The sequence below is a fragment of the Salvelinus namaycush genome, chromosome 5, assembly GCF_016432855.1.
Source record: "Salvelinus namaycush isolate Seneca chromosome 5, SaNama_1.0, whole genome shotgun sequence".
Taxonomy (NCBI): Eukaryota; Metazoa; Chordata; class Actinopteri; order Salmoniformes; family Salmonidae; genus Salvelinus; species Salvelinus namaycush.
This window is the reverse complement of record NC_052311.1, coordinates 67,894,138-68,037,086: the sequence shown is the minus strand read 5'-3', so window position 1 is coordinate 68,037,086 and position 142,949 is coordinate 67,894,138. Positions and strand designations below refer to the sequence as shown.

The window sequence follows — 142,949 nt, the reverse complement described above, 5'->3', positions numbered from 1 at the left end:
TGACCTGGAATACTCTCTGCTGTGCTGTATGACCTCTGATACTCTCTGCTATGCTGTATGACCTCTGATACTCTCTGCTATGCTGTATGACCTGTGATACTCTCTGCTATGCTGTATGACCTGTGATACTCTCTGCTATGCTGTATGACATGTGATACTCTCTGCTATGCTGTATGACCTCTGATACTCTCTGCTATGCTGTATGACCTGTGATACTCTCTGCTATGCTGTATGACCTCTGATACTCTCTGCTATGCTGTATGACCTCTGATACTCTCTGCTATGCTGTATGACCTGTGATACTCTCTGCTATGCTGTATGACCTCTGATACTCTCTGCTATGCTGTATGACCTCTGATACTCTCTGCTATGCTGTATGACCTCTGATACTCTCTGCTATGCTGTATGACCTCTGATACTCTCTGCTATGCTGTATGACCTGTGATACTCTCTGCTATGCTGTATGACCTCTGATACTCTCTGCTATGCTGTATGACCTCTGATACTCTCTGCTATGCTGTATGACCTCTGATACTCTCTGCTATACTGTATGACCTCTGATACTCTCTGCTATGCTGTATGACCTGTGATACTCTCTGCTATGCTGTATGACCTCTGATACTCTCTGCTGTGCTGTATGACCTGTGATACTCTCTGCTGTGCTGTATGACCTCTGATACTCTCTGCTATGCTTTATGACCTGTGATACTCTCTGCTGTGCTGTATGACCTCTGATACTCTCTGCTATGCTGTGTGATCTGTGATACTCTCTGCTATGCTGTATGACCTGTGATACTCTCTGCTATGCTGTATGACCTCTGATACTCTCTGCTATGCTGTATGACTTCTGATACTCTCTGCGTTGCTGTATGACCTCTGATACTCTCTGCTGTGCTGTATGAACTCTGATACTCTCTGCTATGCTGTATGACCTGTGATACTCTCTGCTATGCTGTATGACCTGTGATACTCTCTGCTATGCTGTATGACCTCTGATACTCTCTGCTATGCTGTATGACCTCTGATACTCTCTGCTATGCTGTATGACCTCTGATACTCTCTGCTATGCTGTATGACCTGTGATACTCTCTGCTATGCTGTATGACCTGTGATACTCTCTGCTATGCTGTATGACCTCTGATACTCTCTGCTATGCTGTATGACCTCTGATACTCTCTGCTATGCTGTATGCCCTGTGATACTCTCTGCTATGCTGTATCACCTCTGATACTCTCTGCTATGCTGTATGACCTGTGATGCTATGCTGTATGATCTGTGAAACTCTCTGCTATGCTGTATGACCTGTGATACTGTCTGCTATGCTGTATGACCTGTGATACTCTCTGCTATGCTGTATGACCTCTGATACTCTCTGCGTTGCTGTATGACCTGTGATACTCTCTGCTATGCTGTATGACCTCTGATACTCTCTGCTATGCTGTATGACCTCTGATACTCTCTGCGTTGCTGTATGACCTCTGATACTCTCTGCTATGCTGTATGACCTGTGATACTCTCTGCTATGCTGTATGATCTGTGATAGTCTCTGCTATGCTGTATGACCTCTGATACTCTCTGCTGTGCTGTATGACCTGTGATACTCTCTGCTATGCTGTATGACCTCTGATACTCTCTGCTATGCTTTATGACCTGTGATACTCTCAGCTATGCTGTATGACCTCTGATACTCTCTGCTGTGCTGTATGACCTCTGATACTCTCTGCTATGCTGTGTGACCTGTGATACTCTCTGCTATGCTGTATGACCTGTGATACTCTCTGCTATGCTGTATGACCTCTGATACTCTCTGCTATGCTGTATGACTTCTGATACTCTCTGCGTTGCTGTATGACCTCTGATACTCTCTGCTGTGCTGTATGAACTCTGATACTCTCTGCTATGCTGTATGACCTGTGATACTCTCTGCTATGCTGTATGACCTGTGATACTCTCCGCTATGCTGTATGATCTGTGATACTCTCTGCTATGCTGTATGACCTCTGATACTCTCTGCTGTGCTGTATGACCTGTGATACTCGCTGCTATGCTGTATGACCTGTGATACTCGCTGCTATGCTGTATGACCTCTGATACTCTCTGCTGTGCTGTATGACCTGTGATACTCTCTGCTGTGCTGTATGACCTGTGATACTCTCTGCTATGCTGTATGACCTCTGATACTCTCTGCTGTGCTGTATGACCTGTGATACTCTCTGCTATGCTGTATGACCTGGAATACTCAGGTGAGTCTATGTAAATACATGTAAATAAATGTGACTCACCACCTGGATTCGGTTTTATGTAACAACATTTGAATTTCTGTTTTTTACATTGGATAAAAGAGACTCAGAGGTACAAAATGGTATATCATACATTGCATTTGAGGAAACAATGGGAAAGTAATTCTGCTTTGAAAGTTGATCAACTTGTAAACTCACTTTTCAGAAAGCCATCTTTGTCATGTCTGCTCCCGCTCTTCCTTCCCCTGGCGCTTGAGGGCGCCAGGCTGTCCTGCATTACGCACTCCTGCCATCAATTACGCACACCTGCCTTCCCTCGTCACGCGCATCAGCGATATTGTACTCACCTGGACTCACTTATTATCTGTTTATTACCTCCCTATATTTGTCAGTTTCCCTGCTCTGTTCCCTGCTGATGCGTTGATTGTTTTTTTGTCTGTATTGCTCGTTTGCTGATGCCGTTCCTGTCTCGTTCCATGTCCGTTCCTCATGAATATTTGACTCCCCGTACCTGCTTCGTCTCTCCAGCGTCATCCACGTGAACATCTTTCAATCTTTGTTACTACTATTGGAGCTAGCTAAAAGTACACTAACTTGAAATGAAAATATTTTGTCAAAATTAGAGTGGAGTCTTTTGTTAAGACATGTAGCTAGCTAGCTAAACAATGGACCATAATCACAACTCATGACGTTACTACCCTGCAGGTAGCTAACCACCAGGTTCTATGGCTATAACTAGTCAAGCAAATGTGTCTGAGATATGAAGAATAAAATCATACACATAACGTTAGCTAGCGACCCAGCCAGCTAATGTTAGCTAGCTAACAGTACACTTGAAATGAAACCACTTTCTGTCAAAGTTAGAAACGTGTAATATTTGAAAATCTTACCAGTATACATCATGGTTGGACGCGTCTGATGCAATGCATGGTTGCCTTAGTTTGAAGATGTATTCCAGACTGGTGTTTTCTCCATCTCCTTAGCTATCATACTTGAATTCCACTGATTTCAATACGCATAACGTTAGCTAGCGAGCCAGCCAGCTAACGTTAGCTAGCTAACAGTACATTTTAACTTGACATTAGGTTTATGCAGTTTTACCACGCAATATATATATATTTTTTTTAAAGCCGCATTCGACACGAATACCTAAACATACTGACCAGCTCCAATAGACAGACGCAAGCTATATGGTAGACCAATCCAAACTCATCTCTCGGCATGTCCAGCCCACTCATTATCTCAGCCAATCACGACTAGCAGGAAGGTTGCTCCTTTTTCTGTGGCTAAACCAACCAGGCTCGTCATTTAACAATTGTATTCGTATTTACAGATGGCATACAAGTTTGATATTAAGGCACAGGAAAGTTTACATGTTTGGGGAGGCATTTCTGCAAAAGAAAATGCAATGATTTTTTTTTTTTTTATTACGTTCAAACAGCTCTCCTGTGAAGTCGTGACTCGCGACATACACCTAGTCTCCTGAATCGGGTCACAAATGCCTGCATCCATACAAACATCTACACTCAACTCTGTGTCATACCAGCACTTATCATTGGATAGATGTCAACGATAAGACTTATGGAATGTCAACCCTAAAACAGAGCTACATAGTTAATTTGAATATCCATTTCCAATCCAGGTTTTGAATCACTACCTTTAATTTTGATCAAGCAAATGATATGTTATTGTTGAAGTAGGAATTACCGCCAATGTCGTGTGGAATTTCATTGTTGTTGTTGTCTTGCTTTGAGAGGTAAGGAATGTCTTCTGAGAATCGCGTATGAACACTTGAGGATAAATGACCATAATTTTCATATAAATTCAGTGACGGTAGTGCAGGAATTACCTGATGACTGGATTATGATAGTTGATTCCAGAAAAAAATGGTAAAACATTCTTTGAACAATTCAGTGACATTTATATACATTTATATTAAATTCGTTGTATAGATCTGGACAATGCGTCGAACATGTTACAAACCCCTACAGTTATTACTGTATAAATCTTCTTGAGCCTATGGGGGGTGCTGTTTCGACTTAGCATAAATTGGTCTCCAGATTAAACTGCCTAGTACTCAATTCTTGCTCGTACAATATGCATATTATTATTATTATTGAATAGAAAACACTCTCTAGTTTCTATAACCGTTGGAATTATGTCTCTGAGTGGAACAGAACTCATTCTACAGCACTTTTCCTGCCAGGGAGTGAGATTTCAGAAATCTTGGTCCCTGTTCCCAGTTCAGTTTTTAAGTCCCTGTGAATCCTATGGGGCTACAAACACTGCCTACGCCTTCCTCTAGATGTCAGTAAGTGGTGACAATTTGAATGGAGTCGATTGCGCAATCAGGGACTTTATAAAAGACAGAAAGGCGGAAGGACCTTTCTTTTCTTCAATGCGCTCGACGCACGATGGACGTCGGACTGGCCTCTTTCCAAGCTTTGGTTTAGCCAGTAATATATCGCCGGTCATGTTTTTACTCGTTATAGGTGTTAAAAACATCATAAGGTAGTTAATTTAAACCGTTTTATAGCAATTTATATCCGTTTAGTGCGATTTTCTGTCATTTCTTTGTGACGCACTTCCAAGAGCTGGGCACTTTTCTAGTACATGCCGAACGTTAGTGGCCATTTCGACGGGACAAGAGGACATCTTTCGACCAAAAGACGATTAGACCGGAGAAAGGATACATTGCCCAAGATTCTGATGGAAGATCAGCTCATAGTAAGAACTATTTATGATGATAAATCGTTGTTCTGTAGAAAAATGTTAAACGCATATTCCGCCATTTTCTTTGGGGTAGCTTCGCTTTGGCGCACCCGGTATTGCACAGTAAGGATAATTTAAAAAATGTAATTCAGCGATTGCATTAAGAACTAATTTGTCTTTCAATAGCTGTCCAGCCTGTATTTTTTAGTCAAGTTTATGAATATTTATTCATTAGACTAGATCACTGTCCAATATGGCGCCCGACATTTTCAGGCCAGTTTTGCTACTATTCTCATTGTATAACCACGGTTTTTTGTGGCTAAATATGCACATTTTCGAACAAACTCTATATGTATGTTGTAATATGATGTTACAGGAGTGTCATCGGAAGAATTCTGAGAAGGTTAGTGAAAAAATTAATACATTTTGGTGGTGATAATGCTATCGCTCTTTTTGCCTTGAATCAATGCTCGGGTAACGTTTGCACATGTGGTATGCTAATATAACGATTTATTGTGTTTTTGCTGTAAAACACTTAGAAAATCTGAAATATTGTCTGAATTCACAAGATCTGTGTCTTTCCATTGCTGTGAGCTGTGTATTTTTAAGAAATGTTTTATGATTAGTAATTAGGTAATACACGTTGCTCTCTGTAGTAATTCTAGTCGCTTTGGGGAGATTTGTGATGGTGGCTGCAATGGCAAACTATGATTTATACCTGAAATATGCACATTTTTCTAACAAAACCTATGCTATACAATAAATATGTTATCAGACTGTCATCTGATGAAGTTTTTTCTTGGTTAGTGGCTATTTATATCTTTATTTGGTCGAATTGGTGATAGCTACTGATGGAGTAAAAAAATAGTGGAGTAAGAAAAATGGTGTCTTTTGCTAACGTGGTTAGCTAATAGATTTACATATTGTGTCTTCCCTGTAAAACATTTTAAAAATCAGAAATGATGGCTTTATTCACAAGATGTGTATCTTTCATTTGGTGTCTTGGACTTGTGATTTAATGATATTTAGATGCTACTATTTACTTGTGACGCTATGCTAGCTATGCTAGTCAGTGGGGGGTGGTGGGGGGTGCTCCCGGATCCGGGTTTGGGAGGTGTTAGAGGATAACTGATTATTTGACTTTAAAGTACTACTTAAGTAGTTTTTTGGGTTATCTGTACTTTATTTTACTATGTATTTTTTGACAACTTTTGTACCTCACTACATTCCTAAAGAAAATAATGTACTTTTTACTCCATACATTTCCCTGACAACCAAAAGTACTCGTTATATTTTGAATACTTAGCAGGACAGGAAAATGGTCCAATTCACACACATATCAAGAGAACACGTGGACATCCCTACTGTCTCTGATCTGGCGGACTCACTAAACACAAATGCATCATTGTAAATTATGACTGAGTGGTGGAGTGTGCCCCTGGCTATCTGTAAATTTTTTAAACAAGAAAATGGTGCTTTGCTTAATATAAGGAATTTTTGATTTATACTTTTTTTTACAGGATCGGTGGGTCTCCTGCGAGACGGTTGAGCTAATGTAGGCTAATGCGATTAGCATGAGTTTGTAGGTGTAACAGTTTTGCTTCCGTCCCTCTCCTCGCCCCTACCTGGGCTTGAACCAGGGACCCTCTGCACACATCGACAACAGCCACCCTCAAAGCATCGTTACCCATCGCTCCACAAAAGCAGCGGCCATTGCAGAGCAAGGGGAACAACTACTTCAAGGTCTCAGAGCGAGTGACGTCACCAATTGAAACGCTATTAGTGCGCACCCCGCTAACTAGCTAGCCATTTCACACTCACACCCCTTTTGACCTCCTCCTTTTCCGCAGCAACCAGTGATCCGGGTCAACAGCATCAATGTAACAGTATAGCTTCCGTCCAGCTCCTCGCCCCTAGCTGGGCTTGAACCAGGGACACATCAACAACAGTCACCACGAAGCACCGTTACCCATCGCTCCACAAAACCCACAGCCCTTGCAGTGCAAGGGGAACAACTACTTCAAGGTCTCAGAGCGAGTGATGTCACCGATTGAAATGCTATTAGCGCGCACCCCGCTAACCATTTCACATCGGTTACATAAGTAACAAGGACATAGACATATCTGATATTGGCAGAAAGCTTAAATTCTTGTTAATCTAACTGCACTATCCAATTTACAGTAGCTATTTACACTGTAGCTATTTACAGCAGCTACAGTGAAATAATACCATGCTATTGTTTGAGGAGAGTGCACAGTTATGAACTTAAAGATATTAATAAACCAATTAGGCACATTTGGGCAGTGTTGATACAAAATTTGGACAGAAATACAATGGTTCATTGGATCAGTCTAAAACTTTGCACATACACTGCTTCCATCTAGTGGCCAAAATCTACATTGTGCCTAGATTTTTAAGTCATATATTGGTCTTTCTCTTGCATTTCAAAGATGTTACAAAAAAATACAAAAAAACGCATGCTTATTTCTTTGTATTTTCTTTTACCATATCTAACGTGTTATATTCTCCTACATTAATTTAACATTTCCACAAACTTCAAAGTGTTTCCTTTCACATGGTATCAAGAATATGCATATCCTTGCTTCAGGTCCTGAGTTACAGGCAGTTAGATTTGGGTATGTCATTTTAGGTAAAACTTGAAAAAAAAGGGATCGATCTGTAAGTATATTTTAGCAATTACATTTACTTTTGATATTTACAGTAAGTATATTTAGAACCAAATACTTTTAGACTTTTACTCAAGTAGTATTTTACTGGATGACTTTAACTTTTACTTGAGTAACTTTCTATTAAGGTATCTATACTTTACTATTATACTATACAATTTATACTATACAATTGGGTACTTTTTCCACCACTGGCTACTGATATTCAGGTGAGTCTCCTTAAATATTAAAGGTTGTGTGCATCTAAACAAACATCCACATGTATCCTCTGCATCATACCAGCACCTATCGTTAAATAGATATGACCTATGGAATCCCAACTGTAAAAACAGTTTTAGATTTCCATTGAGTTTACATTTCCAATACTGGTTTTTCATCACTACCTTTTAGTTTTGAAAAAGCAAATTGAAATTTGAATTACTGCCAAAGTCATCAAATAGATGACACTTTTTATTTATTAAAGTCCCATTATGGTAACCTTTAAGATACCATAATGCTCCCGAGTGGTGCAGTGCATCTTGTGCAAGAGGTGTCACTGCAGTCCCTGGTTCGAATCCAGGCTGCATCACATCCAGCTGTGATTGGGAGTCCCATAGGGCAGCGCACAATTGGCCCAGCGTCGTCCGGGTTTGGACGGGGTAGGCCGTCATTGTAAATAAGAATTTGTTCTTAACTGACTTGCCTAGTTAAATTAAAACATAATTTTTTTAAGTATTTAGTATTATATTAGGATCCCCATCAGCTGTTGCTAAGGCAGCTCTTCCTTGAAGCAACAATTAAGAAATGCAATCAAAAGGATTCAATTTGTCTCTCTATTTGACTTTCCGTGGTGTAACATGTAATGTATAAATGCCCCATTCTTTGTTTTGAGGGGGTGGGGGGTGGGAGGCGCATTCTAATGGTCTTATTTTTATCTTCCTTTCAGAGGTAAGGAATGTCCAGTGGCGATTCTAGCATGTAAAACTTGGTGGGGCAAACTCAACTAAAATGTTTTAGCTGCATGCCAGCAAAGCCATTACACAACACTAAACAATACATTAAATGCACTATAACGGTGACTATAACGGTGACAAACGGTGCCCACAAAGTGTTTGGGCCTACATAAAGTTGTCCCAACACCTTACCACTGCTACACCTGGCTATCAGCGCAGCCTTGTCTATCAGCAAAACAGTTAATTCAACCTCATTTACTGCCTTTAAAAAAATGTTTTGCTGATATGGCTGACTTGCTTAAACAAATGTGGTTTCTACTGACATTTGAGATGTACAAACTATGGCATAAGGGAACGATGAACGGATAAGAGGCAATCCGTAGTTTTGTTTAAGACATTAATGAGCGAGCTAAGACGGACATAGTCAATATAACTGTTTGTTCAGCACTTTTTAAATGTACAGTGACATAATTCAGAACATGGGCCCTTCTTACAGTATTCTCCCTGTACACCAAGTCAGAATCATAGGATAAATAAAGGGGAGATATAAGCAGACAATGCAAGCTCTTACAATATTCGATGAGATTTCTCTAAAACAGGCTACATGTGCACTACCAAGTCAGAACAGTAGGCTAAGTTATGAGGGGGAAAAGGACCAAATTATGAAGATGAGGCACATGGGCTACTGACAGCTTACTACACTTAGTATTACTTTCTTAGCTAGAGTATACATATCTCCCTGGCATATTACATAATTTATGCAGCAGCATACAATATATTTTTGGACTCACAGTTGTGCTGTGCTCACTTGAACAGGAAGATGGAACAGTGGTCCATCTTGTGGGCAAATTTTGTCATGAAACTTTGTCATCAAAGTGCTTTCAAGACAACTGGGAATTCAGAAAAAAAACAAGGTCTAATCATGACATCAGTTATCTTCCGGTCTGAGCTTTAGAAAGAGGCCCGAGATCCCGACTTGGAATTCCGAGTTGGATGAACGTTCAAAACTTTTTTCCCGTCAGAGCTAGTTTTTTTCCGAGTTCCCAGTGGCTTTGAAGTCACAGAAGTTTGAGATTTTCAAGTTTCCATTTTTTTTTACATGGCAGAAGTCTTGCTGGATGGACAGCATGGCCAATATATTCAATCTTTTCTGGCCCATGGTGATGCGTGTGAATATTGGAGTGGCCATCACAAAGCCCTGACCTCATCCTATAGAAAATTTGTGGGCAGAACAGAAAATGCGTGTGCGAGCAAGGAGGCCTACAAACCTGACTCAGTTAAACCAGCTCTGTCAGGAGGAATGGGCCAAAAGTCACCCAACTTATTGTGGGATGCTTGTGGAAGGCTACCCAAAACGTTTGACCCAAGTTAAACAATTTAAAGGCAATGCTACCAAATACTAATTGAGTGTATGTAAACTTCTGACCCACTGGGAATGTGATAAGCTGAAATAAATCATTCTCTCTACTATTATTCTGACATTTCACATAATTAAAATAAAGTGGTGATCCTAAATGACCTAAAACCGGGAATTTGTACTAGGATTAAATGTCAGGAATTGTGAAAAACTGAGTTTAAATGTATTTGGCTAAGGTGTATGTAATCTTCTGTATATCTGTATATCTATATATATATATATTTATTTTTTGCTATATAGGTTTCTCTGCTCCACCTGCCCTGAATGACGGGTCGCCACTGGGAAAGTCCTTTGAGAATTGCATGTGAACACATTACATTATGTACATACAAGTTTAGTGACAGTAGAGCAGGATGTACTAGATAACAGGGTTATGATCTTCATTATGATTCAATGAACTGTCTTGAGGTCATTTCTATAACTTCACAAAGTTCTGGTGTGTTTGTTCAGTCTGTACAGGGACAATGGAGGATTACTGCGTCTTCAATGTTGCATGTCCTTTTAGGATTTCCTTTACTAATTACTGAGGCAATGCAGATTTGTTTGTTGTTGTTGATTGCTTGGTCAGGTTACACAAAACACACACAAACTGACCAATCGTTCAAGACGTTCTCAATTATATGCCCAATCAAATACTTCTCAGCCATAGCCTATACTGGTCACTGAGCAATAACATCCTTACTTCAATAGTGAAAATCTGAAGGACGTTGCAAAAAGCAATTTCTGAAAATCTGTTGCTTTGTTAACGTTCTCAGTACAAAGCATGAAGCCCGCAAATCCAATCAGTGAAAATGTTCTCATCAGTTTCACAAAGCGGTTATGAATCAAATCAAATCAAATTGTATTTGTCACATGCGTCATAAACAACAGGTGTAGACTAACAATGAAATGCTTAGGGGTCCTTCCAACAATGCTGGCAGAAAAAAATATAGAAATAATAGAACAATAATAAATGCACAATAAGTAACGATAACTTGACTATATACACGGGGTACCAGTACCGAGTGGATGTGCTGGGGTACGAGGTAATTGAGGTAGATATGTACATATAGGTGGGGATAAAGTGACTAGGCAACAGGATAGATAATAAACAGTAACGGAGGCATATGTGATGAGTCAAAAATGGTCAACACACATATTATGGGTACTATTGGTTCCCTGTTTAATAACTAACTATTGATCAGTCTTATGGCCTGGGGGTAGAAGCTGTTCAGGGTCATGTTGGTTCATCTGTTTAATAACTAACTATTGATCAGTCTTATGGCCTGGGGGTAGAAGCTGTTCAGGGTCCTGTTGGTTCATCTGTTTAATAACTAACTATTGATCAGTCTTATGGCCTGGGGGTAGAAGCTGTTCAGGGTCATGTTGGTTCATCTGTTTAATAACTAACTATTGATCAGTCTTATGGCCGGGGGGTAGAAGCTGTTCAGGGTCATGTTGGTTCATCTGTTTAATAACTAACTATTGATCAGTCTTATGGCCGGGGGGTAGAAGCTGTTCAGGGTCATGTTGGTTCATCTGTTTAATAACTAACTATTGATCAGTCTTATGGCCTGGGGGTAGAAGCTGTTCAGGGTCATGTTGGTTCATCTGTTTAATAACTAACTATTGATCAGTCTTATGGCCTGGGGGTAGAAGCTGTTCAGGGTCATGTTGGTTCATCTGTTTAATAACTAACTATTGATCAGTCTTATGGCCTGGGGGTAGAAGCTGTTCAGGGTCATGTTGGTTCCCTGTTTAATAACTAACTATTGATCAGTCTTATGGCCGGGGGGTAGAAGCTGTTCAGGGTCATGTTGGTTCATCTGTTTAATAACTAACTATTGATCAGTCTTATGGCCTGGGGGTAGAAGCTGTTCAGGGTCATGTTGGTTCATCTGTTTAATAACTAACTATTGATCAGTCTTATGGCCTGGGGGTAGAAGCTGTTCAGGGTCATGTTGGTTCATCTGTTTAATAACTAACTATTGATCAGTCTTATGGCCGGGGGGTAGAAGCTGTTCAGGGTCATGTTGGTTCATCTGTTTAATAATTAACTATTGATCAGTCTTATGGCCTGGGGGTAGAAGCTGTTCAGGGTCCTGTTGGTTCATCTGTTTAATAACTAACTATTGATCAGTCTTATGGCCTGGGGGTAGAAGCTGTTCAGGGTCATGTTGGTTCATCTGTTTAATAACTAACTATTGATCAGTCTTATGGCCTGGGGGTAGAAGCTGTTCAGGGTCCTGTTGGTTAATCTGTTTAATAACTAACTATTGATCAGTCTTATGGCCTGGGGGTAGAAGCTGTTCAGGGTACTATTGGTTCCCTGTTTAATAACTAACTATTGATCAGTCTTATGGCCGGGGGGTAGAAGCTGTTCAGGGTCATGTTGGTTCCCTGTTTAATAACTAACTATTGATCAGTCTTATGGCCTGGGGGTAGAAGCTGTTCAGGGTCATGTTGGTTCATCTGTTTAATAACTAACTATTGATCAGTCTTATGGCCGGGGGGTAGAAGCTGTTCAGGGTCCTGTTGGTTCATCTGTTTAATAACTGACTATTGATCAGTCTTATGGCCGGGGGGTAGAAGCTGTTCAGGGTCATGTTGGTTCATCTGTTTAATAACTAACTATTGATCAGTCTTATGGCCTGGGGGTAGAAGCTGTTCAGGGTCCTGTTGGTTCATCTGTTTAATAACTAACTATTGATCAGTCTTATGGCCTGGGGGTAGAAGCTGTTCAGGGTCATGTTGGTTCATCTGTTTAATAACTAACTATTGATCAGTCTTATGGCCTGGGGGTAGAAGCTGTTCAGGGTCATGTTGGTTCATCTGTTTAATAACTAACTATTGATCAGTCTTATGGCCTGGGGGTAGAAGCTGTTCAGGGTCATGTTGGTTCATCTGTTTAATAACTAACTATTGATCAGTCTTATGGCCTGGGGGTAGAAGCTGTTCAGGGTCATGTTGGTTCATCTGTTTAATAACTAACTATTGATCAGTCTTATGGCCTGGGGGTAGAAGCTGTTAAGGGTCATGTTGGTTCATCTGTTTAATAACTAACTATTGATCAGTCTTATGGCCTGGGGGTAGAAGCTGTTCAGGGTCCTGTTGGTTCATCTGTTTAATAACTAACTATTGATCAGTCTTATGGCCTGGGGGTAGAAGCTGTTCAGGGTCCTGTTGGTTCATCTGTTTAATAACTAACTATTGATCAGTCTTATGGCCGGGGGGTAGAAGCTGTTCAGGGTCCTGTTGGTTCATCTGTTTAATAACTAACTATTGATCAGTCTTATGGCCTGGGGGTAGAAGCTGTTCAGGGTCATGTTGGTTCATCTGTTTAATAACTAACTATTGATCAGTCTTATGGCCGGGGGGTAGAAGCTGTTCAGGGTCCTGTTGGTTCATCTGTTTAATAACTAACTATTGATCAGTCTTATGGCCTGGGGGTAGAAGCTGTTCAGGGTCATGTTGGTTCCCTGTTTAATAACTAACTATTGATCAGTCTTATGGCCGGGGGGTAGAAGCTGTTCAGGGTCATGTTGGTTCATCTGTTTAATAACTAACTATTGATCAGTCTTATGGCCTGGGGGTAGAAGCTGTTCAGGGTCCTGTTGGTTAATCTGTTTAATAACTAACTATTGATCAGTCTTATGGCCTGGGGGTAGAAGCTGTTCAGGGTCATGTTGGTTCCCTGTTTAATAACTAACTATTGATCAGTCTTATGGCCTGGGGGTAGAAGCTGTTCAGGGTCATGTTGGTTCATCTGTTTAATAACTAACTATTGATCAGTCTTATGGCCTGGGGGTAGAAGCTGTTCAGGGTCCTGTTGGTTAATCTGTTTAATAACTAACTATTGATCAGTCTTATGGCCTGGGGGTAGAAGCTGTTCAGGGTCATGTTGGTTCCCTGTTTAATAACTAACTATTGATCAGTCTTATGGCCTGGGGGTAGAAGCTGTTCAGGGTCATGTTGGTTCATCTGTTTAATAACTAACTATTGATCAGTCTTATGGCCTGGGGGTAGAAGCTGTTCAGGGTCATGTTGGTTCATCTGTTTAATAACTAACTATTGATCAGTCTTATGGCCTGGGGGTAGAAGCTGTTCAGGGTCATGTTGGTTCATCTGTTTAATAACTAACTATTGATCAGTCTTATGGCCGGGGGGTAGAAGCTGTTCAGGGTCATGTTGGTTCATCTGTTTAATAACTAACTATTGATCAGTCTTATGGCCGGGGGGTAGAAGCTGTTCAGGGTCATGTTGGTTCATCTGTTTAATAACTAACTATTGATCAGTCTTATGGCCTGGGGGTAGAAGCTGTTCAGGGTCATGTTGGTTCATCTGTTTAATAACTAACTATTGATCAGTCTTATGGCCTGGGGGTAGAAGCTGTTCAGGGTCATGTTGGTTCATCTGTTTAATAACTAACTATTGATCAGTCTTATGGCCTGGGGGTAGAAGCTGTTCAGGGTCATGTTGGTTCATCTGTTTAATAACTAACTATTGATCAGTCTTATGGCCTGGGGGTAGAAGCTGTTCAGGGTCCTGTTGGTTAATCTGTTTAATAACTAACTATTGATCAGTCTTATGGCCTGGGGGTAGAAGCTGTTCAGGGTCATGTTGGTTCATCTGTTTAATAACTAACTATTGATCAGTCTTATGGCCTGGGGGTAGAAGCTGTTCAGGGTACTATTGGTTCCCTGTTTAATAACTAACTATTGATCAGTCTTATGGCCTGGGGGTAGAAGCTGTTCAGGGTCATGTTGGTTCATCTGTTTAATAACTAACTATTGATCAGTCTTATGGCCGGGGGTAGAAGCTGTTCAGGGTCATGTTGGTTAATCTGTTTAATAACTAACTATTGATCAGTCTTATGGCCTGGGGGTAGAAGCTGTTCAGGGTCATGTTAGTTATTAAACAGGGAACCAACATGACCCTGAACAGCTTCTACCCCCCGGCCATAAGACTGATCAATAGTTAGTTATTAAACAGGGAACCAACTATTGATCAGTCTTATGGCCTGGGGGTAGAAGCTGTTCAGGGTCCTGTTGGTTAATCTGTTTAATAACTAACTATTGATCAGTCTTATGGCCTGGGGGTAGAAGCTGTTCAGGGTCCTGTTGGTTCATCTGTTTAATAACTAACTATTGATCAGTCTTATGGCCTGGGGGTAGAAGCTGTTCAGGGTCATGTTGGTTCATCTGTTTAATAACTAACTATTGATCAGTCTTATGGCCTGGGGGTAGAAGCTGTTCAGGGTCCTGTTGGTTCATCTGTTTAATAACTAACTATTGATCAGTCTTATGGCCTGGGGGTAGAAGCTGTTCAGGGTCATGTTGGTTCATCTGTTTAATAACTAACTATTGATCAGTCTTATGGCCGGGGGGTAGAAGCTGTTCAGGGTCCTGTTGGTTCATCTGTTTAATAACTAACTATTGATCAGTCTTATGGCCGGGGGTAGAAGCTGTTCAGGGCCATGTTGGTTAATCTGTTTAATAACTAACTATTGATCAGTCTTATGGCCTGGGGGTAGAAGCTGTTCAGGGTCATGTTGGTTCCCTGTTTAATAACTAACTATTGATCAGTCTTATGGCCTGGGGGTAGAAGCTGTTCAGGGTCCTGTTGGTTCATCTGTTTAATAACTAACTATTGATCAGTCTTATGGCCTGGGGGTAGAAGCTGTTCAGGGTCCTGTTGGTTCATCTGTTTAATAACTAACTATTGATCAGTCTTATGGCCTGGGGGTAGAAGCTGTTCAGGGTCATGTTGGTTCATCTGTTTAATAACTAACTATTGATCAGTCTTATGGCCGGGGGGTAGAAGCTGTTCAGGGTCATGTTGGTTCATCTGTTTAATAACTAACTATTGATCAGTCTTATGGCCTGGGGGTAGAAGCTGTTCAGGGTCCTGTTGGTTCATCTGTTTAATAACTAACTATTGATCAGTCTTATGGCCTGGGGGTAGAAGCTGTTCAGGGTCATGTTGGTTCATCTGTTTAATAACTAACTATTGATCAGTCTTATGGCCGGGGGGTAGAAGCTGTTCAGGGTCATGTTGGTTCATCTGTTTAATAATTAACTATTGATCAGTCTTATGGCCTGGGGGTAGAAGCTGTTCAGGGTCCTGTTGGTTCATCTGTTTAATAACTAACTATTGATCAGTCTTATGGCCTGGGGGTAGAAGCTGTTCAGGGTCATGTTGGTTCATCTGTTTAATAACTAACTATTGATCAGTCTTATGGCCTGGGGGTAGAAGCTGTTCAGGGTCCTGTTGGTTAATCTGTTTAATAACTAACTATTGATCAGTCTTATGGCCTGGGGGTAGAAGCTGTTCAGGGTACTATTGGTTCCCTGTTTAATAACTAACTATTGATCAGTCTTATGGCCGGGGGGTAGAAGCTGTTCAGGGTCATGTTGGTTCCCTGTTTAATAACTAACTATTGATCAGTCTTATGGCCTGGGGGTAGAAGCTGTTCAGGGTCCTGTTGGTTCATCTGTTTAATAACTAACTATTGATCAGTCTTATGGCCTGGGGGTAGAAGCTGTTCAGGGTCATGTTGGTTCATCTGTTTAATAACTAACTATTGATCAGTCTTATGGCCGGGGGGTAGAAGCTGTTCAGGGTCATGTTGGTTCCCTGTTTAATAACTAACTATTGATCAGTCTTATGGCCTGGGGGTAGAAGCTGTTCAGGGTCATGTTGGTTCATCTGTTTAATAACTAACTATTGATCAGTCTTATGGCCGGGGGGTAGAAGCTGTTCAGGGTCCTGTTGGTTCATCTGTTTAATAACTAACTATTGATCAGTCTTATGGCCGGGGGGTAGAAGCTGTTCAGGGTCATGTTGGTTCATCTGTTTAATAACTAACTATTGATCAGTCTTATGGCCTGGGGGTAGAAGCTGTTCAGGGTCCTGTTGGTTCATCTGTTTAATAACTAACTATTGATCAGTCTTATGGCCTGGGGGTAGAAGCTGTTCAGGGTCATGTTGGTTCATCTGTTTAATAACTAACTATTGATCAGTCTTATGGCCTGGGGGTAGAAGCTGTTCAGGGTCATGTTGGTTCATCTGTTTAATAACTAACTATTGATCAGTCTTATGGCCTGGGGGTAGAAGCTGTTCAGGGTCATGTTGGTTCATCTGTTTAATAACTAACTATTGATCAGTCTTATGGCCTGGGGGTAGAAGCTGTTCAGGGTCATGTTGGTTCATCTGTTTAATAACTAACTATTGATCAGTCTTATGGCCTGGGGGTAGAAGCTGTTAAGGGTCATGTTGGTTCATCTGTTTAATAACTAACTATTGATCAGTCTTATGGCCTGGGGGTAGAAGCTGTTCAGGGTCCTGTTGGTTCATCTGTTTAATAACTAACTATTGATCAGTCTTATGGCCTGGGGGTAGAAGCTGTTCAGGGTCCTGTTGGTTCATCTGTTTAATAACTAACTATTGATCAGTCTTATGGCCGGGGGGTAGAAGCTGTTCAGGGTCCTGTTGGTTCATCTGTTTAATAACTAACTATTGATCAGTCTTATGGCCTGGGGGTAGAAGCTGTTCAGGGTCATGTTGGTTCATCTGTTTAATAACTAACTATTGATCAGTCTTATGGCCGGGGGGTAGAAGCTGTTCAGGGTCCTGTTGGTTCATCTGTTTAATAACTAACTATTGATCAGTCTTATGGCCTGGGGGTAGAAGCTGTTCAGGGTCATGTTGGTTCCCTGTTTAATAACTAACTATTGATCAGTCTTATGGCCGGGGGGTAGAAGCTGTTCAGGGTCATGTTGGTTCATCTGTTTAATAACTAACTATTGATCAGTCTTATGGCCTGGGGGTAGAAGCTGTTCAGGGTCCTGTTGGTTAATCTGTTTAATAACTAACTATTGATCAGTCTTATGGCCTGGGGGTAGAAGCTGTTCAGGGTCATGTTGGTTCCCTGTTTAATAACTAACTATTGATCAGTCTTATGGCCTGGGGGTAGAAGCTGTTCAGGGTCATGTTGGTTCATCTGTTTAATAACTAACTATTGATCAGTCTTATGGCCGGGGGGTAGAAGCTGTTCAGGGTCCTGTTGGTTCATCTGTTTAATAACTAACTATTGATCAGTCTTATGGCCTGGGGGTAGAAGCTGTTCAGGGTCATGTTGGTTCATCTGTTTAATAACTAACTATTGATCAGTCTTATGGCCTGGGGGTAGAAGCTGTTCAGGGTCATGTTGGTTCATCTGTTTAATAACTAACTATTGATCAGTCTTATGGCCTGGGGGTAGAAGCTGTTCAGGGTCATGTTGGTTCATCTGTTTAATAACTAACTATTGATCAGTCTTATGGCCTGGGGGTAGAAGCTGTTCAGGGTCATGTTGGTTCATCTGTTTAATAACTAACTATTGATCAGTCTTATGGCCTGGGGGTAGAAGCTGTTCAGGGTCATGTTGGTTCATCTGTTTAATAACTAACTATTGATCAGTCTTATGGCCGGGGGGTAGAAGCTGTTCAGGGTCCTGTTGGTTCATCTGTTTAATAACTAACTATTGATCAGTCTTATGGCCTGGGGGTAGAAGCTGTTCAGGGTCATGTTGGTTCATCTGTTTAATAACTAACTATTGATCAGTCTTATGGCCTGGGGGTAGAAGCTGTTCAGGGTCATGTTGGTTCATCTGTTTAATAACTAACTATTGATCAGTCTTATGGCCTGGGGGTAGAAGCTGTTCAGGGTCATGTTGGTTCATCTGTTTAATAACTAACTATTGATCAGTCTTATGGCCTGGGGGTAGAAGCTGTTCAGGGTCCTGTTGGTTAATCTGTTTAATAACTAACTATTGATCAGTCTTATGGCCTGGGGGTAGAAGCTGTTCAGGGTCATGTTGGTTCATCTGTTTAATAACTAACTATTGATCAGTCTTATGGCCTGGGGGTAGAAGCTGTTCAGGGTACTATTGGTTCCCTGTTTAATAACTAACTATTGATCAGTCTTATGGCCTGGGGGTAGAAGCTGTTCAGGGTCATGTTGGTTCATCTGTTTAATAACTAACTATTGATCAGTCTTATGGCCGGGGGTAGAAGCTGTTCAGGGTCATGTTGGTTAATCTGTTTAATAACTAACTATTGATCAGTCTTATGGCCTGGGGGTAGAAGCTGTTCAGGGTCATGTTAGTTATTAAACAGGGAACCAACATGACCCTGAACAGCTTCTACCCCCCGGCCATAAGACTGATCAATAGTTAGTTATTAAACAGGGAACCAACTATTGATCAGTCTTAGGGCCTGGGGGTAGAAGCTGTTCAGGGTCCTGTTGGTTAATCTGTTTAATAACTAACTATTGATCAGTCTTATGGCCTGGGGGTAGAAGCTGTTCAGGGTCCTGTTGGTTCATCTGTTTAATAACTAACTATTGATCAGTCTTATGGCCTGGGGGTAGAAGCTGTTCAGGGTCATGTTGGTTCATCTGTTTAATAACTAACTATTGATCAGTCTTATGGCCTGGGGGTAGAAGCTGTTCAGGGTCCTGTTGGTTCATCTGTTTAATAACTAACTATTGATCAGTCTTATGGCCTGGGGGTAGAAGCTGTTCAGGGTCATGTTGGTTCATCTGTTTAATAACTAACTATTGATCAGTCTTATGGCCGGGGGGTAGAAGCTGTTCAGGGTCCTGTTGGTTCATCTGTTTAATAACTAACTATTGATCAGTCTTATGGCCGGGGGTAGAAGCTGTTCAGGGCCATGTTGGTTAATCTGTTTAATAACTAACTATTGATCAGTCTTATGGCCTGGGGGTAGAAGCTGTTCAGGGTCATGTTGGTTCCCTGTTTAATAACTAACTATTGATCAGTCTTATGGCCTGGGGGTAGAAGCTGTTCAGGGTCCTGTTGGTTCATCTGTTTAATAACTAACTATTGATCAGTCTTATGGCCTGGGGGTAGAAGCTGTTCAGGGTCATGTTGGTTCATCTGTTTAATAACTAACTATTGATCAGTCTTATGGCCTGGGGGTAGAAGCTGTTCAGGGTCATGTTGGTTCATCTGTTTAATAACTAACTATTGATCAGTCTTATGGCCTGGGGGTAGAAGCTGTTCAGGGTCATGTTGGTTCATCTGTTTAATAACTAACTATTGATCAGTCTTATGGCCGGGGGGTAGAAGCTGTTCAGGGTCATGTTGGTTCATCTGTTTAATAACTAACTATTGATCAGTCTTATGGCCTGGGGGTAGAAGCTGTTCAGGGTCATGTTGGTTCATCTGTTTAATAACTAACTATTGATCAGTCTTATGGCCTGGGGGTAGAAGCTGTTCAGGGTCCTGTTGGTTCATCTGTTTAATAACTAACTATTGATCAGTCTTATGGCCTGGGGGTAGAAGCTGTTCAGGGTCATGTTGGTTCATCTGTTTAATAACTAACTATTGATCAGTCTTATGGCCTGGGGGTAGAAGCTGTTCAGGGTCATGTTGGTTCATCTGTTTAATAACTAACTATTGATCAGTCTTATGGCCTGGGGGTAGAAGCTGTTCAGGGTCATGTTGGTTCATCTGTTTAATAACTAACTATTGATCAGTCTTATGGCCTGGGGGTAGAAGCTGTTCAGGGTCATGTTGGTTCATCTGTTTAATAACTAACTATTGATCAGTCTTATGGCCTGGGGGTAGAAGCTGTTCAGGGTCATGTTGGTTCATCTGTTTAATAACTAACTATTGATCAGTCTTATGGCCTGGGGGTAGAAGCTGTTCAGGGCCATGTTGGTTAATCTGTTTAATAACTAACTATTGATCAGTCTTATGGCCTGGGGGTAGAAGCTGTTCAGGGTCCTGTTGGTTCATCTGTTTAATAACTAACTATTGATCAGTCTTATGGCCTGGGGGTAGAAGCTGTTCAGGGTCATGTTGGTTCATCTGTTGAACTTGTTGATGTCTGTTTTGAAAGGCTTTCCATTACACTACAAATATACTGCACTGCCAGAGCGCTTTTACTGCAATGTATCTCCTTGCTCCCCTTCTCTCTCAATGTATTATTTATTTTACCCAGTAAGTTGACTGAGAGCACATTCTCATTTACAGCAATGACCTGGGGAATAGTTGCAGAGGAGAGGAAGGGATGTGTCAGCGATTGGGTGCAGAGATGTAGCGGAGTCAGGCGCAGGACACAGGTTTGAGCAACACAACTGAGTTTACTCACAAAAAGGCAAGCGATATTCCAAATAGGAAAATACAGACAAACTAACACCTACAACAACGACTAAGACACCAACAATCACGGACAGAACAGAAATGTATGCCAGAGGGTTAAATAAGGAACATGATATGGGACTTGAAACCAGGTGTGTGTAATACAGACAAAACAAAACGAAAATGAAACATGGATCGGTGGTGACGTCGACCGCCAAACACCACCCGAACAAGGAGAGGGGCCGACTTCGGCGGAAGTCGTGACAGGATGAATGAGCCAATTGTAAGCTGGGTGACCATGATGGCAAGTTTGGGAATTTCTCAGGACACCAGGGTTAACACCCCTACTCTTACAATTTATGCCATGGGATCTTTAGTGACCACAGAGAGTCAGGACACCTGTTTAACATCCCATCTGAAAGACATCACCCTGTGATCTTTTTTTTAGACCAGAGGAAAGAGTGCCTCCTACTGGCCATCCAACACCACTTCCAGCAACATCTGGTCTCCCATCCAGAACCAACCCTGCTTAGCTTCAAAAGCAAGCCAGTAGTGGGATGCAGGGTGGTATATGCTGCAGGCCAATATAAGCAGGGGTCAAGGCTTTATTAACTGAACTCAGAACTGTGGCAAACCTGAGATTATGAGAATTCCTTTATGTGTAGAATTGAAGCTAGACGCGAACTTAAATCACCTCACTCAGTCACACACAGTTCAAAGACCTCACTCCAACTCTTTCTCTCTATATATCGTCTCTCTCTTTCTTTCCAATTTCATCCCCTTTAAATATAACACTTTGATACTGAACATCCCATTTCCTGAATTCTGATTGGTCGACTTTACATGCAGATCAGTTTGTGATTTTCATAGACTCAAAGGTCTCGCTCCTCTCTTTCTCTCTCTCTCTCTCTCACTCCTCTCCAGATGATTTCCCACAACTGAGAATGTTCAGCATCCCTCTCAGACAGGGAGCTGAATCGCTGTCTCAAGCTGCCTTTGTCTCCTCTTACAACCGAGAGAGCATGCAATTGGATTAGAGACCTTCCTCTATAGAACACAAACACTATCTGAAGAAGGCTTACATCTGGGGACGTTAAGGCAATAGCTCTCTACCATATCAAAGTCTGTCAGACGATTTCACACCTTTTCACGTCAACAGTGATCTAAAGTCAAGCTGTGTCTGTATTCCATGGCATTTGTTGTGTAAATAAATTCAGCAATATGCATTATGGGAAATCTGCAGACCTCCAAACCAGACAAATGGGGAAGATTGGCACCATCTAGCTCCTGTTTATTAGACGGTGAAACTTTGATGGAGAAAGTTGGACATGAAATACTAGAGGGAGTGAGGGTGAACGGAGCAAAGGGAGGAAGTGGAAGAGAGAGGACAGAGGTATTGAAGGAGAAAAGACATAGAATGATGGATTGCGGTGGAGGATGGGGGAAGAGAGAGGGTGGGATGGGGTAGATACTGGATTTGGGAAAAGGGGAAAAGTGAGTGAGGGATAAAAGAAGGGCAGAGGGAGAAAGGTTGGCAAAGAATGGAAAAGTGGGGTGAGGGGGAGAGATTGGGGTAGAGTGAGATGAGGAGGGTGGGATCAGGAAGAGTGGGCACCTTGGTAGTTAATAGTAGAGCTGAGACTGCTTCAGGTAAACAATCTGACCCAGATTACTGAACAAACAAGACACCTGCTCCAAACACATACACATTGCATTTGTAATTGACAACACACTCACTCTCTCTTTATTTCTCTTTTTAAATAAAATAAGGCTAACCTTAAAAAAACACAGGAACAATTAAAGTTTACCAAACTTTATTAAAAAAGTTCACCACTGACGACACTGCCTAAACCAGGACATGCTACGTGAATTGAACCCTAGGAATGTGAAATGGAAATCAGTGACTGGTCTGCTACGCCCTCTACTGGGATCATACTGGTTAGACTGGTCCAACTGGGCTGTAACACCTGACACTGGGATTGGAGAATAGACCATACTACTCTGTGGGAGTAATCTGACCATATCTGGGGATACCTGGAACTGTGGCTGGTGGTTTGCTTCTCAGATTGAGTTGGGAGGGATGTGAGGGAGGGAGGTTTCTATCCCCCCTTCCTATATTGTTTTGGCATGGGGACTCTCGCACCCCACCCTTTCCCCCTGTACCCCTGTCCCCCCTTCTTCAGTCTTAAAAGGCAATCAAAAGGATTCTTGGGACCCATTGGCTGATTGCCGGATGCTCCTGACCAACCAGGTGTTATTTAGACTGTCTGCTGAGTACTTAACCAAGTGATGCCCTCCACCAATGAGGAGAGGCTTAAGGCTGGTGTTAATTTGAATAGATGTTTTTGTTTTAGCGCAGTAAAGACTCTGCTTTAGGTGTTTCAGTTAAATATTTTCGTCTTGTAGAGGTCCAGACATACAGTACAAGTCAAAAGTTTGGTCACACCTACTCAAGGGTTTTTCTTTTTACTATTTTCTTCGTTGCAATATAATAGTGAAGACGTCACAACTATGAAATAACACATATGGAATAATGTAGTAACCAAAATAGTGTTAAACAAATCAAAATATATTTTAGATTTTACATTCTTCAAAGTAGCCTCCCTTTGCCTTGATGACAGCTTTGCACACTCTTGGAATTCTCTCAACCAGCTTCACCTGGAATGCTTTTCCAACAGTCTTGAAGGAGTTCCCACATATGCTGAGCACTTGTTGGCTGCTTTTCCTTCACTCTGCAGTCCAATTCATCTGAAACCATCTCAATTGGGTTGAGGTCAGGTGATTGTGGAGGCCAGATCATCTGATGCAGCACTCCATCACTCTCCTTCTTGGTCAAATAGCCCTTACACAGCCTGGAGGTGTGTTGGATCATTGTCCTGTTGAAAAACAAATTATTGTCCCACTAAGCCCAAACAAGATGGAATGGCATATCGCTGAAGAACGCTGTGGTAGCCATGCTGGTTAAGTGTGCCTTGAATTCTAAATAAATCACACACAGTGTCACCAGCAAAGCACCCCCACACCATAACACCTCCTCCTCCATGCTTTACGGTGGGAAATACACATGCGGAGATCATCCGTTCACCCACACCGCGTCTCACAAAGACACGGCGGTTGGAACCATACATCTCCAATTTGGACTCCAGACCAAAAGACAAATTTCCACCGGTCTAATGTCCATTGCTCGTGTTTCTTGGCCCAAGCAAGTCTCTTCTTCTTATTGGTGTCCTTTAGTAGTGGTTTCTTTGCAGCAATTCGACCATGAAGGCCTGATTCACACAGTCTCCTCTGAACAGTTGATGTTGAGATGTGTCTGTTACTTGACCTCTGAAGCATTTATTTGGGCTGCAATTTCTAATTAACTTATCCACTGCAGCAGAGGTAACTCTGGGTCTTCCTTTCCTGTTGTGGTCCTCATCAGAGCCTGTTTCATCATAGCGCTTGATGGTTTTTGCAACTGCACTTGAAGAAACTTTCAGCATTCTTGAAATTTTCCATCCTCAAGTAATATTTTACGGGGTAATTTTCACTTTTACTTGAGTAATTTTCTCTTCAAGGTATCTTTACTTAAAAATCTATATATATAAAGTAACCGGTCGTAAAGTAACGATGGACTGTCGTTTCTCTTTGCTTATTTGAGCTGTTCTTGCCATAATATGGACTTGGTATTTTACCAAATAGGGCTATATTCTGTATACCTTATCACAACACAACTGATTGGCTCAATCGCATTAAGAAGGAAAGAAATTCCACAAATGAACTTTTAACAAGGTCATTTCCTGTATTGCTCAATAGAGAGAGAGAGAGAGCCAACCACACACAAGTCAGAGTTATATTATATATTCCATCTTTAATATATATACAAGCTTCACCAAAGCCCTTTAATGACTCTCAGATCAATTCGGTGTCTATAAATGAATTCTCTGAGAGTCCTTTAAAAAACAATTCTTAGTTTCATTTATAGCCAAGATACACCCCTCTCAACTTACAAAGAATCCTTTACCCGAAAGAAGAGTATCCTATCGCTAGACAGCATCAGCTATAAATCATCGTTCAGTTTGATCTCCCAAGACAAGGTTTAAATCTCATGCTTGATACTTCACAGTCTACCAAAACATTACCTCATCCAATGGCATATATCAATTGTCATTTCTAGATACTCCCAAACCTGGACAAACTCAAAATCAGACAGTGAGCCCCTTAGGTCAAATACTAGGTCAAGATAAGGGCAACCTCAGAGGGGACATACAATGGTTCCAAACACGGCCAAACTCCTTCCCCCTATGAGAAAAGTAGGGAGTGACTGGCGTACAGACATTGTATGAGATAACTAACTGGTTCCCCAATTAATAACTCCATCCCGTCACATGGTTTAGGAATAGTTACAAACAACGTTCCCATAAGAAAACAACGTTCCACTCTGTCCTCCTCCCCTTCTAATATTCTACTTAGCACCACATGGTTTAACAGATACATTGACATATGAAGACAAGCCTGACCTCTCCCCTCTCTGGCCCCAAGTTACCAATCCCTAGCTCAGAAGATTCTAATGACAAGTATCTCACAAGCATAGGATGAAAATAACATCTTATCTATCTATGTTACTTAGCTAAATCTGATTCTGCCACGACACTACCTCATGAAGCTGGTTGAGAGAATGCCAAGCATGTGCAAAGCTGTCAAGGCAAAGGGTGGCTATCTGAAGTATCTCAAATATTAAATATATATTTGTTTAACACTTCTTTGGTTACTACATGATTCCATATGGGTTGTTTCATAGTTTTGATGTCTTCACTATTATTCTATAATGTAGAAAATAGTAAAAATAAAGAAAAACCCTTGAATGAGTAGGTGCTCTAAATCTTTTGACTGGTAGTGTATATGTCTATGGTTCTAATTCATATAGAAGAAATGCACTCAGGATAATTTAATATATATTTCCTATGCAGTTCTCTTTCCAGTCTGCAAAATGTGTGCTTTAACATATTCAAAATAAGTTTTGTCCTTAAATGTGCCAACACAGTAAAATGACAGTAATTTCAGATCATCTTAATTCTGCCATTCTTCTTTCATTTCAATCCCAGACTCCTCTCTGATGTGGGAGAGGTGGTCCTGCACAGACTTTACTACCAGAGTGTCTATGTAGATCTGAAGACTCCTTCTTTGGTAGCTGAGGCTAGTGGTGACATTGGGGATGACTCTGGAAATCTCATCTGCCATGTATTTGAGACTCAGGCTGAGTAGGGCTGGGGTGAGGGGACAGTCATGATGTAGATGTTTCTTATGAACACGGGAATGTTCAACCCTAAAAAGCAACTTTCCCAAGATATCCAAATCCTGGGATAGCACCTTCTTCAAAATGATGTCCTCTTTCGGATTTTTTTGTAATGAGATTGCCTTCATTGATTTAATTGCAATGCTTAAGAACTTCCAATTGATCTGTGTTTTGCCATTGATGACCAAAGTAACGGTGCAATGTGGACGTAGGGGTGTCTTGGTCCTTTCTTTTAATAAGGGTTCCAAGTACTTCTGCAGACGGTTGGCAAGTACTGTTGCAAATATTTTGTGCTCTCTGTTGAATCCTTTAGGGATTTTTTTATTTTCTCTAAGTACTTCATTATAATAGTGTTTTAATCTTTCTATTTCCATAAGATTATCTAACGTTGATTTATATAGTGTTGAGTGTGTGGAATCATCTAATCTTGAATCATGTGGTTCACATGGTGGTGATTTTCTGGAGTCATCTGACCACATTGATGGTGATCTTCTGGAATCATCTGACCTTGAAAGGGATCGCCTAGAATCATCTGACCTTGATGGTGATCGTCTGGAATCATCTGATCTTGACCGTGTTCGTCTGGAATCATCTGATCTTGACCGTGAAAGTCTGGAATCATTTGACCGTGATCGTCTGGAATCATCTGACCGCATGGATGGTGATTGTCTGGAATGATCTGACTCCATCTGGCGTCGTGTATCGTGTGGAGACGGTGTTAGACATCTGTCATGTTTTGTTGATTGTCTATAGTCATCTGACCACATTGATGGGGATTGTCTGTAGTCATTTGAACTTGAATCATATAGTGTTGCTTGTCTGGAGTCATCTAACCACCTTGATGGTGATATTCTGGAATCATCTGACCTTGATGGTAATCGCCTGGATTCATCTGACCTTGATGGTGATTGTCTGCATTCATCTGACCTTAATGGTGATCGTCTGGAATCATCTAATCTTGACCGTGATCGTCTGGAATCATCTGATCTTGACCGTGATCGTCTGGAATAATCTGATCTTGACCGTGATCGTCTGGAATCATCTGATCTTGACCGTGATCGTCTGGAACAATCTGATCTTGACCGTGATTGTCTGGAACAATCTGATCTTGACCGTGATCGTCTGGAACAATCTGATCTTGACCGTGATCGTCTGGAACAATCTGATCTTGACCGTGATCGTCTGGAACAATCTGATCTTGACCGTGATCGTCTGGAATCATTTGATCTTGACCGTGATCGTCTGGAATCATCTGATCTTGACCGTGATCGTCTGGAACAATCTGACCGTGATAGTCTGGAATCATCTGACCGTGATCGTATGGAATCATCTGACCGCCAGTATGGGGATTGTCTGGAGTGATCTGACTCCATTTGGAGTCTTGCATTGTATGGAGATGGTGTTAGACATCTATCATATGGTTCATGTTTTGTTGATTGTCTATAGTCATCTGACCTCAATGGGGATCGTGTATAGTCATCTGACCCTGAAGTCACCACCTCATATGGTGGTGATTGTGTTGAGTCAGTCAGGGATTTTATCGCCACTAGGACTTCAGCTCCACTGATTTTTCCTTGCCTTCTTGTTTCACTGTCTCCTATCTGGCTCAGTTTTCTGGGAATAACCTGTGTTATTGTACATTCTACTTGTATTCTCAGAGACACAGGATTGTGATCTGAAATCGCATTAGGTTGGTGAATCTTACATGTCAGAGCATGGTGTGCTTTGTTCTGTGGCATGAAGAACATATCTAACCGGGAGTGGCTGGTGTTCTGAGAACGAGTGAAGGTTTCTTCTGATGGGTGTAGTCTTGCCCAGATGTCTTGGAGGTTCAGTGAGGAAATGAAACTCTGCAGGAGAGGTCGTAGGGATGTGTGCCGTCTATGTTCAGATGCTGTACGCTTGTCAAAGTCAAGGTCCAAGACTGTGTTGAAATCCCCCCCAATCACTAAAGTTCCAATCTTCATCTCCTGAAGATACTGTGACAGCCTCCCCAGTACTGTCTTGTCTTCTTTATGATTGTACACGTTCACAAGAGTGAAGAGTTGACCATACATCTGACAGAACAGCACAATGTAGCCACCAGCGTAATCTTCATCATGGCAGATGTACTGATAGTGTGGTTTTAGTTTTTTATTCACCAGTATGGCCACTCCTTTGCTACTCGGAGAGTAAACAGTAAAGTAAAATAACCAATGTCTCACTTTTTCAGTCTCTTTATAGCAGTTTGGTCCAATTCGAGTTTCTTGAAGAAAGATTATATCAGCCTTCTGTTTCTCAAGATGGTTTACGATATCAATCAATTTATTTGGGCTGTGTTTTGTTGGTTTAACACCACAAGTGTTCCAGGTGATGATAGAGAGACTTTTTCCTGTAGATTGTGCCATAGTTCTTGGTGTTTCTAGGTTGGATTCTAAAACATAAACATATCAGTTTGAGTTCATAATAAGCTGCTTTAAATCAGACTTTCCTTGTAACCAAAATATTCAGCCAGATTCAGCAAGTACTTGAACAAGCACACAATTCACATATCTTTTCTTTTCAGAGGATAATTAAAAAACAAAGCTCAAAGATGAATCTCTGCTTATCTACCAATAACCATCTTAATGTAATAATGGTGAAGTTCTACAGTCACCAACACATAAAACAAATGTAATAACCTCACCTGTGTAGTGCTGATCCAGGTGTGTCTTCTCTGCCGTGCTGTATGACCTGTGTAGTGCTGATCCAGGTGTGTCTTCTCTGCCGTGCTGTATGACCTGTGTAGTGCTGATCCAGGTGTGTCTTCTCTGCCGTGCTGTATGACCTGTGTAGTGCTGATCCAGGTGTGTCTTCTCTGCCGTGCTGTATGACCTGTGTAGTGCTGATCCAGGTGTGTCTTCTCTGCCGTGCTGTATGACCTGTGTAGTGCTGATCCAGGTGTGTCTTCTCTGCCGTGCTGTATGACCTGTGTAGTGCTGATCCAGGTGTGTCTTCTCTGCCGTGCTGTATGACCTGTGTAGTGCTGATCCAGGTGTGTCTTCTCTGCCGTGCTGTATGACCTCTAATACTCAGGTGAGTCTATGTAAATAGTTATGTAAAGGTTTTGTGCAGTCATACAAATATCCACATCCAGCTATGCGTCATCAGCACCCATCATTGGATGCCACCCGTAAAACAGAGCGTTTCCATTTCCAATTCAGGTTTTGAATCACTACCTTTAGCAAATGATATCAAGCAAATTATATGTTATTGAAGTAGGAATTACTGCCAATGTCAAACAATTATTATTTACTAAAGTCCCATTATTGTATTTTATAGAACATGTCACGTACATGTTTCTTAAACCTTTAAACGAAATGCAATCTGGAGTGTTACATTTGTCTCTCTATGTGACTTTCCATTGTAAGGTGTAATGTATAATTGCTGCACCCTTTGTTTTTGGGGGGGGGGGGGAGCGTGTGAATGTTCTTATATTTAGTTGTATTTTTGTCTTGTTTTCAGAGGTAAGGAAATTCTTCTGAGAATTGCGTGTGAACATTCAGAGACAAGTTACATTATTTTCATACAAGTTCAGTGACTAGATAACAGGATTATGATCTTCATTAGGATTCATTGAACTGTCTTGAGGTCATTTCTATACCTTCACAAAGTTCTGGTGTGTTTGTTCAGTCTGTACAGAGACCATGGAGGATTACTGTGTCTTAAGTGGTGTAGTGGAATTATTGTAATCAAAAGGAGAGACTTTTAGATTTCTTCAAAACAATCAAACTTTATTATTTAATTACTGCAGTAATGGAGCTGGTCGGTAATTACCCCTGGAGGTGATCACTGAGAAATCAACGAGCTGGTTTCATCCACAGCATTTTATAGCAAAGTCCATCCTACTTCAGTCTACATGACACACAACAGATGTATGGAATGGGTCACAAGGTTAAGATTTGTATGAAAGATACTTATAAGTCACAGCAGACAGTAAAAACAGTTCTCATTGAATAGAGACCAGTGTCTGGCCCCCCCAACTCCATACTGGAGCCATCTCCCCCTGGTACCCCAGTACAAAAACATTACCCCATTCCAGAGCATGAGTTATCACCCAAAGACATGGTAAATCTTCCAGAGGCCCATCCTCAGTAGAACACACACAGATGAGTATTCTAACAACCCCCTTATTCTGTTGCATAAAACAACCATTTGATGCAATACCAGCATGATAACATCATCTTGTCATTTCCACCATAGTGGTAAATGTCCTTTTGTGATTCCCTTTACTAATCACTGAGACAATGTTGATGTGTCATCCCTGTCGTGCTGTATGACCGGTGATAGTCAGGTGAGTCTCTTTAAATATTAAAGGTTGTGTGCATCAATAAAAACAGCCACACCCACATCTGCATCATCAGATCTTTTGTATTGTTAACTGTTAAAGCCACATTACAGTAATTGATATGTTTATGTTTCTGAAACCTATTAGGAGCATTTATACACATTCTCTTTATTTGACATTCCAGTGGGTTTTTGAATAGCTTAACTTTATTTAGAGCAGACATACCGTATACTATTAATCATGCTTAATTCATTAACAGACAGTTGTGTTGTGATATTTTCAATTACATTTTTGGTTACTGAGAAATGGCAAGACTTTGAACACAAGTTCAGTAACATTTGTATTCAATTAGTTGTGTAGATCAGTGTCTAATGCTGCGTTCATAACCAAGTGGGAAGGTGGTTTTTACCATGACGTAATTTTTATAACTTCACAAAGCTCTCGTGTTTGTTCAGTCTTTACAGGGACAATGGAAGACTGTTACACACAAACTGACCAATCGGTCAAGACGTTCTTGCCCAATCAAATACTTCTCAGCCTTATCTAGGCATACCGTTCACTGAGCCGTAACATCCTTATTTCAATAGCGACAATCTGAAGGATATTGCAATTCACTTCTGGATATCTTTTGCTGTGTTAATGTTCTCATTACAAAACATGAACCCCACAAATCCAATCTCTGGGAATTTTCTCATCAGTTTCAGAAAGCTGGTATTGAATCTGTAAGCCATGCTGCATTTATTTTGAGTGAACCCTGTGATGTCTGGTTTGAAATGCTTTTCAGAAACTCCATCATGTACCCCAATACAAGCAGGGGTCAAGGTTTTATTAAGTGAACTCAGAACTGTGTCAAACCTGAGATTATGAGAATACCATTATGTGTAGAAACCAAAGCTAGACACAAACTTAAATCACCTCCCTCAGTCACACCTCACATGAGACGGTTCAAAGAGCTCTCTCTCCCTCTTTTTATTCTCTCACTTTCATCGTGACACTTTGATACTGAACATCACATTTCCTGCATTCTGGTTGGTTGACTTTACATGCCGATCAGTTTGTGATTTGCATAGACCCAAACGTCTCGCTCCTCTCCAGATGATTTCTAACCACTGAGAATCCATTCATCCTGAGTGTTCAGCATCTCTCAGGACAGGGAGCTGAATCGCTGTCTCATGCTGCCTCGTCTCCTCTAACACAGAGAGCCAGCATGCAATTGGATTAGAGACCTTCTTCTATAGAACACTATCTGAAGAACACTTATATCTGGGGAAATTAAGGCAACAGTCCTCAACCAGATTTTTCACACCTTTTTGACATCAACAGTGGTCTGAAGTCAAGCTGTGTCTGTATTCCATGGCATCTGTTGAGCAAATAAATTCAACAATATGCATTATGGGAAATCTGCAGAGCTCCAACCCAGACAAAAATGGGGAAGATTGTCACCATCTAGCTCCTGTTTATTAGACGGTAAACTGTGAAAGTTGAACATTAAAGACTAGAGGGAATAACGGTCAGCAGGGGAGAGGGAGTGATATGAGGATGGAGGAGTGTAAGAGAAAATGAGGGAGAGAGAGGGGGTATGGGGTAGATCTTGGGGAAGAGGGGGAAAGTGAAAGGAGACACCTGCTTCTCAGAAATAATTACATACTGAACACCTGCCACACACACACACACACACACACACACACACACACACTACATTTGTAATTGACAAGCATCTTAACCAATATAAAGTAATCACTCCAAATATACCTACATCATATTCCAGACAATCTCCTATCAAGTCCCACAATCTAACACCATTACTTTTATAATATCTCATCTTATTGTCTCTCTTATTAATAATAATCTAATCATGCCATAACACCCAGACCAGTGAAGTTGGGGGACACGGGAGTGAGACAGAGCGAGGGCAGAGAAGGTAATTGATGGTGTAACATTGTGTGAGGCCTGGGGAGGCCTCGTAAGCGACCCGCTTGATTAGATCGGCCTGTATCGATCCCTGCTGCCGGAGCATCGACTAATCTCCTGGCGAGGAGAGGGGAATCGATACGCCGGGATTCAGTCAGGCTTGAAAACAGAAAGGGTAATTTATTGTAATCAAAGGGCTAAATGAAAAACGTGAGAACAACACCCCCGTGAGGTTGGACACTGAAACTGCATCTTAGACCTACTGTAAAATGAATGCTGTCCCATCCTGAATCAACTGATCTGTGTGAGAGAGACATAGTCAAACCTTTCTTCTGTATGTTTTGCTTAATGGCACAGATATTTCCATATAATTAGGAATAGAATACCAGAATGGACATAAAAGGTCTTATGACTCCATAAAAGGTCAGCCATTTTGGTCAGGGAGTCGGTCAACCATGTCCAGCCAGTGTGATGTGAAGGTAGTGTAAAACAATGAATTTGAAGATTATCTGCACGTTATGTTTAGCTAGCCAGTCATTTTAAGTGGAATGATTCAAATATTTGTTCTAATTAACTTCCAAAAATATTCCAAAAAAGTTAACTTTTCAGCAGCTGTGGCATCACCTAGGTGGGTGCTACATGTTGGGCAGTGGAGGAGCAGTAGCTACGGAGGAGTGGGTCCTGTGGAGGAACTGACCGTCGGAGAAGCAGATGTGGTGTACTGATGAAGCACTCTGGGCCTGTTTGTCAGACTGTCTGTTTCTCTCTGGCTCTACCATCGATGCCCCCTCCCTGAAGCTACACTACCTTTCCAATCCAAACTGCCTCATCTCCCAGCCATTCACCTGAAGCTACACTGCCTTTCCAAACTGCCTCATCTCCCAGCCTTTCACCTGAAGCTACACTGCCTTTCCAAACTGCCTCATCTCCCAGCCATTCACCTGAAGCTACACTGCCTTTCCAATCCAAACTGCCTCATCTCCCAGCCTTTCACCTGAAGCAACACTGCCGCCTTTCAATCCAAACTGCCTCATCTCCCAGCCTTTCACCTGAAGCAACACTGCCGCCTTTCAATCCAAACTGCCTTAAATCCCAGCCGAAGCCAAAGGAATATTCAATCTCCATCTCTACCATCTAAATTTAAAATAGTTGTTTGCTTATTTAGCTTTTTATGCACTGACATTATTTTCTGAAAAGAAAAGCGCTATAAAAAAGTTACATCAATTATTAACATTCCATACAAACAATCGATAGCCATACACTGGCTGAAATCCGTTGATGCTAGGACTTAGACAAGTTGTAAATGTAACAAGTATGGATAATGCATCATATTATAACACTCAGCTTTCCAAGAAAACAAACATAGAGACATTTATGGTCTGTTTGCATATATTTTGGAAGATATACAGAAAATGTGTATAAGACCTATATAAATTGTAGGCCTAATTATAATTATATGACAATATTCTGGAACTTTGAGGGTTTATGACATAGCCCCTCTTGTAATTTAATAGGATTTCTATGGTATGTCTGTCGTGGAATTTGAATGTAGATTAGACTACTTTGCAGTAGCTGTAGGCCTTTTTAATTCTATGCCGTTTTAGATTGCACCATATACTATATATTAAGGCCTATATGGATGAAATCACATCAAGCATAGCAGACAACCGCATAGCTGATGTTTTGGCGTGTTGGAGGTGGAACTGGGTTGGAGCAGTTAAAACAGTGACCAGCTCCTCTTGCGATCATTGTCACGAAGCCACACCCCCGTTAGAAGTCCAGAAGCAGAAAGTGTAGGCTATATAGAAATAATGCTCAAATTGAAAAATCATTAAATGAAATTAGGTTTTCTATCATCCTAATCAAGGTGTAGATTAACCTACATCTCACACTCCAGTGTTCCAACAAACCTGCATGGGATTATGACTATGACGACGCAGTGCCTTAGGGCGGCCTCCCGAGTGGTGCAACGGTCTATGACGACGCAGTGCCTTAGGGCGGCCTCCCGAGTGGTGCAACGGTCTATGACGACGCAGTGCCTTAGGGCGGCCTCCCGAGTGGTGCAACGGTCTATGACGACGCAGTGCCTTAGGGCGGCCTCCCGAGTGGTGCAACGGTCTATGACGACGCAGTGCCTTAGGGCGGCCTCCCGAGTGGTGCAACGGTCTATGACGACGCAGTGCCTTAGGGCGGCCTCCCGAGTGGTGCAACGGTCTATGACGACGCAGTGCCTTAGGGCGGCCTCCCGAGTGGTGCAACGGTCTAAGACGACGCAGTGCCTTAGGGCGGCCTCCCGAGTGGTGCAACGGTCTATGACGACGCAGTGCCTTAGGGCGGCCTCCCGAGTGGTGCAACGGTCTATGACGACGCAGTGCCTTAGGGCGGCCTCCCGAGTGGTGCAACGGTCTAAGACGACGCAGTGCCTTAGGGCGGCCTCCCGAGTGGTGCAACGGTCTAAGACGACGCAGTGCCTTAGGGCGGCCTCCCGAGTGGTGCAACGGTCTAAGACGACGCAGTGCCTTAGGGCGGCCTCCCGAGTGGTGCAACGGTCTAAGACGACGCAGTGCCTTAGGGCGGCCTCCCGAGTGGTGCAACGGTCTATGACGACGCAGTGCCTTAGGGCGGCCTCCCGAGTGGTGCAACGGTCTATGACGACGCAGTGCCTTAGGGCGGCCTCCCGAGTGGTGCAACGGTCTATGACGACGCAGTGCCTTAGGGCGGCCTCCCGAGTGGTGCAACGGTCTATGACGACGCAGTGCCTTAGGGCGGCCTCCCGAGTGGTGCAACGGTCTATGACGACGCAGTGCCTTAGGGCGGCCTCCCGAGTGGTGCAACGGTCTATGACGACGCAGTGCCTTAGGGCGGCCTCCCGAGTGGTGCAACGGTCTATGACGACGCAGTGCCTTAGGGCGGCCTCCCGAGTGGTGCAACGGTCTATGACGACGCAGTGCCTTAGGGCGGCCTCCCGAGTGGTGCAACGGTCTATGACGACGCAGTGCCTTAGGGCGGCCTCCCGAGTGGTGCAACGGTCTATGACGACGCAGTGCCTTAGGGCGGCCTCCCGAGTGGTGCAACGGTCTATGACGACGCAGTGCCTTAGGGCGGCCTCCCGAGTGGTGCAACGGTCTATGACGACGCAGTGCCTTAGGGCGGCCTCCCGAGTGGTGCAACGGTCTATGACGACGCAGTGCCTTAGGGCGGCCTCCCGAGTGGTGCAACGGTCTATGACGACGCAGTGCCTTAGGGCGGCCTCCCGAGTGGTGCAACGGTCTATGACGACGCAGTGCCTTAGGGCGGCCTCCCGAGTGGTGCAACGGTCTATGACGACGCAGTGCCTTAGGGCGGCCTCCCGAGTGGTGCAACGGTCTATGACGACGCAGTGCCTTAGGGCGGCCTCCCGAGTGGTGCAACGGTCTATGACGACGCAGTGCCTTAGGGCGGCCTCCCGAGTGGTGCAACGGTCTATGACGACGCAGTGCCTTAGGGCGGCCTCCCGAGTGGTGCAACGGTCTATGACGACGCAGTGCCTTAGGGCGGCCTCCCGAGTGGTGCAACGGTCTATGACGACGCAGTGCCTTAGGGCGGCCTCCCGAGTGGTGCAACGGTCTATGACGACGCAGTGCCTTAGGGCGGCCTCCCGAGTGGTGCAACGGTCTAAGACGACGCAGTGCCTTAGGGCGGCCTCCCGAGTGGTGCAACGGTCTAAGACGACGCAGTGCCTTAGGGCGGCCTCCCGAGTGGTGCAACGGTCTAAGACGACGCAGTGCCTTAGGGCGGCCTCCCGAGTGGTGCAACGGTCTAAGACGACGCAGTGCCTTAGGGCGGCCTCCCGAGTGGTGCAACGGTCTAAGACGACGCAGTGCCTTAGGGCGGCCTCCCGAGTGGTGCAACGGTCTAAGACGACGCAGTGCCTTAGGGCGGCCTCCCGAGTGGTGCAACGGTCTAAGACGACGCAGTGCCTTAGGGCGGCCTCCCGAGTGGTGCAACGGTCTAAGACGACGCAGTGCCTTAGGGCGGCCTCCCGAGTGGTGCAACGGTCTAAGACGACGCAGTGCCTTAGGGCGGCCTCCCGAGTGGTGCAACGGTCTAAGACGACGCAGTGCCTTAGGGCGGCCTCCCGAGTGGTGCAACGGTCTAAGACGACGCAGTGCCTTAGGGCGGCCTCCCGAGTGGTGCAACGGTCTAAGACGACGCAGTGCCTTAGGGCGGCCTCCCGAGTGGTGCAACGGTCTAAGACGACGCAGTGCCTTAGGGCGGCCTCCCGAGTGGTGCAACGGTCTATGACGACGCAGTGCCTTAGGGCGGCCTCCCGAGTGGTGCAACGGTCTATGACGACGCAGTGCCTTAGGGCGGCCTCCCGAGTGGTGCAACGGTCTATGACGACGCAGTGCCTTAGGGCGGCCTCCCGAGTGGTGCAACGGTCTATGACGACGCAGTGCCTTAGGGCGGCCTCCCGAGTGGTGCAACGGTCTATGACGACGCAGTGCCTTAGGGCGGCCTCCCGAGTGGTGCAACGGTCTATGACGACGCAGTGCCTTAGGGCGGCCTCCCGAGTGGTGCAACGGTCTATGACGACGCAGTGCCTTAGGGCGGCCTCCCGAGTGGTGCAACGGTCTATGACGACGCAGTGCCTTAGGGCGGCCTCCCGAGTGGTGCAACGGTCTATGACGACGCAGTGCCTTAGGGCGGCCTCCCGAGTGGTGCAACGGTCTATGACGACGCAGTGCCTTAGGGCGGCCTCCCGAGTGGTGCAACGGTCTATGACGACGCAGTGCCTTAGGGCGGCCTCCCGAGTGGTGCAACGGTCTAAGACGACGCAGTGCCTTAGGGCGGCCTCCCGAGTGGTGCAACGGTCTAAGACGACGCAGTGCCTTAGGGCGGCCTCCCGAGTGGTGCAACGGTCTAAGACGACGCAGTGCCTTAGGGCGGCCTCCCGAGTGGTGCAACGGTCTAAGACGACGCAGTGCCTTAGGGCGGCCTCCCGAGTGGTGCAACGGTCTAAGACGACGCAGTGCCTTAGGGCGGCCTCCCGAGTGGTGCAACGGTCTATGACGACGCAGTGCCTTAGGGCGGCCTCCCGAGTGGTGCAACGGTCTATGACGACGCAGTGCCTTAGGGCGGCCTCCCGAGTGGTGCAACGGTCTATGACGACGCAGTGCCTTAGGGCGGCCTCCCGAGTGGTGCAACGGTCTATGACGACGCAGTGCCTTAGGGCGGCCTCCCGAGTGGTGCAACGGTCTATGACGACGCAGTGCCTTAGGGCGGCCTCCCGAGTGGTGCAACGGTCTATGACGACGCAGTGCCTTAGGGCGGCCTCCCGAGTGGTGCAACGGTCTATGACGACGCAGTGCCTTAGGGCGGCCTCCCGAGTGGTGCAACGGTCTATGACGACGCAGTGCCTTAGGGCGGCCTCCCGAGTGGTGCAACGGTCTATGACGACGCAGTGCCTTAGGGCGGCCTCCCGAGTGGTGCAACGGTCTATGACGACGCAGTGCCTTAGGGCGGCCTCCCGAGTGGTGCAACGGTCTATGACGACGCAGTGCCTTAGGGCGGCCTCCCGAGTGGTGCAACGGTCTATGACGACGCAGTGCCTTAGGGCGGCCTCCCGAGTGGTGCAACGGTCTATGACGACGCAGTGCCTTAGGGCGGCCTCCCGAGTGGTGCAACGGTCTATGACGACGCAGTGCCTTAGGGCGGCCTCCCGAGTGGTGCAACGGTCTAAGACGACGCAGTGCCTTAGGGCGCCTCCCGAGTGGTGCAACGGTCTAAGACGACGCAGTGCCTTAGGGCGGCCTCCCGAGTGGTGCAACGGTCTATGACGACGCAGTGCCTTAGGGCGGCCTCCCGAGTGGTGCAACGGTCTATGACGACGCAGTGCCTTAGGGCGGCCTCCCGAGTGGTGCAACGGTCTATGACGACGCAGTGCCTTAGGGCGGCCTCCCGAGTGGTGCAACGGTCTATGACGACGCAGTGCCTTAGGGCGGCCTCCCGAGTGGTGCAACGGTCTATGACGACGCAGTGCCTTAGGGCGGCCTCCCGAGTGGTGCAACGGTCTATGACGACGCAGTGCCTTAGGGCGGCCTCCCGAGTGGTGCAACGGTCTAAGACGACGCAGTGCCTTAGGGCGGCCTCCCGAGTGGTGCAACGGTCTATGACGACGCAGTGCCTTAGGGCGGCCTCCCGAGTGGTGCAACGGTCTAAGACGACGCAGTGCCTTAGGGCGGCCTCCCGGGTGGTGCAACGGTCTAAGACGACGCAGTGCCTTAGGGCGGCCTCCCGAGTGGTGCAACGGTCTATGACGACGCAGTGCCTTAGGGCGGCCTCCCGAGTGGTGCAACGGTCTATGACGACGCAGTGCCTTAGGGCGGCCTCCCGAGTGGTGCAACGGTCTATGTGTTTTTTATTGGTATACCAAATCATCTGGGCCAGTACCATAATAAATACATGTGTAAATGTTGACAACAAAAAGTCTCTGTTGTAATGACCTGTATTAGTGTAATGACATGTATTACTCTGTAGATAAGGTATCTCTAGATAAGCACACAATGCAGACACGAATATAGGACACATTAGCTCAGTCTAAAGTCTGTAGTCTCATTAAATATGGGTGTGCGTACACACCAGAGAGAGTGTTTGTGTGAGTGCGTACACACCAGAGAGAGTGTTTGTGTGAGTGCGTACACACCAGAGAGAGTGTTTGTGTGAGTGCGTACACACCAGAGAGAGTGTTTGTGTGAGTGCGTACACACCAGAGAGAGTGTTTGTGTGAGTGCGTACACACCAGAGAGTGTGTTTGTGTGAGTGCGTACACACCAGAGAGTGTGTTTGTGTGAGTGCGTACACACCAGAGAGTGTGTTTGTGTGAGTGCGTACACACCAGAGAGTGTTTGTGTGAGTGCGTACACACCAGAGAGTGTGTTTGTGTGAGTGCGTACACACCAGAGAGTGTTTGTGTGAGTGCGTACACACCAGAGAGTGTTTGTGTGAGTGCGTACACACCAGAGAGTGTTTGTGTGAGTGCATACAAACCAGAGTGTTTGTGTGAGTGCGTACACACCAGAGAGTGTTTGTGTGAGTGCATACACACCAGAGAGTGTTTGTGTGAGTGCATACACACCAGAGAGTGTTTGTGTGAGTGCATACACACCAGAGAGTGTTTGTGTGAGTCATTAGACTCGGTTCTAGACCCTCACCTCTGTTTACACCAAGTCACTCGGCTCCGTCATATCCTCACATGAGCTCTCCTTTCATTGCTCAACTACTTCTCCTTCCCCCCTTCTGACACCCAGGTGGCGACACACATCTCTGTGTGCCTGACAGACATCTCAGCTTGGATGTGATCCCACCACCTCAAGCTCAACAAAACGGAGCTGCTACTCCTCCCAGGGAAGGCCTGCCAACTCCAAGACCTCCCCGTCATGGTTGACAACTCCACGGTGTCCCCCTCCCAGGGTGCAAAGAACCTTGGCGTGACCCTGGACAACACCCTGTTGTCCTCAGCAAACATGAAAGCAGTGACTTGCTCCTGCAGGTTCATGCTCTACAATATCCGTAGAGTACGACCTTTCCTTACACAGAAAGCGGCGCAGGTCCTAATCCAGACACTTGTCCTCTCCCGTCTAGACTACTGCAACTCTGTTGGCTGGGCTCCCTGCTTGTGCCATCAAACCCCTGCAACTTATCCAGAATGCTGCAGCCCACCTGGTGTTCAACCTTCCGAAGTTTTGCCATGTCACCCCGCTCCCCTGCACACTCCACTAACTTCCAGTCGAAGCTCGCATCATGAAACATCTGAAACCTGACCTCTTTGAAGAGCATCTTAAATAACGCTCACGACGCCACAAAAAAACACTTGTCTTTTCCTACTAGCACTGACTTTGCTGATCCTTTGTTGAGAGAAAATGTACTTGATACGATTGTGATGTGTTGTTGTATCCCCAAGCAATCTTAAGATGAATGCACTAATTGTAAATCGCTCTGGATTAGAGTGTCTACCAAATGATTGAGCTGTAAAAACGTGTTCTCAGAGCAGCCAGACCTGCTGGTGAGCCTCCAACACCTTTATAACTCTCCTTTTCTCCCTCCCTTCTCTCGCTTCATCGTTCCTAGTCTCTTTCGCACTCCCTCTCCTACCCTACTCAAAATAATGCACAGTATATACAATATATCATTGGAGGCTGGTGGGAGGAGGTATAGGAAAACCGGCTCATTGTAATGAGTCAAAAATTTCGTTTCCATATGTTTGATACCATTCCATTTATTTCATTCCAGCCATTACAACGAACCCGTCCTATAACACTTCCCACGTGCCTCCACTGCAGTATACAAATATGCTATAATATACACTGAGTGTCCAAATCATTAAGAACACCTGCTCTTTCCATGACATGGACTGACCAGGTGAAAGCTATGATCCCTTATTGATGTCACTTGTTAAATCCACTTCAATCAGTTTAGATGAAGGGGAGGAGACAGGTTAAAGAAGGATTTTTAAGCCTTGAGCCATAGATTGTGTATGCGTGCATTCAAAGGGTGAATGGGCAAGAGTAAATATTGAAGTGCCTTTGAACGGGGTATGATAGTAAGTGCCAGGCGCCCTGGTTTGAGTGTTAAGAACTGCAACGTTGCTGGGTTTTTCACACAACAGTTTCCTATGTATCAAGAATGGTCCACTACCTAAACGACATCCAGCCAACTTAACACAACTGTGGGAAGCATTGAAGTCAACATGGCCAGCATCCCTGTGGAACGCTTGACACCTTGTAAAGTCCATGCCCCAACGAATTGAGGCTGTTCTGAGGGAAAAGGGGGGTGCAACTCAATATTAGGAAGGTGTTCTTAATGTTTTGTACACTCAGCGTAGATTAAAAGACGTAGTTTGTAGTGTAAAATCGTGAACAGAGGAATATTGTTAAAATGTACAACAGAATAATTACTCTCCCTCCCCCTCTCTCATCAGCACCTTCACAATCTCTTGCCAATAATTAATTAATAAGTAAACTTGTGACAGATTGATATTTTATTACAAACCATGTAAATCCATATCATTAGATTCTAAGCCACTCAGACATACACTCAGACACACGTTTTCCACTCAGAAACACACACTTTTCCTTCAAAATTCACTCATTCTGCGATCAGTCTCTGGTTCTTTGTCTGTCCACTTTCCTCAATCCGTTCTCTCTTTCTTTCACTCTCCTCTTCCTTCCTGTTCCTCTCTTCAGAAGTCGCCTGTATGTTCAGTTTTGTCTAATGGTTAAGGTTGGGATTTGAGGAGGATATGCTGATCCTAGGTCTGTCCCTACAAGCATCTTTTACCTGGAGCCCCAATCAGGAGGGGCGGATAAAAGATCAGGACATGACGTTACAAACAAGGAAGTGACATCATTCACGTGAGTCGCGCTCCATTTCCTCATTCTCCAAGAGGTGGGCAGGTCTATAGCGGCTCACGCCCCTCCCATCCACAACTTGGAGGGCGGGGTTTCGGCAGGTGTTGTCCATGCTACCCAATGAGGTGTACCTGTCAGGAGACGGACAGAGGACTCAGTCAGAGACTAGGACAGGGGAGTAGACAGTGAGAGGAAACAGAGGACATGCTTGATTAACCTCTCTAGGGTACGTGGGACGGTAGCGTCCCACCTCTTCAACAGCCAGTGAAACTGCAGGGCGCCAAATTCAAAACAGAAATCCCATAATTAAAATTCCTCAAACATACATGTATTTTACACCATTTTAAAGATACACTTGTTGTAAATCCAGCCACAGTGTCCGATTTCAAAAAGGCTTTACGACGAACGCAAACCAAACGATTATGTTAGGTGAGTAACTATTCACAGAATAACACAGCCATTTTTCCAGCCAAAGAGAGGATTCACAAAAAGCAGAAATATAGATAAAATTAATCACTAACCTTTGATGATCTTCATCAGATGACACTCATAGGACTTCATGTTACACAATACATGTATTTTTTGTTCGGTAAAGTTCATATTTATATCCAAAAATCTGAGTTTACATTGGAGCGTTATGTTCAGAAGTTCCAAAACATCCGGTGATTTTGCAGAGAGCAACATCAATTTACAGAAATACTCAACATAAATGTTGATGAAAATACAACTTATGTATGGAAGTTTAGATGCACTTCTTAATGCAACCGCTGTGGCAGATTTCAAAAAAGCTTTACGGAAAAAGCAAACCATGCAATAATCTGAGTCGGCGCTCAGAGCGCAATCAAGACACAAATATATCCGCCATATTGTGCAGTCAACAGAAGTCAGAAATAACATTATAAACATTCACTTACCTTTGATGATCTTCATCAGAATGCACTCCCAGGAATCCCAGTTCCACAATAAATGTTTGTTTTGTTCGATAATGTCCATCATTTATGTCCAAATTCTTCCTTGTTGTTCTAGCGTTCAGTACACTTTCCAAACTCACGACGCGCGGGCAAGTCCAGCGGAAAGTACGGACGAAAAGTAAAAAAAGTTATATTACAGTCCGTAAAAACATGACAAACGAAGTATTGAATCAATCTTTAGGATGTTTTTAACATAATTCTTCAATAATGTTCCAAACGGAGAATTCCTTTGTCTTCAGAAGTGCGATAGAACAGAGCTCGCTCTCACATGAACGCGCATGGTCAGCGCATGTTCAGGTCATGGTAGACCTTACTCAATCCCCTCTCATTCGGCCCCACTTCACAGTAGAAGCATCAGACAAGGTTCTAAAGACTGTTGACATCTAGTGGAAGCCTTACGAAGTGCAACATTACCAATATCCCACTGTATCTTCAATAGGAGCTGAGTTGAAAATCGACCAACCTCAGATTTCCCACTTCCTGATTGGATTTTTTCTCAGGTTTTTGCCTGCCATATGAGTTCTGTTATACTCACAGACATCAATCAAACAGTTTTAGAAACTTCAGAGTGTTTTCTATCCATATCTACTAATAATATGCATATTCTATCTTTTATAGCTTTGTAGCAGGCCGTTTACTCTGGGCATGCTTTACATCCGGACGTGAAAATACTGCCCCCTACCCCAAAGAAGTTAAGAGGTGTGTATGTCGTCTTACCCTTTATCATATAGAATACAGTAGGGCACATATAGAGTCCTCAGGAATGACCAGATATCATGATACGTCCAGTCCTGATGGAGGGAGACAGAGAGAGGGGGAGGGAGAGAAACCAAGAAAGAGGGGGGGAGACACAGAGAGAGAAGGAGAAAGAGAGGGAGGAAGAGAGAGCATTAGAAGTATATCACACAGATACCCTCAGAAAGGGATGTCATGTCATGACATCATGTCTCACCAGCAGGGGGTTGACCCTCATGTAGTCCGGCCATCCAGGGTCAGTGAGACACATGGGTGTGAGTGTGTGTGAGTAGGGGTCAGTCCTCCTGGTGCCCATACACACAGCTCTCAGCTCCGGCCTCCTCTCCTGTACATCACTCAATGCCTGCCGAATACTGCCCTCCACTGAGAAAATCTCCAGGTCATACCTATGGGAGACAGGATGGAGCTCTGCTAAATAGTGAGCCAAAGTCTCTGTATAATAATACTGTAATACATTTTATTATCAGAGTTTTGCTCAAACTCAAAGATGCAATGCAGATCAAGCTACAACCATACACAGACTTGTTGGGGACAGAAAAAAAGTACATAGCTAACAGAGGTGCAGTATATAGGGATTGAGGAAACGACCTAGCGATGCTAACGCTAACTACAGAGACCGATAGCGCACCTCTTTATTGTGTCCTGGAGGAATCTCTCCATCTCTGGGAAGGGAGAGACGATGCGAATGTACAGAGCCTTTACCTTGTCCTTACCCTCCGGATACCGCCTGTGAGGGAGGGGAAGAGAGAAGGAAATAATAAATACAAGGTAGATTTTCCCAGTAAACAATCAATTCAGACAGGATAACACAAAATATGGGTTAAAAGTCACATATCGTCTCATTCCTTCATTCCGTCTTTATTGCCCTCTCTCACCGTTTCAGTGCAGCGTAATATAGATGTAGTAGAGCAGTGCAGTCTTTGCCTCCATTGAAGCCCACACAGATCTCCCCTGCCGAATACTGATCCAGAGCAGTCTCTATGGTCTTCAGAGCGTTTGTCACTTTATCACCCAGCGGTGTGCCTATGGGAGATGGAGTTCATACAGACAGTTGGGGTCATGGGAAATGTAGTCACTGTCATTTTTTATGGGTACTCTACCTGTCCCTCCCTCCACCACCCCTCCCTCCTTTGCCCTCTCTCACACACACCGCTGTTGGCCAGTGTGTAGACCTCCTCAGTAGCGATGGACACAGGGTCCGTGACCAGGGGAACCACACTGCCTTTGGGCATCTCCTCCAGCAGCTGAGCCCGGGCCTTCTCCACCTCCTCAGAGCTGTCTGAATCCAGCACCAACCTGACCCGGTGGTAGTTACTGAGCCAGTCAGGGTAGGAGCCCAGAGCCGCCCTCTTCCCCCAGCCCGCCTGCAGGCGGGTCAGCACCGGGGCGATCAACGCCTCGTCTGCATCCACAAACACCTACAACACAACGCAGGGGAATACGTAACATTATAACAGGCATCCATTGCAGCAGTGGTCCTGTGCAGGCTTTGTTCCAGCCCAGCAAAAACACAGCTGATTCAGCTCATCAAGGTCTTGATGATTAGTCAATAAATTGAGTCAGATGTGTTAAATCTGAGATGGAACACAAGCCTGCCCACCCTGTGGGTCTCCAGGCCCAGGAGTCATGCGACGTTTGTCTACATATTGAAAACGTCCTGGCGACTGTGTTGTAGTGGAGCCAGACGGTTGGTCACCTCACCTCTCGTGTGTGGAAGGTGGTCCCTGAGCCAGCGAACAGGTGCTCCAGACCGTTGAAGGCTCTCTCCAACAGAGACGGGATCCCAGGGAAGATGTAGACGTTACGCACACTCACCTGGGAATGACACAGAGACGGAGTCTGACACCAGCATGACATCAAGCATGTCCAGACTCTTAAGAAAGCCGATGGCACTCATATCTCCTATCATTAAAATATATTTGACCTGGTTTCAGACACTGACCATCAGGTAGAACGATCATGTTTTCTACATGATATCATGTTATACTACAGCGTTAAAGAATACTAATTTCTGATTAGCTAGAAGGGCATTCTAGAATGACATTAAAACCAGATAACTGGACAGTTGGAAAAGATATCGGGACGCCATGCAATCATGACGCAATATGCGCCTACACATGCAGACCGTACTTGTTACAGGAAGCTAAACCAACAACTGCACAAACTGAAATTGGATAAATTGTAAACGCAGGTCCAAAGCAGAAAAAAACGTAGCTAGCTAGCTAGCGTGGATTTGTTTTTGCAGAGACATTTTTTTGGAGCAGTGAGTGATAAACATGAATCTCTCTGGACCCAACCAATGCTCCCTCTAAACTGTGCGTGTGCACAGGCGCGACGCAGTAGAAATAAAAGCCTGCACAGAGAAGCACGAGATTGAATTTCACTTAACTTTCTAGAGTTTTTCCCCCTTAGTTAACACTATGAACATTCGTTTCCCTTTACTGTGGGAATTGTGCAATAAAATGCAAATGAATTACTTAAAAATCATACAATGTGATTTTCTGGATTTTTGTTTTAGATTCCGTCTCTCACAGTTGAAGTGTACCTATGATAAAAATCACAGACCTCTACCGGCTTTGTAAGTAGGAAAACCTGCAAAATCGGCAGTGAATCAAATACTTGTTCTCCCCACTGTATATATACACACACACACAACTCAGCAAAAAAAGAAACGTCCCTTTTTCAGGACCCTGTCTTTCAAAGAAAACGATATCATAACCGCCATCGATAAAAGACAGTACTGTGCAGCCGTCTTCATCGACCTTGCCAAGGCATTCGACTGTGTCAATCACCACATTCTTATCGACAGACTCAACAGCCTTGGTTTCTCAAATGGCTGCCTCACCTGGTTCACCAACTACTTCTCAGATAGAGTTCAGTGTGTCAAATCGGAGGGCCTGTTGTCTGGACCTCTGGCAGTCTCTATGGGGGTACCACAGGGTTCAATTCTCTGGCCGACTCTTTTCTCTGTATATATATCAATGATGTCGCTCTTGCTGCTGGTGATTCTCTGATCCACCTCTACGCAGACGACACCATTCTGTATACATCTGGCCCTTCTTTGGACACTTTGCTAACAAACCTCTAAACGAGCTTCAATGCCATACAACTCTCCTTCCGTGCCCCCCAACTGCTTTTAAATGCTAGTAAAACTAAGTGCATGCTTTTCAACCGATTGCTGCCTGCACCCGCCCGCCCGACTAGCATCACTACTCTGGATGGTTCTGACTTAGAATATGTGGACAACTACAAATACCTAGATGTCTTGGTAAACTGTAAACTCTCCTTCCAGACTCACATTAAGCATCTCCAATCCAAAAACAAATCTAAAATCGGCTTCCTATTTCGCAACAAAGCCTCCTTCACTCATGCTGCCAAACATTCCCTCGTAAAACTGACTATCCTACCGATCCTTGACTTCGGCGATGTCATTTACAAAATAGCCTCCAACACTCTACTCAGCAAACTGGATGTAGTCTATCACAGTGCCATCCGTTGTATCACCAAAGCCCCATATACTACCCACCACTGCGACCTGTATGCTCTCGTTGGCTGGCTCTCACTAAATATTTGTCGCCAAACCCACTGGCTCCAGGACATCTAAGTCTTTGCTAGGTAAAGCCCCGCCTTATCTCAGCTCACTGGTCACCATAGCAACACCCACCCGTAGCACACGCTCCAGCAGGTATATTTTTCCTTACAGTTCTCTGCTGCCAATGACTGGAACGAATTGCAAAAATCATTGAAGCTGGAGTCTTATATCTCCCTCTCTAACTTTAAGCATCACCTGTACACAGCCAATCTGTAAATAGCACACCCAACTACCTCATCCCCATATTGTTACTTATCCTCTTGCTCTTTTGCACCCCAGTATCTCTACTTGCACATCATCATCTGCACATCTATCACTCCAGTGTTAATGCTAAATTGTAATTATTTTGCCTCCATGGCCTATTTATTGCCTTACCTCCCTAATCTTACTACATTTGCACACACTGTACATATATTTTTATTTTGTGTTATTGACTGTATGTTTGTTTATGTGTAACTCTGTTGTTGTTTGTGTTGCACTGCTTTGCCTTGGCCAGGTCACAGTTGTAAATGAGAACTTTTACTCAACTGGCCTACCTGGTTAAATAAAGGTGAAATAAATCAAATAAAAAAACAGATCTTCATTGTAAATGGTTTAAACACCGTTTCCATGCTTGTTCAATTAACCATAATTAATGAACATGTACCTGTGGAACGGTCGTTAAGACACTAACAGCTTACAGATGGTAGGCAATTAAGGTCCGTTATGAAAACTAAAGAGGCCTTTCTACTGACTCTGAAAAACACCAAAAGAAAGATGCCCAGGGTCCCTGCTCATCTGCGTGAACGTGCCTTAGGCATGCTGCAAGGAGGCATGAGGACTGCAGATGTGGCCAGGGTAATAAATTGCAAGGTCCGTACTGTGAGACGCCTAAGACAGCGCTACAGCTGTCCGTCCTGTCTCCCTGATCGTCAGGATCGGTACATCCGAACATCACACCTGCGGGACAGGTACAGGATGGCAACAACAACTGCCCGAGTTACACCAGGAACACACAATCCCTCCATCAGTGCTCAGACTGTCTGCAATAGGCTGGACTGAGGGCTTGTAGGCCTGTTGTTGGCAGGTCCTCACCAGACATCACCGGCAACAACGTCACCTACGAGCACAAACCCACCGTCACTGGACCAGACAGGACTGGCAAAAAGTGCTCTTCGCTGACGAGTCGCAGTTTTGTCTCATCAGGGGTGATGGTCGGATTCGCGTTTATCGTTGAAGGAATGAGTGTTACACCGAGGCCTGTACTCCTGAGCGGGATCGACTTGGAGGTGGAGGGTCCGTCATGGTCTGGGGCGGTGTGTCACAGCATCATCGGACTGAGCTTGTAATCATTGCAGGCAATCTCAACGCTGTGCGTTACAGGGAAGACATTCTTCTCCCTCATGTAGTACCCTTCCTGCAGGCTCATCCTAACATGACCCTCCAGCATGACAATGCCACCAGCCATACTGCTCGTTCTGTGCATGATTTCCTGCAAGACAGGAATGTCAGTGTTCTGCCATGGTCAGCGAAGAGCCCGGATCTCAATCCCATTGAGCACGTCTGGGACCTGTTGGATTGGAGGGTGAGGGCTAGGGCCATTCCCCCCAGAAATGTCCAGGAACTTGCAGGTGCGTTGGTGGAAGAGTGGGGTAACATCTCACAGCAAGAACTGGCAAATCTGGTACAGTCCATCAAGAGGAGATGCACTGCAGTACTTAATGCAGCTGGTGGCCACACCAGATACTGACTGTTACTTTTGACCCCCCCCCCTTTGTTCAGGGACACATTATTCCATTTCTGTTAGTCACATGTCAGTGGAACTTGTTCAGTTTATGTCTCAGTTGTTGAATCTTGTTATGTTCATACAAATATTTACACGTTAAGTTTGCTGAAAATAAACACAGTTGACAGTGAGAGGACGTTTCTTTTTTTTGCTGAGATATATATATATAAAAATAATGGTCCCTCCACCCCCGCCTGGGATATGGATGCCCGATGAAGACTTAAGGGTGGAAACGTTGTAAATAAAATCACCTGGGAGCAGGAGCAGCAGTGTGCGGAGTTATCCTTTCTGTTTTCCATTTATGGATCTGTGCCATTCACTTTGAACTGGACTGTGTACAGCATAAGCAGTCGTGAGTAGATGAGCTTGTTTTGAGATCAAAAAGTGAGAGCTGCATGTAGCCACTTGTGCACATTTGTTCATATTCTCTGCTAGTTAGTGAGTTATTAGTCCAGTTATAGATCATTTGTAGTCAGCAATGGGTGAGTGGATGCTTCCTACAAGAGCACAAAATGTGTACATGTCTAGCCATCTTTGAGATGCAAGTCAGGTAAAGAGCTTTTTTTTGTCTTAAAAAGGGACAGTGTTGTATTTTGAGGCAGGCTTGAATAAGATAAGTAGCCAATAGGCAGATTGTAGCATAATTTGTCTAATTCTCTGTAATAATGGTATGGGAATAATAATGCTTTTTTTTTTTGTAAAGTGGTTTCTTGCATCAAACAACATTTTCAGTCACCTCGTCTGAAGGACAAGTGGATAAACAGGTTAATGTCAAGCCCTGCATGTTTTTTTCAAAAGTCTCATGGAATGTACGCCTACATTGAGCACCACACATCGGCTGCTACTGTAAGCTGACCGATAGAACAGCTATTTCCATGTACAAATATTATGGAACGCATTTTCTACATTGTTTTTGATGGTAGGCCACTCTGTTAGGCCTACATTATGATCAAATAGCCACAGTAGCCTACTTGACCACTGTCTGAAAACTAACTTAAAGCGGTTACAGCCTCAGTAAATGTGCGCTGGAAGTTGCACAGAATTTTCACAACATTCAAGTTTGCGCTCAGCAGACCTGAAATTGCTTTTAGGAAATTGTTTTTAGGGAACATTGGTCCATACTTTTGCAGTCATGTCACAAGTGGCGCTATGCTGTCAAATCCTGCCACATATTTCTAGTTTGACCAGCTGTTTTCAGACAATTGTATTTTTTTCCCATTTGGTTGTCATATTGGCAGGTTTGCTAGCAACAAACTATTTAGCTAGCTTATAGCCTAGTGTTTGATATGCAATGTGATCTCCTCGTAATGAACAGTGTCGACTGTCCTGACGAGAAGGCAAACTTTTCTAGCTATACCAGGCAAAATCGGGCATTATCAGCTCATTGTTATCGATTTATTCAAATGAATGTCAATAGAAAACATCTACTTTGCTGTTAATCTTGCTGAAGAGTTTGTGACTGTTAGCCATAGCTAGCGGGCTAGCTAGCAAGCAAGGGATAAGAATGTTGGCAGCAAGCATGGCAACGGGACAAAGAACAAACAACTGGTTCACGTCCATAAATATCGAACTAATCATAACGAACCACTGGGTCGAGTCTTTAGCAACCAAAATATGAGTATGAATTTGCTTATATAAGTGAAAATATCAACAAAAAATTATACCGGAAAATGTGTGCTTAGTATTGTTTTCTTTGGCAAATGTGGTATAAACGGGATAAACAGCTTAAACAAATGCAACAAAATAAACGTTGCTGTTATTCGGCTGCAGAGGTCGGGACTGTGTTGCTGTAGCTAGTTGGCTCCGCCTCATCCCGCTCTGCCGTCCGTTGTTTCCAAGGTAATGTACAGAACGTGGGCGTTTATCCCTTACATGTTAAAGGAATCAGATGATGCATTTTGCATCAGAATGATGATGTGGCAAGTGACGCGTTACTTCTTGAAAGTCCAATATCTTGACTTGACTGCTAACATTCAAAACATTTAGGGACTGTATCAACAGTGGACTAATGAGAAAAAAAATACCAAAACATATTTTTTGATTAACAGTAGTCAGCCACTGACCAGTGGGTAGCGTAGTGGCTGTCCAGTCTGAGGGTCAGTGCCGTAGTTGAGCTTGGCCGAGCGGGGGACCATGGCTAGCTTCATGGCTGCACTCTCCCTATCCACCACCCCAAAGAACTCCTCCACCAAACGGGTCAGCTCCGGGTGGGCATGCAGCTCCTCCTCAAATGCCATGGCAACGCTCTCGAAGGTGACGTCATCGTGGGTGGGGCCTATTCCCCCAGAGGTGAGCAGGTGTGTGTACTGTGGGGCCAGGAGGGCCACCTCCTTCGAGATGACCTCCTGCTGGTCAGGGATTACTGTGACACGCTGGACACACACTCCCAGCTTCCTCAGCGCTCGTGACAGGAAGGCGCTGTTAGTGTCCACCGTGTGACCCTGAGAGAGTTGGGGGTAGAGGGAGGGAGAGAGACCCTTTAAATTAGCTAACTCCTAAGAGATAGGGACTTGGGGAGGAGGTTGTTGTCAGAGATCAGGCATATTCCACTCAGTACCAAAGCGCCCATCTCCAGTATCACCTTGAGTATCTCGTCCCCGATGATGAGGATGGCTGCTGTGACAGCACCCCCTTTCTGTTGACAGGAGATACCGCAGCTCTGGTGATTCTGAGCCATGGTTACAGTGGTGACCTGGACCTGGGTGGCCACTCTCCTCACTCGCACCGCTGCTCTACTCAGCCTGGACACAGCCTGCAGCATCCAGACCTGAGACAGAAAGAGTGGGGGAAGAGAACCAACTAGAGAGGTAAGCAGGGAAGGAGAGGGACATGGAGGGTGAGTTATGGAGGAGTAGAGGAGAGGGAGAAAGAAAGAAAGGGGAGAATGGGTACTGAGCAGTACATACTAGTTCCAACAAGATCAAAATGTAGTCATTGGACAGCAATAAGTTTGTCATCTTATTTACATAAGGCAGGGAGGAGTGTTACATACACAGGATTTCACCACAAATGATTGTCTAGTTAGCTTGCTATTTTATTTGAAATCCAGGCATTAACTTGATGAAGTTATGGTGGCTCAAATGTGTTGCTGTCTAAGTTCAAGATACATGTCTGCTGTAGTTATAAGCCACCTGCCTATCTAGAGTGGCAGCCCTCATTCTCCACATACAACACCTGTTCTGCCATTCACATTCTGTTAAAGGTCTCCAAAGCACACACATCCCTGCGTCGCTCCTCTTTTCAGTTCGCTGCAGCTAGTGACTGGAACGAGCTGCAACAAACACTCAAACTGGATAGTTTTATCTCAATCTCTTCATTCAAAGACTCAGTCATGGACACTCTTACTGACAGTTATGGCTGCTTTGTATGACGTATTGTTATCTCTACCTTCTTGACCTTTGTGCTGTTGACTTTCCCAATAATGTCGGTACCATGTTTTTGTGCCGCTACCATGTTGTGTTGCTACTGTACCATGCTGTGTTGTCATGTTTTGCTGCCTTGTTATGTTGTTGTCTTAGGTCTCTCTTTAAGTTGTGTTGTGTCTCTCTTGTTGTTATGTGTGTTATGTCCTTTATTTATATATATATATATATATTTTTTTTAATCCCAGGTCCCCGTCCCCACAGGAGGCCTTTGGTAGGCCGTCATTGTAAATAAGAATGTGTTCTTAATAACTGACTTACCTAGTTAAATAAAGGTTAAATTTAAAAAAGTAAAGGGCGATCTCGCCACGGTCATTCCGCGAGGAACAAGCCAGCCACAACCATTGCATTGGACCAGATACGGAAAAGGAAGCGAGACATCCCACTCGCACATATTTTTCTGGTTCATATTAAGTCTATGAACTAAGCAGACCAGATCCAGCTGCTATCCCTAAAGCAGACCGGAACTATGACAACTGTTTTCAAAGGTAAACGGCCTGCGTAAGATATCTTCATTTAGCCTATGATTGGACATCATATGCTAACAGCTAGCTAGTTACCCTGCGCAACGCGCACAAGAGTTTGTATATAACCATGATCATTAGTTTAATGGCAACGTGATACCCTTTCTACAGATCATAATTTATCTCTGTTGTGACAATAGATAGCAACAATCATGTAATTGATAACCCGTGTAATCAACAGACAAGTGCTTACCCTAAAGTCGCATACGTCCTCGTAATGTATTTGCCGACAAACTGCATGTCCTTCAAACACAGGGCGGCTCTGGCGAGCCAATCAAGAGCAATAAAGTGTGAATCCAGAAAGCCAATGAGCTGTGAGAAGGCGGGACGGAAAGTTCCCACGTGTTTATGTAGCGGAAGTACAGGGTGTGCAGTGTTACACTGATAACGTGGTTTTGTATAGAAGGGATACAACATTTTTTTCGTAGTAGGTTTAGCACAACGTGAGCAGTAGGTTTGAGAACTAGGTCAAGGTTATGAAAATAGTTAGGATTAGCTCAAATTTAAAATTTAAAAAAAAATAAATACTTTTGACGTCAAATTTCACAACCTGTATCCCTTCTAGACAAGACCCTGATAACATGCACCCAGAGTATGCCTACAAGATTATTTTATGATTATAACATTATTATTATATTAGTCTCGACCAAGCAAAAACACGTGTTTTAAGCCTATCTGCAACAGAGTTTACAATTCTTACAATGATTTGTGATAAACCATAAGAAAAACAATAAGTAGTCGGTAGAATGTAGATATGTAGACTGTCATTTGTAGGTTAAATGGTAGAGCATGGCGCTTGGGTTGTAGGTTCGATTCCCACGTTGGACCAGTACAAAAAATGATTAAAATATGCATTCACTACTGTAAATCGCTCTGGATCGCCTGCTAAATGTAAATGTTTTTATTTTTTATTTTCTAATACTGTCAAGTACAAATATTAATATGTGCGCGTGCAAATATGGTATCTACCAGCAGAGGACTTCAGTGAACAGTATTCACTATGCATAAATGACTGGCCTACGTGGAATTATCGAGACTATAGGCTATTTATCATATTTTACCTATTCAATAAGGGCCTATTCTATTATTGAACATTATTTGGTCTCAGTGATCCAATCATAAACGTTATGAACTGCTATTCAGGTTTGTTCTCGTGCTCCTCGGTCAAGAAATGGTGTAGCCTATAACATAGGCATTACAGTTGCACTATGCAAATAATGTGTGATTCAACAAAGACTGTGTCTATGTGGTTTAATGTCAGTTTACTCGGTTATACCGTAGGCCGGTTTGTTATTGTGGGAAGTTAACATTTTGCGCAATCCCTTTCTGTCAAGGCCACTCAACCGCGGGCCAGGTGCAGAGAACCACACAAACTGACTGGCAAATGACGTTACCATTTGTTCGCGGAAGTGGCTTTTTTTGTGTCGGTAGAAAGGGGGAGGAAAGGAAGAGAAACTAAAGAAGAAAAGTTTCAGCCCTCTTTCTAAAGAAATTCATATGCACACTGTACGACAGCTGGTGATTTGAACCTTCACATTCAGCCACTTGTGTCATTTAGTTAGAGGTAGGCCTACGGGACAACAACAGCTGGGAGAAAAGAAGCGGCACAAAAGGGACAAGGAGGAAGATAGCTGGTAAGTTCTTCTGACAAAAGTTCACCACACTTCTCTGGGCATGGTTTGGGCTTGAATTTTAAGAGCTGCGTGTTGTAACGTGGTAGAGAGACGTTTTAGGACATTCGAATACTAAAGCAATAACATTCTGTCTGACAGATGAATATTATTTGCTATAGGCCGATTGTAGGCTGCCTTACTTTTTGTTGTGCCATCAGTTCGATGTTGGCGAAACAATATTTTGCTGATATCTATTCTAGCAAGACTGCTGAGTTCAGTGTGGCCGTACTACGAAAAAATGTAGTTATTGTAACATTGCGAAATATAGCCTAGTGATACAACGTAACTCGCCTAGGCCGCACATTAAACATTGTATCCATTCAACAGAAGTCGCAAACAACCGTGTTGTCACTTTTGGGTGTTTTCAAAATAAAAGTGGTTTTCTGCATAGGCTACTAGAAATAGTCAGTTCTGTAGGCCTGGGTCCCTGGGATATCATTACTTTACTCACACCAAGTTGTCCAACTCTGTCATTTAAACTGTTCTGGAAACACTTTATAGACCTACATGAGTACTAATACTGTAACAAGAAAAGTAACAGCATTGTTTGTATTGACATGTTGTTTATGTACTACTATAGCAATATGGAGTTTTGTTTGTTTTTCTACACGTGGAACAGGAACTGATCACTATTCCGCTTATGTAAGCTCCACAAGACCTACTATGCAATGGAAACTATGCTACCATTTTTACTATGTAAAAACATGTTAATGCAAGAATATTACTAAATGAATCCCAGTGTTACCACACAGGTTTAGAGAAACTGAATCTAAAGTCTGACTAAACAGGCTGGTTTTGGCTTTCTGTAAATGCTCTAGTTCTTTTTCAGCAACCTAATCAGAAGTTAGGATTAAACTACATTTCTGTGATGTGCAATATAGATCTTTAGCATATTGTCAAGATGGCATTCTCATGGAGATGATTTAATGTTTCAATAGGTCTAGGTTCTAGATTGTCATGGAGATGATTTAATGTTTCAATAGGTCTAGGTTCAAGATTGTCATGGAGATGATTTAATGTTTCAATAGGTCTAGGTTCTAGATTGTCATGGAGATGATTTAATGTTTCAATAGGTCTAGGTTCTAGATTGTCATGGAGATGATTTAATGTTTCAATAGGTCTAGGTTCTAGATTGTCATGGAGATGATTTAATGTTTCAATAGGTCTAGGTTCTAGATTGTCATGGAGATGATTTAATGTTTCAATAGGTCTAGGTTCTAGATTGTCATGGAGATGATTTAATGTTTCAATAGGTCTAGGTTCTAGATTGTCATGGAGATGATGTAATGTTTCAATAGGTCTAGGTTCTAGATTGTCATGGAGATGATTTAATGTTTCAATAGGTCTAGGTTCTAGATTGTCATGGAAGTGTAACTTTTTGTTTCAGACAACAATGATCATTTAAATCATCTGTAACAAGCCCTGACTAAAACAGTGCTCTGTAGTTGGATACGTGCCATAAAGAACATTCAACAACAAGCTGTGATTCTGGGCCCTTCATTAGCCTATGATTTGGGTTGTATTGGTGTGGCCAGATACGTAAACACACACAGTTGTTATGGTTACCTACACCTCCGTCTGTGATGGGACTACTGTTGTTCGACAGCTGGCCTGGTCCTGAGCCCTATACTACGTATGTGGTTTGAGGAGTTAGCCAGGTAACTTTGGTCAACTCTGAGTTCAACTCGGGATAACTGGTACCACGACAGTGGCTCACCTTTTAGCCAGGTACATTTCTATGGCAACAAATCCAGAACTAACCTGCCCCTGGGCAGGCTTACTCAGGGTTAACTCCATGTATCCTGAATGAAGTGTCACGAGTTAAAGACCAATAAAATCAAGTAAAACGTGTGTATAACTTAATACAATTATTATATGGATAGGAGTGGGGGAAAGGTGCTCGTGTATTGATAAGCACACTAAAGAAGGCATTAACGGTAATCAAATAAAGACGGCACTTCAACAAGCCTATTTTACACCACAGCCTGCTGAATTTGCAGCATAACTCTTTTCATTTTGCACAAATTAAGACGTGGCACTGACTCGCCCATGGATGGATGTTTCAGCCTTGTCTCAATGAAAAGTTTGGCGTTCGACCAGACACGTGTGACATGCATGCGCAGTTACAAGCCTGCTAGAGTTAGCAGCAGGCATATAAGCAATATCCACGGTTGTAGTACGGATGAAGCCTGAGCTGGAATGTGACTAAAGCTGGCTAGCTTTAGAAAACCCTGAGTAGATCTAGGTTTAATCATAGTATACCACTCTGATGGTTTGGAGACACCCCAGACAGACAGGGGTCAGGGATGGAGTGGATAAAGGTAGGCCTATGTGTCTGAAAAGACTGCTTCATAATATGCCCAGCTCCCATATCACACTCTCACACACTCCTTAAACTCACTGTCAGTAGCTTATCTCTCTGATGGTGATGAAGAGGAGGAAGGCTTGACTGACTGCTGCATGGCTGGGCCTGGGGATAATACACTCTGAGAGACAGAAATGTCAGTGATAGAAACGTACACACACACACAAACTACCAACGAATCTATTAGTCTATCTGTCAATCAAAGACATCCTGTCCTACACAGAGCTTCACAATCCACCTCAGACCCTCTCAATCAAACAGGGTCTGCCCAATCTAATGCAGACCCTATCAATCAAAAGCAGAACCAATCAGTCCTGTCTGTGTGATAAGCTTGGCTGGGTGACACCTTTCGTTAACTCCCTTTTGATTTGTCAGACGGGTGTGTGTATCTCCGCTCAAAATTAAGTGTGTGCGAGCGCGTGCACGTATGCATGTGTGCGCACGTGTGCCAGCCCTTAGTTGCAATTGGCAACAGTCTTGGATTTCACTCAGCGTCAGTTTGTGTATCAATATGAGGCAGTGTCTGACATGTAGCTCACTGCCAGAGAAAAAAGCCAAGCAGCTGGCTAGATACTGCTCTGTGTTAGCTGGCAAGATACTGTTTCAGCTGTTGTGAGCAGCAGCAGCTTATCTGCATCGAGAAGAGGTTTTGTTTCCATGGTTTTAAGAACATTCATATGTATGACCTTTGACTTATTTGGGTCCTTCACTGTAACACTTAATTGTGGACCCAAATAGTTTTCAGCGTGGGTGGAAACACTGTAGGAGCAGTTATCTGGGTCTCAGTGTGTGGTTGTCCGTCTCTTATAACGTAGCGGAAGAGATGGTGAGACCTGAGCTCCACTTCCTGCCCTGCAGCCCTGGTCTGCCTCCTACTCACTTCACATAGACACTTAGACTACATGCTGAGCTGCAGACAGATTCACTCCCACATAGATACATTTAAACTAAAGGCCCACTAGTATTTACTTGATGCTTTGCATAAAAGTGTCTTCTAAATGGCATATATAATAATCAAGTCCCAAAGTAATTATTATGATACCACTATTCATAGATTATTAGATTTTTTGTGATACAAAACAGGGAGCTTTATCAGGGTTGCACATGCTTCATACTCAGGCCAGTAATATACTGATGCTTCCTGTCGGTCACATTTGGTCAGCACAGTTAGAGAGGCACAATCCTAATGTCTGAAGTTATTAACAGGAGTACATATGAACAGGGAGCGAAAGGAACTCCTGTCCACTGAATGGAACCGAATGAAATGAATAGACTGGTTAGCTCCCGTCTCCTTTATGACATCTCTGTGCCTAATTCTGTTTTCTGCCATCCTAGGTTCATGGCATTGGTTCTGTGTGGTGTGACCTCTGTGTGGGAGGTTTGTGAGGTTAAAAGGGAACTGTTTCAGTCTCACATCCTGCTCTGGCCCAGAGGATACAGTTTCCAGGGATTTCTTATTGTTTCTCTGTAAAGTGTTACACTCTGAGTTCCCTATGGTGTGCAGTCTGTGTAGTGTTGCACACTAATAGTTCCCCTGGCTGGCTGAGCCTGTAGTCAGAGCTGGGGTGAAGAAGTTCTCTGTCTATCATACCAGTATGCTTGTGAATAAAGTTTTACGACTCTGAGTTTCTTCAGTCTTTGGGCTGTTGTCTTGAATTATCCAATTTATTTGGGCCATAAGTTGTGTAGGGCAGGCTATGAGTCAGAGCGAGTCCGTATAGATTTGGACAGACCTGTCCTGTGTGTTGTAAAGTGTTGATCTCCGTTAAGGCCTGTTGTTCTGGACAGTAAGATGTGTGCGCGTGCGTTTGTGTGTACAGCATTTATGGGGCCCTGTAGAATTGGTTAATATTCATCAAAGCAGCAACACAGAAGGGAGAGGGACATGGGGAGAAGAGATGGACTGATGGGAGATATCTTGTTATTCAGTCAATTCTAGCAGTGACTGCCCTGAGAATCTTTGGTTTATATATGATAGCTTTGCACACTCTTAGTGAAGACATCAAAACTATGAAATAACACCATTATTCTACAATGTAGAAAATAGTAAAAATAAAGAAAATAATGAGTAGGAGTGTCCAAACTTTTGACTGGTACTGTATATACACTGCTCAAAAAAATAAAGGGAACACTTAAACAACACAATGTAACTCCAAGTCAATCACACTTCTGTGAAATCAAACTGTCCACTTAGGAAGCAACACTGATTGACAATAAATTTCACATGCTGTTGTGCAAATGGAATAGACAACAGGTGGAAATTATAGGCAATTAGCAAGACACCCCCAATAAAGGAGTGATTCTGCAGGTGGTGACCACAGACCACTTCTCAGTTCCTATGCTTCCTGGCTGATGTTTTGGTCACTTTTGAATTCTGGCGGTGCTCTCACTCTAGTGGTAGCATGAGACGGAGTCTACAACCCACACAAGTGGCTCAGGTAGTGCAGCTCATCCAGGATGGCACATCAATGCGAGCTGTGGCAAGAAGGTTTGCTGTGTCTGTCAGCGTAGTGTCCAGAGCATGGAGGCGCTACCAGGAGACAGGCCAGTACATCAGGAAACGTGGAGGAGGCCGTAGGAGGGCAACAACCCAGCAGCAGGACCGCTACCTCCGCCTTTGAGCAGGAGGAGCACTGCCAGAGCCCTGCAAAATGACCTCCAGCAGGCCATAAATGTGCATGAAACAGACAAGACAAGAGTAAGTGACAAGAGTAAGTGAAGGAAGGAGAGCAGATAGACTGAGAATAAAACGAGGAGAGGGGAAAGGAGAGCGAAAGAGAGGAAGGGAGAGAGTTTTGTTTTGTTTCCCCCTATCTGTTTGTCTCACATGTAGAACTGTTAACTGGTCGGTCAGGTGGTTGGGCCTGCTGAATGCTGAAGGCCTGGCTAATCTAATGTCCATACCACCCCCTAATCACATTGATATACCCTCAATAACCTGACTATTTCTGGACCTGTTCTGTCACATTCACAACACACCACCTGACACGGTTATATGTTGTGCGTGTGTGTACACTTATGACGGATTTTGGGAAGGAAAGCTGTTGTCTGGATTTATTTGACTAGTCCCTGTAAGTAATTCCTTGAATTCCACAATGTGTGTCTGAACATGCTCAATACACACACACACACACACACACACACACACACAGTCTTTGGTATGTGGGGATACAAAAACAGCTTGCCTAACGTGTGTGTGTACCTTTGCGCTCACCTGAGCAAGGAGGTCACATGACTCTCTCCACAGCTGATCCCGGGAGCAATGCATGCTCCAAGCCAAGTGTTTGCATGTACAACGCTCAGTGATTGGTTAAGAGTGTGTGTACCGTGTGCTGATGTGCGCTTTGGTGTTTTTAGGGTTACAGACACTCACAGGCAGTCAGTGTTGTCCCATGGAATATGTGGTAAGAACTTGAGACACACACACACAGAGGCATATGGGTTGCTGGTTGCTCCTCCCACTGTCAGGATCTCCCTGCTGTAAAGGACATTGTTTATTTGTATGTCTAAGCCATTTAGAGCTATGTGTGTGTGTGTGTGTGTGTGTGTGTGTGTGTGTGTGTGTGTGTGTGTGTGTGTGTGTGTGTGTGTGTGTGTGTGTGTGTGTGTGTGTGTGTGTTACGCTGGTGTGGGGTTGCTGTGTGTGCGTTCAACAATCACAACAATCACTCTGTATACCGCTGTGATCTGTATGGTGAACGGTGTCATCACACTGTGGGTGTGCGTTCAACAATCACTCTCTCTGTGGGCAACGCTTTGTAACGCTGAGGTGTTGACTTGGGTTCTGTGGTTCTCTCCCTGATTCTGTCTCTCTAGCGGTTCTGCAGTTCTAGATCTTCTGTGTTTCTGTCTGAATCTCGGTTCTCACTTGGTCCACTGATCACTTTGGTTTTCTCTTTTCTTTTTAAGACTTGAAGAATATGTATCTTGACAGCCACATCAAGTGTATTGTTTCTGTTGTTACTGTCCTGTTTGTGAGATAATAACCTGTTCTTTACCAGCGGTGAACTCAAGTGGTACAGTAGCTGCTTGGCATTGTCAGGTTAAGTGTCCATATTTGGCCGTGTACATCAATGCCCTCAAATCAGCCTGCATCTCTGGTCTGTGTGGTCTGTCTGTCTGTCTGGTCTGGTCTGTCGAGAGAGAGACTCTCCCCTCCCTCTCTTCCTCTGTCTGTTTCCCTCCTCTTTTCTCTTTCACTCCATCTCAATTCAATCTCTCCCTCTGGTTCTCAGGTTACCAAACAGGAATAAGGGGGAGGAGCCTTTTAGAGGGGAAACAGCCCATGTGGGCTCTACTATCTCCATCCCCTCCTCCATCCATCCCTCTCTCCTTCCCCTCCTCCATCCATCCCTCTCTCCTTCCCCTCCTCCATCCATCCCTCTCTCCTTCCCCTAGTGTGTGTGTGTGTGTGTGTGTGTGTGTGTGTGTGTGTGTGTGTGTGTGTGTGTGTGTGTGTGTGTGTGTGTGTGTGTGTGTGTGTGTGTGTGTGTGTGTGTGTGTGTGTGTGTGTGTGAGAGCGCAACGCTCAGTGCACACGCGTGCATATACTGTTAAATGATTTAGACTGCAAAGTGGGAGAGGAGAGAGGGAAATGGAGGGAAATGGAAGGAGGGAGGGAAAGGAAATGGAAGGAGGGAGGGAGGGAAATGGAAGGAGAGAGGGGAGGAGGGGTGAGCGGATGAGACAGAGGAAAAAAGCAGCAGCGCATGAGCGTGAGAGAGAGAGAGAGCGAGGCGGCATCACCCATACAGACAGATAGACAGAGAGGGAGAAGGAGAGGATAGACAGCGGGCTCGTCTCTCACTCAGACAGAGCTGGAAGGAAAGCAAAGGGGGATGAGAGAGCGAAGCAAGAGGAGGAGAGGAAGACAATGAAGGAGTGCCGTTGTTCAGCCCTGCCGTTCTGCTGTTTCACATTCCGCTGAGACGGGGAAGAGAGGAGGAGGACAAGCGGAGGAGAGGATAGATGGAGAGGATATGCAATCTGGCAATGACTTTGTGATTTAAACGAGTGGAAGAGAGGAGATAGAGGGTGTTTAAACATGAATATGGTTCTGATGTGAATATGGAGCTCTGTTAATACCATGCTACGGATAATCACCTCTACTCTGTCTAACCCAAAATAAGGAACAATTGTTTTACATTTTTCATTCACTCTTGAAGCAAAGGATGAGTTCTCAAGGAATTTATTCACAACTCAAAACAAAAAAATTACATTTTGGGGGGGTAAAATAAACAATTATAGGTGGAAAAAAACCTGCTCTGCAGATTATTACTGACCTAACAGTTAGGACTGTACAGGAAAACATTCAGGTTGTTGTTATGCAATTCTTTTCTAAAGTGTTAGCTTTTGTGATTAGTAAAGTTTATTAATATTGACTATCATATATGAAAGTATTTCATCCTCTGAAGCAATATATGTTGTGTTAATCCATGTGTCCTAGCCAGAGTCTGGAATCAGCCAGGTTGGGATGTCAACATTGATTTGGTTTTATGGCCGGTGCGACGTGGGCCAAACTTTGATCATTTCCTGAGTGGTATTGATCCCTCCAGGAGTCTCTGGCTGGCCGACCGGCTGTAGTTTCTCCAGTTAGATGTTAAAGACCGTAATGGGTCCGTCTCAGCTCTGCTTAGCTGCTCCTGGGCTCTGATTTGTGGAAGAAGTCTTATCTCTTTGTCTGAGATGTTTTTGCCGCTGTCAGGATTTCTCAATATAGATCCTGAGCAGGCTTCTCTTTTAATGTCTGTTGCCACGGCAACTTGCATCCGCCGCAGTCGGAGACAGACTGAGATGTAAAGTTCTTTTGAGTCTTTTTCTCTTATTTCAAACACTGGTGCTGTTCTTTCTATACGTGTTTGTCTAGGGTGGTGACGACCAGGAGAAACAGTCTAGACAGGACCCTAGACTGGACCAGACTACTGGTGGGGTGTTAGTTACCTCTAACCTATTTATGTAAAAAGGCTCTGTCTAGAATTCTAGACTGAATTTGATGCAGTGTTCTTACTGGTTTGCCATGAGGTATATCTCTCGTTCTCTCTCTTTAGCTTGTGCTGTGCCATCTTTGCCGGTAACTAGCATCCTGACCTGGACAGGTGGTATACCAAGCCGATGTCAGAAATGACTGGACAAGTCTGGATTATAATCAGATGATTCTACTGATACTGTATGTGGACATATTCACTTTGTACAGCTGTGGAACTGTGTAGTCTTAACTGGTATCGTCAACTGTGTGTTGTTTATGTGTTAGTGTAGTGGTGACTTTCTCTACTTGTTGTGTGTGTTTTCTATCTGTGTGTAGGAGAATCAGGACATCTCCTCAGGTAGAGGGCGCTGTACTCTGCACTCGTCTGACCTACACTGTGTTTTATTCTGTGCACTAACATCTGGCTCGTGGGTTAAACCTGCTGTACTAGCATTTACTAGTGTTAACCTATGTATGTTTGCTAAGTGACTCGTTGGCTATGTTTGTGACATCTCGTCACTGTTAGTGAGTGTTGCTAGCGTTTCACAATTGAACGCAACTCTATACGTTCATCCGTGTTGACATTTATATTTTAGCCATTTAGCAGACACTCTTTTCCAGAGCGACTTAGAGTTGTGAGTGCATATTTGTTCGTACTGGTCCCCTGTAGGAATCGAACCCACAACCCTGGCGTTGCAAGCCTAATGCTCCACCAGGTGAGCGACACGGGACACGTTGGCTACAGGCACTAATTGACCGTCGCAATCTGACCATCTAGCCTGCAGTTAGCATTCCACTGGTAGTGCTACAGCACCAGGACAAATAGACATTAGAGCATAGCCTATAATGGAAGACTTTTGTAGTTATGCAAAGACACTTAGGCTGTGCTAAGAGCCTGCCGTAGGCTGTCGTAAGACCTTAAAAGCCCTTCATAGCCCCTACATAGCACTTCATAGCTAATCCCAGTCTGTATCCTGATGTGTTCTGGTGCTCTCTGTCTGGGAGACGTTAGCTAGCGAGTGCTGTGGCAGGCTCCGTAGACAGACCCTCTGGTGCTAGACTGGTGTGATCGAGTGAGCGTCCCTCTGTCTGTTGCTAGGCAGCCAAAATCAAACGGCTAGCTGGTAACCCTCTGCTTCCAAACATACAGGGCTTTAGCCGTTAGCGCTTGTTGTTGAAAGTCTACTTTCTCTGGTATCATCGTGAAATTTTTGGTGCCAAATTGTCAATCTGTTACAAAGTTTTATCTCAGTGGGTCAAACCTGGCAGAGTAATGGTTAGAACATGTGTAAAGTGCTGGAAACAACACTGATATGTGAGCTGACAAGCCCCTGGAGTTATATTACAGGTTCAACCTCCACTATTCACTTCTGTGAGTTGTGTCTTGCAGCTGGAGACTGTTCATGTAAGACAACTTTAGTTTTCTCTTTGGATGGACTATGCAGATTGTTCGGACTGTAGTTAGCTCCTGTGTTTCTAGTTAGGCTAGTACTGGACCATACTGTGTCAAGAAATACACATGCTTCTCTCAGGTAACTGACTATTGGCTTGTTTAAACAAGACTGTTTCTGTTGTATCAGTAAGGAGAGCGAGAGAGAGGGGAGGGAGGTTTAATTGAGTGTAATGACTGGGTGATTGAGTTCTCTAACAAGCCTCCAGTACCATTCAGGTCTCATTGTCATCAAAACAATCCCACCGGCGGTGTCATCAGCCAATGACCTACATTCTCTCTTGTTACATCACCACTGTGTGTGTCACTGTTTCTGTAACCAGAAAAAGGCAACTTCTCCAACTCTAGCACTTCTGATGCTATGGTGCTCCAGAACGTATCCACTCTAACCAGGGCAGCAATGTTCTAGAACAGCTCTACCTACTGTTTTAGCCATATCAGAAACTTCAGTCAGGGACAAGCCCAGCATCTGGTGGTTTCTTATCTATTGGTCTTTTTCTTATCTAGTGGTGTCTGTTACTAGGTTGTGTGCATTGTATAGACTCTGGCTGTAGTTACAGAGTGAGTGAGTGTGGAGAGAGACAGACAATCTTTAAAGTAGAGGGACTGTTTAAGAGGACAGTCTGGAGAACGGGAAAGGAGACGAGGGGCGGGGAGAGGGGGAGCGAGAGATCATTTGGAAGAGAAGGCAGGAAGTGGTGGAGCGAGAGAAGGAGGAAGTGCAGCGGCTACTGAGGGAGGCACAGAAAACAGTGTGGAGGAGGAGAGAGGGATTCCAGGAGAGGATAGGAGAGGACAAGCTGAGGGGAGAGAGAAGTGCAGAGAAAGGGAGAGAAACCGCCCAGGAGGTGATCTGGAGGAAGAGAGAGGAAGAGGGGGAGAAAGGGAGGGAGAAAGCCAAGGCCATCCAGAGAGGACACGAGACCATCTGGAGGAAGAGAGAGAGGGAGTGAGGAAGAGAGAGAGAGGGAGAGAGAGAGGGAGAGAGAGAGAGGGAGAGAGAGAGAGGGAGAGAGAGAGAGGGAGAGAGAGAGAGGGAGGGAGAGAGAGGGAGAGAGAGAGAGGGAGTGAGGACGAGAGAGAGGGAGTGAGGAAAAGAGAGAGAGGGAGTGGGTGAGAGAGCGAGTGAAAGAGTATAGAGAAGGAAGAGTTAAATTACTTAGGAGTACTGTCCAGCAGCCTTGGAACCTGAAAAATAAAGCTGCTCACAGGAGAGAAAGAGGAATAAAGAGAGAGAGGAATAAAAAGCAGGAGGAATAAAGAGAGAGAGGAATAAAGAGAGAGAGGAATAAAGAGAGAGAGGAATAAAGAGAGAGAGGAATAAAGAGAGAGAGGAATAAAGAGAGAGAGGAATAAAGAGAGAGAGGAATAAAGAGAGAGAGGAATAAAGAGAGAGAGGAATAAAGAGAGAGAGGAATAAAGAGAGAGAGGAATAAAAAGCAGGAGGGATAAAGAGAGAGAGGAATAAAAAGCAGGAGGGATAAAGAGAGAGGAATAAAAAGCAGGAGGGATAAAGAGAGAGAGGAATAAAAAGCAGGAGGAATAAAAAGCAGGAGGGATAAAGAGAGGGGAATAAAAAGCAGGAGGGATAAAGAGAGGGGAATAAAAAGCAGGAGGGATAAAGAGAGGGGAATAAAAAGCAGGAGGGATAAAGAGAGAGGAATAAAAACAGGAGGGATAAAGAGAGAGGAATAAAAACAGGAGGGATAAAGAGAGAGGAATAAAAAGCAGGAGGGATAAAGAGAGAGAGGAATAAACTGCAGGAGGGATAAAAAGCAGGAGGGATAAGAGAGATTTTCCCTGCCAGAATTGGTGTCTGGCCATAGATCAGCAGGTCTTAACAGAACTATGCTATATTAAGCTCTGCAGATAATCTAACTCTGTTGTATCGACCCGTCACTGCTGTGCCTTGGCAGTGTGTGTGAATCAGCACTGTGTGTGTGTGTGTGTGTCAACCCTGTGTGCGTGTGTGTCCCTTCTGATCTACTCGTTGGCAGCTGATAGGGTTTTTATGGGCCCATTTCAGGCAAGAGAGGCTAGTGAGCTACTGCCCCGACAGACACGTTGAAACGCGCACACACACACCACAGACTCACACACTCTGTGCCATTTACAGGCAGTAGAGTGGGTTTCTACTCCAACACGTGCTAACACACACAGACACATGAGGGTAGGCCCCTTGATGCAGTAACTCATACCACCTGAGTGTCTGTGTCAATAGACAATCACATTCTGAGGTTGTATGTGGAATCTCCATGGTGCTCAAAGATGAACAACTGGACTTAAGTGCCATGCTACATTAGTTGACATGCTGATGTGCTCAAACAGCATTTTTCAGAACAGGTGCTGCATACTTGATCACAAAAATCCTTTTTGATTCTGTCTATTGGAAAGTGGCATTCATTTCTGTGGATTGAAAGTCATAAAATGGTGTAAGACTGACAGCGTAGACGCCGAACAACTCTGAGTATCACTCCATCAGTGTGCTGGGTTAGACTGAGAGAGTGATCCCCTCTGATCTTCAATCGCTCCTCTTGCTGCTCTCCTCTGTCTTGTAGATGAAGGTGTTTCTTGCGCAGTGTCTGCCGCACTGCCTGACAATGACGGGAGGAAATAAAACAGGGCGGACGGACAGACAACGGTCACTGAGAGGGAAAGAAAGACGAGCGTGTTTTTGAGTGAGAGACTGATAATACAGAGAAAGAGAGAATGAACCACCGTTGTTGTTCAGACTGAGTCACACCAGAGAGTGTGGACTTGTTAGAGAAACACTGAAATAACATTGAACATCTCAGATCCATGATGGAGCTGGTCCCTAAAACTAAGTACACTCACTTCCGGAGTGAATCTCTCAGTTCGAATGACGATATCAACTCCAACCCTTTCTCCCTCCCCCCTTCCACCCCCGCAACCCCCCTCACCCCTCCTGGGCTACCCTCCTCCCTCTCCTCCTCCTCTCTCACCCCCATCCTCCCCCCTTCCTCCCCCCGCCGGGCCGAGAACAGCCCCACCACGCTCTGTTCCTTCTTCCCCAGGATGGGAGCCCTTCGCCTGGGTGTCTCTGCTACTCTACTCCCAGGCCTCAAGGTCTCCAGCAGGCCTCAGCGGGCTCAAGCCCCCTTGGGGTCTTCAGGGGGTAATAGTTCCAGCTCTCCCACTCCTCATCCCCCTCCCTGTCTAACAGCCCCCTCTCCCCCCCATCGCCCCCCTCTGCAGGATATGAACCGGCTGGGTGGGGCGTCCAGGAGGGCGCGGGTGGAGGGGGGGCAGCTGGGGGGAGATGAGTGGACGCGCCACGGCTCCTTCGTCAACAAGCCCACCAGAGGATGGCTACACTCAGACCACGTGGTCAGCACCACTGGGGTTGCCTACTCAGTACGGGTAAGAGTTGGTTGTTCTGTCTGTTTTTCAGTTTGTAGGATGTATATCTGTCTATTTTTCTGTTGCTCTCTCAAAATGATCTATTCTCTTGTCTGTCCATCTTTCCGTCTGTCTATCTGTTTCCATCTGCCCCTCCGGTCAGTGTGGGTGTTCTGGAGGAAATGGAATCCTAGTTCATATGAGTTCCTTTCCTGTTTCCTGTGTAGTGTATGGGCTGTATGGAGAGGAGTGCTGTAGGAAGTGGCATCCCTGTTCATATGTGTCTCCTCTCTATTTCCTGTGTAGTATATGGGCTGTGTGGAGGTGCTACAGTCTATGAGGGCACTGGACTTCAACACCAGAACTCAGGTCACCAGGTGAGAACCTCCAATTGTTCAGGCAATAGTTCACCCAATTACAAAATGTCATATTGGTTTCGTTACCCAAAATCCCCCGGAAGTATCTAAAATTGATTGTGAAGCTCAACAAAGTCACTTATAGATGATTTGAACATGATGCGCAGAAAAATGCTAATATCGGTACCATGACTTGAATGGGATTTGTGCAACAATTGCTAAAACGTTAGCATTTGGAAAACTAAACCAAGGTATGGATTGCTGTCATACCTTGTCCTTAGACTGCTTACAGGGTAAGGAAACCAATGTGTTATTTTGTCATTTGGGTGAACTATCCCTTTAAGCTGTTGTTTAGGGCTAATGATCAAGTTACTGCACACAGATGTACTGTGGTTAGGTAGTACAAAACAGAGCCATGTAGTTAGAGCTAAGTGCTGTATAGGGCTCTGGTTCAAAACATTGCAAATCACAAAATGTACTCTTACTAGCTACCTCCTTTTCACATAAAAATGCATTATTTATCTCCAGTTCATATCCCCCAGTTCTCTTTTTTTCCCTGTTCTATTTTGGTCCCTAGCTGCTACCCATTTAGTGTTGGCCAATCTGAAAGGACTGTATCGGTTTAACAGTATTGTGTGTGTGCCTACCGCCCTCACAATCTCTAAATTAGCATCTTCTGGAATCGTGGTGGTTTCCTTCTGGTTTCTATAGTGATGTTTGTATCCATGGTGAGGATGAGTGTGATTGTCAGGATGATCAAGTCTGTGTCACATGTTGCCAGATTTCATCTAATCTGCTGCACAGTGTGAAATCCGCACAAGTGTGTTACAGAGAGGTTCTCACACGTGTTGTTGTTTCAGAGAGGCTATCTCAGTGGTGTGTGAGGCAGTGCCTGGAGCCAAAGGAGCCCAACGCAAGAGAAAGGTACACCAATATACACACACACAGAGTATTATTTATTTATGTGTTAAGTGGAGGACTGTAGTCAGGGCGTTGTTGGATCTGGATTTAGCTGGATTGTCCACTCTGTGGTCAGTGGTACTTCCAGGTAATTACCTCTGTCTCTCACTGTCTCTCTCTCACACATGTACACACTGCCCCTTGTATGAGGGAGACTTGTGACTAAGTTGTGTGTGCCGAGACTAAGCCAACTCCAACTGGGCCGGGCCCAGCCCGTCTTTATGGGGAGGGGGGCATTCCTGTAAAACTTAAAGCATCCACCCAAACACTACATAAAACAGCTATATACACAACAGACTGGTTTGGCTAAAGCATGTCTGGCCCTGGGAGACTGTGGGAGACTGTGGCCTGTGTGGGACTTGTACACACACACACGGCTCAGACATGCTTCTCCCTCTCTATTGCCTTCACACACACACATTCTTCTCTGTATATTGTACAGTACGTTTACTATGCTCTGTTATCTTCTTTTAGAATAGCTTCTGTTTAATCTTCCTTATTGGTGAAATCTTTCTTTCCCTGTTGGCCTTCTGTTTAACATGAATGGTCAATAAAGAGCTTTTAAAAGTTCTCTCCCTCCCTCCCCTCCCCCTCCAGCCGTCGTCTCGCTGTATGACGTCCATTCTGGGGAAACGTAACCTGCAGTTTGCTGGGATGACCATCAGCCTGACGGTCTCTACCAGCAGCCTCAACCTGCTGGCCTCCGACTGCAAACAGGTGACACACACACACGCACACTCGACATGGATCCTGAAAGAGTGTTTGTTGTTATTGATCTATCTGGGTTTGTTATTACAGACTGTTACATGGTGTTAATTACATCATCCAGTCAGTTAGGTATTTAGTATACACTATATCTAACTGTCAATGGAACCAACCCCTACTGCTGAATGGAGAAACATGATCTCTCGCTCTCTCTCTCTCTGTCTCTCTCCACCTGCTCAAATCCCTCCCTCTCTCTCTCTCTCTCTCTTTTCACAGATAATTGCAAATCATCACATGCAGTCCATCTCTTTCGCTTCTGGAGGAGACCCAGTGAGTCATACAGCCCTCTCCCTCGCTCACCTCACTATCCATCCTCTATCCCCACTCTATTCATTGCTCTGCCTCTGTCCACCCATCTACTCCTCTATGCCTCTCTCCCTGCTTCACTCTGTCCACCCATCTACTCCTCTATGCCTCTCTCCCTGCTTCACTCTGTCCACCCATCTACTCCTCTATGCCTCTCTCCCTGCTTCACTCTGTCCACCCATCTACTCCTCGCTCTCTCTCTCCCTGCTTCACTCTGTCCACCCATCTACTCCTCTGTCTCTCTCTCTCTCCCTGCTTCACTCTGTCCACCCATCTACTCCTCTATGCCTCTCTCCCTGCTTCACTCTGTCCACCCATCTACTCCTCTATGCCTCTCTCCCTGCTTCACTCTGTCCACCCATCTACTCCTCGCTCTCTCTCTCCCTGCTTCACTCTGTCCACCCATCTACTCCTCTATGCCTCTCTCCCTGCTTCACTCTGTCCACCCATCTACTCCTCTCTCTCTCTCCCTGCTTCACTCTGTCCACCCATCTACTCCTCTATGCCTCTCTCCCTGCTTCACTCTGTCCACCCATCTACTCCTCGCTCTCTCTCTCCCTGCTTCACTCTGTCCACCCATCTACTCCTCGCTCTCTCTCTCCCTGCTTCACTCTGTCCACCCATCTACTCCTCTCTCTCTCTCTCACTGCTTCACTCTGTCCACCCATCTACTCCTCTATGCCTCTCTCCCTGCTTCACTCTGTCCACCCATCTACTCCTCGCTCTCTCTCTCCCTGCTTCACTCTGTCCACCCATCTACTCGTCTATGCCTCTCTCTCTCTCCCTGCTTCACTCTGTCCATCCATCTACTCCTCTATCCCTGTCACGCTGCCTCTCCCTGCTTCACTCTGTCCACCCATCTACTCATCTACTCCTCTCTCTCTCTCTCTCTCTCTCCCTGCTTTACTCTGTCTACTCCTCTATCCCTGTCACGCTGCCTCTCCGTCTTGCTCCGTCTATCTTTCTTTTCCTCTATCCATCTCTCTCTGTATTCCATAGCTCCTTTCCTCTTTTCCTCCCTCCTTTGTCTTCATCCACGTCAGTGGAACTCCCTACCTCTCTTCCTCAGACATGTATTCTTTCTCTTCCAGCTCTTCTTCCTCCTCCTCTCTTCCTCCTCTCTAGATCATTGTGTGTTAATAGCTCTTCCTCCTCCTCTATTCCTCCTTTCTAGATCATTGTGTGTTAATAGCTCTTCCTCCTCCTCCTCCTCTTCCTCCTCTAGATCATTGTGTGTTAATAGCTCTTCCTCCTCCTCCTCCTCTATTCCTCCTCTAGATCATTGTGTGTTAATAGCTCTTCCTCCTCCTCCGCTATTCCTCCTCTCTAGATCATTGTGTGTTAATAGCTCTTCCTCCTCCTCCTCTCTAGATCATTGTGTGTTAATAGCTCTTCCTCCTCCTCCTCTCTAGATCATTGTGTGTTAATAGCTCTTCCTCCTCCTCCTCTCTAGATCATTGTGTGTTAATAGCTCTTCCTCCTCCTCCTCTCTAGATCATTGTGTGTTAATAGCTCTTCCTCCTCCTCCTCTCTAGATCATTGTGTGTTAATAGCTCTTCCTCCTCCTCCTCTCTAGATCATTGTGTGTTAATAGCTCTTCCTCCTCCTCTCTAGATCATTGTGTGTTAATAGCTCTTCCTCCTCCTCCTCTCTAAATCATTGTGTGTTAATAGCTCTTCCTCCTCCTCCTCCTCTCTTCCTCCTCTCTAAATCATTGTGTGTTAATAGCTCTTCCTCATCCTCCTCCTCTATTCCTCCTCTCTAGATCATTGTGTGTTAATAGCTCTTCCTCCTCATCCTCCTTCTCTATTCCTCCTCTAGATCATTGTGTGTTAATAGCTCTTCCTCCTCCTCCGCTATTCCTCCTCTCTAGATCATTGTGTGTTAATAGCTCTTCCTCCTCCTCCTCTCTAGATCATTGTGTGTTAATAGCTCTTCCTCCTCCTCCTCCTCTATTCCTCCTCTAGATCATTGTGTGTTAATAGCTCTTCTTCCTCCTCCTCTCTAGATCATTGTGTTAATAGCTCTTCCTCCTCCTCCTCTCTAGATCATTGTGTGTTAATAGCTCTTCCTCCTCCTCCTCTCTAGATCATTGTGTATTAATAGCTCTTCCTCCTCCTCTCTAGATCATTGTGTGTTAATAGCTCCTCCTCCTCCTTCTCTCTAGATCATTGTGTGTTAATAGCTCTTCCTCCTCTAGATCATTGTGTTAATAGCTTTTCCTCCTCCTCCTCCTCCTCTCTTCCTCCTCTCTAGATCATTGTGTGTTAATAGCTCTTCCGACTAAACGTCTTTGCTTCCTTCTCTCTTCCAACTCACCCACTCTCCCCTTTTCTCCTTACCCTCCTCTTCATATTTCCCTCTCATTTACCCCTCCCACCCTCTCTTCCTCCTCCCCATCCCCCTCTTCTCTTCTCTCTCCCTCAGGACACAGCAGAGTATGTAGCATACGTGGCCAAAGACCCAGTCAACCAGAGAGGTGAGACTCAATGTCATTCCTCCAATAGATTTATCCAGCAGCACATTCAGTCCTTGTTCAGTACCTTACATCAATGTCATTCCTCCAATAGATTTATCCAGCAGCACATCCAGTCCTTGTTCAGTACCTTACATCAATGTCATTCCTCCAATAGATTTATCCAGCAGCACATCCAGTCCTTGTTCAGTACCTTACATCAATGTCATTCCTCCAATAGATTTATCCAGCAGCACATCCAGTCCTTGTTCAGTACCTTACATCAATGTCACCCGCCAATAGATTTATCCAGCAGCACATTCAGTCCTTGTTCAGTACCTTACATCAATGTCATCCCTCCAATAGATTTATCCAGCAGCACATCCAGTCCTTGTTCAGTACCTTACATCAATGTCATCCCTCCAATAGATTTATCCAGCAGCACATCCAGTCCGTGTTCAGTACCTTACATCAATGTCATCCCTCCAATAGATTTATCCAGCAGCACATCCAGTCCTTGTTCAGTACCTTACATCAATGTCATCCCGCCAATAGATTTATCCAGCAGCACATTCAGTCCTTGTTCAGTACCTTACATCAATGTCATCCCTCCAATAGATTTATCCAGCAGCACATTCAGTCCTTGTTCAGTACCTTACATCAATGTCATTCCTCCAATAGATTTATCCAGCAGCACATTCAGTCCTTGTTCAGTACCTTACATCAATGTCATCCCTCCAATAGATTTATCCAGCAGCACATTCAGTCCTTGTTCAGTACCTTACATCAATGTCATCCCTCCAATAGATTTATCCAGCAGCACATTCAGTCCTTGTTCAGTACCTTACATCAATGTCATTCCTCCAATAGATTTATCCAGCAGCACATCCAGTCCTTGTTCAGTACCTTACATCAATGTCATCCCTCCACTTTGTTGCTTTTATGTATTTTGTTTTGTTGCTTTTTGTGCTGTTGCTCTGTCTGCATGCTCACTGCTCATTGATTGGCTGTATTGTTATTGTAATTGTTTTTAATAACCTGCCCAGGGACTGCAGTTGAAAATTAGCCAGCTGGCTAAAACCAGCACTTTTACTGAAACATTGATTCATGTGCACTGTCCATGTAAAAATAAACACAAACTCAGTATATTTATCCAGCAGCACATCCAATCCCTTTTCAGTACCTTTCTTTGGACAGCGAGGCAGTGCCAATATTCTGTTTCCTTACCTCTGTTGTTTACCCTCCTCTCTGCTTCCTTTCTGTCCAGCGTGTCATATCCTGGAGTGTTCGGAGGGCTTGGCCCAGGAAGTCATCAGTACGATAGGGCAGGCCTTCGAACTGCGCTTCAAACAGTACCTGAAGAACCCCCCCAAACTGGTCACCCCCCATGACAGGTGTGTGTGTGTGTGTGTGTGTGTGTGTGTGTGTGTGTGTGTTTCTCACTCCTGAGTTCTGACTCCTCTCCCCTTTCTCAGGATGGCTCCGTTTGACGGTTCAGCGTGGGAGGAAGAGGAAGATGAGGGAGCACCGCCCCCTGCAGATGTTCCGTACTATAATAACTTCCCCGGGAAACAACCTCCTCCTGGGGGACTGGTGGACATGAGGGCCCGCCCTGGGGCTACGCTGGTGAGATGTATATACACACACATCAATTGTATTGAATCCAGGCTGCAGCTCCAGGGGAGAGAGAGCAGTTCAGTATGTAGGCTAATCATCTGACCCAGTCTCACCCTCACATCACAGCAGGCTTCCACTCTCTCTGGCGCTCTCCTTATTCACCTCACAGTGTGTGTGTGTCTCGTCAGTTGGTCAGTGTAATGTATGTTTTTCCATCTGTATCTTAATTGCTTCTGGTGTGTGTGTTTTCAGCCCTATGGACAGCCGGGTCAGAATGATATTCACAAGCAGCCGCTTCCCCCTCTACCAAGTGAGTCATCTCTCTCACACACACACACACACACACTCTCTCACTCTCACACTCACACTCACTCTCACACTCACTCACTCACTCACACACACACTCAGCTAAAGGATATGAGGTGACACATAATACAATGAGTTGCAGTGAGAGAATGACACGGACACAGTGAGAGGAAATGAGTCAGATTGACCCTGTGTGTGTTACTCTAGGACAGTGTGTGTTGCTCTAGGACAGTGTGTGTTGCTCTAGGACAGTGTGTGTTGCTCTAGGGCAGTGTGTGTTGCTCTAGGGCAGTGTGTGCTGCTCTAGGACAGTGTGGGTTGCTCTAGGACAGTGTGTGTTGCTCTAGGGCAGTGTGTGTTGCTCTAGGGCAGTGTGTGTTGCTCTAGGACAGTGTGTGTTGCTCTAGGACAGTGTGTGTTGCTCTAGGGCAGTGTGTGTTGCTCTAGGACAGTGTGTGTCAACTGGTCTCTGTGTTCCCATAAGGGTGTCGTGACGTGAATACCATTAATGCGATGACAATTATTTAATCAAGTCAATTTACTACGTTTAAATGATTATGTGATTAAATTAATGATGTAACAATTAACTCATTAGCAATCTTGGGGCACCACAGAAAAAGTTTGTTTAATGAGTTACCATTTCTCCGAATTCACTGAAGAATATCAGAATATACCTTTATCATATTAGTCATCCATTAATTATTATTACCTCATATCAGTCTCATTCTGAACGTCGTTGACTTAAATCTGCACCAACCCTAATCTGCATGATGATTCAGCGATACACAAATTGGCTTAATTATTTATTTACTAACTAACTAAATAATCACACAGAATGACATAAACACACACAGGATAGATTATGTGTTGATTACTAACATAACGCAATGAAAAGTCCCTAGTGGACTAACCCGATATGACGGCTGGTTACACAGTGAAAGGGCTGGGGAAAGAAAGAGTGGGAGAAGGAGAGACAAAGGAATTCAACTATCGTACATGCAGTTGAATAATACGTTCATCGTAAATATGGATATTTAGCACCCTAACACCTGCTCATTCAGATTTAGAAATGCAATGTACATATTTACGCTTGTATGTCTTTGTCGACTCGCTCTGCTGAAATCGGCTGATCCGTCTGTGACGAATAGTTAAACAGAAAGTCTCTGGTTGTGTAAGTCTCTGGTTGTCCACTAGAGGTCACCATGTCCTTAGTAGTTGTAGTAGGTTTCATCTAAATCCATCTCCTCCCACTTCCCAGGTGATACCGACAGACAGTTATGTGATTATACTCCTCTGATTGGTTGTTTCAGTGGGAGCAAAGGAGGGAGGGCGGGACCTGTGTGATGACCCCTCATACGTCAATGTGGATAAACCCCGCCCCACAACAGCTGCAGCCAATGGCAACGCTCACAGAGATGCGTTCGACATGAGTGAGTCCCAGTTGGCCCTATCAGCTAGAGTCTGTGTACAATACATCAACTGGCCCTGCAGTCTATAGCAGTCACTATCAGTCATCTCAGATAAGACTAATTAGAATGGTTATCAGCTATATTGCAGTAATTACACTACAGTAGAAGTCATTAGATTATTAATTTGGGTTTGGACATAGGGGAAATTAGAATATTGGTATATTGGTATCAAGAATGAATCTGGTCTGGTCGTATAGTCTCACAACGTCTCTCTAGCTCTGCCCTCTCTCCTTCTCCTCTCAGAGCCGTTTGATGATTCCCTGGGTGTATCAGGTCTGGGGGTCTCAGCGGCGCCCCCTCTGGTGGAACAGCTGCAGTGCGAGGCCTGGTTCCACGGCAGCCTGAGTCGCAGGCAGGCTGAGAGACTGCTGACCCGTGATGGAGACTTCCTGGTCCGAGAGTCAGGCACCACCCCTGGACAGTACGTTCTCACTGGACAACAGGGGGGTCAGCCCAAACACCTACTACTGGTCGACCCAGAGGGAGTGGTGAGTTGCAGGGAGAGGTGTCTGAGTTAGAGCGAGCCATCCGACCCCTTCCCACTTATCAGCTGTGACGTGCTATGTTTTGTTGACTCTTTCTCTATCTGTGTGTGTGTGTGTGTGTGTGTGTGTGTTGTCCTACTCCTCAGGTACGTACCAAAGACCACCACTTTGAGAGTGTGAGCCACCTGATCAGTTACCACATGGACAACAGACTGCCCATCGTATCAGCAGGCAGTGAGGTGTGTCTGCAACAACCAGTGGAGCACAGGGCCTGAACACACACACAAATACAGCAATGCAACGCACACACACACTCTCAGAAACACTACACACATAAGCAGTGCTGACAACATTAAGGAAAGCCAAAAAAACACCTATGTCACTCTTTCTGCCAAAATCATTTGTTCTCTGCTTTTCCTCACACCCTCCTCTCCTCCTGGACGACTCACTGTTACCTCCGTGATCCCTCCTTCTGTTCATCCTTCTGTCATCGAGGTCCACTCCCTCCATCCCTCCAAAGAACGTGGGAGTAACACCTAGGAACACTTTATTTTCCTTCTCATTGGGACAGAAATTAATACAATTTAGTAAAAAACGGAGCATTATTAATTAAATCATGCCATAGAATAATTCAGAAATGATACAATCATAGTAAAGGAGGACTATGGACCTTGGAGGGGAGGAGTGAAACGTAGAGAAAGGAATGGAGGGATGGGGGAGAGGTCTTGATCCAGACATGGCAGAGGAAACAGTTTCTCTCACCGTCACAGAAGCACTCCAAAGACTTGTCTGATGATTGGACTCATCAGAGAGCTCGGACATGGACCCTCTAATCAAATATCAGTGGAACACATGAATAACCAATCATGACTGAGATCAGGCCTCCTGTTAATATGCATAGACGTTTTTGTGTCCACACCAATCAGGGCCCTCGCTCACCCTCAAGCCACTCCCATTAAAATACTTTTCATCTTTGACCATTGACCCCCTGAGTGATACCTGGTGATGTCACGGAGGACGTCTCTGTATGCAAAAAGGGGGTTGCTATGCCAACAACCATTGCCTCCGTCTGTCCAAATATGGACACGGTTTCTTTCCGGCCTCCGAAGGTGGAGTTTGATAAAAGGATGTGATTCATGCCCATCCGACATCCGCCTGTCTGTCTACAATGGACTGGTCTCCCTGTCTGTCTGCATGGGACTGGTCTCCCTGTCTGTCTGCATGGGACTGGTCTCCCTGTCTGTCTGCATGGGACTGGTCTTACCTTTCTGTCTGCATGGGACTGGTCTTACCTTTCTGCTCTGATCATGACAAAGAAAGTGGACTTGGTTGGACTGGGGCAGCAGAAACCATGGAGATGACTCATACACCAACATACAGTGTGTTAGTCTGTATCTGTCATGTGTACCTTCATTGGGAGTATAGTGTCTTTACATAGAGAGGGATGGAGAGAAGACTGGGAAGGGGCAGGGGGGAGGTTCCACATCTAGAGATGTCATCAGACTTAGACACGATGTCATCTGAAAGAGCTCAAAACCAATTCTACGACGATGTCACAGTCAACCCAAATGCGGCTGTCACAATTTAATCGGTGCTGTGTTGGAATCGTAGTTCGGATTAATGCCAATATTTTCTTGCTTTTCAATGGATTTGTTGTTAATATCTGTTTGCCTTGACAATCTATGGCCATGTCTCTGTCTGGACGGGTGGGGGGTGGAGAGGTTGGTGGGCATACTGGATGAAGTGTGTTTAATGCCGAAAGCATTCGGTCCAGAGCATTCACAGCATAGATTTTCTCTCCTCTACAAATGTGCTGCAACACTTGGTCAGGAGATTAGCTTTTAGCGTTAGCATTAGCGTTAGCATTAGTGTGTGATGTGTTTCTTCTCAGCTCACTGCAGGGAAAACTGTTATCAGCACTGTTCACAACGGAATCTGGGAGCTTCGCGAACGTTGGTCAGACGTTGGACTTTGACGTGTTGTTTTCCTTGGAATTAGAAGATAGTAGAGGGAGAGAAAGTGGAGGAATCATCCTCTCCCTCCTTCTCTTCATGATATTTTTTGTATCTTTTACTCGTGCCTTGTTTCTTCGATGCAGTCACCTCCCTCCAGTGCAGTCTGTCACCTAATGTACTGTGCTTATTGTACAGTCAGTTGATGTACCTAATCCAAATGTAGTGGACCGTTGGATCCTGTCACATGGTCTCTCAGTCCATCAAAGACTCTGCAAAAAGGACACTGACTCTCACCACCCAGGTCCAGTGATGGCAATCCGCTCCTCTATTGCACATTCATTCTTACTTCCTGTTGTCACTTGTTGTTGTCACGGTTGCTCGATGTCGCAGCTCTCATTGGAGGGATTTCCACTCCACCTGTAAATAACATCAGATCTAATTGGTAGGTTTGAGTTCTTTGTTCTGAAATGAAAGTCTTTATTGTTTAGATGTTATTAATAACATGGGTGGGACAGAAATTTCACATGTAATACCCACAGAATACTTTTCTCTCTGAATCGAAGTCATTTTGATTCTAGCCAATGAACCATGTCCAGGTTTTTGAGGGAGGCTGAAACCAAACTAAACGTGGAAGTGAAGAGTAAACTGGGATCTGCCACCTGCTGTACAAAATATTTCTGTCTCATCAGGAGGGTTGCAAAATCCCCTGGTTTTCCAGATATCCTGGTTGGAGGATTCATGGAATTCCTGTTTATTCGCTCGTGTAATTCTAGGATTATTTTAACCAGGATTTCTGGGAAACCGGGGAATTTGGGGAAAGTTATCTGGATTCTGCAACTCTAGTCATGAGAAAGGGCTCTCTGAGCCTGGACAGGTAACTGTTTTATTCATCTTTCTCATCGTGCTTCTGTGTGTGTGTTGTGAGAGAGGATGTGTGGATGATCAGAGATTATGGTTGGGAGTGTAGGGGGTTGTGTAGTTCTTACATGGTGGCACGTGTGGTCTGTGTGAGGCCTTTGCTTCATTCTGTCACAAACACACAGGAGGGACAGCTGTGTTAGACACGACTGTTTAAGTGACTATAGGTCCTGGATAGGCAACAAGGAAACTAGTATACAAGCCCCAAGGTGTGTGTGTAAAAGGAATAATCTATCCTCTACATAATTTGTGAAGCATTCTAGCGTTGTCATTGTTCATCACAGTTGCCTTTTGCATGGAAATCATTTTTTACAGTTTCTATATTGTTGTTGTTTTGATGTACTTTTTGATTTGAGTTTTGAAAGCCAAAGGGTTATTTTCAATTAGCCTTCACAAATATTGATTTTAAATTTGTACTTTTTACAGTTCTGTTGTAATACTCTTGTTCTTTTGGGGGAAAATACATCTGTTTACACCTGTATCTGAAATCACAGATTGCATATAAATGCATATATCATGAATCTTTCTTGGTGAGTTTGGCTTTAAAATGCAGTTTCTGGATTTACTCTTTGGTCTCCTGTGATGTTTTCTTAAATGTTGATTCATAACTATTAAATAGAACATATCCCCTTTACTTATTTATTCTGCTAAATACAGGTGAAGACTATATATTGTTTTAATTGAAGTTCTACACTTCGAGGAGACGACCAAGGAGATTATGAGAGGACAGGACAAGGAAAGAGACAGGATCGGGCAGGAAGAAGTTACTTGAGTTACCACAGGGAGAGGACGAGGCTTGTTGAGTTACCACAGGGGGAGGGGGAGGCTTGTTGAGTTACCACAGGGGGAGGACGAGGCTTGTTGAGTTACCACAGGGGGAGGACGAGGCTTGTTGAGTTACCACAGGGCGGGGAGGCTTGTTGAATTACCACAGGGGGGGAGGCTTGTTGAATTACCACAGGGGGGGAGGCTTGTTGAGTTACCACAGGGGGAGGGGGAGGGGGAGGCTTGTTGAGTTACCACAGGGGGAGGGGGAGGCTTGTTGAGTTACCACAGGGGGAGGGGGAGGCTTGTTGAGTTACCACAGGGGGAGGGGGAGGCTTGTTGAGTTACCACAGGGGGAGGGGGAGGCTTGTTGAGTTACCACAGGGGGAGGGGGAGGCTTGTTGAGTTACCACAGGGGGAGGACGAGGCTTGTTGAGTTACCACAGGGGGGAGGGGAGGCTTGTTGAGTTACCACAGGGGGGGGGACAAGGCTTGTTGAGTTACCACAGGGGGAGGGGGAGGCTAGTTGAATTACCACAGGGGGGAGGGGGAGGCTAGTTGTGCCTCTACATTTAAGTGCCAAGGTGTACAGTAGGGTCTAGGGTTAGAGAATGTGTATTGGTGCAGGGTCCATGTCAGCAAATGTTGTATATTCAGACCTCTGGTGAGAACAGGTCCTATAGCTGTCATTCACAGAATAATTTCAACCTGGACGATGACCACCACGCAGTCATCCAACAATATAGAAATCAGAATAGTGGGGCTTACTTATTTCAACCTGTTCAGAACACAAAACACAGATTACCAGAAGAGAGAAACAATAGGCTGTCACACAGTCCTGGACAAAGAGAGGAGGCATATTGTGCGCTTTTACAGTAGAGCTGCATTGAGCAGGTGATACTGGAACTATCCTGAGGGGTGTACTGTAGGTGTGGTGGATAGATTATGCTTTACATAGGGAGAGACGGAGAGCACCGAGCTAGTCTGTTCCAGACTGGCAAAAACCCTAGAGATGCAGAGAGAGGGGTGGTGGGGTGCAGAACACACCCAGAGCCAGTGAACAGAATGTTTCACAACCAGGGGTGACTGGTGTGTCTGTGTTCCAGAGTGTAGAAGAATAGAATAGAGAAAGATCAGGAGCTGAGAGAACACCCCCTGGTGTTGGTAGTGTTGATGTCACTATAGGAGGAGCTCTCTGTCCACTCACACCCAGTCCAACCCTGGTCTTCTCTTCCTTTCCTCTACTCCTCTGGGATTGACCTGACCCCTATTCCTCTCATCTCCCATTTCTATAATTTCTTCCTCTTGTCCTCCGTGTGGAGCAGTGCCACAGAGCCATGCACCCCCAGCGTCCTCTCCCCCAGGCCATGCCCTCCTCCCTCGGGCAGAACCTGCGTGACATGGCCATGGGCCTAGGCAGAGGGAAGAACTTCCTTGGTGGGAACATTGCCTATGGCTTCATCCAGTCCCTCAAGGAGTGCTTCTACTTCGTACTCTGCTGCTGGTGCATCAAGGAGATACTGGACTGACTGACTGAGACACTACGAGAGGCAGAGAGGGGCACGAGGGTGAGGTTCTCTTTCCTGCATCTCTCTCTGGATGTGTTTCTCTCTTCCTCCTTTTCACTCTTTATCCTCTGTTTTTCTCTCACCAGCTAAGATGTTAAACACAGCGTGTGAAGCGGTGTAAGTATGAGTCTTGTCATTACATACATTAGATACTGTGCATAGTTTGACTCCAAAATAGAAGATGTTTGCCAAACTGTTTTCTGACAACATAATTTCCTTTCAGCTACGGTACATGTTACCTGTAAAATATTCTACCAAATATGTAGGACTGTGTAGTATGTTATGGTTTACATGTTGTACTATATGGCCCTGGTGTGTGGATTTGCTCCTCTTAGTGCCCATGATGCAGTTCTGTATTCCTGTCTGGAGACTTGAGAAACTGATGTGCTGCCTGGTGTATCAGAGGATCTCTGTTATTCTCTGATCCCGAGTCAGTCGGTCTGGAAACCTGCAGTGTGTGTGTGTGAAGAATCGTCTTAACACCAATCAGCTGATCCTAGACCTGTGGAGAAACCAAACCTGTGAGGCAATGGACATGGTTTTTGATGCTGCTTAGGTCACATTTAATTCCAAGTTTTATTAATTTCTGTACAGTCTTAATATGCAAGGAATAAAAATGAATGTAATATCTGATTTTGTTTGTGCCAACCAGAGTCAGGTGAAGTGTGTGTGTGTGTGAGAAACAAAAAAGTAGAGCCTGACATCTGCCAATGTCATCATAGTGTCAGGTGGCACCACTCAACATCTGAAAAGCATTGCGTATGGTATATTTTGCATACCCACTCTTATCACCTGCGTGTGTCAATCAATCTGAAAGTGTGCACATTGTGCGACACGAGAGAGCGATTATCATTGGCGAGATGGGCAAGGAGGGGTGGGACGTCAGAGAATGTCCTTCCCGGTTGGACAAGAGAGCGTGGCTCACGCAAGTGTCAAAGAGACTCTTCCAAGTTCCGAAATTGGGTGCATTCAATTAATTTGGCAGAAAGGGATTGATACATAATTGCCATTTATAAGGGAAACAACGCGTTCAGAGAGGTAAGTGCAGTAGAAAATGTAATGTTACTTTGTCTTCTTGTTAACATTTTGTCTTTAGATGTTACTGTTTCCTGGTTCTCGACAGAGGTTAAAGTAACTGTCTGGATTTTCGGTGGAAGGGATTAAAGTTTTTCATAGTAGGTTGGCAGATAACAGGTTTTATTTTTAATTGAATAGTACATGTTTTATAACGGATGTAGTAAAGTTTCAGTATTATTTAGTTCTATATTGTGTTACCACCGATGGTCACAATGTCACTCGATTAGGATTTTATTTTTTCATGGTTCATCGGTGGAGATGCGGTGTGACAGTTGTTGACATTTCAGAGTACACACCTTCTTTGTCGACACAGATGGCTAACATGCAAATTATGTGTCAGGGAGCGATGATTCATTGCCAGGCTTAGGTTGAACACTTGTTTAAACATTTTACAACCTAGCGTCGACTAGACAGGGCCAGCAGTGTAGCGTTGTGACCATTTTTGGTCATTTTCTTTCGCCGAGACAGATAAAGATATATAATAGGCTGTTGGCACACAGACGGAAGAAGCATGTGACAATGCAAAAATAAATGTAATTTCAGATGAAAGAGAATGAGAGAAACTCGTTTGAAAGCACAACCTTCTCTATTACCCAGGCCTATTTAAGCAAATATAAAGAGGAAAAAGTGTAGTTTGCAGTGGACGCCTGTATAGGCCAAGTGTACTACCACTGGCGCCGAAGCGTTTGTTAATTTGTGAAGTTGATGGGTCAAGAGTGTGTGTCTCAGAAGTTTGCTACTCTGTCGAGAGCTCCATGGCTGCCAAATTAATACACCACTTCAGAGGTTTTGTCTAGAAGGGATACAGTTTTAGTTAAAATTGACTTTTCGTAGCAGGTTGGGCGAATAAAAACAGCAGGTTAGGTGAATTAGGTTAAGATTAGGAAAAGGTTTAGGAGTTAGCTAAAAATGCAACTTTTGATTTCAATTTGACAAAAGCTGTATCCCTTCTAGACATGATCCACTTCAGAGAGCGAGTACGGAAGAATGAGGGTATCTTTCATTGACACCATATTTTTACAAATGTTTTTTTTCTTTAAACAAGCTAGATTTATTTTATTTAGAATTCTAGGCTACTTACTATAGGTCTAGAGAACATGTACTATTTACAGTGGCTTTTTTAACATGTAAATCTTGGTGGGGCAATATATATATATATATATATATATATATATATATATCAACAATACATTAATTGCACTATAGTGGTGACAAACGGTGCTTTCTTATTGGCACCATGGAATGAATCCTTACCACTGCTACACCTGGCTATCAGCGGAGTCTTGTCTGGCAGCGACAGTTCATTCAGCCTCATTTACTGTCTTTTATAAAACATAGCTGATTTGGCTGACTTAAGGATCAGCGCCCCGTCAACGGAACAGTTGTAAATCATGCAGCGCGTTATGTCAAGAACGCAGATTTTAGAGAAACAACAAATGCCGGTACATAATTTATTTTTATTTCACCTCTATTTAGGGAATAAATAAGGTAAGGGAATAAATTGGCCATAGTGGCGAAATAATTACAATTTAGCAAATAAACACTGGAGTGATAGATATGCAGAAGATGAGTGTGCAAGTAGAGATACTGGGGTGCAAAGGAGCAAAATAAATAAAATAACAGTATGGGACTGAGGTAGTTGGATGGCCTATTTACAGATGGGCTATGTACTGGTGCAGTGATCTGTGAGCTGCTCTGACATCTGGTGCTTAAAGTTAGTGAGGGAGATATGAGGCTTCAGTGATAAAAAAAAAAAAAATGCAGTTCATTCCAGTCATTGGCAGCAGAGAACTGGAAGGAAAGGTGGCGAAAGGAGGAATTGGCTTTGGGGGTGACCTGAGAAATATAACTTCTGGAGCACGTGCTACGGGTGGGTGCTGCTATGGTGACCAGTGAGCTGAGATAAGACGGGGCTTCACCTAGCAGACTTATAGATGACCTTGAGCCAGTGGGCTTGGCGACGTATATGAAGCGAGGGCCAGCCAACGAGAGCGTACAGGTCGCAGTGGTGGGTAGTATATGGGGCTTTGGTGACAAAACGGATGGCACTGTGATAGACTGCATCCAATTTGCTGAGTAGAGTGTTGGAAGCTATTTTGTAAATGACATCGCTGAAGTCAAGGATTGGTAGGATAGTCAGTTTTACGAGGTTATGTTTGGCAGCATGAGTGAAGGATGCTTTTTTTGTGAAATAGGAAGCCGATTCTAGATTTAATTTTGGATTGGATATGCTTAATATGAGTCTGGAAGGAGAGTTTACAGTCTAACCAGACACCTAGGTATTTGTAGTTGTCCACATATTCTAAGTCAGGACCGTCCAGAGTAGTGAAGCTGGATGGGCGCGCAGGTGTGTGCAGCGATCGGTTGAAGAGCATGCATTTAGTTTTACTTGCAGTTGGAGGCCACGGAAGGAGAGGTTAGTTAACAGTGTCCAAAGATGGGCCAGAAGTATACAGAATAAGTGTCTAATATCGGCTGAAAGCTTAAATTCTTGTTAATTTAACTGCACGGTCCAATTTACAGTGGCTATTACTGCCAAAAATGGCATGCTATTGTTTGAGGAGAGCTCCTAACTACAAAACACTTTTTTCACCGCGATAGGTTTGAAAAATTCACCTCTGAAGGTGAAATGTGTACTTAAGTTCTGAAATCTTGCTCTGATTTATCATCCAAATGGTCCCAGAGATAACATGAAGTGTGGTTTTGTTAGATAAAATCCTTTTTCATATCCTAAAAAGGTCCATATAGCATGCACGATCAATTTTGTATTTCCACTCGTTATATTTGCAAAGTAAGGAATCTGTGAAAATCTCACCCTAAACGTTGTTAGAACGAGTCAAATCACATTCATATGTATTCCTCAGAGATCCTAGAACGTAACAAGACTTCACTATGTCGTTAGGGGTGTAGTATATCCTATAGGACACCATATTTGGTCAGAGTGCGATGCCTTAATGGCACGCCGATGATGTGGGCGGTCATCACTTGAGCTACTGTATCTTTGTCAAATAAGCACCAATCGGGGTCAAACAAAGCTAGCTAGCTAGATAGCCAGTGAGCTGGGCTTTACGGGAGTATCCGGAAACCATGTATATGTGGTAAAATGTAGCTACTAACCTTGTATGACAGCATCCCTTTTCATTTTGGACAAAAATTATAAGGATATTCACAGTTAAGAAAACGGGTTGTTTTGCAAATGTTGAACGTATAATATGGCTACTAAAACTTGGAAAGCTAAATCAAGTCCAAGTATACAGATTCGACGATATTCTTGCAGAAAAATGTCACATGAATGTGAATGTCTCCTTCATGATTTGCCCAAATGTACCTGGGGACTTCACACGTGCTTCAAGTTATCCATCTGAAACTTTGCACACACACTGCTGCCATCTTGTGGACACTATCGGAATTACAACCAGTGATAGTTACAACTGACCTTTCTCTTCCATTTCAAAGATGGTGGTAGAAGACTGGTTGTTTTTTTTCTTTGTATTTTCTTCTACCAGATCTATTGTGTTTATTCTCCTACTTCCAATTCACATTTCCACACACTTCAAAGTGTTTCCTTTCAAATGGTACCAATAATATGCATATCCTTGCTTCAGGGCCTGGGCTAGAGGCAGTTAGATTTTGGTATGTCATTTAGGTGAAAATTGAAAAAAAGGGGGCTATTCCTAAGAAGTTTTAAAACAAATGTGGTTTCTACTGACAATTGAGATGTACTAACTGTCATAATGGGACAACGAGCGGATAAGAAGCATTCCATAATTTCGATTAAGACAATGAGTGAGCTAGGATTGACATAGTCAATATAACTTTGTTCAGCACTTTTGAAATGTACAGTGACAGAATTCAGAACATGGGCTGTTCCTCTGGTTCTGACTTGGTGTACAGGGAGAAAACCATAAGAAAATTAAAGGGGGCATATACGCAGACAATGAAAGCCCTTACAATATTTGATGATTACGTTTCTCTAAAACATGGCTAAAGGCTACATGTGCACCACCAAGTCAGAACAGGGCGGCAGGTAGCCTAGTGGTTAGAGCGTTGGACCAGTAACCGAAAGGTTGGAAGTTCAAATCCCCGAGCTGACAAGGTAAAAGAAATCTGTCATTCTGCTCCTGAACAAGGCAGTTAACCCAATGTTCCTAGGCCGTCATTGAAAATAAGAATTTGTTCTAAATTGACTTGCCTAGTTAAATAAAGGTAAAATATATATTTTTTTAATTATGAGGGGGGAAAGGGACCAAATTATTAGGGTGAGGCAGCTTACTACACAACATACATTCATAGCTAAAGTATACATATCTCCCTGGAATATCACATTTATGCAGCAGCATACAATACATTTTCGGACTCACCTTGTTATGCTCACTTGAACAGGAAGGTGGCGCAGCGGTCCTTCGTGGGCAATTTCTGTTGTCAAACTTTGTCATCAAAGTCTGGCATTCTCTGGATTTATGGTGCTTTCAAGACAACTGGGAACTCGGGGGGGGAAACGCAAGATGAGCTCTAGAAAGAGGCCCAAGTCCCGACTTGTTATTTAGAGTTGGATGACCGTTCAAAACGTATTTTCCCAGTCGGAGCTCTTTTTATTTTTACGTGTTCCCAGTTGTCTGGAACTCACTGAAGTCTGAGGTTTCCAGTTGTTTTGAATGCTGTAGAAGTCTGGGTTGACAGCATGGCTAATGTATTCACCCTTTTATGGCCCATGTGTTTGAATGTTTATCCTTTTAAGCTTGGAAAAGAGACCCTTAAACCCAGACTTGGACTACACACCCCCTCAACTGAATAGCAAGCTAGTGATTGCTTTGCAATGTTTGCAGTTAGCCACTGATTCCTTCCAAACCACTCATTGTTGAATTTGAAATTTCCAACTTCTTGTGTAATGTTTATGTCCAATTGCCGATGAGCAACGATACATTTTATGTATCATTTCTCTTCATATGACTAGTATTGAAAGGATTTGCCAGTAGATTTTTGACTTGGTTCATGATTTTGACTGCTAGCTAGGACTTTGAAAGTATGATGTTGACATGATCAGTCCAATCAAAGCTTCGGTAGACATGTGATTTGACAACATTTTATCTGTGGCCAAAGACCTTGAGCCTTCTTGGATGGGCACCCAAGGGGCTTGAATTTTCAAGCTCTACCCGTAGATTTTTCGGTGACTTAGTGTCCCCATGAGACACCTGCATTTTGGAGCTGCCTTAAGAAAGCAAAAAAGAGACTGTATGCGGCTTTATTAACTCAATGATTGTTTGCAAACTGACATTAATGCCAAAATAACATGCAAAAAAAAAAATACATGTATATGTGTGTTATTTGTATATTTTTAGCTCTGCCCTGAATGACGGGTCGCCACTGCCTCTTTAAATGCTCCACAGTTGAGACAGTGGCGCTCCTTCAGAATGCGTGTGCATGTTTGATTGATTCACCAGGGCACTGTTCGCTCTCTCTGTCTTGGAGTCTATCTCATTGGCTCTATATTTAGCTAGGCTAATATCTATATTTAAGTCATTCCACGATATGCTCCACAATGCTCCGTTGGCCCTAGGCGACGTTCAACAGGCCTCTCATGGGAAGAGCCTGATTAGAAGACCTAAATGACTGTGGGACAGAGAAGAGACATGGGGGACTGAAGTGTGTCATGCTGTGATCTGACAGAAGTGGCATGATTGAAGATGTCCAATTTAATAGAAGAACATACTTTTGAAAGTAGACAGGATACTTTTTTCTAGGCTTTCAAGAAACATACTAATGCATGTATGCAGTTTATTGCACCGTTTTATAATCCTGTCAAGTATTTTCAGTCAGTTGGTTTCTGCTCCAGTAATTTCAGCCTGAGTGGAGGTGCCTCCTGCACTTCCTGGCCAGACATAGAATCACAATGACTAGAATGGACTAGCTCTCTAAAATCCACCATCCACCGAATGACAATAGAATTTGCCATTTTGTGCATGTGTCGTAGAACTTTGAGAAAGGCACATTTAAAAGAGATTATGTGGTTGGCATCAATTAATCGAACATTAAAAAAATATATAAAAAAAAAAATACTGGGCCTTCCTGCACCTAATATGGCTCTGGGTGTAGGCCAATCCACTGCTCCTTTGGGAATGTCTGTTCTACTAATTCTAATTCTACAATGGCCCGAGCCATAGTAACCCCTGTCTCTGCCAAAGCATGCGTCAGCCAGTCAGAAGCCAGGGTAGCCACAATGCTAGCAACACACAATATACTACTAATGAAGGACTGAATGCAATCACATGAGTGTGCACTTCATGTACACACACACACACACACACACACACACACACACTTCCTGTGCATGTAAAAACAGAGGATGTAAATGAGGAGTTTAAGCAGCAGAATGCGGAGTGGAACAGTACTGTAGCATACTGATGCTGTAGGGCCTTCAGTAGCAGAATGAGGAGTGGAACAGTACTGTAGCATACTGATGCTGTAGGGCCTTCAGTAGCAGAATGAGAAGTGGAACAGTACTGTAGCATACTGATGCTGTAGGGCCTTCAGTAGCAGAATGAGGAGTGGAACAGTACTGTAGCATACTGATGCTGTAGGGCCTTCAGTAGCAGAATGAGGAGTGGAACAGTACTGTAGCATACTGATGCTGTAGGGCCTTCAGTAGCAGAATGAGGAGTGGAACAGTACTGTAGCATACTGATGCTGTAGGGCCTTCAGTAGCAGAATGAGAAGTGGAACAGTACTGTAGCATACTGATGCTGTAGGGTCTTCAGTAGCAGAATGAGGAGTGGAACAGTACTGTAGCATACTGATGCTGTAGGGCCTTCAGTAGCAGAATGAGGAGTGGAACAGTACTGTAGCATACTGATGCTGTAGGGCCTTCAGTAGCAGAATGAGAAGTGGAACAGTACTGTAGCATACTGATGCTGTAGGGCCTTCAGTAGCAGAATGAGGAGTGGAACAGTACTGTAGCATACTGATGCTGTAGGGCCTTCAGTAGCAGAATGAGGAGTGGAACAGTACTGTAGCATACTGATGCTGTAGGGCCTTCAGTAGCAGAATGAGAAGTGGAACAGTACTGTAGCATACTGATGCTGTAGGGCCTTCAGTAGCAGAATGAGGAGTGGAACAGTACTGTAGCATACTGATGCCGTAGGGCCTTCAGTAGCAGAATTAGGAGTGGAACAGTACTGTAGCATACTGATGCCGTAGGGCCTTCAGTAGCAGAATGAGGAGTGGAACAGTACTGTAGCATACTGATGCTGTAGGGCCTTCAGTAGCAGAATGAGGAGTGGAACAGTACTGTAGCATACTGATGCTGTAAGGCCTTCAGTAGCAGAATGAGGAATGGAACAGTACTGTAGCATACTGATGCTGTAGGGCCTTCAGTAGCAGAATGAGGAGTGGAACAGTACTGTAGCATACTGATGCTGTAGGGCCTTCAGTAGCAGAATGAGGAGTGGAACAGTACTGTAGCATACTGATGCTGTAGGGCCTTCAGTAGCAGAATGAGGAGTGGAACAGTACTGTAGCATACTGATGCTGTAGGGTCTTCAGTAGCAGAATGAGGAGTGGAACAGTACTGTAGCATACTGATGCTGTAGGGCCTTCAGTAGCAGAATGAGGAGTGGAACAGTACTGTAACATACTGATGCTGTAGGGCCTTCAGTAGCAGAATGAGGAGTGGAACAGTACTGTAGCATACTGATGCTGTAGGGCCTTCAGTAGCAGAATGAGGAGTGGAACAGTACTGTAACATACTGATGCTGTAGGGCCTTCAGTAGCAGAATGAGGAGTGGAACAGTACTGTAGCATACTGATGCTGTAGGGCCTTCAGTAGCAGAATGAGGAGTGGAACAGTACTGTAGCACACTGATGCTGTAGGGCCTTCAGTAGCAGAATGAGGAGTGGAACAGTACTGTAGCATACTGATGCTGTAGGGCCTTCAGTAGCAGAATGAGGAGTGGAACAGTACTGTAGCATACTGATGCTGTAGGGTCTTCAGTAGCAGAATGAGGAGTGGAACAGTACTGTAACATACTGATGCTGTAGGGTCTTCAGTAGCAGAATGAGGAGTGGAACAGTACTGTAGCATACTGATGCTGTAGGGCTTTCAGTAGCAGAATGAGGAGTGGAACAGTACTGTAGCATACTGATGCTGTAGGGCCTTCAGTAGCAGAATGAGGAGTGGAACAGTACTGTAGCATACTGATGCTGTAGGGCCTTCAGTAGCAGAATGAGGAGTGGAACAGTACTGTAGCATACTGATGCTGTAGGGTCTTCAGTAGCAGAATGAGGAGTGGAACAGTACTGTAGCATACTGATGCTGTAGGGCCTTCAGTAGCAGAATGAGGAGTGGAACAGTACTGTAGCATACTGATACTGTAAGGCCTTCAGTAGCAGAATGAGGAGTGGAACAGTACTGTAGCATACTGATGCTGTAGGGTCTTCAGTAGCAGAATGAGGAGTGGAACAGTACTGTAGCATACTGATGCTGTAGGGTCTTCAGTAGCAGAATGAGGAGTGGAACAGTACTGTAGCATACTGATGCTGTAGGGCCTTCAGTAGCAGAATGAGGAGTGGAACAGTACTGTAACATACTGATGCTGTAGGGCCTTCAGTAGCAGAATGAGGAGTGGAACAGTACTGTAGCATACTGATGCTGTAGGGCCTTCAGTAGCAGAATGAGGAGTGGAACAGTACTGTAGCATACTGATGCTGTAGGGCCTTCAGTAGCAGAATGAGGAGTGGAACAGTACTGTAACATACTGATGCTGTAGGGCCTTCAGTAGCAGAATGAGGAGTGGAACAGTACTGTAGCATACTGATGCTGTAGGGCCTTCAGTAGCAGAATGAGGAGTGGAACAGTACTGTAGCATACTGATGCTGTAGGGCCTTCAGTAGCAGAATGAGGAGTTGAACAGTACTGTAGCATACTGATGCTGTAGGGCCTTCAGTAGCAGAATGAGGAGTGGAACAGTACTGTAACATACTGATGCTGTAGGGCCTTCAGTAGCAGAATGAGGAGTGGAACAGTACTGTAACATACTGATGCTGTAGGGTCTTCAGTAGCAGAATGAGGAGTGGAACAGTACTGTAGCATACTGATGCTGTAGGGCCTTCAGTAGCAGAATGAGGAGTGGAACAGTACTGTAGCATACTGATGCTGTAGGGTCTTCAGTAGCAGAATGAGGAGTGGAACAGTACTGTAGCATACTGATGCTGTAGGGTCTTCAGTAGCAGAATGAGAAGTGGAACAGTGAACTGTAATGTAGCATACTGACTCTGAGCGGATAGTTTGTAGACTGTAAATTGACCGCAAGAAGCCCAAACAGATACTTTTTCTTGCCACTGTATCTGATCCCTTTGGAAATACCTAGATTTCTGCATAAATTGGTCATAAAATTTGATCTGAACTTCATCTAGGTCACAACAATAGAAAAACAAAGTCCTCTTAAACTAATAACACACAAACAATACATTTTCATGGCTTTTATTGAACACACCGTGTAAACATTCACAGTGCAGGGTGGGAAAAGTATGTGAACTCTTGGATTTAATAACTGGTTGACCCTCCTTTGGCAGCAATAACCTCAACCAAACATTTTCTGTAGTTGCAGATCAGACCTGCACAACGGTCAGGAGGAATTTTGGACCATTCCTCTTTACAAAACTATTTCAGTTCAGCAATATTCTTGGGACGTCTGGTGTGAACTGCTCTCTTGAGGTCATGCCACAGCATCTCAATCGGGTTGAGGTCAGGACTCTGACTGGGCCACTCCAGAAGGCGTATTTTCTTCTGTTGAAGCCATTCTGTTGTCGATTTACTTCTGTGTTTTGGGTCGTTGTCCTGTTGCATCACCCAACTTCTGTTGAGCTTCAATTGGCGGACAGATAGCCTTACATTCTCCTGCAAAATGTCTTGATAAGCTTTGGAATTAATTTCTGTCAACGGTAGCAAGCAGCCCCAAACCATGATGCTCCCTTCACCATACTTTACAGTTGGGATGAGGTTTTGATGTTGGTGTGCTGTGCCTTGTCTTCTCCACATATAGTGTTGTGTGTTCCTTCCAAACAACTCAACTGTAGTTTCATCTGCCACAGAATATTTTGCCAGTAGCGCTGTGGAACATCCAGCTGCCCTTATGCGAACTTCAGACGTGCAGCAATGTTTTGGGGGACAGCGTGGTGTCTTTTCGTGGTGTTCTCCCATGAACACCATTCTTGTTTTATGTATCATAGATTCGTCAACAGATGTTAGCATGTTCCAGAGATTTCTTTAGCTGACACTCTAGGATTCTTCTTAACCTCCATTGAGCATTCTGCTCTGTGCTCTTGCAGTCATCTTTGCTGAACATTCTCCATTTATAGACAATTTGTCTTAGTGGATTGATGAACATCATGTCTTTTAGAGATACTTTTGTAACCCTTTCCAGATTTATGCAAGTCAACAATTCTTAATCTTAGGTCTTCTGAGATCTCATTTGTTCGAGGCATGGTTCACTTCGGGCAATGCTTCTTGTGAATAGCAAACTCAAATTTTGTGAGTTTTTTTTATAGGGCAAGGCAGCTCTAACCAACATCTCCAATCTCGTCTCAGTGATTCAAATTAGTTTTTGAAGAAGTCATTAGCCTAGGGGTTCACATACTTTTCAAACCTACACTGTGAATGTTTAAATTATGTATTCAATATAAACAAGAAAAATACAATAATTTGTGTGTTATTAGTTTAAGCACACTGTTTGTCTATTGTTGTGACTTAGATGAAGATCAGATCAAATGTTATGACCAATTTATGCAGAAATCCAGGTAATTCCAAAGAGTTCACATACATACTTTTTCTTGCCACTATGTTTGACTAAAATAATAATTTCAAACCTTGCTTACATTTGTAAACAACCACGTGTCTCTCTGTTATGCATGGCAATACTTGAGAACAGACTTATGAATTAAAATCTCTTGGAGCTGATTTCCTGGTGTTTTTACAGTCTTTTTAGTATCTGTACATAAAGCCTACAGCAATACTATTCAGTACTGCTGCCTTTCTCCTCTCCCTCTGGCCCTTACTCTATCAATCAATGTCATGTAATCGCCCATGACAGGCTCACACTTGGTTTCCCAGGTTTAAATCAGTTGAAGGAAAGAATGAAAACCAGTAAACTGTGGACTTGGATTTCAATAATACTGGCCTACTGTAGGCCTATCTATAGCCTGTGCTGAAGTACTGTGTTTGACTTGCAGGTGCTGGACAGAGCCACGAGGGGACAATGTCTGACAGCAGTGGTGCTGCCAACAGCAATAGCTGGACTGTCCTCACAGCTGAGGTACGCTCTCTTTACACTTTAGTGTGTGTGTGTGCACTGCAGAGTTTACAAAAGTTTGAGTTTTGAACATTTGTTTTTCAAATGGGATTAATGTGTCACCATATGGGTCAATTAAATAATGTGTGTGTCTCAGGAGACTGTTGCTGAGACACTGAGGCCTGTAGAGGAGGGAACAGAGCACCATGAAGATACACCCAGTCATACTGCTGCAGAGAAACCTACAGGTACTCCCAGTCATACTGCTGCAGAGAAACCTACAGGTACACCCAGTCATACTGCTGCAGAGAAACCTACAGGTACACCCAGTCATACTGCTGCAGAGAAACCTACAGGTACACCCAGTCATACTGCTGCAGAGAAACCTACAGGTACTCCCAGTCATACTGCTGCAGAGAAACCTACAGGTACACCCAGTCATACTGCTGCAGAGAAACCTACAGGTACACCCAGTCATACTGCTGCAGAGAAACCTACAGGTACTCCCAGTCATACTGCTGCAGAGAAACCTACAGGTACTCCCAGTCATACTGCTGCAGAGAAACCTACAGGTACACCCAGTCATACTGCTGCAGGGAAACCTACAGGTACTCCCAGTCATACTGCTGCAGGGAAACCTACAGGTACACCCAGTCATACTGCTGCAGAGAAACCTACAGGTACTCCCAGTCATACTGCTGCAGAGAAACCAACAGGTACACCCAGTCATACTGCTGCAGAGAAACCTACAGGTACACCCAGTCATACTGCTGCAGAGAAACCTACAGGTACACCCAGTCATACTGCTGCAGAGAAACCTACAGGTACTCCCAGTCATACTGCTGCAGAGAAACCTACAGGTACACCCAGTCATACTGCTGCAGGGAAACCTACAGGTACACCCAGTCATACTGCTGCAGAGAAACCTACAGGTACACCCAGTCATACTACTGCAGGGAAACCTACAGGTACTCCCAGTCATACTGCTGCAGAGAAACCTACAGGTACACCCAGTCATACTGCTGCAGGGAAACCTACAGGTACTCCCAGTCATACTGCTGCAGAGAAACCTACAGGTACACCCAGTCATACTGCTGCAGAGAAACCTACAGGTACACCCAGTCATACTGCTGCAGAGAAACCTACAGGTACTCCCAGTCATACTGCTGCAGAGAAACCTACAGGTACTCCCAGTCATACTGCTGCAGAGAAACCTACAGGTACTCCCAGTCATACTGCTGCAGGGAAACCTACAGGTACACCCAGTCATACTGCTGCAGAGAAACCTACAGGTACTCCCAGTCATACTGCTGCAGAGAAACCTACAGGTACTCCCAGTCATACTGCTGCAGAGAAACCTACAGGTACACCCAGTCATACTGCTGCAGAGAAACCTACAGGTACACCCAGTCATACTGCTGCAGAGAAACCTACAGGTACACCCAGTCATACTGCTGCAGAGAAACCTACAGGTACTCCCAGTCATACTGCTGCAGAGAAACCTACAGGTACTCCCAGTCATACTGCTGCAGAGAAACCTACAGGTACACCCAGTCATACTGCTGCAGGGAAACCTACAGGTACTCCCAGTCATACTGCTGCAGAGAAACCTACAGGTACTCCCAGTCATACTGCTGCAGAGAAACCTACAGGTACACCCAGTCATACTGCTGCAGAGAAACCTACAGGTACACCCAGTCATACTGCTGCAGGGAAACCTACAGGTACTCCCAGTCATACTGCTGCAGAGAAACCTACAGGTACTCCCAGTCATACTGCTGCAGAGAAACCTACAGGTACTCCCAGTCATACTGCTGCAGAGAAACCTACAGGTACTCCCAGTCATACTGCTGCAGAGAAACCTACAGGTACTCCCAGTCATACTGCTGCAGAGAAACCTACAGGTACTCCCAGTCATACTGCTGCAGAGAAACCTACAGGTACTCCCAGTCATACTGCTGCAGAGAAACCTACAGGTACACCCAGTCATACTGCTGCAGAGAAACCTACAGGTACACCCAGTCATACTGCTGCAGAGAAACCTACAGGTACACCCAGTCATACTGCTGCAGAGAAACCTACAGGTACTCCCAGTCATACTGCTGCAGAGAAACCTACAGGTACTCCCAGTCATACTGCTGCAGGGAAACCTACAGGTACACCCAGTCATACTGCTGCAGGGAAACCTACAGGTACTCCCAGTCATACTGCTGCAGGGAAACCTACAGGTACTCCCAGTCATACTGCTGCAGGGAAACCTACAGGTACTCCCAGTCATACTGCTGCAGAGAAACCTACAGGTACTCCCAGTCATACTGCTGCAGAGAAACCTACAGGTACTCCCAGTCATACTGCTGCAGAGAAACCTACAGGTACTCCCAGTCATACTGCTGCAGGGAAACCTACAGGTACTCCCAGTCATACTGCTGCAGAGAAACCTACAGGTACTCCCAGTCATACTGCTGCAGAGAAACCTACAGGTACACCCAGTCATACTGCTGCAGAGAAACCTACAGGTACTCCCAGTCATACTGCTGCAGAGAAACCTACAGGTACTCCCAGTCATACTGCTGCAGGGAAACCTACAGGTACTCCCAGTCATACTGCTGCAGAGAAACCTACAGGTACTCCCAGTCATACTGCTGCAGAGAAACCTACAGGTACTCCCAGTCATACTGCTGCAGAGAAACCTACAGGTACTCCCAGTCATACTGCTGCAGAGAAACCTACAGGTACTCCCAGTCATACTGCTGCAGAGAAACCTACAGGTACTCCCAGTCATACTGCTGCAGGGAAACCTACAGGTACTCCCAGTCATACTGCTGCAGGGAAACCTACAGGTACTCCCAGTCATACTGCTGCAGAGAAACCTACAGGTACACCCAGTCATACTGCTGCAGAGAAACCTACAGGTACACCCAGTCATACTGCTGCAGAGAAACCTACAGGTACTCCCAGTCATACTGCTGCAGGGAAACCTACAGGTACACCCAGTCATACTGCTGCAGGGAAACCTACAGGTACTCCCAGTCATACTGCTGCAGAGAAACCTACAGGTACACCCAGTCATACTGCTGCAGAGAAACCTACAGGTACACCCAGTCATACTGCTGCAGAGAAACCTACAGGTACACCCAGTCATACTGCTGCAGGGAAACCTACAGGTACTCCCAGTCATACTGCTGCAGGGAAACCTACAGGTACTCCCAGTCATACTGCTGCAGAGAAACCTACAGGTACACCCAGTCATACTGCTGCAGAGAAACCTACAGGTACACCCAGTCATACTGCTGCAGAGAAACCTACAGGTACACCCAGTCATACTGCTGCAGAGAAACCTACAGGTACACCCAGTCATACTGCTGCAGAGAAACCTACAGGTACTCCCAGTCATACTGCTGCAGAGAAACCTACAGGTACTCCCAGTCATACTGCTGCAGGGAAACCTACAGGTACTCCCAGTCATACTGCTGCAGAGAAACCTACAGGTACTCCCAGTCATACTGCTGCAGAGAAACCTACAGGTACTCCCAGTCATACTGCTGCAGGGAAACCTACAGGTACTCCCAGTCATACTGCTGCAGAGAAACCTACAGGTACTCCCAGTCATACTGCTGCAGAGAAACCTACAGGTACTCCCAGTCATACTGCTGCAGGGAAACCTACAGGTACACCCAGTCATACTGCTGCAGAGAAACCTACAGGTACTCCCAGTCATACTGCTGCAGAGAAACCTACAGGTACTCCCAGTCATACTGCTGCAGAGAAACCTACAGGTACACCCAGTCATACTGCTGCAGAGAAACCTACAGGTACTCCCAGTCATACTGCTGCAGAGAAACCTACAGGTACTCCCAGTCATACTGCTGCAGAGAAACCTACAGGTACACCCAGTCATACTGCTGCAGAGAAACCTACAGGTACACCCAGTCATACTGCTGCAGAGAAACCTACAGGTACTCCCAGTCATACTGCTGCAGGGAAACCTACAGGTACACCCAGTCATACTGCTGCAGAGAAACCTACAGGTACTCCCAGTCATACTGCTGCAGAGAAACCTACAGGTACTCCCAGTCATACTGCTGCAGAGAAACCTACAGGTACTCCCAGTCATACTGCTGCAGAGAAACCTACAGGTACACCCAGTCATACTGCTGCAGAGAAACCTACAGGTACTCCCAGTCATACTGCTGCAGAGAAACCTACAGGTACTCCCAGTCATACTGCTGCAGAGAAACCTACAGGTACTCCCAGTCATACTGCTGCAGAGAAACCTACAGGTACACCCAGTCATACTACTGCAGGGAAACCTACAGGTACACCCAGTCATACTGCTGCAGGGAAACCTACAGGTACTCCCAGTCATACTGCTGCAGAGAAACCTACAGGTACACCCAGTCATACTGCTGCAGAGAAACCTACAGGTACACCCAGTCATACTGCTGCAGAGAAACCTACAGGTACACCCAGTCATACTGCTGCAGAGAAACCTACAGGTACACCCAGTCATACTGCTGCAGAGAAACCTACAGGTACACCCAGTCATACTGCTGCAGAGAAACCTACAGGTACTCCCAGTCATACAGTGAGCACCAAAAGTATTGGAAATGTTTTGGCTTTGTACTCCAGCACTTTGGATTTGAAATGAGGTTAAAGTGCAGACTGTCAAGCTTTGATTTGAGGGTATTTTCATACATATTGGGTAAACTGTGTAGAAATAACAGCACTTGTTGTACATAGTACCCCTAGTATAGGGAACAAATTCACTTCTCAAATCAAAATGTATTTGTCACATACACATGGTTAGCAGATGTTAATGCGAGTGTAGAAAATGCGTGTGCCTCTAGTTCCAACCATGCAGTAATATCTAACAAGTAATCTAACCTAACAATTTCGCAACAACTACCTTATACACACAAGTGTAAAGGAATGAATAAGAATATGTACATACAAATATTTGAATGAGTGATGGCCGAACGGCATAGGCAAGAGGCAGTAGATGGTATAGAGTACAGTATATACATATGAGATGAGTGATGTAGGGTATGTAAACATTATTTAAAGTGGCTAGTGATACATTTATTACATACATTTTTCCATTATTAAAGTGGCAAGAGTTGAGTCAGTATGTTGGCATCAGCCCCTCAATGTTAGTGATGGCTGTTTAACAGTCTGATGGCCTTGAGATAGAAGCTGTTTTTCAGTCTCTCGGTCCCAGCTTTGATGCACCTGTACTGACCTCGCCTTCTGGATGATAGCGGGGTGAACAGGCAGTGGCTCGGGTGGTTGTTGTCCTTGATGATCTTTTTGGCCTTCCTGTGACATCGGGTGGTATAGGTGTCCTGGAGGGCAGGTAGTTTGCCCCCGGTGATGCGTTGTGCAGACCTCACTACCCTCTGGAGAGCCTTACGGTTGTGGGCGGAGCAGTTGCCGTACCAGGCGGTGATACAGCCCGACAGGATGCTCTCGATTGTGCATCTGTAAAAGTTTGTGAGTGTTTTTGGTGACAAGACAAATTTCTTCAGCCTCCTGAGGTTGAAGAGGCGCTGCTGCGCCTTCTTCACAACGCTGTCTGTGTGGGTGGACCAATTCAGTTTGTCCGTGATGTGTACGCCGAGGAACTTAAAACTTCCCACCTTCTCCACTACTGTCCCGTCGATGTGGATAGGGGGCTGCTCCCTCTGCTGTTTCCTGAAGTCCACGATCATCTCCTTTGTTTTGTTGACATTGAGTGTGAGGTTATTTTCCTGACACCACACTCCGAGGGCCCTCACCACCTCCCTGTAGGCCGTCTCGTCGTTGTTGGTAATCAAGCCTACCACTGTAGTGTCATCTGCAAACTTGATGATTGAGTTGGAGGTGTGCATGGCCACACAGTCGTGGGTGAACAGGGAGTACAGTAGAGGGATGAGAACGCACCCTTGTGGGGCCCCAGTGTTGAGGATCAGCGGAGTGGAGATGTTGTTACCTACCCTCACCACCTGGGGGCAGCCCGTCAGGAAGTCCAGGTTCCAGTTGCACAGGGCGGGGTCGAGACCCAGGGTCTCGAGCTTAATGACGAGTTTGGAGGGTACTATAATGTTAAATGCTGAGCTGTAGTCGATGAACAGCATTCTTACATAGGTATTCCTCTTGTCCAGATGGGTTAGGGCAGTGTGATTGCGATTGCGTCGTCTGTGGACCTATTGGGGTGGTAAGCAAATTGGAGTGGGTCTAGGTTGTCAGGTAGGGTGGAGGTGATATGGTCCTTGACTAGTCTCTCAAAGCACTTCATGATGACGGAAGTGAGTGCTACGGGGCGGCAGTCATTTAGCTCAGTTACCTTAGCTTTCTTGGGTACAGGAACAATGGTGGCCCTCTTGAAGCATGTGGGAACAGCAGACTGGGATAAGGATTGATTGAATATGTCCGTAAAACACACCAGCCAGCTGGTCTGCGCATGCTCTGAGGACGCGGCTGGGGATGCCGTCTGGGTGTAACGGATGTGAAATGGCTAGCTAGTTAGCGGTGGTGCGCGTTAGCAGCCTTTCATTCGGTTACGTCACTTGCTCTGAAACCTAGAAGTAGTGGTTCCCCTTGCTCTGCAAGGGCCGCGGCTTTTGTGGAGCGATGAGTAACGACGCTTCGTGGGTGACTGTTGTTGATGTGTGCAGAGGGTCCCTGGTTCGCGCCCGTGTCGGGGCGAGGGGACGGTCTAAAGTTATACTGTTACATGGGCCTGCAGCCTTGCGAGGGTTAACACGTTTAAATGTTTTACTCACGTTGGCTGCAGTGAAGGGAGAGCCCGCAGGTTTTGGTAGCGAGCCGTGTCAGTGGCACTGTATTGTCCTCAAAGCAAGCAAAGAAGTTGTTTAGTAGTCAAACGTTTAGTATTACATAAAGCGTGTGACTCTACAAACTTGTTGGCTGCATTTGCTGTTTGTTTTGGTTGTGTTTCAGATAATTTTTTGCCCAGTAGAAATTAATGGTCAATTCATGAATTGTATCATTTTAAGTCAGGTTTATTGTAAATAAGAATATATGTTTATAAACACTTCTACATTAATGTGGAAGCTGCCAAGATTACGGATAGTCCTGAATGAATTGTGAATAATGATGAGTGAGAAAGTTAGACGCTCAATTATCCCCCCCCCCCCAAAAAAATGCTAACCTCTCCTGTTATTGTAATGGTGAGAGGTTAGCATGTCGTGGGGGTATGATATAAAATGCTAACCTCTCCTGTTATTGTAATGGTGAGAGGTTAGCATGTCGTGGGGGTATGATATAAAATGCTAACCTCTCCTGTTATTGTAATGGTGAGAGGTTAGCATGTCGTGGGGGTATGATATAAAATGCTAACCTCTCCTGTTTTTGTAATGGTGAGAGGTTAGCATGTCTTGGGGGTATGATATTTGTGCGTCTAACTTTCTGACTCATCATTATTCACGAATCATTCAGGACTATACATAATCATGGTAGCATCCACATTAATGTAGATGTGTTTATTTACAATTAAAGTGACTACAAAATGACACTACATTATTTACCATTCATTTCCATTGGGCACAACATAATATGAAACGCAACCAGAACAAACTGCAAATGCATCCAACAAGTTTGTAGAGTAACACGCTTACTGCAATCATTGTGTGCTAGGAATATGGGACCAAATACTAGACTTTAGACTAATTTAATACACATAATATAAATTAATTTGTCCCAGTACTTTTGGTCCCCTAAAATGTGAGGACCATGTACAAAATGTTCTGTAATTTCTAATTGATATGGATGAATATACCCTCAAATTAAAGTTGAGTCTGTACTTTAACCTCAGTCACTGTATCATTTCAAATCCAAAGTGCCGGAGTACAGAGTGCCGGAGTACAGAGCCAAAACGACAACAAAAAATTCCCTGTCCCAATACTTTTGGAGCTTACTGTATTGCCACATGAGAACCTACAGGTACACAACACATATTGCCACATGAGAACCTACAGGTACACAACACATATTGCCACATGAGAACCTACAGGTACACAACACATATTGCAACAGTGGTGATTTTAGCATGTAAATCTTGGTGGGACTCAGAAAATGTTTGATTCATGCCAGTAAAGCCTCTAAACAACACTACACAATACATTAATTGCACTATAACGGTGCCCACAAACTGTTAAGGCCTACATATAGCTGTCCCAACAGCAGAGCTTTCTTTTCAGCACCATGGAGTGAGTCCTTACCACCGCTACACCTGGCTATCAGCGGAGCCTTGTCTGGCAGCGAAACAGTTCATTCAGCCTCGTTTACTGCCTTTAAAAAAACATAGCTGATATGGCTGACTTGTTAAAAGAAATGTGTTTTCTACTGACAATTAAGATGTACAAACTTGTGCCATAAGGGAACGATGAGCAGATAAGAATCAATCTGTAATTTTGATTAAGACATTAATGAGCTAGCTAAAATGGACGTAGTCAATATAACTTTGTTCAGCACTTTTGAAATATACAGTCGTGGCCAAAAGTTTTGAATGACACAAATATACATTTTCACAAAGTTTGCTGCTTCAATTTCTTTAGATATTTTTGTCAGATGTTACTATGGAATACTGAAGTATAATTACAAGCATTTCATAAGTGTCAAAGGCTTTTATTGACAATTACATGAAGTTGATGCAAAGAGTCAATATTTGCAGTGTTGACCCTTCTTTTTCAGGACCTCTGCAATTCGCCCTGGCATGCTGTCAATTAACTTCTGGGCCACATCCTGACTGATGGCAGCCCATTCTTGCATAATCAGTGCTTGGAGGTTGTCAGAATTTGTGGGTTTGTCCACCCGCCTCTTGAGGATTGACCACAAGTTCTCAATGGGATTAAGGTCTGGGGAGTTTCCTGGCCATGGACCCAAAATATCGATGTTTTGTTCCCCGAGCCACTTAGTTATCACTTTTGCCTTATGGCAAGGTGCTCCATCATGCTGGAAAAGGCATTGTTCGTCACCAAACTCATCCTGGATGGTTGGGAGAAGTTGCTCTCGGAGGATGTGTTGGTACCATTCTTTATTCATGGCTGTGTTCTTAGGCAAAATTGTGAGTGAGCCCACTCCCTTGGCTGAGAAGCAACCCCACACATGAATGGTCTCAGGATGCTTTACTGTTGGCATGACACAGGACTGATGGTAGCGCTCACCTTGTCTTCTCCGGACAAGCTTTTTTCCGGATGCCCAAGCAATCGGAAAGGGGATTCAGGGGGGGAGGGGGGACAAGGTCAAATCATGATCTTCAGGTCGGAGCTCTAGAAAGAGGCTTGAGTTCCCGACTTAGAATTCAGAGTTGGATGACCATTCAAAACATATTTTCCCAGTCGGAGCTCGTTTTTTTTCTTCCAGAGTTTCCACTTGTCTTGAACTCACTCAAGTCTGAGATTTCCCAGTTCCGAAATCTGCCGTGTTCAAAACAACATGGCAGATTTCGGAACTGGGAAATCTGACTTGATTGAGTTTATCCTTTTAAGCTTGGAAAAGAGACCCTTAAACCCAGACTTGGACCACACACCCTTTCCACTGAATAGCAGGCTAGTGATTGCTTTGCAACACTTGCAGTTAGCCAATGATTCCTTCCAAACCACTCATTGTTGAATTTGCGATTTCCAACTTGTTGTGTAATGGTTGTCCAATGGCCGATGAGCAACAATACATTTTGTATGATTTTTCTTCGTATGACAATTATTGAAAATGATTTGCCAGTACCTTGTCGACTTGACTCATGATGACTGTTTACTAGCTAAGATTTTGAAAGTATGATGTTGACATGATCAGTCCAATCAAAGCTACGGTAGATAGTGTATTCAGACCCATTGACTTTTTCCACATTTTGTTACATTACAGCCTTATTTTAAAATTGATGAAATAGTTTTTTTTATAAAAAAATGTTTTTTAATTGAACCTTTATTTAACTAGATAAATCAGTTAAGAACAAATTCTTATTTACAATGATGGCCTACCCCGGCCAAACCTGGACGACGCAGGGCCAATTGTGCGCCGCCCTATGGGCACCCCCAATCTACACATAATACCCCATCATGACAAAGCAAATACGTTTTTATTTTAATTTTAGCAAATTTATGTATCACATTTACATAAATATTCAGATCCTTTACTCAGTACTTTGTTGAAGCACCTTTGGCAGCGATTACAGCCTCGAATTTGGGGAGTTTCTCCCATTCTTCTCTGCAGATCCTCTCAAGCTCTGTCAGGTTGGATGTGGAGTGTCGCTGCACAACTATTTTCAGGTGTCTTCAGAGATGTTTGATCGGGTTCAAGTCCGGGCTTGAGACTTGGCCTGAAGCCACTCCTGCGTTGTCATGGCTGGGTGCTTAGGGTCGTTGTCCTGTTGGAAGATGAACCTTCGCTCCAGTCTGAGGTCCTGAGTGCTCTGGAGCAGGTTTTCATCAAGGATCTCTCTGTACTTTGCCCCGTTCATCTTTCCCTCGATCCTGACTAGTTTCCCAGTCCCTGCCACTGAAAAACATCACCACAGCATGATGCTGCCACCACCATGCTTCACCGTAGGGATGGTGCAAAGTTTCCTCCAGACGTGACACTTGATATTCAGGCCAAAGAGTTCAATCTTGGTTTCATCAGACCAGAGTATCTTGTTTCTCATGGTCTGAAAGTCTTTAGGTGCCATTTGGCAAACTCCAAGCTGGCTGTCATGTGCCTTTAACTGAGTAGTGGCTTCTATCTGGCCACTCTACTATAAAGGCCTGATTGTTGGAGTGCTGCAGAGATGGTTGTCCTTCTGGAAGGTTCTCACATCTCCACAGAGGAACTATGGAGCGCTGTCAAAGTGACCATAGGGTTCTTGGTCACCTCCCTGACCAGGCCTTTCTCCCCCAATTGCTCAGTTTGGCCGGGCGGCCAGTTCTAGGAATAGTCTTGGTGTTTACAAACTTCTTCCATTTAAGAATGATGGAGGCCACTGTGTTCTTGTGGACCTTCATTGCTGCAGAATCTCCCTGTAGATTTTGCGTTGACGTAGTGTCCCCATGAGTGACAGAACACTGACCCAGCTAGAGAACATTTCCAACCCCTTCGCTCTGTATTTTACGCTGGCTGCCCCACCACCACAGAAAGCGCTGAGCCTGGCAAAAACACCTGCATTTTGGAGCTGCAATACTCAAGAAATGTGAAAAGAGACCATGTTTGTATGCAGCGTTATTAACTCATTGTTTGCAAACTGATATGTGAAACGTATTAATGCCAAATAACATACAAAAAGATGGGGCTCTGCCCTGCCGTGAATGACGGGTCGCAACTGCAATAGTATAACCTACAGGCACTAATACTGTTATACTACTTAACCTCTAACATGTCTGTCTGTCTATCAGAGAGTAGGCCTGGGGAGGATGCAGTGTCTGCTGAAGAGTCTCACTCTGTGAAGCTACAGCAGGTTAGAGATCCATCTCTATTGATACCCCACCTAGGATCATATCTAGCTAGAGGAAACACTGACTGGTCTTGGACACTAACAGTTGTTTCACATCCATCCCCAGGAGACCCAGAAAACACAACCAGAGAGAGACAAGGATTACACCCCTGTTGTAGAGAGTCCCACCCATGACCTTCCCTTTGACCCTGCCCCTGGCTCAACCCCTGCCCTTGACTCCACCTCTGCTAGTGTTGCTCCTCCGAGCTCTCTGTTAGAAGTCACCGCCCCCACAGGCCGTGACCCAGATACACACAGCCAATCCAGAAGCCTCCCTGGGAACCCAGCCCCTCCCATCTCTGACCCTGATTCATTCTCTGACTCCTACACCCACATTAGCTCCTCCCCCGACCTTGAAGAGCCCTCTGCCTTGCTGCTCAACACCGAGCCACCGGAAGAGGTGGGGCTTGTACAGGAAGCGGGGGGGTATATACAGGATGTGCATCATCATTATGAGGAGGGGCTTGGGCAGGAAGAGGAGGAGTCTGATCTGTCTGAGGTCGGGGCCAAGACAGGTGAGACACAAGGCATCTGTCTGGAGCACCGTAACAACATTAGCTTCACTGTCACTTCTCCTTACAATGTAGTTTGTGTAAACTGTCCCTTTAAAGCTAATGTTCAGTGGCTATAACTCCTCTCTTTCTCCCTGGGCTAGACTCCCATCTGGAAGCAGAGGTGGTGGGGGAGGAGGTAGGTGTGTCAGGGGTGAGGAGGAGGAGGGGGTCTCTCCTGGCGGCTCTGGAGCGGATCGGAAGGAAGGAGGAGGAGGAGGAGGAGGAGGAGGATGAGTTCCGGATTCCGCAGCAGAGGGAGCAAGAGGAGACTGGTTTCTCTCTCAACAAGTGCATCCTAGGAGCTGTCATACTGCTGGGCCTCGGAACCATCTTCTTCTCAGGTGTGTGTCTCTGCAGTTTCTGTTACCATGGTAACATACAATATTGTTACCTTTAAGTGACCTGTGTATGACCTACACACACCTGTATGTCACCTGTGCCTGTCTCTTCTCTATGACGGTAACACAACGTGCTTCACATAATGATGAATGATTAGACTAAAGGGATTTGTCCCCCACATCACAGCTAGTCAGTAGTGTGTTGGTTGAAGTAGTGGTCACAGATAAAGGTCTATCTGAGACTGTATTATGTCTACAGGTGTCTTCATGGACCTGGATGGTGGTAGGTTGTGCATGTGTGTGTGTGTACCAGAGGAAAAGAGGAGTGTTATGCGATTAACACTCGCATGCTTGGTTGACAGTGCTCTCCATGCTTTCCCAAGATGCACTGCTCTCTCTAGGTTTCTTAGCCAATGACAAGTGCACGTTGACAATGTGTGTGTGTGTGTGTGTGTGCATGCTGAGGGGGCTTTGTGCAGGTGATGTTGCCTGCCCATCCTCATGACACCGTTTGAGTGTGTTTTGATGCATCATGTTGTTTCTCAATGCTTTGATGAGGAAGCTCCTGACATGCACTGATGCACTGTGTGTTGCATTCCATCCTTGTGTTTTGTTGTCATGGTGATAGTGCATCCTAGTGTTTGTGTGTAGAGTGATGTGTATTGTCCCCAATGTGTTATTTGATATGTCTGTGGTTGTCTCCATTGTCTTTGTTACGTTGCATTATACACTGCTCAAAAAAATAAAGGGAACACTTAAACAACACAATGTAACTCCAAGTCAATCACACTTCTGTGAAATCAAACTGTCCACTTAGGAAGCAACACTGATTGACAATAAATTTCACATGCTGTTGTGCAAATGGAATAGACAAAAGGTGGAAATTATAGGCAATTAGTAAGACACCCCCAAAAAAGGAGTGATTCTGCAGGTGGTGACCACAGACCACTTCTCAGTTCCTATGCTTCCTGGCTGATGTTTTGGTCACTTTTGAATGCTGGCGGTGCTCTCACTCTAGTGGTAGCATGAGACGGAGTCTACAACCCACACAAGTGGCTCAGGTAGTGCAGTTCATCCAGGATGGCACATCAATGCGAGCTGTGGCAAAAAGGTTTGCTGTGTCTGTCAGCGTAGTGTCCAGAGCATGGAGGCGCTACCAGGAGACAGGCCAGTACATCAGGAGACGTGGAGGAGGCCGTAGGAGGGCAACAACCCAGCAGCAGGACCGCTACCTCCGCCTTTGTGCAAGGAGGTGCACTGCCAGCGCCCTGCAAAATGACCTCCAGCAGGCCACAAATGTGCATGTCTGCTCAAACGGTCAGAAACAGACTCCATGAGGGTGGTATGAGGGCCCGACGTCCACAAGTGGGGGTTGTGCTTACAGCCCAACACCATGCAGGACGTTTGGCATTTGCCAGAGAACACCAAGATTGGCAAATTCACCACTGGCGCCCTGTGCTCTTCACAGATGAAAGCAGGTTCACACTGAGCACATGAGCACATGTGACAGACGTGACAGAGTCTGGAGACGCCGTGGAGAACGTTCTGCTGCCTGCAACATCCTCCAGCATGACCGGTTTGGCGATGGGTCAGTCATGGTGTGGGGTGGCATTTCTTTGTGGGGCCGCACAGCCCTCCATGTGCTCGCCAGAGGTAGCCTGACTGCCAATAGGTACCGAGATGAGATCCTCAGACCCCTTGTGAGACCATATGCTGACACATGCACATTTGTGGCCTGCTGGAGGTCATTTTGCAGGGCTCTGGCAGTGCACCTCCTTGCACAAAGGCGGAGGTAGCGGTCCTGCTGCTGGGTTGTTGCCCTCCTACGGCCTCCTCCACGTCTCCTGATGTACTGGCCTGTCTCCTGGTAGCGCCTCCATGCTCTGGACACTACGCTGACAGACACAGCAAACCTTTTTGCCACAGCTCGCATTGATGTGCCATCCTGGATGAACTGCTCTACCTGAGCCACTTGTGTGGGTTGTAGACTCCGTCTCATGCTACCACTAGAGTGAGAGCACCGCCAGCATTCAAAAGTGACCAAAACATCAGCCAGGAAGCATAGGAACTGAGAAGTGGTCTGTGGTCACCACCTGCAGAATCACTCCTTTTTTGGGGGTGTCTTACTAATTGCCTATAATTTCCACCTTTTGTCTATTCCATTTGCACAACAGCATGTGAAATTTATTGTCAATCAGTGTTGCTTCCTAAGTGGACAGTTTGATTTCACAGAAGTGTGATTGACTTGGAGTTACATTGTGTTGTTTAAGTGTTCCCTTTATTTTTTTGAGCAGTGTACTTGTTATAACTGTGATATAATGCATTGTAACATTCTGTGTCAGTCTTGTGATGCGTTATAACAGCTGTTGTCCTTCCAGAGGGGGACTATGATGCCAGGGAGCTGAGAGAAACAGAGGTGGTGGGAAAACAGGTCAGCCTCTTTCTCTCCATCTATATATCTTATTCCCCTCTAACTTCAAAATTCAAATGGTAGTGTGTGTGTGTAATGTTTGTCTGTGTGTGTGTTATCAAAGGAATGGCTGAATCCTGAGGTTCCTCTTCCTCTTGACAGTACAGACCAACTGAATAAACTGGCTAAAGAAGACCCACGGATAGCTGTACTGCAAGCCCAACTCCTGGTAGGCCCCTCGCTGTGTCTCTCTCTCTCTTCCTCTCTCTCTCTCTCTTTCTGACTTAATGTACAACTGTGTGTGTGTGCTGCCTATATTCTCAAAGGGTCCTCTTTTTTTATAATTTTTTAATCAGGCACAGAAAGAGGAGCTAAAAGTAGCCCAGAAGGAGGCGGAGGATGGAGGGAAGGAGAGAAAGAAGAGAGAGGAGGTGGAGAAGGAGCACGGTAGGCTGAAGAAAGAGATGACATCGCTCCCTGTCCTTCAGAAGGAGAACGAGAGGATGAAGAGAGAGCTGGAGTCTGTTCCTGTCTTACAGAAGGATCTAGAGACACTCAGAGCCACAGTGACTGAACTAAAACACAGCACAGGTACTTAGTATTTGAAGCCAGGTCTACTCCTATTTAAAATAATTTACAATACTGTACTTCAGCTGGGCTTGATTGAGAATGCATGGCACAATAAAATTGTCTTAACTGCAAGCCCCGCCCACCTGGTACACCAGGCATGCTAAAGCCATCCCTAAAAGTATTTGGAAGATTTCCAATAGTATTTGAACCCACAGGTCTGTGTAGGAGAGAGGGAGGGGAGTAGGGAATGTGAAGGCGGGAGGAAGAGGACAGGGGGAAAGAGCTAGCTAGTGACACTAATAGCAACAGTGACTGAACTAGCACACAGACACACAGACACACACAACATGTATATGCACACAAACACAAAAATGTCTAATTCTCTTAATTTCTTTCCTTAGCCAAAGAAGCAGCATCACCTCCAGTCTCTGCCTCTGTCCCGCCCCACTCTGGCCAAGCTGGGGATGACAGCCAGAACACAGCTGGAACGATAGAGAGGGAGGGCAAGAAACCAGGGAAGGGAGAGAAAACAGATCAAAAAGAGTTGAAGGAAGAGAAGAAGGATTGGAATAAGGGAGGGAAGAAGGATTGGAATAAGGGAGGGAAGAAGGATTGGAATAAGGGAGGGAAGACGGATTGGAATAAGGGAGGGAAGAAGGATTATAAGGTAGAAAAAGAGTGGAGAAGTGGAAAATATGACCAGGAGAAAGAAGGAAAAGAGGAGAAAGAGTGGAAGAAGAAAGAAGACAAGAAGGGAGAATGGAAGAAAGATAAATCTAGCAGAGGGGAGGAGGGCAAACCATGGAAGGACAGAGGAAACAAGATGGAATGGAAGGAGAAGAGTGAGAAAAAAGACTGGAAGGTGGAGAAAGATTGGAAAAAGGGAAAACCTGAAAGATGGAGTGATAGCAAGGAGTGGAAAAAAGGCAAGGATGACCGGAAGGGAAAAGAGGAGAAAAATCAAAAGAAAGGAGGTTGGGTTGAGTGGAAGGGAGAGAAGAATGGGAAAGAGGACACAAATCGAAGAAAAGGAGGTTGGAATGAGGGCAGGGATGAGTGGAAGGGAGAGAAGGAGTGGAAGGGAGAGAAGAATGGAAAAGAGGAGAAAAATCTAAGAAAAGGAGGTTATAATAAGGGCAGAGATGAGTGGAAGGGAGAGAAGGAGTGGAAGAACGACAAGGATGACTATAAGGACCTTGGCAAAGGATGGAAGGAGAGAGGAGAGAAAAAGGAGTGGAAGGGAGAGAAAGATTGGACAAAGAAAGACAGAAAGAAAGACGTCAGTAAAGAGTGGAAGAGTAAGGACAACAGGAGAGAAAATGAGTGGTCTGGTGGAAATAGAAAGATGGGAGGATTGAAGGAGGAGAGAAACGGTGGGAACTGGGAAAAGGACAGAGGGAATGACAAGTACGAGAAGGACCATCACCACCACTACTCTAAGGAAGGGCAGAAAGAGAGGAGAAAGAGAGAAAAGGGCCCACCCCAAACCCACCGCAGACCCCCCCTTGAGCAACCTGACTACTGGAGTCACCAGAGAGAACGACTGCAGCACAAACCCAACCCTCAAACCCACTGCAGTTCAGTGGAGGCCTGCGCCCAGGCAGAGGGGCTGCTCCCTGTCACCATGCCGGAGTTTGAGGCCCTGCTCCTGGGTTACCTGGTCAAGGCAGAGAGGGTGGGGGTGGAGGCCTCCAAGAGGGAGGAGCTCAGTAAGCTAACCAAGGAGTTCTTCAGTGACGGAGTGTTCGTTCATGACCAGATGAGCTTCAAGGACTTTGTGGAGGATGTGGATGACATCTTAGAGGATATGGTGGAGGATGAGGAGGTAGAGGAGGAGATGGATGACTTTGAGGAAGAAGCCATGAACAGGTTTTCAGTTCCAGGGGGAGGAGAGAGGGAGAAGTGGAGGAAGGAGAGTGGGAGAGGACGGGTGTGATGGAGTGAGATGGGGAGTCAATGAACAGGTTTTCAGTTCCAGGGGGAGGAGAGAGGGAGAAGTGGAGGAAGGGGAGTGGGAGAGGACGGGTGTGATGGAGTGAGATGGGGAGTCAATGCATGTCAGGAGGAGCGGAAAGATGGAGGTGGAGGAAAATAGATGGATGTGCTGCAAGGTAGAATTTAGGAGGAGCAACACACACATACATATATATACTACCACCGTAGAGTTTGGGGTCATTTAGAAATGTCCTTGTTTTTGAAAGAAAAGCACTTTCTTTTTTGTCCATTAAAATCAAATTGATCAGAAATACAATGTAGACATTGTTAGTGTTGTACATTACTATTGTAGCTGGAAACTGCTGATTTTTAATGGAATATCTACATAGTCGTACAGAGGCCCGTTATCAGCAACCATCACGCCTGTGTTCCAATAGCACGTTGTGTTAGCTAATCCAAGTTTATCATTTTAAAAGGCTAATTGATCATGAGAAAACATTAGTGTCTAGTTTGAGAAACAGATGCTTCACAAGTCCTCAACTGGCAGCTTCATTAAATAGTACCCGCAAAACACCAGTCTCAACTTCAACAGTGAAGGGGCGATTCCGGGATGTTACCCTTCTAGGCAGAGTTGCAAAGAAAAAGCCATATCTCAGACTGGCCAATAAAAATAAAAGATTAAGATGGGCAAAAGAACACAGACATTGGACAAAGGAACTCTACCTAGAAGGCCAGCATCCCGGAGTCGCCTCTTCACTGTTGACGTTGAGACTGGTGTTTTGCGGGTACTATTTAATGAAGCTGCCAGTTGAGGACTTGTGAGGCGTCTGTTTCTCAAACTAGACACTCCAATGTACTTGTCCTCTTGCTCAGTTGTGCACCGGGGCCTCCCACTCCTCTTTCTATTCTGGTTAGAGCCAGTTTGTGCTGTTCTGTGAAGGGAGCAGTACACAGCGTGGTACGAGATCTTCAGATTCTTGGCAATTTCTCGCATTGATTAGCCTTCAATTCTCAGAACAAGAATAGACTGACGAGTTTCAGAAGAAAGGTTTTTGTTTCTGGCCATTTTGAGCCTGTAATCGAACCCACAAATGCTGATGCTCCAGATTCTCAACTAGTCTAAAAAAGGCCAGTTTTATTGCTTCTTTAATCAGTACAACAGTTTTCAACTGTGCTAACATAATTGCAAAAGGGTTTTCTAATGATTAATTAGCCTTTTAAAATTGAATTAGCTAACACATGAGTGATGGAACACAGGAGTGATGGTTGCTGATAATGGGCCTCTGTACGCCTTTGTAGATATTCCATTAAAAATCAGCCGTTTCCATCTACAGTAGTCATTTAGAACATTAACAATGTCTACACTGTATTTCTAATCAATTTGATATTTTAATGGACAAGAAATTAGCTTTTCTTTCAAAAACAAGGACATTTCTAAGTGACCCCAAACTTTTGAACGGATATACAGTGGGGCAAAAAAAGTATTTAGTCAGCCACCAATTGTGCAAGTTCTCCCACTTAAAAAGATGAGAGGCGCCTGTAATTTTCATCATAGGTACACTTCAACTATGACAGACAAAATGAGAAAAAAAATCCAGAAAATCACATTGTAGGATTTTTAATGAATTTATTTGCAAATTATGGTGAAAAATAAGTAAGAAAATAACCCTAAACCCCCTAGAAATAGTATTTGACCTTGGGGACTAACAAAATGTCCCCAGTTCGGTCCAATTTGTTTGTTTACTATTCTTGTGGGGACTTCTGATCCCCACAAATATAGTGAAACACATCCAAACACACACGCACACACACTATCTATTAATGTCTTTAATCTTATGCTATTTTCCACTGTAGATTACACTATGCATCGTGCACTGCCAAGTTAACCCTTTCACTGGCCGCGTGTAGTGTTGGTAGCTCTCATTCATGTCAATAATTTCTGTTAACTTATTTATTAATAACTTCATTTTTGTTTGTGAGACGTGGTCTTTAAAAGTCATTAAAGGATAGATTTACAAAGTGACTGAAGTACTGAGGAGGAGGAGTGAATGTAACGTGATGCAGGTCTTTATTTTCATGTCAATGTTCAACAGGTTGTAAATAGTGCACTAAAACACCACACACTTACAAAACATTTGAATGATATATTACATTTAAAATAAAATAGAGGATTTTAGAAATGTCAAAAGGCACATTAACTTGCTTTGGAGACAATGTAATATGTTGACCATGCATCCATCCTTTTGGATAAAGAGGGAATGTATTGAAAACACTACAACCTCTTTACTTTTGGTTATGTTGCAACAGTTCTTATGAAGCAAAATGCTCATGGCACTTAAGATAAGGATTGTCTTCAGGAAAGAAACCAGTTGGATGTTGTGGTTCAACTTGACTTTACAGTCCTGTATTTACCAGTTATTTACTTACATAGTAGAATGATCATTACATCAGAATAACCACCTAATAACTTTTGTATTATTTTTTAAAATATTAATTGTAAAAGTTTCTAATTCTGTTGAATTATTTGAGATAAGTACCAAAAGGTATGGCTTGTTACCATAGTTTTATAGTAAATACCTGGTAGATACCAGATGAAGCAGGGCTGTAAAATAAAGTCTTACTGATGCCCTATGTTTACATGATGGTAACTGTGTAAAACTGATGATTGACAAGCCCATATCCACTCATTAAAACATTGATTGAATGGACATTCAAGTTGAACCAGGTGGGCTTACAGCGGCATCTTTGAAAACTCCTTTGTGTGCTTTAAATGTGCAAATGTAATATGGTACGATTGTGATAAAAGCAACCTAATAAATGAAGCTTTGACCTTCTGAAGAACAGTTGTCGTGTTGTTGTGTCCAAAATGTCATCTTCATGCCAACTGATGTGAGAATGAAAAGGATTGCTGTTCTGTCCGTTACAGGTCTGTTCTGTCCGTTACAGGTCTGTTCTGTCCGTTACAGGTCTGTTCTGTCCGTTACAGGTCTGTTCTGTCCGTTACAGGTCTGTTCTGTCCGTTACAGGTCTGTTATGTCCGTTACAGGTCTGTTCTGTCCGTTACAGGTCTGTTCTGTCCGTTACAGGTCTGTTCTGTCCGTTACAGGTCTGTTATGTCCGTTACAGGTCTGTTATGTCCGTTACAGGTCTGTTATGTCCGTTACAGGTCTGTTATGTCCGTTACAGGTCTGTTCTGTCCGTTACAGGTCTGTTATGTCCGTTACAGGTCTGTTATGTCCGTTACAGGTCTGTTCTGTCCGTTACAGGTCTGCTCTGTCCGTTACAGGTCTGTTCTGTCCGTTACAGGTCTGCTCTGTCCGTTACAGGTCTGTTCTGTCCGTTACAGGTCTGTTCTGTCCGTTACAGGTCTGCTCTGTCCGTTACAGGTCTGCTCTGTCCGTTACAGGTCTGCTCTGTCCGTTACAGGTCTGCTCTGTCCGTTACAGGTCTGTTATGTCCGTTACAGGTCTGTTATGTCCGTTACAGGTCTGTTCTGTCCGTTACAGGTCTGGTAATTCACTTTTAGCACTTCACAGCAACAGTGAACCTCTATCTGACTATTTTAAACCTGCACAACAACTTTTGCAGTAAAGACATTGTTTTCACTTCCCTTTTCTCAAGACATATTTAAAGGTTGTTCTCTAGTATTCTGCAGAAGTACAGATCTCTCCCTCCATAGAAGCACAGCAGTCTGGCAAAAGAAGACATCGTTTTTAAACACGGAACACTGAGGTGAGCAGTCCTATTTCACTTTTGACTGTCCTATTCTTCACTTGTAAAGTCCATTTTAGTTTCCTATCAGCTGGTATGTACTTGGTATTTATTGATTGTTAATTAGGTGTTTGTTATAAGGATCATGTAATTACTGTATGCCATGTAGTTCTAATAAAAAGTGTGCTGTAACATAAATGTTCTGTGTTTCATTTAGGTCTAACACCAAGAATGACATTTGTGTTTTGGGTGTGGAGGCCCAGTGTGAGTGTGCTGCTGCTCTTGTGTGTGTGTGACGGAGCAGAGGGGGTGATCAGGCGTCACTGTGACTGCTATGAGGAGGATATGTATGTACAGAAAGACATCGGAGGGTTCATACAGTGTTCCCTTAAGCCTGGCCTGGGACCCTATGCTGAGTGCACAGAGATCACTGACCTCAGGTAGGTTACATACAACCAGGACAATAGAACAGAGATCACTGACCTCAGGTAGGTTACATACAACCAGGACAATAGAACAGAGATCACTGACCTCAGGTAGGTTACATACAACCAGGACAATAGAACAGAGATCACTGACCTCAGGTAGGTTACATACAACCAGGACAATAGAACAGAGATCACTGACCTCAGGTAGGTTACATACAACCAGGACAATAGAACAGAGATCACTGACCTCAGGTAGGTTACATACAACCAGGACAATAGAACAGAGATAAGCACTACACAATATTACATCCTCATACAGTCTACAGTTTGTAGTCGGATATGCTCTGTGGGCAAACAGACAGGGGGAGACCTGTCTTGAAAAAGCCCGTGTGTGTGTGTATATATATATATATAATTAGTACAAGTCAAAGTTTGGACACACCTTCTCATTCAAGTGGTTTTCTTTGTTTTTAAAATTTTCTACATTGTGGAATTATAATGAAGACATCCAAACTATGAAATAACACATATGGAATCATGCAGTAACCAAAAAAGTGTTAAACAAATCCAAATACATGTTATATTTAAGATTCTTCAAAGTAGCCACCGTTTGACTTGATGACAGCTTTGCACACTCTTTGCGTTCTCTCAACCAGCTTCATGAGGTAGTCACCTGGAATGCATTTCAATTAACAGGTGTGCCTTGTTAAAAGTTAATTTGCGGAATTTCTTTCCTTAATGCGTTTGAGCCAATCAATTGTGGGGATGGTATACAGAAGATAGCCCATATTATAGTAAGAACAGCTCAAATAAGCAAAGAGAAATGACAGTCCTTCATTACTTTAAGAGATGAAGGTCAGTCAATCCAGAAAATTTCAAGAGTTTTGAAAGTTTCTTCAAGTGCAGTCGCAAAAACCATCAAGCGCTATGAGGAAACTGACTCTCATGAGGACCGCCACAGGTAAGGAAGACCCAGAGTTTCCTCTGCTGCGGAGGATAAGTTCATTAGAGTTACCAGCCTCAGAAATATAACTTCACGGAGTTCAAGTAGCAGACTCATCTCAACATCAACTGTTCAGAGGAAACTGTGTGAATCAGGCTTGCTGCAAAGAAACCACTACTAAAGGACACCAATAATAAGAAGAGACTTGCTTGGGCCAAGAAACACGAGCAATGGACATTCGACCGGCGGAAATCTGTCCTTTGGTCTGATGAGTCTAAATTTGAGATTTTTGGTTCCAACCGCCGTGTCTTTGTGAGACGCAGAGTAGGTGAACGGATGATCTCCACATGTGTTGTTCCCACCGTGAAGCATGGAGGAGGAGGAGGTGTGGGGGTGCTTTGATGGTGACACTGTCGGTGATTTATTTAGAATTTAAGGCACACTTAACCAGCATGGCTACCACAGCATTCTGCAGCGATACACCATCCCATCTGGTTTGCGCTTAGTGGTACTATCATTTGTTTTTCAACAGGACAATGACTCAACACACCTCCAGGCTGTGTAAGGGCTATTTGACCAAGAAGGAGATTGCTGACTCAGATGACCTGGCCTCCACAATCACCTGACCTCAACCCAATTGAGATTGTTTGGGATGAGTTGGACCGCAGAGTGAAGAAAAAGCAGCCAACCTGTGTTCAGCATATGTGGGAACTCCTTCAATACTGTTGGAAAAGCATTCCAGGTAAAGCTGGTTGAGAGAATGCCAAGAGTGTGCAAATCTGTCATCAAGGCAAAGGGTGGCTACTTTGAAGAATCTCAAATATAAAATATATTTTGATTTTGTTTAACACTTTTCTTTTGGTTACGACATGATTCCATATGTGTTATTTCATAGTTTTGATATCTTCACTATTATTCTACAATTGTAACGTCTGTTTCCAACTCACACTCTCAAACACGTAGATCCCCTGAACGCAGCTCACTTTCCAGCCCACTTTCCAGCTCACACTCTCAAACACGTAGATCCCCTGAACGCAGCTCACTCTCCAGATCCCAATCATCTGAACTCTGATCACCTGTTCACACACCTGTATGTCATTTACACACACTATTTAGTTCAGTTCTTTGCACCCCATCATTGTGAGGTATTGTTTGTTTTGATACACATTTCTATTCGGGGCTCTGGTGTTTTCCGTATTAGTCCTCCGGTGTACCATAGTTTTGGCCATCCTCACTAACGACGCCTTTTAGCCTATTCCCTGCTTGTACTGTACGCCTGATCTCCCGCACTACGTCATTAGCCTTCTCCATGCCTGTACTGTTGCCTTTTTGGACCCCCTGTGTATGACCTTCTGCCTGCCCCTGGACCCAGCTACCTGCCTCCTCCTGCGGTCCTTTACAAATAAACACCTGCTGCGCCCTGCGCTTGAAACCAGCTCTCTGTCTCCCATTGTGTTCATTACAACAATTAAGAAAATAGTAAAAATAAAGAAAAACCCTTGAATGAGTAGGTGTGTTCAAACTTTAGACTGGTACTGTGTGTGTATGTGTATATATAATATAAAGAATCAATCACTAATCTTATCTTTCGTTATCTCAGGTCTGGGCTGGAGGAGGTATTTCCTGATGTGCGTTCTCTTTGTATCCTTCACTCCGCCTCCTCCCTGCCTGCAGACTCCTTCTCTCACATTCCCCTCCTGGAGCACCTCTATTTGGATGGCTCACACCTGGCAAAGGTACACTTGTGTGTGTGCACACGTGTATAGCTGTTATGCATTGATTCAGCCCATATTTTTAATCCTAGATGTGTGTGTGTCCCTTTTTTCACAGGTGACCTCAGGGGCCTTCGCTGGTCTTCCCAAACTAAGGTTCCTTCACATCCTCGTCTCCTCCTCCTGGGGCGGAGTGAACGTCACTCTGGAGCCAGGGGTGTTCCAGGGCCTGTCTAGCCTGGAGGAGCTCACCCTGGCTGGGATGAGTCTGGCCCTGTCCCCCCCTGCTCTGCTGGATCCCCTGGTACAGGTGAGGAGCCTGAGGGTGGAGCGGGCTGGAGTGAGAGACCTGGGGGAACTGTTCTGTCTCCTCTCCCCTGGGATGGAGAAACTAGAGACCCTGGAGCTGCCCGACAGCATGGTCAGCTCCATCCAGAACGGAGGCTGCTCTGGATCCAATCCGTGGCCCACGGTGCTCCTGTCCAGGATCCGGATCCTGGATCTGAGTGGAAACCCGGTGCGGAGGGTAGAGCCGAAGTCTCTGTCTGTGTTCCAGAACCTGTCCAGTCTCTCCCTGTCTATGGTGGATGTCTGGGTGGGCCAGCTGTGGGGGTCTGGCATGGGGAGGGTTAACAAGCTCTACCTGTCCAGTTACACCTTGAGACAGTTCACTCCCAGCCTGTCTGACCTGTGTACTCTTGTAGTAAAACATGGAGTGGAGTCCTTGGATCTGCACATGGCCCTGATCACAGCCTTCACTGCAGAGGTCATGAAGAGGTGAGTCGATTTAGAATGGTCTAGTCCCCTCAAACTCAACTCTGGACCTCAAAGCCAGTACCACTGCATTTTATTCATTGTTCCCCTCTAATCAGGAACTGATTTAGAACTGGGACACCAGGTGTGTGTAATTAATGATCAGGTAGAACAGAAAGCAGCAGGCTCAGGCTCTGGTATGGCAACTGCTCGGCCTCCAACCGCAAGGCATTACAGAGGGTAGTGCGTACGGCCCAGTACCTCACTGGGGCTAAGCTTCCTGCCATCCAGGACCTCTATACTAGAGGAATGCCTTAAACATTGTCAAAGACTCCATCCACCCTAGTCATAGACTGTTCTCTCTGCTACCACACGGCAAGCGGTACCGGAGCGCCAAGTCTCGGTCCAAGAGGCTTCTAAACAGCTTCTACCCCCAAGCCATAAGTCTCCTGAACATCTAATCAAATGGCTACCCAGACTATTTGCATTGCCCCCCTTTTTATGCCGCTGCTACTCTCTGTTATTATTTAAGCATAGTCACTTTAATAACTCTACCTACATGTACATGTTACCTCAATTACCTCGACTAACCGGTGCCCCCGCACATTGACTCTGTACCGGTACCCCCCTGTATATAGTCTCGCTATTGTTATTTTACTGCTGTCTTTAATTACTTGTTACTTTAATTTCTGATTCGTATTTTTTTTTTTCTACTGTATTGTTGGTTAGGGGCTTGTGTGTAAACATTTCACTGTAAGGTCTACACCTGTTATATTCGCCGCATGTGACTAATACAATTTGATTTGAAAGCGACTTACAGTCATGCGTTCATACATTTTACGTATGGGTGTTCCCAGGAATGGAATCCACTATCCTGCCGTTACTAGTGCCATGCTCTACCTACTGAGCTACAGGACTCCTATTGATCTTTTGAATGTGAAAATGAATTGCCATGACTATGAACAACAAATGATCACAGGAACAGATCTGTCAACCAGGCTAATGTTGTAATATGCTAACCCTGACTCTGTAGGTGTGGTCCTGGTCTGAGGCAGCTGTCTGTGACTTCTGAGGATCTGTCTGGTATGGACCTGGGGTTCTGGACTGGTACCGGTCAGTTACAGGGTCTGATGATGGTCCTGACCAAGCTGACCAACGCCTCGTTCTGCTCTGCAGGGGGAGGGAGGGTGTGGAACCTCACCTCTCTCATTCTCCATGACAACCACCTCACTGAGATCACCACTGATCAGGTCAGTATGTGTCACTTCTGTTTAATGTCTATACCTCAACTAACTGAGATGCAATAACTTTGCTGACAAATGTATTTGACTTGAGATATTTGTATGATGCTATATAAAATCAGTATGGCGATGAGTATGATGTTTGTCATGATCATTCTCAGTTCTCCTGTATGCCCCTGCTGGAGCGTTTGGATCTGAGTAGGAACCATATCTCCTCCCTGGCCCACCGGGCTCTCCAGGGGATGCCGCTCCTCCGCGTCCTCGACCTCACCCACAACAAAATCTCCCTGCTGGGAGAAGACGACTTTGAGGGCCTGCCTGCTCTAGAGGTCAGATCAGGATATTTGTGTTGATGTAGTAACTGCTATATGTTTGGAGGGGAAACAGATTTTGGTAATCAATTATTGATGATGTGACTGTAGGTTCTCCTCCTGGAAGGGAACAAGATCTCGGGGGGCATCGCTCATGGGGTGTTCCGTAGACAGCATCGACTCCAAGACCTCAGCCTGGGAGAGATAGACATTATCTACCAGCTCTACCTCAACATGCTGTTCCTGGGCTTCCCCACCAAGCTCCAGCACCTCCTCATCGACACAGGCCCAGGAACCTACCTCACCGTAGGCCATGTTCCCGCTCCTGAGTTCCCCATCGTCCTGGAACTCAGAGGGAAGATGATCCAGTCCTCTGACTGTGACAACAACATGTTCCCCATGGTCCGAGAGCTGAAGGTGGGCCAGGATGAGGAGTTACTCTGTGTTGTATCTCAATGTGATGTCTAGCAGTAATCTTCAACCATGGTCCTGGCGGAAGTAAAGGTGTGCATGCTATTGCTCCATCCTCCAGTACTAACACACTTCCCACTGGGCAAAAACTAATTGAATCAATGTTCTTTCCACATCATTTCAAGCAACAACAATGTATCTGTAATGACGATGAATCAAAGTGGAAAACTGATTGGATTTGCAAAAAGTCATCAACCTAAGAACATTTAGTATTTTCTTCACCAAACTTTAAATCTAATCACATGGTGACATTTGTTGTTGATTTCATGTTCAATTCACATTAGTTGACAAGTCAACCAAATGATGTCTGTGCCCAGTGGGTTGGTTCACCTGATCAACTTATATCAAGCTGTGGTTCCACAGGACCAGGATTGAAGAACACTGCTTTATAGCTAAGCAGCAGATCTTGTTCAGGAAAATGTATCATACTGGTAGCTAGTCAGATAAGTTTCTGCTACTGCCAATTCATGTTATTGTCATGCCCCAACAACGTTGTGCTGAAGGACTTGGCTGCAGCAGACACTGACCTGGCTAGCTACCAGTCATTTTCCTGTAATCTTAGTAATACAAATATTCTGAAAATAGGTGGGCGAGGGAACAACATTTGGCTGCAGAAACCTTTTCCTGGCCCCCTACTTCCTCAACCTGGAGTCGTTTGAGTTCTCAGCCAACCCTGAGAAGTTTGCCACCCCCTACACCACCATCAACCAGCTACGAAAGCTGAAGAGGCTCAAACTGACCAATCTCAACTTCTCCAACCACACAGACCCCAGTGTTACCTTCAGGAACCTGACAGAGCTCAGGAGCCTAGTGCTGATCAACTGTCGACTCAACTTCCTCACCAGGGTACTAACTAGCTATTGGTCCATCAATCGAATCCTTCATTGATTGATCGTTTTTCCAACCGCTTTTAGTTCCATGCCTACTGATAATGACCCTGGTGTCTCTACCTTCACATTGAGAGTCCTTCTAGTGATTAGATCCTTCTAGTGATGGCATCATGTGTTACTGCCAATGCTGTCTTCCACATTACTGTATCTCTCGCTCTCGCTCTCAATTCACTTAAATTCAAAGGGCTTTTTTGGCATGGGAAACATATGTTTACATTGCCAAAGCAAGTGAAATAGATAATAAACAGTAAAAAATTAACAGTAAACATTACACAACATTTCAAAGAAATAGAGACATTTCAAATGTCATATTATGGCTATATACAGTGTTATAACGATGTGCAAATAGTTAAAGAACAAAAGGGAAAATAAATAAACATAAATATGGGTTGTACAACCCCTTTTCTTGTGGAAACAGTTCACAAATCTTGCTGCTGTGATGGCACACTGGGCAGTGTCTCCTCTTGAGAACCAGGTCTGCCTATGGCGACTTCTCAATAGCAAGGCTATACTCACTGAGTCTGTACATAGTCAAAGCTTTCCTTAATTTTGGTTGAGTCACAGTGGTCAGGTATTCTGCCACTGTGTACAGTCTGTTTAGGGCCAAATAGCATTCCAGTGTTTTGGTAAATTCTTTCCAATGTGTCAAGTAATTATCTTTTTGTTTTCTCATGATTTGGTTGTGTCTAATTGTGTTGCTGTCCTGGTGCTCTGTGGGGTCTGTTTGTGAACAGAGCCCCAGGACCAGCTTGCTTAGAGGTCTCTTCTCTGGGTTAATTTCTCTGTAGGTGATGGCTTTGTTATGGAAGGTTTGGGAATCACTTCCTTTTAGGTTGTTGTGGAATTTAATATCTCTTTTCTGGATTTTGATCATTAGCGGGTATCGGCCTAATTCTGCTCTGCATGCATTATTTGATGTTTTACGTTGTACACACAGGATGTTTTTGCAGAATTCTGCATGCAGAGTCTCAATTTGGTGTTTGTCCCATTTTGTGAATTCTTAGTTGGTGAGCGGACCCCAGACTTCACAACCATAAAGGGCAATGGGCTCTATAACTGATTCAAGTATTTTAAAGCCAATTCATAATTGGGATGTCGAATTTTATATTCCTTTTGATGGCGTTTCTTGCCTTGTCTCTCACATCGTTCAGAGCTTTGTGGAAGTTACCTGTGGTGCTGATGTTTAGGCCGAGGTAGGTATAGTTTTTTTTGTGTGCTCTAGGGCAACAGTGTCTAGATGGAATTTGTATTTGTGGTCCTGGCAACTGGACCTTTTTTGGAACACCATTATTTTGGTCTTACTGAGATTTACTGTCAGGGCCCAGGTCTGACAGAATCTGTGCAGAAGATCTATAGGTGCTGCTGTAGGCCCTCCTTGGTTGGGGACAAAAGCACCAGATCATCAGCAAACAGTAAAAATTTGACTTCAGATCTCTCTCTTTCTCATTACTGTATCTCTATCTCCCTCTGTCTTTCTCTCCCTCCCTCACATTGTCATTACTGTATCTCCCTCTCTCTCCTTCTCATTATTGTGACTATCTCTTTCTTTCACCCCCTCTATCTCTCCCTCTTTCTTTCCCTCCCTCCCTCCCTCCCTCCCTCCAGTCCATGTTTACAGACCTGGTGTCTCTACGTGTGTTGAGGCTGTACAGTGAGAGCCCTCTGATCCTGTTGGAGGGGGTCTTCATTCCCCTGCTGTCTCTCTCCACGCTGGTCTTTGACCAGGTCGACTTCCGCTGTGACTGTTCCAACGGCTGGCTTCTGGACTGGGCCGACAACTCTCGTAAAACACAGGTAGAACAAGTCAGGTCCAACTAAGCTCGGATCTGCTGATAACATATAGATTATTTTTGATCAATAACAGGTAACAGGTTTTTACTAGGGATCGTGTATTTGTTTGATGATTTCTGGTCTTTAACGGGTGCTCTGAACAACAAATTATATTGATTAGAATCTTTCAACAACAGACAATTTATAGATTTTTGATAATTGACTTTAAGAGGTGGTGTTGACTAGGGTTGATACAGTATATTGATTACAGATGATTAATGATTGATTGGTTATGGATTCAGGTGGTGCTCCTGCAGCGACAGCAGTGCATTTGGCACTACCAGCGACTCAACTTCCTGTCCACCATGGAGCGCCTCTGCCAGACCGAAGACGACTTCCTGTCATACGTCTCCACAATGGCCGCTGTGTGCACCCTACTGTGCTTGGCGCTAGGATACCGCTTCCTCCGCTGGCCCTGTGTCGTTCTATTCTTTCGTCTGAGAGGATGGGTGGAGCGACGTGTGGGGAAGAGGTGGTGGAGGAAGAGGAGGATGGGGGTACAGTGGGAGGAGCTGATGGAGGGAGAGGAGAAGGAGGAAGAGGTGAGGTATGATGCGTTTGTGTCGTTCAGCAGTCGTGATGAGGCGTGGGTACTGGGAGAGATGGCCCCGATGCTAGAGGAGGAGGGGGAGCCACGACTACGACTATGTCTGCACCACCGAGACTTTGAGGTGTGTGTGTGTGCGCACGTGCTTCGACATGCAAGTGTGTGAGAATGGAGAATATGGTGCTATAATGGTACAACCACAAATACATTAGATTAGATTGATAAACAGCACCCAGCCTGTTGTGTCCTGTCTTGTCCCAGGTAGGGAAGGGCATCGTGGATAACATCGCTGAGAACATCTACTGCAGCAGGAGGACGGTGTGTGTGTTGACCAGACGCTACCTGAGGAGTGACTGGTGTGGCCTGGAGATGAGAGTGGCTACACACCGCCTGTTGTCTGAGCACAGCCACAGACTCATCCTCATCTTCCTAGAACCCATCTCCCCCTTCGAGCTGTCCGCCTTCCACAGGTAACACACACCAACTCATCTCCTGAATGGACTGAACTTAGAATGGAATACATTGTATATGAACAGTAACGATATGAACAGAAATTATATGAACAGTAATGATATGAACAGTAACGATATGAACAGTAGTGATATGAACAGTAGTGATATGATGTACTGGGTGTTTGTGTTGCAGGCTGGCTAAGCTGGCCAGAACCCGGACCTACCTGGACTGGCCCCAGGATGAGGACGAGAGGGTAACGTTCTGGGAGCGTTTACGACGAAACATCGCAGAGCGAGACGCAGACGAACTGGTGAGAGAAGGGGTCAGATCAGACATTGCACCATTTGTCCTGCTGTTCTCATGAAAGTAATCTATTTCTATCTGAAGTGTAACCACTCCACTGTAATGAGTAACTTTGTAACTCAGTTACACAGAAGGTCAACCTGACCCTAGTACTGTTACAGTATATAACATACTGTATGTGTTTTCAAATGTCCTTTCATTCTACGTTCATTTTGCAGCATGATCCTCCGGAAGCATCCTGAAGTCATCTGCATGTTCCCCGCGATGTTCTACATTCTACGTTTAGAGAGATAGTGTTAGCTACTGATCTCAGATAAGGGTTACATCAAGGGACTCCTTTCTGGACTTTTTTTTGCATAATATTTTGACATTGATTTCTTTGCCTTCCATTTATCAGACACTCTTATCCAGAGCGACTTACAGGGTTATGTGCCTTGCTCAAGGGCACGTTGGCATATGTTTCACTTAGTCGGCTCTGGGATTCGAACCAGTAACCTTTCGGTTACTGGCCCAATGCTCTTAAACGCTAGGCTACCTTTCCTTCGTCTCCATTCTTTCATTCACTGATTGTTCAATTAACTGTTCTTGGATCTGTGCTGTGTGTATTTGAACACAAAGACAACATTAATATGCTAAACATTCTCCCATGGAAACAACACATTTCAATTGGTTAGATATTGTTTCCAGTATATGACCATTTGTTTTAATACATGCTGCACTCTGTAACTCATTGATGCAGTGTGATTTTACAGTAGCTTTATAGTGCAACACTCCTCCCATATAAAGCAGAGACCCACATAGTATAGCTGCTGTCTCAGCTATACTGACTAAAATGTGTGTGTGTGTGCATGCTTGCAAGAGTCCTTGTCTGTGTGTGTGTTTGAAAGTGGTGTATGCCCTCTCCTCAGTAAGTACCAGTGCCTGTTCGTTCTAACCCTCTGCAGCAGAAGGACAGTGTGTCTTGTCATCACGAGACATCCATTGCTACAGGCTGAGAGATGAGGGTTAATAAGCCATTCTGGTCTGTGTGATAGCTGCTGACTAATCATGCTGATGATGCATTTCTACAGCTTTGCATGAATAAATGGGGGACGTGTCGTTTTAAGATTTGGAATAGTCTAAACCTTCAGACAAAGCCCTGTGTGTGTGTTTCATTTTCAAATACAAAAGATAATAGAGTAGTGTTGGACAAATGTTTTTGTAGTTATATCCTCATCGCTCTGTTTGCTCAATTATTAAACTGACATTCAACTGCAATGGAATTAAACTGTGCATTTCCTGTGAGTGTGTGAGCATGAATGTATACGTGCATGATGTCACATCAAACCCCTCACTCAGTGGAGTTGGATTCAGACTCTGTGTCTCATTAGTTGTGATGTTAATGTCAGAATTTGTTTGACTAGGAGAGAAGATGCCACTCATGCCAGAGGGTGGGAATAATTTGCTTCCCTTTGACTCTGGTCAGAATGAGAGACTCACGTAACTACACTCACAGTAAATCTGACTTTATAACACTGATGTTAGATTTGAGTCAAGACAGACTCATATCAATAGAATATTCTAAATGCAAGCCAAAGGGCGAAACATGCAATACACAATCCCTCATTTCTGCTGATGATGAAGTTGATTTGTCCCGCCCAAAGCGAAGTAAACCAGAAGAGCTGTTCTGAGAGGTTTTAGCATAAGCATAGCGACTTTTACATTCATATGGCAGCCAGACAGGAAACCTGAGTGTTGCATCAGCTGATATTGCATCAATGAGATCCTCACTCTACGTTAATATGGTGGTCTATTTAGTCCACCAGGTTCTGCACACACTTCCATGATGGCTGCCACACACAAGCTATGCGCTGGTGTTCTTGGTGACGTACAGTACTATTGCTGTAACATGTCTGTTTTCTGCTTACCCACCAGCCACCACAGCCTCCACCTGTTAGGTTCTGTGTTTCCTTCCTGCAGGGTGATTGGTATAGCACACCTTGCTCTCTGGCTGTAATTAATATTAGCTTAATATTATGCATGCTCTAGCAGTGAGCTACCCCGAAGGAGCAGAGCCTAACGCCTAGACTAACGTATTGTAATCTTTAATAATAAATGGTTAAATGAACACGTGTGGTTTCCTGTCTGAAGGAGAGTGCTGTTCAGTGTTGTATAAATCCAATAATCACGTCATGGAAAGAAACCAGTGGTCAGTGTGGGGTCATTTAGCTTACGGTACACTATTACAGACACCTTAACCTTGAAGTGGACGGAAAGGACGCCATGACATGAGAAACATTTACAAGAGATGAGGGGGGGGGCTTGATTTTATGAAGAGGTGAGTATAAGAGCGAGAAAGGGAGAGAAAAGCTTACCTTCACACATACCACCTCAACACACTCACCACCTCAGCCACCGGCAGCAGTGTCCAGGTGAGTTAATCATTCTAATCTACCTCCATATTTCTCTATAAGTTGAATATACATATTCTATCTTTTATCTCCCTCTGTTTAATGTTTCGATCTCCTGTCCTCCCGTCTCTTTCTCTCCTCCTCTGTAACACTTGCTGTTTTTCCTCAATGCTGTATTTGACCTGACTTGGTCTGTAGTATTTTATCTACGTATTTTATGATTTTTCAGTTCAATAACCTCTCCCCTGAGTCTGACTTGTATTCTGTTTAGTCCCATTAGAACACAACCTCTTCTCCATGCTTTCTTCCTGTTTCTCTGTCAGTGATGGAGTCAGCCATTGGTGTACTCGTGTCCCAGTTCAAGGCGTTTGCTGGAAGTGATGGATCCTCAGACACACTGAGCAGAGATGAGTTCCAGAGCCTGGTCAAAACACAACTCCCCAACTTCGTTAAGGTAATTACATGTTAATTATACTGTGGTTAACGTTTGAGTAATACTATAATAACCAGTGATCACCATCCCCTGCCCTGGTGTGCAGGCTTTTATTCCAGTCCAGCTATAATACAACTGATTCAGCTTGATGATTAGTGCTGGGCTGTAACAAAAGCGTCCACCCTTTAGCTCTCCAGGAGCGGGGTTGGTGAGCCACAACATCAGCTCGTGGTCCACTTCATTTCCTCTAGATGGGGACATAGACAGCACAGATGCCTCTTGTCCTTCCAACCTCTGCCTCCTGTGGTATATCAGTATACCCATTTGCATTTGTGCTTGTAAAGTGCTGTTCCGCCATCCTTTCTAGAATGGCCAAATAGCTTAATTTCCTTGTTCCCTTCTGATGACCTCAGATGGTAGAAAGGTTTCTTCTCGTCACATGGCTTTTCTGACAAGTATAATCAGATCAGTCAGTGTGGTTCTGAATCTGAGGAGAAGAGGAAAGGAAGCCTCTTAATTAGCGATTCTGACGGCCCTTATTGCCCCCCTGTAGAACGCTGGTGACCCAGCTGTCATCGACCGACTCATGGACTCAATTGACGAGAACAACGACGGAGAGCTCACCTTCCTGGAGTTCTGGCAGCTGATTGGACGACTAGCAAATCAACACGGCGGCTTTATCCAATAGGATGTCACCATATAATTACAATGATAACTTATTCTAATGGTATGGTTATCCCCATGTTGTGTTTCTAAATTGTCAAGTGTTTGCTAAAGCTATGGAGGATTTGTCTAGCAAAATAAAAACATGGATGAATCATACAACTATTGTATCTATGACTACCTGACCTTACTCACTCTCTCCCACTTTCTTTCTTTCTCTCTCCTCTCTCTCCCTTTCTGTCGCAGCCAGAATTCCCTCCTTGTGTTGAGAGTATAATTATGCCTCGCCTGACTAAAACTAATACTGCATACACACAGAGCAGTGATGGCATCAGACTGTGTCTGCATTGTCTGTGTAAATTGAGAATGTAAGCAGAATTTATTCTGGCCCTGTTGTGAATGAGACTGCTAGTGTTTTCCAGGAGGTTGTACCTCTTGCCAAATGAACAGGAGGCTGTAGGACGGAAAGAGAAAAACACCATTGTTAAGTGTATAGGCACTAGGCAGGAGTAAAGAATTGTGGACATAGCCTGGATGTCAGTCTTGCAGTCTTACTGCTTCAGCCAATGATGATTGCTATGACTAAACATGTTTGGTATGACAGCAGGGAAGGAGTTGGCTAAAGCAGAATATCTGGCTCCCAGACTATGGAGAATCAGTAGCAGTGAGTGGGTCAAATCAATGGGGAAGCCAAGACAGAAAAATAAAAGCCATATTACAACCTATGTGTTGTGATAATTGCGTTGTTTGCCCTGTAACCTGTTAGTTCATATGCCTTGACACCGTGATATATAGGCCTAAGGCCGAGACAATTAGAAGACAGTGGCAGAATAAATTCCACCAAACTTTTAATTTTTTCCCCCCGGATAGCAACCTCTGCCCAGTGAAGTCCACAAAGCATATTGCATGTACAGTAACATCCCCTACAGCATGGTCAAGCAAGTTCATGTTTTTGACATTTTTGGACTACTATACAACTATTGATTTAGAACAGCGGAGAGTTACCGCAAATCACAAAGAAAACAGGAGCTGCCTCTACTATTCCAGCACCATTTCAACATCATCAACTCACCTCTGCTTAGTCTAATACAGTGACAACTAAAAGATTCCAAAAACAATTTAGTCTAATCAACTTAATCTGTGTGTGTGTGCGTGCGTAAGTAGAAAAAAACATGTTGACTCACCCTACTTGTAGACACACCAATGCCATCCTCCTCTCTTTCATGTTGCCGAAACAGTCTATGACTTTGTCATACAGTACACGCTTTTAGTTGTTGTTGTCCTATAGGCTGGCTAAAATGCTTGCTCGCTAGCCTAACTTCCCTTCATGGGCAACGATTAGCCAGCTTGTTAATATTAGCCTACTACATCTAGCTACATTGATCTTCCATCCTCTCAGGCCAGAGGCACAATGTATGACTTTATGGTTGGATCAGAATCACCATTATAATCATTGGCCAGAACATAGAATCACAGTGGATTCTGAAAGTATTCAGACCCCTTGACTTTTTCCACATTTTGTTATGTTACAGCCTTATTCTAAAATGGGTTAAATAACACATGTTCCTCATCAATCTAAACACAATATCGCATAATGACAAAGCAAAAACAGGTTTAGACATTTTTGCAAATAAAAAAACTGAAATACCTTATTTGCGTAAGTATTCAGACCCTTTGCTATGAGACTCGAAATTGAGTTCAAGTGCATCTTGTTTCCAGTGATCATTCTTGAGATGTTTCTACAACTTGATTGGAGTCCACGTGTGGTAAATTCAATTGATTGGACATGATTTGGAAAGGCACACACCTGTCTATATATGGTCCCACAGTTTACAGTGCATGTCAGAGCAAAATCCAAGCCATGAGGTCGTATAAGAATTGTCCGTAGAGCTCCAAGACAGAATTGGGTTGAGGCACAGATCTGGGGAAGGGTACCAAAACATTTCTGCAGCATTGAAGGCCCACAAGAACACAGTGGCCTCCATTATTCTTAAATGGTGCTCCCGAGTGGCACAGTGGACTAAGGCACTGCATCTCAGTGCAAGAGGCGTCACTACAGTCCCTGGTTCAAATCCAGGCTGTATCACATCCGGCTGTGATTCGGAGCCCCTTAGGGCAGCGCACAATTGGCCCAGCGTTGTCCGGGTTTGGCCGGGGGTAGGCCGTCATTGTAAATAACAATTTTGTTCTTAACTGACTTGCTTAGTTAAAGGTTAAATTAAATTTGGAAACACCAAGACTATTCCTAGAACTGGCTGCCCGGCCAAACTGAGCAATCAGGGGAGAAGGGCCTTTGTCAGGGAGGTGACCAAGAACCCAATGGTCACTCTGACAGAGCTCCAGAGTTCCTCTATGGAGATTGGAGAACCTTCCAGAAGGACAACCATCTCTACAGCACTCCACCAATCAGGATTTTTTCGTAGAGTGGCCAGACGGAAGCCTCTCCTCAGTAAAAGGCACATGACAGCCCGCTTGGAGTTTGCCAAAAGGCACCTAAAGGACTCTGACCATGAGAAACAAGATGCTCTGGTCTGATGAAACCAAGGTTGAACTCTTTGACCTGAATACCAAGTGTCACGTCTAGAGGAAACCTGGCACCATCCCTACGGTGAAGCATGGTGGTGGCAGCATCATGCTGTGGGGATGTTTTTCAGCGGCAAGGACTAGGAGTCTAGACCGGATCGAGGGAACGATTTACAGAGCAAAATACAGAGCGATACTTGATGAAAACCTGCTCCAGAGCACTCAGGACCTCAGACTGGGGCAAAGGATCACCTTCCAACAGGATAACAACCCTAAGCACACAGCCAAGAAAATGCAGGAGTGGCTTCAGGACAAGTCTCTGAATGTCCTCGAGTGGCCCACCCAGAGACCAGACTTGAACAAGAACTAACATCTCTAGAGAACGGAAAATAGTTGTGCAGCGACACTCCCCATTCAATCTGACAGAGCTTGAGAGGATCTGCAGAGAAAAATGGGAGAAACTCCCCAAATACAGGTGTGCCAAGCTTGTAGCGTCATACCCAAGAAGACCCAAGGCTGTAATCGCTGCCAAAGGTGCTTCAACGAAGCACAAGATAAACTATCATTGTAAAAAATAATAATAATCAAGGGAGGCCAAATGCTCACTGGCTTCCCTTGCATTCAATGCTACAGGCGGCAACAATATAATTCTCTTTTTGACTAGACGGCATCGGATAGATGGGCTACACATACAGAGGGCCGCTGTTTCGCTCGCTTGGTTGCTTTCTCCGGTGAGATCCATTCAACCTCTTGTGAATTGAAGGAAAAAAACTTATGAAACACAGAGACAAAAGATACATTCTTTTATCCGTTTATTTTTTTTGTCAATTTCTTGGGGAAGCCTGGCTTCCCTTGGCATCCATGAATACATGCCACGGAAGAATGTAGCCTACGTGTAAATAACCAACTGACTAAAAACATGGCTGTGAATATGTTCTTAATGTATCTGTCTGTGAGGTCTACATGACTAAGTTTCTCCTTGCTTTGTGAATAATTATACATTATGGTTTGTGTTTCTGAGCAATGTGGTTGAATAAACTCAAACTGATGTTGACTTTAAGGGTGTGGTGGAAATCTGACTCAGTCTACTACCATGCACAGACACACACACCTTATTGCCTGTTCACGCTTGCTCACTCAAGGTGCTGATGCAATGTGGTGGCTAAAATATTTGAGCCATCCCTAACATTGATCTGTGGAAAGTAATTTTAAGTTACTTTTTATGTTTTGTGGAGGGTTTATCATATTAAGGCTACAAATTGTTAACATTTTTCTAAATACAACATTGCATTATGTTTTTAGAATCAAACTATAGGCTATAGTCCACAATAAACCATCTATTGTAAACATGAAAATAAAATAACTACTCTATAGTTTGCCAGTTAACACCCCATTCAGAACCAATCAGTCGATATAATCGAGAAAATCATCAGAAATCACGCGGTATGAAACAGACAGTGGGGCGCCGCCTGACCCACTAGTTGATCAGAAGGTTCAAATCAACGTTTCATATCGTAAAGAGTAGTTATTAACACAATAAAATGAATCTGTTGGCAGCCCTTCCCCCTTCGTCTATTTCCTATCTCCCTTGCTCTTTCCCATCCACACGCCCCCCTTTCCCAGGCACACGCCCTTCTGTGACACAATACAAAAAAGTTTGGTGAAGAAAAATTCTATCACGGAAAAGATTATTTTGAGTGCAACTAGTTGATCAAGTTTGAGCCTTGAGAAGAGTGCCTGAGAGACTGTGAGAAACAGAGAGAGCCTGGACAAGATAATTGGCATCGAACACATTTGTTTTTTTCTCATTCACAATCTAACGGTGAGTAGATAAAGTAACTGAAGTATGTAGCCTAGCTTGTTTGTCTGAAGTTCCGTTGACTCAAGCAGGCCATTGCGTTGATGGATCCAAATGGGCCTCCCAGAAAATGTTCCTCCGTTCGAACATTAATAATGTATAGTTTGCGAGCGGATCTATTGTCCTAAACCCACCTAGCATGATAGTACAGGGATCGGCTTCTCCTTGTCGGTAACCCAATCCTCAACCCCTTTACAATTCAGGACAAACCAGAGGGCGCGTCTTTATTTATTAAATTTTCCCTGTCAGTCTTACCTCGGGACCACTCTCTACAAATCGACCGTATTAGTTAGGCTAAAGGCGGGGGCGGCGCAAAACCACGGTGGGTAGGCTACCCACAATCGTCTCAAATTATGCACGAGCCGAAGAGTGAACGGTTCGGTAGTTGTTGTAGTTACAAGCTTGTGGACAATGACATTCGTTCGAGTCTGTCTACAGCCTCAACACCGACCGTGGTCCTGTGTAACAGCAGCTAGGACATCTCGCTCTCTAGTCTTTTCACCCTGAATTATTAACGAACGGTAAAACGCTGGTAGCGCGAGTCGAATGGCAACCCAAGGTGTATTGAATAGCGCGGGGAGAAATGGCTTGTGGAAAACGGCGTTGACAGCACCATACAGGTATGGTTGCGGAAGTGAGCCAGTCACACCTTGTAAGTTATTGAACACACCACATCCCCGCTGATTGATTCTGGTTGGCCATCGAAATAATCAAAGCTCATGCAGGTGAAACGAGTCCACTGAACCGAGCTTCACACAGTTAATAGGCATGGAGAGAGTGAGTAGACTTGGCTCTAAATAAGCTATTGTGTGAAAGTCTGCCCGTTTATGTAGTTAGGCCTGTAGTAGTGGTTCTCAAACTTTGCTGTGACCCACCCAAAGCCTTCTGAATATGATTATCCTAATTAGACTGAAGCAAGTTCTCTGCCATATTCAGGCTGCCACATGTATCTATCCCCTAAATGTGTTAGGAAAGGAGAAAAATATGTACATTTTCAGGTTGATGATCACATTGCAAGCCATGCCATCCCAGGTCATGCCAGGTATAACCCACAATGCTTTATAGACACACAACCCACTCGGCACACACTGGTTGAATTAACGTTGTTTCAACATTATTTGCCAACATATTGTGACGTGAATCAACATGGAACATTTTGAAAACAGTCAACCAGCATTGGAAACATTGAAATGTGGGTAAAACTTCAACTTAAATACATTGACTTAACCTGACGAAAAGGTTGCTACAGTGCATCAGTCTAATTTCAACATAATAATCAGAACTATGTATAAGTTGAAATCCTGTTAAATTCCACTTAAAAACATAAAGAATCGTTTTCATCATATTCAATATGGATGAAGTTACGTTGAGTTTCATATTTGATTAGACATATTTTACGTCATTGTTTCAACGTCATGCCATTAACCTAAATATAGAGGTATATTGGAATAAAAAGTGAAGCCACAGTCCTACAATTCCTGCCTGAACATTGTCTCCTAGTGGAATACAGGAGGAAATTCACTTCAGTCAGATCAAGTCTACCATCTAGATACATACCTCTATTGTACCCTGCTTAGCTATGGAAACAAGCTGTGTTAGATTCAACTGAGATATCATGTCAACGCATAAACATTATTCAGCTTCCATACTCATTTGTGTAGACTACCTAGATAACGTTGAATAGTTGAAAGTAACTCCTAACTTTTCTTACACAAGCTGGATGTGAAAGTAAATTCGTAGTGAGGTTTATTAAACATCAATTAAACATGTCTGTCTCCCGAGTGGCACAGCGGTCTAAGGCACTGCGTCTCAGTGCTTTAGGCGTCACTACAGACACCCTGGTTTGATTCCAGGCCGTATCACAACTGTCCGTGATTGGGAGTCCCGTAGGGCGGTGCACAATTGGCCCATCGTAGCCCGAGTTTGGCCGGTGTAGACCGTCATTGTAAATAAGAATTTGTTCTTAACTGACTAGCATTAAATAAAGGTTCAATTTGAGAAAATATATAAAAAAATGTCTTGTTGGAGCCAGCGCTGACCTGGTTTTCCCAAGTCATTGCTTCAAACATAAAACACCAAACTAGTGTCACCTACTGAACTCTGTTGTCTCTTAACTTCTCATCTCCTCTCCTCCCTCCCGCTGACCGAGTCCTGTCCAGGGTTCTGTTCTGTATTCTGGTGCAGCCCGGGCAGCTTGGTTTCACACCAGTTAGTCTCATTACATCCTCTGTTCGATCTGCTCATCAATCACTCTGATCTAGGGCTCAAACACACACACACACACACACACACACACACACACACACACACACACACACACACACACACACACACACACACACACACACACACACACACACACACACACACACACAATATATAACAAGGATGGGCAACTGATGGGGGTGGGGGCCACCAAAAATCAGAACTCGTCATGAGGGGCCACAGTAGCTTGCGGGTCTGCGTACCCACATCCATACCCACACATGCAGTCAGAGCTGGCCCTAGCCTTTTGGGGGCCCTAAACAAAATTCTTTGAGTGAATTTCCTGCGATTCTACACTTGCCATGAGACCAATGTTTGCTGTTTTTAATATTCATTTAATCTGATGATACATGGGGGTCCCGGTCGGTAATTTGACCATGATTACCTCACGTTTAGATAGCTGGCCGCTAGACTCGTTTACCAATATAACATGTTTAGCTGACATGGCTAATTGAGTGACTGACATAACAAGAGAAACTGTTGATGCACAACCACATGTAGAAATGTCACCCTGTCTATTCTACTATTGTAACTCTCAACATTAAGTTGAGACCCTGACTGAGGTCCTGAAAATGTGTGGAAATTGATCCGCGGGCCTACAAAGGGGTCCAGGTGCCCATCCCTGATATAATAATATATTCCATTTAGCAGACTCTTTTGTCCAAAGCGACTTAGTCATGCGTGCATACAAACCCACTACCCTGGCGTTACTGGCACCATGCTTTGCCAACTGAGCTACAGAGGACCACACACAGCGGGTCCTAATTATGGGACATGTGCGTAGAAAGGTGTCTCTTGCTCGGGACACACGCAGGCTGGTGAAATAGTGATGAGAGGGATGAAGATGATGACAGATTTCCAGCGGTGTGGGTCTGGTTGGCTAATGTGTTTGTTACAGCGGAACTCAAACAGGATAGTGTGTGGCATCAAGGTGGGATATGAAACAGAATCCTACACCTGGCATCAGACCATGGGTGTGTTCTGCTCTCACTCACCCACTAATTAGGCTAATGTAAGAGCAGTCCTAATTGGCCTAGGCACAGGGGACAGGTGTGTGTGTTTGTGGGAATGCACATGCATTTTGGTGTGACAGTGTCAGATGGGAGATTTACCTGTGGGTTGGGGCTCTAGGGTTACCCTCATCAGGACATCACCCATCATCATTATCCTCAGCAGGACATCACCCGACCTACCCTCAGGACATCACCCGACCTACCCTCAGGATATCACCCTAATGTTAAAAGAGAAGGGGTTAGAGATAGTGTAGAGGGGGTAGGGTAGCTATATATATATATATATATATATATATATATATATATATATATATGAGAGAGAGAGAGTAACAGACAGGTCTTAGCTGTAGTAATGTGAACCCATGGCCTTCTGCTGGCTTATGGTGATCAGGTATCCCTCTCCATCAGACATCACAGCTCCCATTGTTTACCTCGCTCCTCCCGTCCCTCCCTCTCTCTCGTTCCATCCTTTCCTTAGTTTACCTCACCGGGCTCTCCTTATCTTCCTCCATCCCTCTTTCATTCTTTCTTTTATTCTGATGTCCTCTTTCTACACTCTTAGATAAAAAGGTACTATCTAGAACCTAAAAGGGTTCTTCAGCTGTCCCCATTGAATAACCCTTTTTTGTTCCAGTTCGAAACCATTTGGTTCCAGGTAGAACCCTTTTGCGTTCCATGCAGGACCCTTTCCACAGAGTTTTCTATGTGGAATCAAAAAGGATTTTCCTATGGGGACAGCCGAATAACTCTTTAAGAACCCTTTTTTCTAAGAGTGTACCTTGTCTTAACAGTTCCAGCTAGTTCCAGTGAAACAGTTGCTGCATTCAATTGTCTAAACTTTTGATTTTTCTGCACCTCTCCTCTCTCCCAGTAGCTATGGAGTCGGCCATCCAGACAGTGGTAGGAGTGTATCTGAAGTCTGCCAAAGGGAAGGACAGTCTCGGAGATAAGGACTTCCAGGGCCTCGTCAATAAACAGCTCGGCAACATCATGACTGTAAGGTCCACCTATCCTTGTATTACTACTCCTCAACCCTGACCCTAGGTTTGTGTCCACGTCCCGGTTAAACGCGATCCTCAACCACAACCCTGACCCTAGGTTAGTGTCCACGTCCCGGTTAAACGCGAGCCTCAACCACAACCCTGACCCTAGGTTCGTGTCCACGTCCCGGTTAAACGCGAGCCTCAACCACAACCCTGACCCTAGGTTTGTGTCCACGTCCCGGTTAAACGCGATCCTCAACCACAACCCTGACCCTAGGTTAGTGTCCACGTCCCGGTTAAACGCGAGCCTCAACCACAACCCTGACCCTAGGTTCGTGTCCACGTCCCGGTTAAACGCGAGCCTCAACCACAACCCTGACCCTAGGTTTGTGTCCACGTCCCGGTTAAACGCGATCCTCAACCACAACCCTGACCCTAGGTTAGTGTCCACGTCCCGGTTAAACGCGAGCCTCAACCACAACCCTGACCCTAGGTTCGTGTCCACGTCCCGGTTAAACGCGAGCCTCAACCACAACCCTGACCCTAGGTTTGTGTCCACGTCCCGGTTAAACGCGAGTCTCAACCACAACCCTGACCCTAGGTTAGTGTCCACGTCCCGGTTAAACGCGAGCCTCAACCACAACCCTGACCCTAGGTTTGTGTCCATGTCCCGGTTAAACGCGAGTCTCAACCACAACCCTGACCCTAGGTTTGTGTCCATGTCCCGGTTAAACGCGAGCCTCAACCACAACCCTGACCCTAGGTTAGTGTCCACGTCCCGGTTAAACGCGAGCCTCAACCACAACCCTGACCCTAGGTTCGTGTCAACGTCCCGGTTAAACGCGAGTCTCAACCACAACCCTGACCCTAGGTTCGTGTCCACGTCCCGGTTAAACGCGAGCCTCAACCACAACCCTGACCCTAGGTTCGTGTCCACGTCCCGGTTAAACGCGAGCCTCAACCACAACCCTGACCCTAGGTTTGTGTCCACGTCCCGGTTAAACGCGAGCCTCAACCACAACCCTGACCCTAGGTTAGTGTCCACGTCCCGGTTAAACGCGAGTCTCAACCACAACCCTGACCCTAGGTTTGTGTCCACGTCCCGGTTAAACGCGAGCCTCAACCACAACCCTGACCCTAGGTTTGTGTCCACGTCCCGGTTGAACGCGAGTCTCAACCACAACCCTGACCCTAGGTTAGTGTCCACGTCCCGGTTAAACGCGAGCCTCAACCACAACCCTGACCCTAGGTTTGTGTCCACGTCCCGGTTAAACGCGAGCCTCAACCACAACCCTGACCCTAGGTTTGTGTCCACGTCCCGGTTAAACGCGAGCCTCAACCACAACCCTGACCCTAGGTTTGTGTCCACGTCCCGGTTAAACGCGAGCCTCAACCACAACCCTGACCCTAGGTTAGTGTCCACGTCCCGGTTAAACGCGAGCCTCAACCACAACCCTGACCCTAGGTTTGTGTCCACTTCCCGGTTAAACGCGAGCCTCAACCACAACCCTGACCCTAGGTTTGTGTCCACGTCCCGGTTAAACGCGAGCCTCAACCACAACCCTGACCCTAGGTTAGTGTCCACGTCCCGGTTAAACGCGAGCCTCAACCACAACCCTGACCCTAGGTTCGTGTCCACGTCCCGGTTAAACGCGAGTCTCAACCACAACCCTGACCCTAGGTTCGTGTCCACGTCCCGGTTAAACGCGAGTCTCAACCACAACCCTGACCCTAGGTTCGTGTCCACGTCCCGGTTAAACGCGATCCTCAACCACAACCCTGACCCTAGGTTCGTGTCCACGTCCCGGTTAAACGCGAGCCTCAACCACAACCCTGACCCTAGGTTAGTGTCCACGTCCCGGTTAAACGCGAGTCTCAACCACAACCCTGACCCTAGGTTAGTGTCCACGTCCCGGTTAAACGCGAGTCTCAACCACAACCCTGACCCTAGGTTAGTGTCCCCGTCCCGGTTAAACGCGAGTCTCAACCACAACCCTGACCCTAGGTTTGTGTCCATGTCCCGGTTAAACGCGAGCCTCAACCACAACCCTGACCCTAGGTTTGTGTCCACGTCCCGGTTAAACGCGAGCCTCAACCACAACCCTGACCCTAGGTTAGTGTCCACGTCCCGGTTAAACCCGAGCCATGACCCTAGGTTAGTGTCCACGTCCCGGTTAAACGCGAGCCTCAACCACAACCCTGACCCTAGGTTTGTGTCCACGTCCCGGTTAAACGCGAGCCTCAACCACAACCCTGACCCTAGGTTTGTGTCCACGTCCCGGTTAAACGCGAGCCTCAACCACAACCCTGACCCTAGGTTAGTGTCCGTCCCGGTTAAACCCGAGCCATGACCCTAGGTTCGTGTCCACGTCCCGGTTAAACCCGAGCCTCAACCACGACCCTAGGTTCGTGTCCGCGTCCAGGTTAAACCCGAGCCTCGACCACGACCCTAGGTTCGTGTCCGCGTCCCGGTTAAACCCGAGCCTCAACTCTAGTCATAATGCAAATCAGCACCAGGTGTTGGGGAAGCAATCTTTAATGATAGACTCTCTCTCTCTGTACCCCCACTCTCTTCCTCTCTCCCCCTCTCACCTCATAGGGAACAGACAGTTCCTCTGCAGTGAAGGAGATGCGTAAGGGATTGGACGAAAACAAAGATGGGAAGGTCAGCTTCCAGGAATACATGACTCTGATCGGCTACGTGGCAAACACCCTCAGCGAGCAGAGGACTGCAGCCAACACACCTGCCTCATAGGAACTACATATGGCTTCATAGACACTCTATAAGATGTCTTATGCAGTCTATAAGGCAGGGTTCTTCAATCCTGGTCCTAGTGACCCACGGTGTGTGCAGGCTTTAGTTCCATACCAGCACTGACACACCAGATGAAACTCGTGAAGGCTTTGATGGGATTGATTACAGTGTGTGTGACCACAGGGCCAGAATTGAAGAACACTGCCATAAGGCCCCATGTACCTATAGAGGCTCATAGACCTGTCATGGACTGTCAATCTCCCTTGGCTGTATATCACTACATATTCACTACATAATCAGACTTAACTTCATCTCAACATATTTTATATGCTTACAATACACTACCAATCTTCATCTCAGTTATAACAATGTTACTGGTTTTATAAATACTTTATGAAGGCATTTTTTACATTAAGTTTAACAGTTGGCATGTTTTAGTATAACTACTCTAAATCAACACTTCTACAGTAAATGGTTTGTTATCATGTTGAAATAAATGCCATGGCAATGTTTTAAAGTCATGTCTTCTTTCACTGCTCTAACGTGATCTCTAAATGACATTCTCTAGGTGGCCCTGTGTCATGATGAAGACACACCTTATAGAACTGATACCTGCTTCCATGGCCACCAGCGGCCCCTTCTAAATATAGTCGTGTCACACTCCGTGGCCCACGATGCACCAGAATATTGAAATTGGACACCAATATACAACACCACCTATTGTGCACAGCAAGGATACACACACACACGTCTTCTGCCAACAGAATACAATGCTGCATTGCACCAGGGAAAGATAAACAAGTCTTTACTGTAATACAGGCAGATCTATACACTACAATCCTACTTTCCACTCCCCCGGGGCGAGCAGCCTCAGAGCTGAAGTGGGTGCAACATACAAGTACGGTATGTTACATTAACATTCAGACTTAATAAACAAACCGTGCACAGACACTATACAACTCAGGGGTTGTATAAGCCTGAGACGTGGTCAAAGAAACAGCACATAGAAATAAACAAGGAGACATATTTATTTTCCTGTTTTGGTTTGTGGAGTGCAGTTGTCATTAAAATATACATTACAATAGCTATGCATTTGTATGAATGTAGGATTTGTGTGTAATTTTGTTTGCTTGTATACGTGTGTGTTACAGAAGTGATCAATCAATTTTATTTTTTATTTTATATAGCCCTTCGTACATCAGCTAATATCTCGAAGTGCTGTACAGAAACCCAGCCTAAAACCCCAAACAGCTAGTAATGCAGGTGTAGAAGCACGGTGGCTAGGAAAAACTCCCTAGAAAGGCCAAAACCTAGGAAGAAACCTAGAGAGGAACCAGGTGATAGCTATGCATGGCTGCCTGTCAAGGGTGTTGTCTCCATTCAGCTAGTACCCTCTGATCCTGTATCAGGTACCAGCTTCCCTTTCAAACAGACGCAGGCCAGACACACACCCACTAGGCTAACCACAGCCTCTGGTCTGTTGGGCTGTTTATATTATAAACCCCCTCTGGAGCTCCTATATTACCCTGATGCCATTCCAGCATGTTCTGCCCTTCAGTTCAATAACCACTACCATCTAACCTACTGGGAGACAGAACCATTGTTTCAGGCCTAATCACCAGCTGAAATTGGCTGCTACCAACCAGTGGGTCCAACACAGCATTTGGAAACACAGTGCCAGGCCAAGCAGGGCAGCTGTTGGACCAGGCCCAGCCAACAAGGTCATCACACCCCACGCCCTGAGGGGAACAGACACAGTTCACTGAGCAGATGCTTGAGAATGACAGATTACAGTTTTTCCTAATTGTTTACACACTAAAATTGGAACTTGAAACGCAGTCACCGAAACCTGAAACTCATGTACCAAATCCTTAGACCAAGTCTGCAAAATTGCAAACTCTATAACAATGCCAAGCTCTATAAACCAATTGGCAACACCAACTCCTCACAGGTGTAAACACTAGTTGCTGAATTGTTCACTTAGAAATCAGAGCTTTAGCGCTATAAAAGGCCACAGATGAGCTCTCCTGTTCTGGAGGGAAATGGAGGTCAATGGTGAAGCAAGAGCTAGAGGTGAAGGTGTGAGAAGAGGAGGACGAGGAAGGACAGTTGTCTCAGATGAGATCAGGGCCACATTTGTTGACCATGTGCTCAACCATGGGTTGAGTATGAGGGAGGCTGGGCAGAGTTCAGCCCAACCTGAGCCACTACACGGTTACATCTATCATCCCTACATTCAGAAATGACAACCGGTAAGTTACCTACCATCTACACTATGCTCTTTATGTTTACTGCAGTCCGACATACCAGTAGGCCTATGTTACTCAGGGATTGTTTCCCAACGTTACAGTAATGTCATCATATTTGTGGATCTTCTGCAGAACTGAGAGACGGCCCGGCCATGGTGGAAGAGCCCGGCTGTTCACACCAGAACAGGAGACCGCTATTGTGAACATGGTGGTGGCAAACAATACCATTAGACTACGAGGAATCCAGAACCACATCATTTCAGAAACACAATATTCAATAACATTCACCAGGAGGGCTTCTACACTGGACCGTGTATTACAGCACAACCGAATCCGGATGAAACAGGTCTACAGGGTGCCATTTGAGCGACACTCAGAGGGTTAAAGAACAGCACTATGAATATGTGCAAGTAAGTACTATACTGTGAATTTACTATCATATCAGCACTGTATAGACACATTACAGTACTGTAATCCAGTGTATTGTGCCTCACCATACTGACTGCTCTAGGTCTATGGCACCTTGTCTTGTCTGCTTCAGAGTCTTGGAGCTGGGTGCTAGCCAAAAGACGGGGACGGAACATTATTGGCCACCGTGCCATTGTGAATGTCCCTGGACAGCGCGGAGGGAATATCACCATGTGTGCAGCCGTTAGCCAGCAAGGCGTCCTCCATCACCATGCCAACCTTAGTCCCTACAACACCGCCCTTCTCATCACATTCCTGGACACACTACATGGCATCCTCATTCCAGCCGAGCAGAGGGGTGGACCAGAGCAGCCCAGGTATGTTGTCATCTGGGACAACGTGAGTTTCCACCGGGCTGCTCTGG

The 142,949-nt window shown here is 44.8% G+C and overlaps 7 protein-coding genes across 17 annotated transcripts; 6 read left to right on the top strand and 1 right to left on the bottom strand.

Moving 5' to 3' along the window:
• Nucleotides 1-41,604: 41,604 nt before the first annotated feature.
• LOC120048817 (FAD synthase-like) lies at nt 41,605-53,295 on the bottom strand. 4 transcript variants are annotated; one of them, XM_038995062.1, is made up of 10 exons: nt 53,221-53,295; nt 51,663-51,880; nt 51,145-51,522; nt 45,426-45,539; nt 44,875-45,142; nt 44,600-44,747; nt 44,353-44,451; nt 43,921-44,110; nt 43,686-43,759; nt 41,605-42,128 (listed from the first exon to the last, which is right to left on the bottom strand). In XM_038995062.1, the coding sequence occupies exons 2-10, from the start codon at nt 51,840-51,842 to the stop codon at nt 41,993-41,995; spliced, it is 1,587 nt and encodes a 528-aa protein (XP_038850990.1). In that variant the 5' UTR covers nt 51,843-51,880; nt 53,221-53,295; the 3' UTR covers nt 41,605-41,992. The 4 variants fall into 4 exon arrangements, with proteins under 4 accessions (XP_038850990.1, XP_038850992.1, XP_038850991.1 ...); XM_038995064.1 differs by having other exon boundaries at nt 51,663-51,848; nt 53,221-53,288; XM_038995063.1 differs by lacking the exon at nt 53,221-53,295 and adding an exon at nt 52,765-53,183.
• A 1,110-nt stretch (nt 53,296-54,405) lies between these two features.
• LOC120048816 (SHC-transforming protein 1-like) lies at nt 54,406-79,998 on the top strand. 4 transcript variants are annotated; one of them, XM_038995061.1, is made up of 13 exons: nt 54,406-54,661; nt 67,697-67,861; nt 68,147-68,217; nt 69,057-69,120; nt 69,754-69,873; nt 70,138-70,191; nt 72,655-72,706; nt 73,950-74,076; nt 74,158-74,308; nt 74,552-74,609; nt 75,916-76,035; nt 76,318-76,562; nt 76,706-79,998. In XM_038995061.1, exons 2-13 carry the CDS (start codon nt 67,700-67,702, stop codon nt 76,832-76,834), a joined length of 1,353 nt encoding a protein of 450 aa, XP_038850989.1. In that variant the 5' UTR covers nt 54,406-54,661; nt 67,697-67,699; the 3' UTR covers nt 76,835-79,998. The 4 variants fall into 4 exon arrangements, with proteins under 4 accessions (XP_038850989.1, XP_038850988.1, XP_038850987.1 ...); XM_038995060.1 differs by having other exon boundaries at nt 67,486-67,861; XM_038995059.1 differs by lacking the exon at nt 54,406-54,661 and having other exon boundaries at nt 66,172-67,861; nt 76,348-76,562.
• Nucleotides 79,999-80,734: 736 nt separating this feature from the next.
• LOC120047763 (lens epithelial cell protein LEP503-like) lies at nt 80,735-82,398 on the top strand. Of its 3 annotated transcripts, XR_005476919.1 has the most exons (3): nt 80,735-81,765; nt 81,852-81,882; nt 82,101-82,398. XR_005476919.1 is itself a non-coding variant. In XM_038993319.1 (2 exons), exon 1 carries the CDS (start codon nt 81,535-81,537, stop codon nt 81,724-81,726), a length of 192 nt encoding a protein of 63 aa, XP_038849247.1. In that variant the 5' UTR covers nt 80,735-81,534; the 3' UTR covers nt 81,727-81,765; nt 81,852-82,398. The 3 variants fall into 3 exon arrangements, 1 of the variants encoding a protein (XP_038849247.1); XR_005476918.1 differs by having other exon boundaries at nt 80,735-81,882; XM_038993319.1 differs by having other exon boundaries at nt 81,852-82,398.
• A 279-nt stretch (nt 82,399-82,677) lies between these two features.
• On the top strand, nt 82,678-111,672 carry LOC120048815 (pre-B-cell leukemia transcription factor-interacting protein 1-like). Of its 2 annotated transcripts, XM_038995056.1 has the most exons (11): nt 82,678-82,803; nt 94,066-94,148; nt 94,282-94,372; nt 105,488-105,549; nt 105,653-106,100; nt 106,241-106,480; nt 106,737-106,760; nt 108,856-108,908; nt 109,012-109,116; nt 109,244-109,478; nt 109,859-111,672. In XM_038995056.1, the coding sequence occupies exons 2-11, from the start codon at nt 94,092-94,094 to the stop codon at nt 111,391-111,393; spliced, it is 2,850 nt and encodes a 949-aa protein (XP_038850984.1). In that variant the 5' UTR covers nt 82,678-82,803; nt 94,066-94,091; the 3' UTR covers nt 111,394-111,672. The 2 variants fall into 2 exon arrangements, with proteins under 2 accessions (XP_038850984.1, XP_038850985.1); XM_038995057.1 differs by lacking the exon at nt 106,737-106,760.
• Nucleotides 111,673-115,328: 3,656 nt separating this feature from the next.
• Nucleotides 115,329-125,293, top strand: LOC120048814 (toll-like receptor 12). Its single transcript, XM_038995055.1, has 12 exons — nt 115,329-115,543; nt 118,075-118,210; nt 118,305-118,963; nt 119,973-120,189; nt 120,342-120,509; nt 120,603-120,908; nt 121,548-121,808; nt 123,458-123,646; nt 123,925-124,353; nt 124,491-124,699; nt 124,875-124,992; nt 125,204-125,293. The coding sequence occupies exons 1-12, from the start codon at nt 115,335-115,337 to the stop codon at nt 125,225-125,227; spliced, it is 2,925 nt and encodes a 974-aa protein (XP_038850983.1). The 5' UTR covers nt 115,329-115,334; the 3' UTR covers nt 125,228-125,293.
• A 2,384-nt stretch (nt 125,294-127,677) lies between these two features.
• On the top strand, nt 127,678-128,588 carry LOC120048813 (protein S100-A11-like). Its single transcript, XM_038995053.1, has 2 exons — nt 127,678-127,829; nt 128,362-128,588. Exons 1-2 carry the CDS (start codon nt 127,701-127,703, stop codon nt 128,494-128,496), a joined length of 264 nt encoding a protein of 87 aa, XP_038850981.1. The 5' UTR covers nt 127,678-127,700; the 3' UTR covers nt 128,497-128,588.
• Nucleotides 128,589-132,620: 4,032 nt separating this feature from the next.
• Nucleotides 132,621-140,390, top strand: LOC120047762 (protein S100-A16-like). Of its 2 annotated transcripts, none has more exons than XM_038993317.1 (3): nt 132,621-132,816; nt 137,005-137,126; nt 139,713-140,390. In XM_038993317.1, exons 2-3 carry the CDS (start codon nt 137,007-137,009, stop codon nt 139,866-139,868), a joined length of 276 nt encoding a protein of 91 aa, XP_038849245.1. In that variant the 5' UTR covers nt 132,621-132,816; nt 137,005-137,006; the 3' UTR covers nt 139,869-140,390. The 2 variants fall into 2 exon arrangements, with proteins under 2 accessions (XP_038849245.1, XP_038849246.1); XM_038993318.1 differs by having other exon boundaries at nt 137,002-137,126.
• The last annotated feature ends 2,559 nt before the right edge of the window (nt 140,391-142,949 follow it).

Bases quoted from the DNA above. Each gene is read 5' to 3' on its own strand.
- LOC120048815 (XM_038995056.1), top strand. From the start codon at position 94,092: ATGTCTGACAGCAGTGGTGCTGCCAACAGCAATAGCTGGACTGTCCTC. The intron at 94,373-105,487 runs GTACTCCCAGTC...TCTGTCTATCAG, and splicing joins TGCTGCAGAGAAACCTACAG to AGAGTAGGCCTGGGGAGGAT. The intron at 106,481-106,736 runs GTGTGTGTCTCT...TTATGTCTACAG, and splicing joins CGGAACCATCTTCTTCTCAG to GTGTCTTCATGGACCTGGAT.
- LOC120048813 (XM_038995053.1), top strand. From the start codon at position 127,701: ATGGAGTCAGCCATTGGTGTACTCGTGTCCCAGTTCAAGGCGTTTGCT. The intron at 127,830-128,361 runs GTAATTACATGT...GCCCCCCTGTAG, and splicing joins AACTCCCCAACTTCGTTAAG to AACGCTGGTGACCCAGCTGT.
- LOC120048816 (XM_038995058.1), top strand. From the start codon at position 67,280: ATGATGGAGCTGGTCCCTAAAACTAAGTACACTCACTTCCGGAGTGAA. The intron at 69,874-70,137 runs GTGACACACACA...CTCTTTTCACAG, and splicing joins TGGCCTCCGACTGCAAACAG to ATAATTGCAAATCATCACAT. The intron at 70,192-72,654 runs GTGAGTCATACA...TCTCTCCCTCAG, and splicing joins TCGCTTCTGGAGGAGACCCA to GACACAGCAGAGTATGTAGC.
- LOC120048817 (XM_038995062.1), bottom strand. From the start codon at position 51,842: ATGCTGCAGGCTGTGTCCAGGCTGAGTAGAGCAGCGGTGCGAGTGAGG. The intron at 51,523-51,662 runs GTGATACTGGAG...CAACTCTCTCAG, and splicing joins TCGGGGACGAGATACTCAAG to GGTCACACGGTGGACACTAA. The intron at 45,143-45,425 runs GTGAGGTGACCA...GTTGTGTTGTAG, and splicing joins CCACCTTCCACACACGAGAG to GTGTTTGTGGATGCAGACGA.
- LOC120048814 (XM_038995055.1), top strand. From the start codon at position 115,335: ATGACATTTGTGTTTTGGGTGTGGAGGCCCAGTGTGAGTGTGCTGCTG. The intron at 115,544-118,074 runs GTAGGTTACATA...TCGTTATCTCAG, and splicing joins ACAGAGATCACTGACCTCAG to GTCTGGGCTGGAGGAGGTAT. The intron at 118,211-118,304 runs GTACACTTGTGT...CTTTTTTCACAG, and splicing joins ATGGCTCACACCTGGCAAAG to GTGACCTCAGGGGCCTTCGC.
- LOC120047762 (XM_038993317.1), top strand. From the start codon at position 137,007: ATGGAGTCGGCCATCCAGACAGTGGTAGGAGTGTATCTGAAGTCTGCC. The intron at 137,127-139,712 runs GTAAGGTCCACC...CTCACCTCATAG, and splicing joins AGCTCGGCAACATCATGACT to GGAACAGACAGTTCCTCTGC.
- LOC120047763 (XM_038993319.1), top strand. From the start codon at position 81,535: ATGCACCCCCAGCGTCCTCTCCCCCAGGCCATGCCCTCCTCCCTCGGG.